This window comes from Mustelus asterias, chromosome 2, assembly GCF_964213995.1.
Source record: "Mustelus asterias chromosome 2, sMusAst1.hap1.1, whole genome shotgun sequence".
Taxonomy (NCBI): domain Eukaryota; kingdom Metazoa; phylum Chordata; class Chondrichthyes; order Carcharhiniformes; family Triakidae; genus Mustelus; species Mustelus asterias.
Window position 1 is genome coordinate 107,033,148 of NC_135802.1, and position 144,179 is coordinate 107,177,326.

General features: G+C 40.4%; 10 protein-coding genes and 2 long non-coding RNA genes across 21 annotated transcripts; 10 read left to right on the forward strand and 2 right to left on the reverse strand.

Moving 5' to 3' along the window:
• Window positions 1–2,140: 2,140 nt before the first annotated feature.
• hoxa11b (homeobox A11b) lies at window positions 2,141–5,766 on the forward strand. Its single transcript, XM_078239796.1, has 2 exons — window positions 2,141–2,814; window positions 4,066–5,766. The coding sequence occupies exons 1-2, from the start codon at window positions 2,166–2,168 to the stop codon at window positions 4,296–4,298; spliced, it is 882 nt and encodes a 293-aa protein (XP_078095922.1). The 5' UTR covers window positions 2,141–2,165; the 3' UTR covers window positions 4,299–5,766.
• Window positions 5,767–6,129: 363 nt separating this feature from the next.
• Window positions 6,130–16,271, reverse strand: LOC144510366 (uncharacterized). Of its 4 annotated transcripts, none has more exons than XR_013500624.1 (6): window positions 14,456–14,751; window positions 12,769–12,886; window positions 11,631–11,745; window positions 11,379–11,480; window positions 8,225–8,296; window positions 6,130–6,317 (listed from the first exon to the last, which is right to left on the reverse strand). It is a non-coding gene; the product is annotated as an uncharacterized LOC144510366 (long non-coding RNA). The 4 variants fall into 4 exon arrangements; XR_013500625.1 differs by having other exon boundaries at window positions 11,631–11,759; XR_013500626.1 differs by lacking the exons at window positions 11,631–11,745; window positions 14,456–14,751 and adding an exon at window positions 16,191–16,271.
• LOC144510345 (homeobox protein Hox-A10) lies at window positions 15,335–18,877 on the forward strand. The gene is made up of 2 exons (XM_078239788.1): window positions 15,335–16,300; window positions 17,861–18,877. Exons 1-2 carry the CDS (start codon window positions 15,541–15,543, stop codon window positions 18,133–18,135), a joined length of 1,035 nt encoding a protein of 344 aa, XP_078095914.1. The 5' UTR covers window positions 15,335–15,540; the 3' UTR covers window positions 18,136–18,877.
• Window positions 18,878–21,041: 2,164 nt separating this feature from the next.
• LOC144510384 (homeobox protein Hox-A9) lies at window positions 21,042–28,262 on the forward strand. Of its 4 annotated transcripts, none has more exons than XM_078239823.1 (4): window positions 21,042–22,240; window positions 22,561–25,388; window positions 25,619–26,185; window positions 26,842–28,262. In XM_078239823.1, the coding sequence occupies exons 3-4, from the start codon at window positions 25,645–25,647 to the stop codon at window positions 27,081–27,083; spliced, it is 783 nt and encodes a 260-aa protein (XP_078095949.1). In that variant the 5' UTR covers window positions 21,042–22,240; window positions 22,561–25,388; window positions 25,619–25,644; the 3' UTR covers window positions 27,084–28,262. The 4 variants fall into 4 exon arrangements, with proteins under 4 accessions (XP_078095949.1, XP_078095958.1, XP_078095973.1 ...); XM_078239832.1 differs by having other exon boundaries at window positions 22,973–25,388; XM_078239847.1 differs by having other exon boundaries at window positions 24,685–25,388.
• A 6,135-nt stretch (window positions 28,263–34,397) lies between these two features.
• On the forward strand, window positions 34,398–37,748 carry LOC144510409 (homeobox protein Hox-A7). The gene is made up of 2 exons (XM_078239859.1): window positions 34,398–34,904; window positions 35,889–37,748. The coding sequence occupies exons 1-2, from the start codon at window positions 34,511–34,513 to the stop codon at window positions 36,119–36,121; spliced, it is 627 nt and encodes a 208-aa protein (XP_078095985.1). The 5' UTR covers window positions 34,398–34,510; the 3' UTR covers window positions 36,122–37,748.
• Window positions 37,749–39,128: 1,380 nt separating this feature from the next.
• LOC144510458 (homeobox protein Hox-A3) lies at window positions 39,129–82,612 on the forward strand. Of its 4 annotated transcripts, XM_078239902.1 has the most exons (5): window positions 39,273–39,689; window positions 50,101–50,209; window positions 66,519–66,605; window positions 78,700–79,278; window positions 81,147–82,612. In XM_078239902.1, the coding sequence occupies exons 4-5, from the start codon at window positions 78,816–78,818 to the stop codon at window positions 81,917–81,919; spliced, it is 1,236 nt and encodes a 411-aa protein (XP_078096028.1). In that variant the 5' UTR covers window positions 39,273–39,689; window positions 50,101–50,209; window positions 66,519–66,605; window positions 78,700–78,815; the 3' UTR covers window positions 81,920–82,612. The 4 variants fall into 4 exon arrangements, with proteins under 4 accessions (XP_078096045.1, XP_078096028.1, XP_078096037.1 ...); XM_078239919.1 differs by lacking the exons at window positions 39,273–39,689; window positions 50,101–50,209 and adding an exon at window positions 39,129–39,261; XM_078239911.1 differs by lacking the exon at window positions 66,519–66,605.
• On the forward strand, window positions 42,264–45,069 carry LOC144510501 (homeobox protein Hox-A6). Its single transcript, XM_078239980.1, has 2 exons — window positions 42,264–44,615; window positions 44,810–45,069. Exons 1-2 carry the CDS (start codon window positions 44,186–44,188, stop codon window positions 45,067–45,069), a joined length of 690 nt encoding a protein of 229 aa, XP_078096106.1. The 5' UTR covers window positions 42,264–44,185.
• On the forward strand, window positions 47,087–50,106 carry LOC144510491 (homeobox protein Hox-A5). The gene is made up of 2 exons (XM_078239952.1): window positions 47,087–47,674; window positions 48,146–50,106. The coding sequence occupies exons 1-2, from the start codon at window positions 47,098–47,100 to the stop codon at window positions 48,394–48,396; spliced, it is 828 nt and encodes a 275-aa protein (XP_078096078.1). The 5' UTR covers window positions 47,087–47,097; the 3' UTR covers window positions 48,397–50,106.
• Window positions 59,717–61,267, forward strand: LOC144510497 (homeobox protein Hox-A4). Its single transcript, XM_078239965.1, has 2 exons — window positions 59,717–60,592; window positions 60,942–61,267. The coding sequence occupies exons 1-2, from the start codon at window positions 60,175–60,177 to the stop codon at window positions 61,265–61,267; spliced, it is 744 nt and encodes a 247-aa protein (XP_078096091.1). The 5' UTR covers window positions 59,717–60,174.
• Window positions 82,240–92,359, reverse strand: LOC144510508 (uncharacterized). Its single transcript, XR_013500638.1, has 3 exons — window positions 92,111–92,359; window positions 84,634–84,750; window positions 82,240–83,254 (listed from the first exon to the last, which is right to left on the reverse strand). It is a non-coding gene; the product is annotated as an uncharacterized LOC144510508 (long non-coding RNA).
• On the forward strand, window positions 86,436–88,952 carry hoxa2b (homeobox A2b). The gene is made up of 2 exons (XM_078239941.1): window positions 86,436–86,943; window positions 87,459–88,952. The coding sequence occupies exons 1-2, from the start codon at window positions 86,592–86,594 to the stop codon at window positions 88,196–88,198; spliced, it is 1,092 nt and encodes a 363-aa protein (XP_078096067.1). The 5' UTR covers window positions 86,436–86,591; the 3' UTR covers window positions 88,199–88,952.
• A 175-nt stretch (window positions 92,360–92,534) lies between the features above and the next one.
• On the forward strand, window positions 92,535–93,951 carry hoxa1a (homeobox A1a). The gene is made up of 2 exons (XM_078228418.1): window positions 92,535–93,159; window positions 93,599–93,951. Exons 1-2 carry the CDS (start codon window positions 92,535–92,537, stop codon window positions 93,949–93,951), a joined length of 978 nt encoding a protein of 325 aa, XP_078084544.1.
• The last annotated feature ends 50,228 nt before the right edge of the window (window positions 93,952–144,179 follow it).

Consider the following 144,179-nt stretch of genomic DNA (forward strand, 5'->3'; position numbering starts at 1 on the left):
GTTCTTTCTACCCAACAATCCCAAACCTTTGAACAAATCCTGCATTAAGTAATTTTGAACATGGGGTTTGCTAAATAAACCTATTCTGTTTCAAAACCATAATGCACTATTCTGGTTATATCTTGTTCTTAAACATTCAAATTTGCAGAGATTTGCATATTATGGCTTTCCTGTATCAGTCTGTCTAGTAATGTAAATATATTTTCTATCGCGATTTTAAATAACCCTCTGGAAGTGCTGCAATGCAAAGTCTATAGACAACGATGGTTGGGCTGCATGTATAGTCTCTATAATTGATATTGCAAAGCCTTATTATAAAATGATGTGCGAATATATAAATATGTTAATATTCTCAGTGGTTTCAGGGTCTACAAATGTTGTATTGTCCGCTGGCCTTATTTGTATAGCGTTTGAATGCAGTTACAGCAGGTCAGAAAAATTAGCTGGTTGATACAGGGATGTTGAAGGCTTTGCATTTCATTGGTTTCTATTGATCATAACGGAAGAGTGAGAAAAGCAAGATTAAATTGTCAACTCCTTACCAAAAAATGTTTCCTAGTGGAGAGATTTTTTTTCAGTGCATGGAATTTAATTTAAATAGAAGGTCTTTCTGGCAAATGTTTATGGCAAAGGTCCTTTTTCCCAGGAAACCTGTTTGTTTTGGCACTGCGCAGTTGTTTTTGGAACATCAAAAAGCTAATTTGTGACAAATTCTAAGGCAAAGTTTAACTCCAGCTCTTTTCTACAGTCCCATTCTTTTCAGCACATCAGGATTCCTCGCATAGCTTTCAGACTTGTTGCGTGTATTTGAATCAAAAAGATTGCTACACGGAGATACTGTACTGAAATAAAATGCGATTTATTAGCGACTTTTCAATGAATGCAATCCTCACTCAGCTAAAGCTATTCAAAACATCTCAATTGTGCACTAAATCTGAACCTGGTGCTTATTCAGTTGTCCTTGGTGACACTTTATAGAAATATGGAAAAATGCACCCATGGCCAATGTCAAATAAAGCAGCATTCCCTTTATCCGCTTTTGCTCACGTCTGGCTGCTCCATCCTAAACTTATTTTCAATGGGGGCAAGTGTTCGTTTTGGAAGAACGCATTCACACAAGTTCTGCCTGAAGTGCGAATTTGGCCCCGCGCATTGAGATCTTTTTTGACGCTGATAGTTCTCGGTAGCCGCCTAAGCGGATAACTGGTTTATATAATTTTGGTGAGTGGTCGAAGGGTTTTTGCATGTGGTGGAGTTGAACGTGACCATGCCCGCTTGTGAGAAACAAGAAGCAGCATAGCAATCTTAAGGGGGGAAAACATCCTAGTCACCTCATACATTTGGCAGATTTGTGTGCATTCAATTTTTTTTAGAGGAGAACTGATCTAACATGGATTTGGAAACTGTCAAAAACGCAAACAAGCGTAGGTCTATGTCGAACTTGTGGAACGGTCTAACTTTGCTTCTCCACGTCTCTGTGTGCTCTCATCTTCTTCAAAGAGAGAGAGATTATTTTGCATAAAGCACGATTTAGCCATTTAAAGATTGCACTCTCACCGTTTTATACTTCAGTAAAATCTCTTATACAGCTTTAGTCATTATTCATTAGTGATTTCACACATTCTGTGCAGGCGAACTAGGTTTGCTTTCATTAAAATGGCAAGGAGGAGAAAGCAAAGGGGATTATTTGCCAATAAAAAAAAATGCCGAACAATATTCTGGCAGAACCAATATACGTGAGATAGGTCAAAAACCGCGCTTTCTGGAAAATAGGCAGTTTTTTGTTACATTTCCACTGCGGAAATCGTTACGTGTTATTTCCACGTCCACCCTCGCTTCTAATCAGCTTGTTGGAGCGACGTGAAGTGAATGTGCCAAATGCGTCTCTGGTGTGAAGGCTGAACACCTTCACAGTATTATTCGAGCTTTCATTCCCCTCTTTAGAAATGTGCAGAGCTTAGATGTAAAGAGCTTTGCGCTGTTGGTGCGAGGGGGGGAATCCAAAGTGATGCATGTCAATTTCTCCAGGCATCTGGTCACATGACTAGCTTGTCCCTGCGATGTATGGAGATACATTTCCACGTCAGCTTACGTTTCCAAATTTTTACTCCGCGGATCAGCTTCAAAGAGGCAGCAGCATCTAAGGACCATGTTTAGCTGTGCGAATGCAAGCTATTCTTGCGCTAGGGGACCCCAAGCAAGCGATGATGGATTTTGATGAGCGGGTTTCTTGTGGCTCTAATCTTTATTTGCCTAGCTGTACCTATTATGTCTCGGGTCCGGATTTCTCCAGCCTGCCTTCTTTTTTACCCCAAACGCCGGCTTCTCGCCCCATGACATACTCTTACTCGTCCAATATCCCCCAGGTTCAACCTGTGCGAGAAGTTACCTTCAGAGACTATGCCATCGATCCCTCCAATAAGTGGCATCACAGGGGCAATCTGCCCCACTGCTATTCCGCAGAGGAGCTGATGCACAGAGAGTGCCTGCCTGCCAGCACCATGGGCGAGATGTTAATGAAAAATAGCGCCAGCGTTTACCATCCCAGCTCCAACGCGTCCTCCAGCTTCTACAACCCGGTGGGGAGGAACGGGGTCCTGCCGCAAGGATTTGACCAGTTCTTCGAGACAGCCTACGGTTCCAGCGAGAATCAGCAGTCGGAGTATTGCGGAGAGAAGAGTCCAAATAAAGTGCCGTCTGCGGCAACTTCAAGTTCGGAGACTTCCAGGGTGTCCGTGGAGAAAGAGACGAGCCCCGGGAGCAGCAGCCCGGAGTCTTCTTCCGGCAACAATGAGGAGAAAGGCAGCAACTCCAGTAGGTAGAGTCAGTGCCCAGTTGTGAGAGAAAGTTTTGCGATCTCGCGCGCTGCTGTTAAAATTTTTATGTGCTGTTTTATAAGCATATAAGAGGGTTTATGGATGGCCTGTAGATTTCCCAACAAAACTTTTTTTATATAAATGACAGGATCACGTGTTCAGCTCTGAAATTGGCCGTGAAATAACTCCAGCCAATCGCTGCATTAAAATACTTCCACCGGCACCTCAAAAAGTGAGATTGGGGTTAAAAATCCGATCATTTATATGACTGGGTGCAAAGTTAGCAAAATTGGCTGTTGGCGGCTTGCGATCTTTGCGTGTATTAATACAGCTCAACAATTCTATAAAACACACGTGTTGACACAAAAACTCTATTTATAGGTTGTATTCAGTTCCATGAGTAACCGCTTTAAAACATAATGTGGCAAAATGACATTTTTAACAGCTATATAAATACTGCAATACCTCTAGCATAGAGCTTTCCATCATAAAAACTTATTTCAGGGCCGGGTGACCGTATTTTATTTAATAATCGCATTTTATAGCTCGACGTTTGATCGACGCAGTTCTAACGGTGCAATATTGCCTCTGAAGGCAGCTCCATGTTGAGTTTTACAGCGCAGAATGACTAAAGAATTAAGCCCCCTCCCCTAAGGAACGGATTGTTGCTACCAAGCATCTTTTGAAAAAAAAAGACAGCTCAAGTTTCCCATTCCCCAGTCCCTTTTAGTTTGAACTCAGCAGATAAAATAAAACTTTTTTTTAAAAAACTTTCTGCTTTTCCTCCATTTGCTGTCTTTAACGCACAGATAGTGGGCCGCCCCATCTTAAAGAAAAGCGTTCCCCTTTTCAAAATAAAAATTGTAGCTAGTCCCTGGATGCGGGAAGCTCATTTGTAATTTTGAAGTATATCATTGGAATGGGAGCTAGCATCAACTTAACAATTCCACAACCATTAGAACTAATACAGATCGAGGCAGCCATCTTTTGTCCCAAGGACCAGTCAAAATATGAAAGAAAAGAGGCGGTTATGCTTTAGAGAACGATTCGGTACTTTGGACACTGCTGGGTGAAAAAAAGACTATTGTGTGAAAATCAGGAGCTATGGAGACCCCCCCCCCTCCCCCTTCAAACCCCCAAGCCCTGTGAATGTGTGCACAGCAAAGCATATATTAACAACGCATGGAAAGATGATGTCTCCTCTACACTTCCAATGATCAAAGTTTAACGTACTGTTTACCTGTTACAGGTGGCCAGCGTACACGCAAAAAAAGGTGCCCCTACACCAAGTACCAGATCAGGGAGCTGGAGAGGGAATTTTTTTTCAGTGTTTATATCAACAAAGAGAAGCGGCTGCAACTTTCCCGGATGCTCAACTTAACCGACCGGCAAGTGAAAATTTGGTTTCAGAACAGGAGGATGAAGGAAAAGAAGTTAAACAGGGACCGCCTTCAATATTACACCACGAATCCATTGCTTTGAGATTAGACTGAGATTCCAAAGAGGCATTTCTCCTTCCTAACTTCGCCTTCTACGAGGAAAGCGACCAGGGCAGAATGCAGAGGTAAAATAAAACTCAAGTTCGAGTTTGGGAGCAGACACTTTGGTACAGTTTTAACAGGCCGGACAACTTTGCAAAACTAAATGGGACGTTTAGTTTCAACTTAAAAAGAAACTAACTGGAATTAATGTTCATCGTTTATTTCACACTCACAAACATACACACACACTTACTATTATATTCTCACTTGTGTGATCTACATGCTTTGTACAGAGGGGTCTCAAGAGATTATTGTTGGGATACCAAGGTGAATGTTTGGATTTAGTTCAGCGAAACAGATTTGTCTTAATTCTAAGAAGAATGCAGCTTCTATATGAACACGGACCTGTGTATGGGAGCCCTAGGAAAACGAATTGACTGTTGTGGACCAGCTGCAATATAAAAACAAAGTAATAAAATGTGCGCATGCTTTAGATTAGGAAGCTTTCAGTGGCGCTCACTATCAATCACAAGTATTGGGTATATATATTTTTTATCTTCAGTTACAATGAGTAGCAACCAGCCTGGTTCTTTTGTAACTGAACCTTCCGTCGGTGGGTGGGGGGGGGGGGGGGGTGGTGAGGCGATTTTGCGCGTCAATTCTCTAAACAATGCCTGCTCATCACCGCTTAGGGCACTGAAACTTGTCTATATGAAAGGCAGATTAAAACCTACATCTCTACAATAAATCCCTGTTTTGCCCCCCCATAAATAACGATGAGTAGTTCCCACCCCACCCTCCACTATCCCAAATGGAGAGCATGCATGTAAATATCCAACCTGGATTTCATTCTCATAAAATGGCTGCTGATGGGCTCAAAGGCGTTTTTGTGTTAAATTCATAATCGCCACCAAAATAAGCAAGTGTGATTGAATTCTGTTTAGAATGTAAAGTTTGTACCTTTTTTGCCGTGGTACTCTCTGTATAAACACTTTACCGTTGAAAACATAGCTTGGAATAATACGATTTTTGAAAACAGGTTACTTTATGCTTGCTGAAGCAATCCGTGAGTGTTTACTTGTACTTGACATATTGTGCGTCGTCATTTGGAAATGCAGTTTTTACTTTTAACTTTTGAAAGAGGAGAGATACTATCCATGATGGCATACTTGAGCACAAAGTATTGTAAATATTAGGCTCTTTTGGTACAATATGAATGTGTATTTACAGTTTTAAATAGGATTAGGGTTTTAAAAACTGCTGCTCATGCATCTATTATTTTCACGGATTCCTTCAAGAGATGACAAGTTTGCAGTACTTACAATATTGAAGCCATCTTTATCCGTGTGAACCAAAGACAGAAACTTATTTTCCTTGAACACATACGTGTTTTATTGCACAATGGTAACATTTCCTGTACTTCACCGTATAATCTTTTTATAGGCCGACATAGCTATAGGCCGCATTGTACAACTATCGCCTACCCGTTACCTGATAACATATACCAGCCTTTAAAAATAGTTCTCTTTATTATACCAATTTAATTTAAATGTTTCGTTGTGGCCATTACCCTCATTAAAATAGGTGATTTCCTTGTACTTTTCACATAAAACGACAGACGACAGCGGCTGAGTGTTTGCCTTTGCCTTTTTTTGGGGGGGTGGGGGGTGGATAGGGGGATTATTTTAGATTAATCTGAAAAACACTGAAATGTATTAAGAAGGTTTGAATATGCACCGCAAACCGTGGTGCTTTTTTACATTAAACATTGAAATTTTGAAAAGAAATACAAATTCCTTGAAGGGGAGGTCTTAATCAAATGCTGTTTAATTAAATGTGATGCCGACATTTGCTTAACATTTGTATATAATTTATATTTATCAGTTTGATTAAAAGGGTGTAAGATTTGCATGTATACTGTTCAGAGAGCGCACAGTGGGATGCAAGGTGGAAATTCTGCTTGTTCTGGAGGACGATCAATGTAGGCTTCTTCAACTTTGCTGGGTGTTCAAGGCGAAAACTAAAACACATGCAAAGAGCTGTATTATTGTGCATTTCATGTACGTAATAAACAATCATTAAAGCTGGATAACATTCCACATCATTCTATATACATGGGTATGCTTTTCTTTAGTTCACTTCCTGGAAACTTGGAAATCCAAATCAGATTTTGGACAATGTAACACCAGTTCGCTTCTTAATGGCAGAATTGAACACAACTTGACAAAAAAAAGAGGTTGAATTGTCAGAATTCGGATTAATTTAAACCTAATTTATTTTGCAAAGGCAAATGTTGATTCCGAAATTTGGATAATATCGCGAATTTGATTTCCCTTATTGGCAAACATTCCATTGTGTTTGATTGGGTTTGTAGGGGCCCTAGTTTAGCATTGACTGTAATAGCTTTCATTTGTACTACAATATTTTTTAATGCCAGTTTGCATTCTCTTTTCGTGCTTGTTTCCTGGCTTTGAACTTCTGTTGCGCCATGGACGTCACCTCTAACCTTGGTGGGGGGGGGGGGGGGGGGGGGGTAGTGAAGGGATAATCAGGCCTGAAGCTTCTACACACTGGTTAGACTCCCGCCGGAGGTAGCCGGAACCCGATACAATTTGTAAGAGTCTGACCAAGAGTTCGAGCGAGTTATGATCTGGCATCATGGAAGTTTAATGTTGCATGCAAGGTTGTTTTAATAATGGATGATACTGGCTGTGATTAAAGATTTGAGCGTAGCTTTTAGCTCTATGAAAGAGGGAGTTGAGATCAGCGTTGTGCCGGATTAAGGGGCTGTGGCATTCAAAGCAAATGACAAGGGATCGTCTCTGTTGCTGTGGTTACTAACAGCAGGACAAGCTATAAAGCCCGTTTAATGTGGCTCTTTGCATATTTGTAAGAAAACCGCAATATATTTAGAATTCCAAATGCGGTGGACATAATCAAATAATTCGATTTTAGCTGTTCTGACGTTCTAGGTATCATTTTGCGTCCGTTCTTGGGTTTTGTAGCTGCCACACTAGAGAACTGTGACAATGAATTAATTCAAAGGACGTTCAGTCCACATGGTGGCGCCATTTAGATCAATGTCAAAGCCGCTATAGGGCAGCAAAAAATCCATAAGCAGAAATACTTGGTCCATCGTTTTTCCAAAGCAGGAGTTCCAAAAGAAATATGTTCGTTTCTTAAATCCGAATCGAATGCTGAAGAACTTCGCAAGGTAAATTAAATCCAATAGGCCCGGAATATCCCAAAAGAGCTCCCAAATAATCGTTTTTGCTAACAAAGGTAGGTGAGTGGACTCCATGTAGACACAACATGGAGGTTTTATTCGACCCAAATCCACATAATAGTTTAAAGGTTTTTCAACCCGCTGGATAAATGTTACGACATCAGTGTCAACGAAATAAATATCACAGATTTTTTGTCTCAGCTAATGTAGCAATCAAAGATTAGAGAGCTGAAAGGTCCGTTTGAAATTTCTTTCATTTCGTCGGGAAACCCTCTGGGAAAGGGGGGCTGCCCGGTTTCATTTCACAGCAGACTGGAATGGAATTTTCCAATGTAGGATAGTCGATACGATAAAGCTTACCGTTTAAGTAATACACTTTGGTAAGCCATTTTATAGCAGTAACAATATGAAATGCATATTGAAAGATTTGCTGGTCATGAAAGAAAGATTTGGTTCAGGAATTAAGCTTTTATTTTACATTTCCGTTTAATCCTACATTTTCTGTAGCACATTTTCACTTTTATAAAGTATCAACAAAACGCTATCATGAAAAAACCGGCATGCCTGTTCTTAGAACTTGATGTGCAATGTTAAATTAAATTGATTTCTAACAACCCGGGCATTTTGTATTTTCATGACGCGAATCCCTAAATGATCAGATGTGTTATTTAAAATCTCAGATAAAGTTCAAATATACTTACCCGTTGATCTTGGGTGTGGGGTTCAGTGTACGGCGCGTTTCTGTAAGTTGTCTGCTGTCTTTTCATTGGGGTCTCCCGTTTATGGAAAAAAAAATCAACCCTTTATTTAAAGGAATAATCCATTCTGGCTTTATCTTTATCTGTTTCTTAAATATTGATTGGAAGTTAAAACTCCAACTGAACCGCCGAGATTGCCTGATGCACTAAGTTGAGATTTGCCGTTTCTATGCCAGATCGGGCAATGTTTGTTTCGCATCAGTTCAAAGTTAACTTTAAAATTTAAAGAATCATTGCACTTGTTGCAATTTTAGGGATATTGCTTTTTAAAATCGATAGAACGCCAGCTTGTTTCTATTGCACGCACCAGAAGAAATTAAACGGTTAAATCAGGAATGAATGGAATGTATATTTACAGAGTATTTTCCTGCATATTTTTTCATTCAAACGTTGAATGTTTTTTTTCAAATATGGACGACTAAATAACAAAGGCATTTAAATCAAAATAAAACAGCCTCAGATAAAGCAATGGGATGCAGAACATTTGACAGAAAATCATTTTAGTTCTGGAGTTATTAACTAAACAAACGCGATTTTAGAGCCGTTTTGAAGTAAATTTGTTGTGAACATTATACCTGTTGGTCTTAAATTGCATGTGCAGGAAAACAAATCAAAATTGTCCTGTAGAACATCTCTTTCGGCAACGCTTCCCTCTAATAAACTGCCTAGCTAAAGTTACCCGAACAAACTATATGCAACAACTATTATTGTGTTCATTTTTATGTAGTATATGCATTGGAAGTAAAATGTGTATATAATGTATTTTTGTTCACTGTGCTTCCGTGTATACATGTGTAAATTTACGTGACTGTGTTTATCTAGTGAAAGATTTGGTTAAAAAAAAAGCTATGCATGAATTGCTGTCTGGTTTTAATCCGAGTTTTTGCTTTAGTTAAATTGCAACTGACTTCGTTTCTAAATCCGAATAATGTTCAGACTGTAGATTTGCAATATATTTTCTCCCTCTCAAATCATCTCTTTGTTTTAGACGATATGACAAAAACGACATCTTCCAATTCTTACGGTGCTTGTTATTTTAATAAAATGATAGCTAGTGTTCGATGCATGTTATGAAGCATAATCCCATCAAGAATCAGTATAACCTCAATATTTAATGCATCTGAGCCAGAAGCTGAGGCGAATTCAGCTCACAGCGCCCCCTGGGTCTAAGATCAGCACTTGCACAACAGCACACAAGTGATTCATTCTGGGTTTGCTTGCTGTAAAAGGTGTAATCTGGCATTGAATAACTAAATTATTTTGATAATCAGAAGTTAATAAATGCAATTAATAAGAGGGTTCTGTTTCTGCGGGCAGTCGTTACCTTTACTCCCACAATAACCATATATTGGCAATGGTAGCCTATTTGTAAGAGGTTATATATTTAAAAAGAGACGCCTTCAGCAATCTCCCTTTACTTTTGTTCGGAACATAGGATTACGTGTTCCAAAAAAACGTCTCATAGATAACAATTGCCAAAATAGAAACATCTTAAGTGTATGCAAGTATTAAACAGTTCGTTAAATAGGTCAGGGGTTTCTCAAGTTATAACTGGATAAATCCCCCCCAAAAACCGGAGAAACAGTGAAGATTTTACACGTGAGATTGCCAACACTTTGCAACTGTGAAGAATGAATAAGAAACAGTAAGAGGAACTAAAGAACAAACATTAGCCCCGACCTGCCGCTGTGAGCTTCAATTTAACTATTCGGAAAATAGAACCGTCTAGACATCTCAAAGTTAATTGCACATTCATCGATTTTTTTTTAGATTAGCCAATTTCTTCTTTTGCGATTTCAGAGAAAACGCACGGTAACCGCTTTTCATTTTGTGCAGCTAGTAAAATTTTATAATCATTCATATTCAAGGACATTTTCGAGTTAGCGCCCTAACACGTTGCTTTGCATGCAAACTTCCGCAGTGTAACAACTGAACTCCGCAAGAGAAATAATAATGTGTGTTAACAAATATTTCGCTAAAGAACAGCCTTGTTTCTATAGCAGTGAATTGCCAAAAAAAAGATAGCTCTGGTTACAGTAGGTTCTTTGTTTAGAAGAGGGAAATGTAATAGTGAAAGGTTAGCGTTTACTTTATTCTGGATCATTGAAGCTATATATTAAACAGAAATAGCATGTGCACACTTCATATTTGAAGACGTTACGCTGCATTTTGCTGTAAGACATTTGTCATTCCGTTATGTTATTGAGCGATTTTAGATTGAGCATTGATACCACAAATCCTTCTTTGTTCTGAGGTATCAAACTATTGAATGATAGCGTTCCAATCAGTGCAGTTCTACACAGGAGACTAATGTGAGAAATTTGTTGTAATTGTATATTTTACGCCGAGACTTTATTTTCGATGTGGCACATAACATGGGCATTCTTTTGGTTTGTGACCTGACCCCCGCTGCGTCACCTTCACCGTGGCCTAAGTGACTGAATCGCAGTATTTTGGGGGTGTTGGGAGGGGGGGGGGGGAATAAACCCAATGGACAATTCAATCAGCGGATTTCAATAACGCTGTGCACCAATTTACATAGAATAACGCCAAATAAAATCAGAATTCGTGGATCTGATTGTAAATTATATAAATTAACATCAAGTTACCTTCCCAAATAAACCGCTCCGTATTTCAACAAAATCCAATCAAAACCTCTTTAATTCTAAAGCGACATGGAAGGATATATCTGAGCGTGTCGGCGCTTTTCTGTCTTTATGTTCATGTGTTTTGTATGTGTGGTTTCTGCAAATGTGAACATTTTTCACCTGTATTCTTTGAAGGGAAATTAGCGTCTGAATCATTGAAAGACTTTTTTTAAAAGGGAAACCGGTATCAACGTGTCATTCATAATACTGCACAGGAAACAATTCACTCTATTCAGCCTAGATAATAGATTTTAAACCCTGACAACAAGGTCCCCCCCCCCCCCCCCCGCCCGACCCTATTTCCATCGGAACATTACTTTGAGTTGCTGGAAAAGTTTTTAATTGAACAGCTTTGAGTGACAGAAACTGTTGCTGATATATAAAATGTGTAAATGGTTCCAGTTTTCACCAGGAGCGTAAACCATCAACTTCACATTTAGAACGTTTACCTTGTGAAATGTCATGCATTGTTCATATTCGGACTCGGTGGATTCATTTCGAATCACAAACTTCCATCGCTATCCCTTTGTTTTCATTGCTTAAGTGGATTCCTAGTAGATAATTGTAGAAAAAGTAAAATTGCTGAACGGAAATCGCTTAAGATAAAACAAATTAATGTATTCATATTTTACTCCAGACATTTCCACTGATCTATTTAAGCAAATATGTTTTATTATTTACTGGGATTAATATTATCATACCAACGCGCGTTAAACAGTCATGTGCCCATTTCTGTTGTATTTTATGTTTTAATCGGTCTTGCTGTGAACGGTAGAAGTATTTCACCCTGCTTTCTGATTCGATTCCCGTTTCTTTCTGTTGGAATGCATCTGTTAAAAGATTGTTTAAGCAACACTGTTTGCTTCTCTCAGTTTTAAACCATCTTTTGTTTAGTCTGAGCAATAAGTGCCCCCAAAACTATTCATCGGTTCCCCTGCAATTGAGTGCGGTTGCGACAATTTAACAAATTATTTAGAATGATAGATTTAAGATAAAGGAAGCTTGAAGCGATTCCAACATGGACAAGTTCTTTGCCTTTTGATTTCAATGCTCTTGACTGCGGTCTGTGTCCTTTAGATTGTGCTTTAAGAAGAAACTCTGTATAAGATTCCCATTGGGAAACTTTTAAAAATTAACTCCAGGACAGTTTGCTCCTTTTTTAATGTACTTTGTGTTTTAAACTTCAAATGTAAAAAAAAGAAACACTAATACCGTGGGGTTGTCAGTCTTCAGTGCTTTTATCCATAAATAATTTACACACATTCATAAAGTTTACTTTTTAAAAAGATCCATCTACAAAAGCACTGCGACGGACAAACTGTACATGGGTCTCAGATGCCTGTAAACTCTTTTAATATATAGCAAGTAAAAAGGGCGCCATTGTTTTCAGATTAATTTTTGACGCACAAAACACTTATTTCTCTTCGAGCTAGCCAGCGAATCATGGAAAATTATATTTTTTAAAAGAAAAAGGGGATATATGTTAAAATAAAGTAATCGATGGCAAGTACTGGCTCTAGTTGCTCGACTGAAAAGAACTCGCTGCGCACATACAATGGCGCGTACACTTGAAGAGTGAGGCGATTTAAAAAAAGACTTCACAAAGTGTTTCATACATTTTGTTAATGAAATCAGAGGCAAATAATTGCAAGTAAGCTCACTCCGGGCGGCAAGAGGTGGATATATGAGACTTCTCTTTGGACCTTTATTTAGGAAAGCACAGTGAAATACTCATTCTGTCTGACTTTCAGTCTTAAGTTCACGATCTAGGCTAAGAACGAGCTCGAGCTCTGAGTGCGGTCAGCCTGCTCTGTTCAGGCTTTGAAATCACTTATTTACCAGAGACCCGCCGCTCACTCCACTGATTTCTATCTTCGCTCTTACACCGCTGGCAGGACTACATATCTTTTACCTCGTTCAATGCAATGTTTCAAGACGTTTGTTTATTGCTGGAGCGCTGAAGGAGAAATGGAGAAATCATGTAATAACCACGATCAATAGAGTTTGGAGATGAGAAAATTGTCTTTGTTGTTCTTTCTTATGTCAAGGGGAATGTGTTAAACGCCAAAATAAACGTATAACATGCGGGTTTAGGCGGGATCAAAAGCTTTTTCTTATATATATATTTTGTGACGTTACATGATCAAGCCATTTTTCTGCCCCTACTCTTCCTCGGCAGAGTTAATCATATTTCTTGACTGTTAGCAATGTCGTAATTAGAACTTACGGCACCTTAGAAACTAGGAAAGAAACTTTTCCCCAGCAAATGCTTCCTGCTTCAATTACTTCCCAGAGCGTGGCTTTTTAATGTATACAGGAGTCACACGGCCCTCGCCCCGTTCCTACCAATAAAGTTCGGAAAGGGCAGGAGTGCCCTTAGAAACTGCAGCAACCAATCTACTATCCACATTACAGTTTTACTGGGAAATTGGGTTATAAACATTTAAGTCCAACACTACCAAAAAAGTACACGAAAAAAATTATCCAAACATGGAATCAATGATATATTTACCATCAGAACCCAGATAAATAGCCTGCCTTCAACACATAAACGCGCTGCTAGTTAGCATTGTACAGTAGCTTGAGTCTTTATATATGAGACTCTGGTATAGATGACAATTGTTATTTCCCTCCCATTAAATCTCCGTATGCTCCCATGATCATACGTGTCATAGGCACAGTGGGACTGCAAAAGGGAAATTTTCTTTTTTTTTGATAAAGTTTTTTTATAGGGTTTCTAGACGACCCTGATAATTCTAAGCAGTTGCTAAAAAGAAAACATGCAAGAATAAGGAATCCTCTGAGGCGGCCCCTTAGCAAACACGCTGCGTGCAAAGCCGGCCTTCATATCCCGCTGACTTTACTACAAACGATATTTTCAATAACCTGCTTTAGATTAGCAACATTTTCTGAGCTTTAATCCAGCGCCAGGAGTTAAAATAACAACAATGGGGATGGTAGTGTAGAGATGAGGCTTGCTGATGTTGGGGGCGAATTCGAGGGCGCTTTAAAATGAACTCGCAGTAAAACGCAGCAACGCCAGAGACTGAAGATTAAGTCCTTTGTCACTGTGAAATCACACTGTTTACTCCCGATCCCAACCTAAAGGCTACTTCTGCGGGCGTCATTAGTGGCTGCACTTGATTGCAGAGGTGGCCGAACAAAATACAACTAACAAGTCGCCAGTTCGGAATCGCATTGATATATGTCACATTGTACAAAAATGCCACAAAATCATTAATTCGAAGAAAAACTGTGCGCTTACATTAATAAACATACACGTTTCCTTTAGCCAAAATGTTACTTTTTGGGGATATGGTGGTGAGCTAGCATACTTCTTAATTTCTTTATCACTTAGCTTCTACCGGCCCCAGTAATAGGGATAAAAGTGTCACTTTGTCTATATTTGTCCTTGAACGCTACCTCATTCCGAAAAAAAGGGTTCACAAACCGAAGCTCCCTCTTCCCTCCTGAAGCAGGCAGGGTAATTGCAGTTTTCTTTTCTGACTTTATTTTCTAAAGTTACCTTTCGGATAGGGTGGCGAGAGAAACTCTGGATGAAGCTTCTGTTCGGCGCCTTATTTCAAATGTGACCGGTTTGTAGTTGAGCGCCTTGTAAAATTCTGTTTAACAATGTTGTTTCCCCTTTTTGAGACGAAATGATTAGATCGATTTTATAGATGTGTTAAATGCTGTCTACTGTAGCCCAGCCAGCGGAAGAACACATGGTTAAAACATTTTGAAAGAAATGTTTCGATTTCTTGAAATGGCAAGTATGAAATATCAGAAATGGTCAAGGTTCAATCAACTTCTAATATGCAATGCTGGTGAAATAGAAGAGGAAAGATAATAAATGGGTTATGTTACTTTATTAGTTTGTTGTCACTGACCTTCTACACTTAACCTACAGAGCTACAGCACGTTGCATTAACCTACTAAACTTTAGACTACAAACATCAAACCAGAAATGCAATCTAGCGGCTGTATGTTCAGACCATGCATCACAGAATAGTACTGGAAGTAACAATCAGCAAAGCCCCAGCGTGGATCACAATTATAGTGATCACTGTGGAAATGTAGCAGCAACCGGCAAACTAATCACAGGCAGACCCGTGAAAGTCAAGATTACTCATGTTTTCTCGCCTGTAGCCGCCAGGGAATCTTAGCGTGTGATTATAATTGCCTAATGTTGGGCTGAAACTTTCCTTTTTTTACCAACTTCATCTGTGAATAATTTAAAATAATAAACGGATTGCTACTATGACTCAGTAACGCCGCGTTAAGTCTTGCTGAAAGTTCTGGTGATAGCCTGTTACACATTGGAGCCCCGCTTTATTTTATTTGAAGGACGTGATTCTAATAAAGTAGAACCGAGTAAATAAAGATGCATTTAGACGCTTTTGCAGTTTACCGATTACATATGGTGACCTTATTGCAGTTGTAGTGACGCAGCCCTCCATGGAGGAGGGGCTTGTGTCCAACTGTGCCATTCGATTGGCTCATCCCGCCTGTCGTGCTGCGGAGGTATCTCTAATCATATTCAGCGTGTTTGCACAAGAAATGTCAGCCTGAACTGGATATCTTCTGCTTTCGCCAAATTACCCCACAACAATGTCATGCTCAGACAGCCCGTCTGCAAACTCCTTTTTAGTAGATTCTCTGATCAGCGTGGGCCGTGGCGGGGAAGGAACCTATTACCCCAACAGCAGCGTGTACCTGCCGCCTGCCTCTGAGCTCCCTTACGGCACCCAGAACTGTGGACTTTTCCCATCTCTGAGCAAACGCAGCGAGAACAACTCTCAGAGTATGGTCCTGACTTCTCATCCTTACATGAGCGGGATGGAAGTCTGGTCAGATCCCCCAAGGTCCTGTCGCATGGAGCAACCTGCAACCCAGCAAGTAGCAGCCTGTTCCTTCCCCCAGAATATCAAAGAAGAGAATGCATACTGTTTATATGATTCTGAGAAATGTCCCAAAAGCGCAACAGCAACAGATCTTTCCACGTTCCCAAGGCTAACATCAGATTCGTGCTCCAATAGTGACACGACTACTAGCGGCGGGGTTCCTGTCCCTGGCTATTTCCGTCTGTCCCAAGCCTATCCGACATCCAAACAGACACTTTATAACAACACGGGGCAGGTTGGGGCCTCTCCATTCGTACCCCAGTCCCAGATCCGTTTTGGAACACCCCCTTCTTCAGCTTCGACCCCGACTGAGTTGGGGAGGAAAGGAAGTGAGGGGACATCCCCCGGTCATTTAACCTGCAGTTCGGAAAGAGAAGAAGCAGAAGCTCCGGCTTCTTCCGCCAACGAAGAGTCATCTCCAGTCCCTTCAGAAAGCAGTAAAAACTCTCCTGAGAAAGAAACAAAAGGTAGGTAAATAAGAGGCAGGGTTGCGGGGGGGGGGGGGGGGGGGGGGTGGAATTTATACAGCCAGCACTCAGAAACGGGTAGACGTGGCAGGTACAGCCAACAAGCGTAACAAAGGGGGTTTTATTCTGACCTTGTGAACTTTTTATTTTTGGGCGTGAGCTATGCTGTAAAAATTAATGCCTACTATAGTTTATAGCACGGGCCCACGCTCCGGAGTCAATTGTAGCCACATTCTAAACTTGTCAGATAAGTTACAAACCACGAATCCTTTCTGCAGTTATTTAAGCGGACCGCATAGAAGGACATATTTGCACACAGGGTCCAAAGTAAACACAGCACAGCCAATAAATAATACTCAAAGGGACCCAGTGATGTTTTATGTCCCAGCGCTCTTTTTGAGAAAAAACATACAAAAAGAGAAAAGTTTTCCCAAAGTAGGAAAAGCTGAAACTCTCATCTTGTACTATCTGATGTTTGTTACTGTCTTCCCAGTGCAGACCTATTTTATCCGTCTTAGTTTAAAAAAAACACATCTGAACTTACAAATATGTTTTAGTCGTTAGTTAGATTTGACATTGTCTGAAATCCAGGTGGAGATGTCGCCACAGAAAGATTAGCATTTTGGGGACAATTTTAGTCTTAACTTTAACGAACTTGCGCAGGAACCATTTTATAAAGTCATTTCAAATAAGATGAAACAATTAGGTCTTGGAAAGGGTTGAATACATTCCAGCGATGGGGAAAACACTCCAAACTGTTGCATTTGAATTCTTCACGTAAACGCAAAACTTTGCTTCACTTACTTAGACTAAAGCAATAGATAAACGCAGATTTTGAACGTGGAGAGAAAGCGGGCAGAAAGCAAGTTGGAAATAATACTACAAAGGAAGACATCTCAGACAATGCCTCCTGGAGCTAAGCAAAATATTGAATTTTACCGATAATTTCAGTAAAACAGCCCCAGCAGTAGATAACTAATTATTAAGCCACTTTAAAAAGGAGAATGAACGAGATTCTTGTGGAATAAAATGAAACCAGACAGTACCAACTTCAAGTATTCAACAAGCTCAGTAATCATTTCAAAGAAACCTTTCAGCGTCAAAAGAGAGTTTGCAAACTGATATCGTCTTCAGTTTAAATGCAGCTGAAACTCACTTTCACACTATCTTTTGCAGACTCGTTTGAGCCCTAAAGTAATTAATGTGTTATCTTTTGCGGTCCATGTGGATATGCATAAAGCGTGCTGACAAATAGCGAAGCTGTACAATACTAACTAAAATGCAGTAGCATAGAATCCAAACAGAACGTTGAAAATTGGGAGATGTAACATTTAAGTACTTCATAACGCATCTTAAAATGTTTAGGTTTAGTGACACTTTAGCGTGATGGGTGCAGTATAGTCATCACATGTAGGCTTATATTGAAATTGTATTGCAAAACATGATAAACTTTCTTCTCTTTCTCTCTCTCTTCATCTTTTATCTCGACTACCTCTATTTATCTTTCTATTGGGTTTCTTGTTTTCTCTCTCTCTCTCATTCTCACCCTTCACTTATTAGGGGAGGTGAAAGCTGAAAACGGGGCGAACTGGCTGACTGCAAAGAGTGGCAGAAAAAAACGATGCCCTTACACCAAACATCAGACCCTGGAACTGGAGAAAGAGTTTCTCTTCAACATGTACCTGACTCGAGAGCGTCGCCTAGAGATTAGCCGCAGTGTCCACCTGACTGACAGACAGGTCAAAATCTGGTTTCAAAATCGCAGGATGAAACTCAAGAAAATGAATCGTGAGAACAGGATTCGGGAGCTTACAGCTAACTTCAGCTTCTCATGATGAGCACAAAAACTGGTTTAAGGATTTTAACGGGACATCGGGAAGCTGTGCTATTGTTACTAAAAGACTAAAAACTTTTCCACTTACCTCTGACTTCTCAGCCGTGCGCTGGTTGTAGATATTTACGATTTATGTGTTTTGTTTTTATTTGTGGCGAGAGTCTGTTTCTGTAACTATAATAATAAGTGTTGCCATTGATAAGCAAGGCATGCACAGAAGTTATCGCCCTGTATGATGATTTTTCAAACAACTGTGGGGGGGAGGGGGGACTTGACAACAATCTTTTAATTGTGCTAATTACCAATTATCAGCTAAGTAAATCAAACTTTGTAATGTTTAAATACAGATGACCCATGCTGTTAAAATAATTCCAAAATAAGTAACTACCGTATACTGACATGTTAATAGAAGTTAAATGTGAATATGCTGTAAAGTGTGTTGTTGCATAAAGATATCACAAACCATGAACAGGAACATCAGAACACATGTAAATGTGAAATATTATTGCAAAGACTGAAGAGTAGAATGTCGGACCTTTTATTCACCGCTGTCGATTCACTTTTAGAAAAATAAGAAAACAAACAAATAGAATTGATTCATTTGGGTTTGCAAAGATGAAATACTCTCCATGAGGACTCAAATTATGCTCAATCCTATTGCTGCTGCACTGTGTACGTAAACAAAACTTGTGTTTTCATGAAAGATGAATAAAATGTATTTGGTCGGAGTCCTTTGAGATAGGTATATGTATATTGTTTTTACTTCATTTTGTGTTCAATTTCTTTTTCCTTACCTTATCTGTTGAGGAAGCTTTCAGCAAGAATGGTGGGTTTAAAGGCTGGCAATTACCGTTGCAATCTATTTAAATATTACCTAGACGGTCGTAATTTGTCTGGGCTATATAGCAATGGTGCTGTAACGTTTGTCGGCTTTTGTTGAGTTTTATGACTTGCTAGTATATCTGGGTTGTTGCTGTCTTGGACGAGTGGTTTCAGTTGAGCGAACAGCCACGAAGACAGAGGAAGCAGAGCACAGCTCGGATGTAGGAAATTGATTTGCTTTGAACACAATACACTTCAGATCCTTTAATCGGGTAAAATCAGAAGAGTGTGAGGAATCGAAAAAAGCAGCAGATAAGACCTTTGGAGACATTTACGATGAAGGTAAGGTCTGTAAGAGGAACGAATGCTAAGGCCTATTATCTTATATTTGGAACTAATAGGTAAGGGGTTCTTTCTGGCGACCTTGCATCTAGTATATTTTGAAATGCCAATAGTGCTGTTCGCAATTAGAAGTGAAAGTTACTATTTCGTCTTTTGCTTGTGGCGGGGAAGAAGAGGAAAAGAAAATCTATCTCTGTAGGCTATGTCATCTGACCAGCTCTTTTCTTCAGACAAACCTTGAACTCGTGATTATTGCAGTGCAGACAAGTTGCTATGGCTTATCATCACTGGAGTGAATGACATGCATTCAGATCGCGTCAAATTCTGCACAGAGATAATAAAGAACCCGCCATATTTAGTGGGGAGCTAACAATTATTCTCGTGCTGAATTTGCAATTAAATCTATTCATTTGAATACAAATCCGGCCTGGAACGCGAAAGCAAAGCTGAAATACTTGGGAGATTATTTCAGGGACCCACAATATTGCACGATGAAGGAGTGCCTTTCGTGTTTGGTAAATTGCAATGCGAGGTTGTGACGAGAAGCATCATAATGTGACTTTTTTTTCTATTTGAGTAAGCTTGTTGAATCATCCTTATGTGTGTACAGTGATAGGAAACTAAAGAGCTGAGATAGAACTGATGTGTGATTTAGGTAGTTTCATGTTGTTGGGGCTCAAGTCTATCTCTACAACACGAAACTGCCTGAATTACTGCAGTTATCGTCTTCGCCAGTGAGTTCTGTCGCTGGTTTGGAAAAAAAACCGCAGTTACTCAATAACCACGAATAAGTAAAATGCTTTGGTTTCATATCGCCAACAAAAAGTGCCATGTTTTGTGACAGGAATAGCAATGTTTTATAAAAGGAAATAACCATTGTTTCATAGACAAGTCTTTCTTTTCAATTAATACAACTTTGTAATTTTATTTGAAGAGCAGTGTGCCTTCTATACTTTGCGAGCAAACACTGGAGCATGCATTGTTAACGTTCAGATTGGGATTTTATAAATGTAATGTTTCACATTAGATTTGCTCATTTTCATCTCGAAGAACGATCAAGTTCACGTTTAAATTAAATATGATCATTTTCAGATTTCCTTGCAGTATATATGTGCTGCTGAATTATGAGTTGAAAACATCGATGTAGGTCGGCACAATTCTACTGAAAATAATTGCAATTTGATCTACCCGGCAGCGTAATCCATGCATTGCAGATTGCGTTCTTTGTTAATGATAAATATTTCATTATTATGCTAACATCGACTAAACGGAACATGCTTCTTGGTGCATTTTGTATATAGCTGATCTTATAATTCCCGATGAAAATCGAAATAAAAAGGGACGGCGCCAAGTGATTTAGGGGACACGTTTTAAACCTATGTATTCTACCATGTGCAAGACAAAGAAATTACTTGAAAGCACAAGGCCTCGGTTATGATCATTGCATGGCGCCTAGGCGCGTAAATTTGTGTTGTTCTTCGAAACAGCGACCTCGGCGGAATGTAGTGGAAACGCTGCTCGGTCGGCGGCTCCTGCCTCTGCAGGAAACTAGACTAAACACAGAAAGCAGACTTGTCCCATTATATTGGCCGTTTAGAGGAGACAAACAGAAGCTTTAATCTAAGCAAAGCAAGTAAACAAACACCATGGCACTTTATTCTGTTGGTCTAGTTATTCGAGTTGCGCGGCCGATTGGAATTACACCATTTTAAATTTCTGAATCCAAATGATTGCACAACATAGACATTGCAACAGGATAGATTTTGTGCCATTTTACGAATGCAGCATCAAATTAATTTCACACGACATATACATGTTAACCTTATCATGGTAGACTTAACGCAACGGATTAACTGAGAGAATGCAAGGCTTTTAAAAATAGGAAATGCAATTCAATACAATTTTCCACGCCTCCATGTAACCGTTTATTTTTTTAATGAAATAACCAGCAAGCATTTGATTCAAATAAAATGTATGAAATCTCATACACAATATTAAATTACACCATTCCCTTTATTTGTTCTTTCAGTGTAACTCCTGTTGTAGAAGCAGACGGAGTTAAAAAAAACAAATAACTTGATTTTTTTTCTCTTCAGTGCAATACAAAATAATATCGTCTGAAAAATGTGCGCTGTTGTACACTCGAGCCGTGATACTATCCCGATATGACTGCACCGCCTGAAAACTATCTCCGGCATGGTTTAAAGATTCTCAAAGCTAAAGCACAGTCAAGTTTGTGCTATTCAAAGCACCACTGCTGCTAATAGCCAGGCCCTCTATAAAATGCAATTCAGCTCAGCCTTTTAGCTTCACGACTTTGCTTGCTTTCATTTGCAGGGTGTAGACATACGATACATTTTGGCAAGAAATGGGAAACATTTCTATAAATATTACATTTCTGTGTAATTGCGTATTTCATTTTATTTGGACGCCATTATTGAAAGAGTAGCCTTTCTCAATTCAAATATACGTCGATTATGTGTAGGTGCATGCATTTCCTCCGCCTTTTCAGACATCTAATACTCAAAGTTTAAAATGTTTAGTTCAAAATCATTCTGCTTACACCTTCAGAAATGTTTTTTTTTGTTTTCTTGTTGCTCGCAAAAGCTTTGCCGGGACTAATATGACTGATCGACTTAAAATAAAACAGAAGCCACAGAAAAATTGTACTTTCATTCTTTAATGTTAAACTAGAGATTATCTTCTATAAGCCTGTGCATGCGGTCCATTTGCACAGTTTTACATGAAGGATTTAATTTCCAACTGATGCGGATGAACTAAAACGTGCTTCAATCTTTCGTAAACAAGGAACAGTCAACATAAGGTTTGGTATTTGAGATTGCCGTCAGTCATGACTTTCCTGAAATTTAAACCTTTGAGTGTGGCCACGGGACCGGCTCGGCCAGTTTTGAAAGTTCTCCTGCGGATGTCTCCAGGATTTGGTTAGTCTGATTTTATGTTTTATTTTAAGCCTTTGCCAAATTATCTGTTATACGGCAATTACACTCGAAAATGATGAAAGCTCTTTGAACACGTTGTCGTCATTGCACACTGCGTGCCCACAAATTGGCTTTGCAACTTCACACAGATGTTATCTGAACGGAAATAAAGGCGTCAGCCTTTATTCTAAATAATACAACGAGAATTGCAGATAAAAAAAATCACATATCGAATGTCGTTACTACCTTGAAATTTTTATCGTCCGATCTTACCCCAGTTTATTCATATTTTGAAACTTTTATTTGTGACATATTTTGTCCAGTTTTTTTCTGACTACAAGGTGTACTCAATGAATATCCCACATGGTTGGATAATTCCGGACAGCATTAAACAAACTTTGGGAGTGGATGTGAGTACCATATTTTGAAGGAATTTTAACTGCTGTATCAATTGCAGGGATTAATAAAGCATTTGACGTTCCAAGCATAACTCTCAAGGAAAAATGACCGACTCCAAACAACACAAAAAGCAGTCTCTCTTTATTCCATTCGCCTTGCTGCAGAGTGAAAATAGGAGATTCCGCTACCCCAGCATACGTCTTCAAATTAGAATGGAGGAATTATTGTATTTTTGTCGATTGTCGAATAACCTTTGTATGATGATACTAATTTCATGTGAGACCTTTGGTGAATTGTATCCACGCATGTAAAGGATCTTTTTTTCTCTCTGTTTAGTTCTTACATTGCCCAGCCCTAAAGCTGCAATTTGCAAGGAGCCTGCGAGCTTCCTGTGCCGAATTTCCAAACAAAAGTCTAAACCGGACAGCGCACTATAATTCGTAACTATCCTTTTTGGTGAAAACAGTTGATCCAATTGAGACTCCGAATCCACAGTGCTAATTGTGGCCAATTCGACTATATCATTTAAAATCATACATTTCGTACAAAACTACAAATGTTTAGGTATCGCAACAAGACGCGATACATTCCAAGGTTGTGGGTGAATTCTTTCAGGCGCTTAAATGGTGGGTTGTTTTTATATATTTTCTTAGCATAAATAGAGCTAAATTCCAATTACAGGAACCGCTCTTTAAAGCGAGTTGCAATTTCAGAGCGCCTTAGATTCACCTTGCAAATATGGAATCAACATTTGAATTCTAATTCCAGGCCATCTGCACAGGAAAGACAGAAAGGTTTTCTTTCTGAGGCTCAACACTGGACTTGAATGGTTCTCGATTTTGCTCTAGACCTCAGCACTCCGCCTGTGTCGCTGTAATACTCCGCTGACCAGAAATTCAGTGCTGGCTCACAGGCGACAGACTGAATCTTCCCTTCCCCGTGAGGAATGCACAGAAATCTAAAGAAAAATTGGGATAAAGGGAACCCAAACCTCGAGAAAGGGAAGTTTTATTTCAGCTAGCTGTACAGGTTTTCGACTGAGGGCTTATACAGCCAGCGGATGCTGGTGGAAACGCAAGCGCCTCACGACGACGCCAGCACTTTGGTTTAATGTGGGATCTGATAATTGTCTTTGTTTAATGGGTATTTCTATGTTATCTGATCCACGCAACAGCTCAGGTACTTCGCCATCATTTTGGAGATAGACCTTTTTTATTTTAGCCTGTTGCTAGCGTCGTGATGCGCCGTAGGTTTTTTTTAAATTAAGCTTGGTTGAAGCAGAAATGAACAAAGTACTTGCATATGTAGGTTGTAAAATAACAACAAAGAAATATAAAACAGGCATTAAAACACCAAGCCTCGTTTGAAAACCTACGTCAGCCAGATAACACATTACTGGTTGCCTTCAAGGATCTAAGCGTTTCAAAAACTGGGATAAGTTGCATTTGATTAAAATGACGATTGTCAATCTTCCTTCGGAATCTGAATTACTGCTAACATTAAATATGTACCAGAAAGAGCAGCCCAAAAAGGAAACACTACCCAATATAACATTCCGAGAAACCCCTGAAATCATATAAACAAACGCACGGGAGCCTAAATCTTTCACGTCAAATGAAACATTTCATATTAAAATAGCATTGGTAAATTATGCTCACTGAAAAATGGCAACAAAATACATCATTGGCGTATTTATGGGTTGTTTCAACATTTTAAAAATTACTTTTATATAAAAATATTTTGGAAATGCATTTACTTTGAAACTATGCCGTGATAAACCACGGTGTTGGCATTCTAAACTCACATCCTGCCTGTTAATTTTATTATAGCTAAGTAAAATCACCCATTCGCTGTACATATTTATATCCAGTGTGCGTGTGGGAAAGAGGCCTACTAAGTTTTTAGGACGCAGTAATTGGTTGCACATATAATGTTTAATAGGCCGATAACACTGTAATAAGGATGCCTTCTTACTCCATTGAAATACGACTCTTATGTTTTACATCTGTTTATATATCTAACTGTTTGCTTTTATTTGCTATTGAAAGGAATGTATCTTAACCATCTAACAGATTGAGTTTCCGAATACCGTCGGTGCGGGGAAGCTTTTCCACCAACTCGCCACAGAATCCGCCAGCGAGTGACGGATATAAAAATAAATACTCTAATCCGAAGAGAAAGACGGTAGAATTGTCCGATCTCCTAAGAAATGTATTTTGTCCGTGCGAATCTGTCAACTTAAATAGCGCGTTGAATGCGGAAGTTGTACTTTGTTATGGTTTATTTGAGGTAAAGGGCCTTTTTGGAATGGCTCTAGTTTGCTAACGTGTAGTTTTATTGCTGAGACTGTTATAAAACGGAGATTGCCACCGTGTGTTTTATGTGCGCCCCATTTTCGAAAATGAAAGATCTCTACCAGATGCAGGTACACCCGGCCACTTTTCAGAGGTACGCTTTAAAAGTTCGTTAACGATTTTTATTTGTTAAGAATGCGTTTTTAATTTTACTAAGCATGAATAATAAATACCTGTCCAATCTCTTCCTTCGTTGTTTTTTCCCCCTGCAGTTTATAGTTTCACTCTTTCCATAATCTTTTATGTGAAGGTTAACGATTATAAGGTGTTCGTTAAAAAAAACGAGCATCTGATGGGAAGATTGATTATGATATAAAATAGTCCCCTAAAAAAGAACTGCAACGGAATACTTTTTACATCTCAGCTGGCAACAAAGAAATCAACTTCCATATATAGAGGTGATTATATCCCTTTGCATAAAAAAACATACGGAGTTGCTATATAAAATTATCTCTATAAAAGATTGACCCTGTTACAAGCTGCGGATTGATTTATATTTTATTGTTGTTTTTTGAATCACGTGAGTAACTGATCCAATGGCGTGGAAGTGCGTCTGCACCATATTAGCAGAGTGTACTTGTCGCGGCGGTAAGTTGTTACACTGAAATCTGCTCTTTCATATTTTCAGAGGCGCTTGCTGTGTCATTGGCGAGAATGTCGACATCAGGGACTATCAGCAATTATTATGTCGACTCCCTTATAATGCATGAGAACGATGATCTGCTGTCGTCCAGATATGCCTCGGGTCCACTGGCTCAGTCCTCCAGGCAGGCAGCCCTGGCTGAGCACCCAGACTTCACCCCATGCAACTTCCAGTCCAAAGCCACAGTGTTCAGCACCTCCTGGAGCCCGGTTCATGCTCAGAGCTCTGCCAATATGCCCACTGTTTATCACCCATACATGCACCAGGCTCCCATTGCCGCCGCACCCGATGGTAGGTACATGCGTTCCTGGCTAGATCCCATGCCGGGGACCCTGTCTTTCACCGGGTTACCTTCCAGTAGACACTACGGCATCAAGCCCGAGCCTGTAGCTGCCCGCAGGAGTGACTGCACCACGTTTGAAACACACACGCTAGCCCTCTCAGAATATACTTGTGGAACTTCTCCTGGAGACAAACGTATGAGTGAGGTGTCCTTTTCAGAAAATAATGGAGAGGTTGAATCTAACGCAGATAAGCTACACATGGATCCAAGTAAGTGTGGAAACCCCACGTTTTTGTATTACCTTTCGAGATAAGGATTATGAATTCAAACTGTTTTATATCCATTCCATTGTCTGCGTTACATAGCGAAATACAAACGCCGAGGTCTGTATTCAGTTTTGCGGTTTTTAAGAATTACATAGTACTTTTGAAATATGTGATTAAGGTTTATGCTGTACATTTCCGGCACTGCAATGACTATCAATCGGGTATGTACTGAATATTCCATTCATTATGGAAAAAAAGGGGAGATTGTGTAATTGCTCACTCTGCAATTCAAGTGTATTTGTTTCAAATAAATGTGATCGCGATAAGACTCGTGGATAAACAAATAATGCACTCAATATGCAACACAGACAGACCACATATTGCTTTGGATTGCATATGTCCGATTTACAGATCGCCACAATATCAGATCTTTTCTAACTCATTTTCATTGCCCTATTCATATAGTTTGTTCATTGAGCAAGACGCTGGGTGTAAGAGTGGAAACAAACATAAAAGTGTAGCAACCAACTTCATTAATCCAGTGCTGCATCATCCATCCTCTTTTATCTGTAACGGTGTTTTGATTCTGAGAATGTTACAACATTTTGTCTAACTTGGAGAGGGGAATTATATTAAATGTGTTTCCTTCACAATTCCAGATAACCCATCCGCCAATTGGCTGCATGCAAGGTCTACCAGAAAAAAACGCTGTCCTTACACCAAACATCAGACCCTGGAGCTGGAAAAGGAATTCTTGTTTAATATGTACCTCACAAGAGACCGCAGATATGAGGTCGCCAGGGTCCTTAACCTTACCGAACGGCAAGTTAAAATCTGGTTTCAGAACAGGAGGATGAAGATGAAAAAAATCAACAAGGAACGACCTAAAGATGACCGGTGACACACGAGTTAGAATATTTCTGAGAGAAAAAAAAGACTCATTCACAATTACAATCGAAATAGGCCCTACTTCAGAAAGACTATTATGTACATTTTGTCATGCCATTAGCACAAATTATTCCTTTGCCAGTTCTGGACTGCATATGGTGGGTAAAATGACTGATACACTTGTTAGTTGGGAACCAAAGAGGGAGACATTTACGGCAAGGTTAAGTATGTGGCTACGGAATCTACCTTACTTTACATGAAAACTACCTTTTCTTAATCCACCACAACTCAGTGTGGACAGTAATTCAGTAATACTGTACTAGTTTAATATTTACTTGTTTTACATGCAGCAAACCAAGCTGTCTATATACTTGAATCCTTGTGTCCATTGTTGTGATTATCTCTGTGACTGGGCCTTTGTGCTTGGGCGGTGTCCGAGTAAAGATCGTGTAAACAAACAAAAGAAAAATCTCAATTTAACTCAGGATGTTTAATATAAAGATAACAGGCTGTGTAGTGCATATGAAATGTTATTTTCGTGGTGAACTTGGAACATATACTGTATTATTTTCACTGTGAATGAACCTGTAGAAACTCCAGGCTTTATGCTGTCCTTTGTGAGACTGAGTAACGGCCTTGCCCGGGGTGCATGACGATTGTGTTGTTCTTCAGAAATTATATGAAACTGATTTGCATAGAATGCTAATATAAGTTGTATTTCAAAGAGCAGCGCTGAGCATACTGCTACACGATACTCTTGTCTGTTGTGGAAAATAAAAGCACGAATAAAGTTCTCAGACACTTTGTATTTATCGGTGTTGTGGTGCAAAGAAAAGTGTAAAATTTGGTTTAAAACTACCTATATGTATAACTAGTAACTACCTATGTTTTGTGTGTAACTGTCACCCTTAAAAATTGTTTTGACGCATTTATGCGATGGAATAAACAAACAATATTGTCAATAAATGTAATGTGTACAAGGAAAAAATCTGGGTGCAATAGAAAGAACATATACCACTAATGTGTTTTAAATGGGGGTTATCTTTAGACCTGTAGAGCTAACACATTTACACTTGTGTACACGTTTGAAATGATTACCTCGTGTCATATTGACCAAACTATACTGTTTGTAATGAAATGTCATTTTATTTGTTGTCTAATAAAATATATGTTTGACTACATATAAAATATGCTCTTTGTCTCTGAATCTCAATGTCTGGAACTCCACGATTACATTCGCATTTCACCATCAATGTTGGATATTCTAAACTCACTCGTACTGAGCGGAACTATATTCAAAATATAAACAAGCTCCGCTTATAGCATTTTAAATACTGTACACGAATTAACTTTCAGGCGAACAGCAGAGTTAATGAAATAAAGTTTGTCACATTCATGTAAATAATCCTATGTCTTTACTCGCATTAACAGAATGTCGCCAATATCAACCCCAACTAATTTGCAACACTTTGCCGATGTTGCTGAAAATCCACTTTTGGATTTTACCCCAAGTTCTGACATTGAAAACGCAGCTCAAAGTTTGGATATTCCTTAATAAATAACGTTTGGATTTTCCTTAATAAATCCTTAATAAACGAATGTTATCACCACAGCTGACATGACATGACTTAACAGGGGTAACTAAAATTAGAATGAGATTGGGGTTTCTGAAAAAAGGGGAAGAAAATAGAAAGTGTGATCGTAGAACGTTGGCTGGGAAGCGGATCTGATGACAAAGATCCTGCATGCGTTTGAGCTTAACGCCCAGTTATCACCAATTAACCCGAGAACGTGCAAAAAAAACTGTGCATTAACAACTTTTATCTGTGGTCTGGCCATGCGCCAAGGCCGTTGGTTATTTATATGATTTGTTATGTGCGACTTATCCAAGTAATGCAGCATTCAGCTGGAAGTGGAAATGAATAATCTTGAGGTGCTTGCCCGTGTGAAGATCTCCAAATGTTTTGGGATTTCATCGCATTATAAAGAGGTAAATAATTCGAAACATTCGCAATGGCACAGCTCCCTGCCGCCATTTCTTTAACTAGTCAACACAAAGGGGTCGGATCCTTAGGAAGTAATGTATATTAGTCTAAGGCGCCCTACCGCTAACAAAAAAAGTTGTGTACGACTTGGCTATTTATGCAACTTCCTTTCCAACTGTAAGATCCCTAGTAACTTTTTTAAGGCTCCGAAGACAGTTTGGATAGATTTAGTGGAATGCAACTGATTTGGAAACTGGGCAGAGAGGCCCATGTAGTTAGAAGTCTTGGCAGTGGCTGTCGTTAGTAAAATCCAGAGTGGTGTACCGCAATAAAAGAAAATGACTGCTGTAAGCGTTTATGGGGTGTAAAACGCTGGAGGTTAAGGGCCGAAGTGCATAAACACGACACCGAGTATTCTTCAGTATCTGGCAGCAAACACTCGCACAGGGTTGCAGTCATTATTTTTTATTATTAGGCTATGAAACAGTTGTTAAATTGAACTTCTATTTTTAATTTTTTAGTGTTCAGTCTGAAGGGTTATAATGTTGTGACGCCCTCTGTTGTTGCAGATGGAACTTCAAAGGCTAAACAGGGAGACTTGCAATAAAATGAAGGGTCTGGCAAGCCGTCTGGAATTCGGGTTTTAATGAGTTTACAACTGTCCAGCTACAATCAGTATTTTTCCAGAGAAGGCGATCCATTTGTTTTGTCTGGCTGCCTAGACAAAAGGGTCTGCGGAAATAACGACCTTTATTAGTCTCGTCCTTAACGTGGGCCCTTCAAATATCTCTTTACTAATTTATTGCGTCTAGTGGAAAGGTAACAGATCTTTAGTTATTTTGAAACGTGGTTTGGCGCGCTTTGAAATTAAGCTTGATAGTCATAAGAAAAAAAAAAGTCAAACTAGATATAGGTATCAGTTTCCGGACAGCGCGAAAAAAGGTTTTTGTGCATTCTGACAGCGATTTCTTGGTTGCAGTTTTCATTCATGGTCAGGAGATGGCAGTGTTAAACCACAGAAGAATTCAAAAAGAGTGCCGCCAAGCTGCCAAAAAGTGCAATAACTGCTATAAACTGGGATTTATTTGTACAGTAGGTTGTAAATAGGATGAAAACACCTACCACAAATGACACTTGTAAAAATGGACTGAGGTCGATGGAGTTTATTCATTTTGAATCCATCAACTCATTTGTGGACAGATTAATTCCGCTTGACACGGGGTTTAGAAATCCATTTATACTCCAGTGTTTTATTTTTAATGTACAATAACGCGATTTAAATTGATTATCTCCATTTTCGTTCCCCATTCCACTCAGTTGTTTGCAACAGGGGATAGCGATTAGAAGTTGAGTATGTGAAAGAGAAGTGACGTGAGCTATTTTATATCTATCCGTACATACAACAGCATATAACATATACAACTACGTGCGTGAACGCGCACCCACATTCATGAACACACATCCATCCATCCAAATGTATGTACAGGCATACGTGTGCAATCGTATACTTAAATCTATTTGCATGCACTCTTGTTATCCTGAAATTCCCGTTGGAGACCAGTATAAGTCAAATGTTAAATGTGGCATATCGTGAAGTAGAAACATAATTTAACACTGTGAATGTTTCTGTATATTTTTGATTAGGCTTCATACTGGTGTAAATTATAAAATTAAATCTATTGATGGAGTAAGTAGCGTTATGAATGGCATGTAGTGAAATACCCGTTTGATGAAAAGTTCTGAATAGTAACTTTTAGAAATTTCATCAAGTCGTTAATAACTTAGGCACATGTTGTAATGTAACCAAAGAGGTCAGTTTGAAGGACGCTTGATTATTTCTTTTAACCATGCTCACATTATCTTTCCACATTGAGTCAAACTACGGCACACATACTGAACTGTACACATCTTTCAATGGGAACATCCTGTAAAAGTGGCCCCATATTGGGCTTGGCATGAATGAAAGCGTCGGTCAAATCCAAAGAATGTTTTGCTTGGTTGAGTGCCTCCTGATTTATTTATATAAAGTCAGCTAAAGCTTTCTCATACATCGCAAAGTCCAAACCGCGTTGCAGCTTTTTAAAAATTGCATAATAGTTTATACCTTCTGAAACGAAAACAGGTGGGTCCTTCACGTTATTATAACGTGGCGTATTGGAGTTAGATCATTCATGCACTTGCCATTTTGTGAATGATAACGATAAATTTCGTGATATATGATACAAAACAATGATACACGGATTCATTAGTCTACATAACCAAACTTCAGTGCAATATGCACAATTTTATTTCCAATGTAGCTCTGCATACAGAAAATCAGTATATTTCGTGTCACAGTGTAGAATTAAGCCCGAAATTAGCTAGAGTCTATAGAAGATTCTATTTCCTGCATAGAAAGAATCGGGAGCATTTACAGCCAGATAATAGATTCGGAACCATAGCAAATGACGTGTAACGAAATCGAGATATATGTATTTGAAAGTATGCTGACAGGAATGATGTACATTATTATGCAGTGGCAATTCAAATATGTGCTCGCTGAGCACTGTGTTATTTTCTCGATTGAAATGTAGGAATCCCGACTGCAAATTAGGATTATCTGTTACTATGCCACATAATTGTAATGGTTCACATGTGTTCGTAAGCAATTTAAAATAACAATACAGCAATCTGCTCTAAATACATAGCAAAAAAAGTATTAGATATACAGCAGCATCTGGAAATACAGAAGAGGCTCAGATTTCCGAACTTTAGGAAACTGTCATTATAATTTAAATTTCTGCAAACATAATATTGTGAGGCAACTAGTGTTTATCTGTAATCTATCTATCTATCTATCTATCTATCTATCTATCTATCTATCTATCTATCTATCTATGATTGTAGGTTTTTTATAATTGCATATTCACCAGATTAATTTTCTTTCTTTTAATGCTCTTCCAGTAAACATAGTTTGAAACTGCACCGTTTATAAATAGTTTACTGTCCAACCATATGATTCAATTGTGTTTTGTTCCAAAAATATGCGGTAACATTTGAAGTTCGAACCATAATTATTTACTAATTCATGTTAAAATGTTTTCCGTTTACTTAGGTTTCTGTACTTTCTCCAGCCAAGCTGGTAATGCAATGTTGTCTGCACATTCTTGGATCCCTGGTAATAAAAGTAAATAAGCATTTGGGGTTGTTGCTTAATAAACCTTGTGCATTAGTGTAGGCGCTTGGTTGATAAAGTCTTATCTAATGTAACAATGGAACACATGAGTAATTGAAATGTTCAATATGCGGTTATAATATGTATTTTATTTACATACATGTGAAACTGGAACTGTGCAGTCGCAATGCCCCTGACTAACAGTGCGAGGAGCCTTAAGGCCACGAGAAATGGTGAAGTAAAAAACAAATTAAAACTGAAAAAAAAATCAATTTCCTCAGACATCTATTTCAAATGTTAGGAGAATTAAATTTTACATGTCCGGCGGAAATCGGCGTCCATATCAAACATTTGACTTAAGTTAGCAGTTAAGTTAGCATTATTGAATTAGAAAAATATGAGTGAAACTCTGACTTTACTGGCAATCCGTTAAATTATATTGTATTTTCATCCACTCTTCACATCCTTCCATTTTGAATGGCTATTCTATTCCTTGCAATCAAAGAGTAGTCCAGAGCGGTAATCCATTTTTAGCGAGGAATCTTTAATCCTGGAAAATATATTTTTTTATTTGTATGTTCACATCTATTTACTATTTATATGTATATACTCGTTTCCTCTGATGGACACAGCCACACGCTATTGATTTTAATGATTTAAACTTTACTTAAACTCTCAACATTTTTATGCCGGTTCGGTCTGGCAAAATCTTTGATACCTCGGCTTTTCGGATGCATTTTGATGTTGGAAAAGTTTAGAATTCAGTTTAAACACTCCCTGGAATGTCCACATTAGCGTGTAGTTCCGTTTTTAGGAATGTGGGGGACACATGGATAATGTGGACAGTTTAGTAGGTTTAGATCAAAGATTGCTCTTTAACGGGCAAGTGGCGAATGTGGTGCAATAACGGCCTGATAACCACCCCCGTTGGCGTAAGGTCTGTCTGCTTAGCACAAGGATTGTGACATGCCAAAGGAGACGCCAGAGATCAAAAGAAAATAACATTTCCCAATATTGGGAAAAATGGCAGGATCCCAGGCGGAAATGCAGAAAGATGTTTTGTTGCAACAAGCCTTTAATTTCGAAGTACCAGGTGCATCGTTTGTAAGACTGCGTATCTATTGTGAACAGTGGGATTGCATTCCTCCGTCTAACACCGACAAATATGCCTGTTAACGTTGCACTTAAAAAACAACCGTTCCGCTGGAAAGCAACCAAAATCCTAAATAGAGCAACTGGACAATATGCAAGGAAATTGTGGATAACAGCTTCGGAGACAAGTTGTGTGATCTAACGAGAGGACTGGGAGAGACAGAGAGAGAGAGAGAAAAGTTGTAAAACAGAAGGAGGAAATGATACTGGGGTAAATCCCCTGCGGGGTTCTAATCAGATTACCTAGCAACTCGAAAAGGTTCACGCAGAATAGTTGTTGGACTGAAATCCGTCTGAGGAAATGTGGAAGTTTTCAAAGTGAAATGGTGCATTGCAGGAAATCAACACAGAAACATGCTTGGATGTTTAAAAAAATCCCGGGAGTGGATAACAGAAGCTCCACAACCACCCTGAGCGATGCTGCTGCAGCATGTTTATTGTATCTATACTCTTCACTGAAACCGCACAGATTATTCTATAATCTGGAGGTCAAATGTGTATTGACCATTAATTCACCAGGGCTCCAGTTTCTCTGGTGTTGTACAGCAGCAACTGTACAGGCAGGGGGAGAAACAATGGGAGTGATAATTTCTTTTAAATGAAACGGTTTAACCTTTCCCGTTTTAGAGCAAAATGTAGAATGATCCTTAATCTTAGTCCAATGTAACTATTCAAGAAATAGGCATATTGCTAAATGAAGGCAAATGTCTCCTTTATTATGTCCGTGTCAACGTTTCATTACACTTCCAAATTCATCACACATCTTATTTTCAAAAATGTTGGATACATACCTGCGTTCCTACAACCTTCACATGCATGTGGGACATTGGCTTGTAAGGTAATATTGAGAAGATACTTAACTTTTAAGGTTACACAACCTTTTCCATATTAATAAGACTGCAAAAGATTATGTATGACTTTTGCACAATATATTTTTGAAAATAGTCGGATAACATGCTATTTACCACCTGTGATGTGGAATGCGATTGGGCAGCTGGATCACATGGTCAGGTCACGTGAATAGGAATAAGTCGGGCCGAAGGAAAATGGGTGTTTGGTGTAAATCGGGGGTGTAATGCTGCCATATATCACGCTATCTCGTAAAACCGACACTGAAGAGCCTTGGCCAACAAATCACCAGACAAAATTATGAGTTCGTCGTATTATGTGAATGCTCTTTTTCCCAAATATACGGCGGGGACATCCGTTTTCCAGAACGCGAGTGGCTTTACAGAAGCAACTTCTTGCGCTTTTGCTACCAACTCACAAAGATCCGGCTATGGAGCGGGCGCCAGCGCCTTCCCAGCCCCGATGGCCGGGCTGTACAATGTTAACAGTGCAATCTATCACGGTCCTTCCATGTACAACACAGGTTATAATCTAAATTCAGATTCCTACAACCTGCGCTGCTCTGCCTTAGACCAGAACATTCCAGTTCTTTGCAGCGATCTCAGCAAACAGGGTTGCGAAAAATTGGATCAGACAAACGTGCACCCTCAAGCAGAGAGCAATTTCCGGATTTACCCCTGGATGAGGAATGCAGGTATGGGACATAAATGTAACATAGCTACGAGAAACGTGCGAATGACCAGTTAAAATGAGCGCCACTACATCCTGAAGGTAGTTAAGAGTTTTAATGATATCTGAGGAGCAGTTCCTCAAACGCATGTAGTATTGTATGCAGATAGCAATCATAAAACTTTTATTGCACAATTAATCAGTACAATCCTCGTAAAAGCACTCGACTTCCGCTCCTTTATAGTTAACAGCAACTCACATATTGCGTGTTTACTCACTTTTATCAACACCAAATAACAACTATTTTTAACTGTTAAGCGGGAAAACTGTATATTCTTGAGTAAGTGCAGAATGCTATGTTCCAGTTTGAAAGTAGCTTTACACATTAGGCCAGGCCCGTGGAATTGAAGATTTTTTTTGCACCCCATGAGAGCTCTTTGGGCCCTTGTAAAGCTTCCCCCCCTTGTGGATGTAAGTTCGTGTTTAAAACGGGCCACTTTAGGCGATAATATACGAGTTCTGACCATCAGAGTGAACCTGGTGGGTTCATTTGCTGGCATTAGAATCTGACACATTTGGGGTTGAAAGGACTTGCACGCAGGCTTAAGGTTTTAGTTACCTGTCATTTCCGTGTCTGAAATGTTAACATTGGTGCTCTTTATCTTGGATGAAATAACAATTGGGGTACCCGTTTGGATGTAAGAGTTTAGAGCACACAGTGACTTTCACTGAAACTTGGGATAGATCCTTGATTTTTAAATGCTTTGTCAGAGGAGCGCAGCGAGATTCCAAAATGTCCATACGCACCTTAAGGCAGACCATTGGCATCTGAATATTTTGTTCAGCCACAGATATTCTAATAAGTTATGAAAGCGTACAGATAGGCGAAGAGGTAAAAGGGACATTAATAGGTTGACAGGATTACTTGTATTTTGTATTATTAAGTCTCATGTTTAAAAAAACGCGGACTTAATGGTTGCTTGTGTTTTTTTCTCTCTCTCTTTCTCAGGTCCAGACAGAAAGAGAGGACGGCAGACCTACACCCGTTACCAAACATTGGAACTGGAGAAGGAATTTCACTTTAACCGCTATCTGACTCGCAGGCGACGGATCGAAATTGCTCACGCTCTGTGTCTCACCGAGAGACAGATCAAAATCTGGTTCCAGAACAGGCGGATGAAGTGGAAAAAAGAAACCAAAGCTGGGAACACGAGCACCACAAGCGAGGAAAAGCAGGAATGAATCTCCCCCAATGAATGCTGAACTGTGCGAAGAAAGTTGTTCTTCAGCCGCTAATCATGACATTTGACGAGCAAACCACAATATTGGACTATTTCAGAAATACTGTGCATTAGCACTCATAATACTACCTATGCGTTTTAATAATCTCTGTCGAAATCATGTCTTTAGAATGTAAAGTTCGCTGGTCTTGGGTGTCAGTCCAAAAGTATAGAATTCAGAATGTTTATCTGTATTAGGTAGGAATATAGGAATTGAGTTCCGAATCCGTGCTTGAAGTAATTAAGGGGAAACGGAAGCATTTAGAACATTTGTCCGCAGGTGTTGTATAAAAACAATAAAAATTGGAATGCTTGTTTTCTCAAGTTTAATTGAGAATCTCTCTCCACAATAATAAGATGAAAGTGAATGAAATTCGAAACCTTTATTCTCCGTCATTAAAATGAAGGGGATTGGATTCGGAATCTGGATTCTCCAGTAGTACAACCAGCGGAACAATGTTAGCCGATAAAGCAGACTGTAACCATCCTCATAATCTAAAATTCCACATGCGACTGTTTTGTTCTAAAATATATCTGATGCACTGAGCTATTTCTCAGACTTATTTTACCTCTGCGATCATGTCTTCTTTATACATTTTACAGTTTTCCTGCTTACTATTCACAAAATAAAAACATACTGTGGTAACAGATCCTCTAGTCCAATCAGAGATCAAATACTTGAGCCATTCTAGCCCATGCAGCAAGAACTGACGGAAAACTCACTTGTCGAGTAAAATAGTTTATTTCTGTTCAATTTTTGTTTTTTAAAATCATTTCCTGCATTTGTTCTTAAGTACCAGTAGCAGAATGAAGAATATTTCTCTTTGCATATAGCAATGGAATGTAAACTACCTAAACCACAATTGTGGATACCTTGCACGTCTATGGAAACTACCTATATGTTTTAATTTAACATTCGTTTCTAGACACATAGTGTTGTTATGGGAGTCTTGACTTTTCGCACTTCTTCAAACAGTGCCCATAATATGAGAGTAAAAATGTGAAATATATTCTGGTGTATTTTTTTTAATGAGGTGCGTGTATAGCCACTTTATAACACTAAATAGTGATAACTACCTAGATACCGGTTTACATTTGACGCGAATGGAATCGTTCCGTACTGTGCTTAAATACTATACTGTAAAAAAACAAACAGAAAAATCGTAATGAGAGGGGGAGGGGATTGCATTATTTCTCCTCGATCAATGGCATTAAAATGTATAGTTGCTAAAGATTTCACAGAAACCATTGTATTATTGAATGATGTAATTGTGTTTCTTTAAGTATGTTGTATCAGTTGTCTTATACATGTGTACTGTTTAAATTATAAAATAAAAAAAATCCAATAACCAAAAGTAATAATAGAAACTCCGAACTGCATCGTCGACTGGATATTTTGCGGTTCCATATTCGGTGTGGTATCTTGTCAAGCGAAAGTTTTGCTTTGTAATCTGTGTACGTGTTGTTAAATAATAACCGATGTTAAAGGTTTAAGGTGCAATCTATTTAAAATACATATATTCGTTCCAACCATGTATACTTTGAATGGAGTCTCTGTAGACAAACAAAAATAAGAAACATTAAACGGTGCTTGGAAAACAAGAGTCTCACTTTCTTGCCTGAGCGGGCGCCACCAAATGAGTGGTTGTAAGATTTGTTATAAAGACAAGAATAACATAATTAATAACAGCAATTAAAAAACATCCCATTTCGAAAGTAACACATAATTATTTACACACCGCAGCCCATTCAGTGCCTTCTCATCTGACTTCAATAAACAAATTGATCCATCATTTTTCTACGCCAAATGGGCAATTTTCATACTAATTAAATTCGAATATGAGCACATTGATGCCAAAAGTGAGCAAATCGTTATTATCATTGGCTAGCATATATATATTTTAAAATAGGGCAAAATTCAAAAGCAAAATATTCGAATTGGGACGAAGATATGCAAAAAAGTTCCCAGTAAACATTCAGGGTCGGATCATGACCATTTCCATTTGAGAGCAGTATAAGGAAATGGAAAAAGATAACACAGAAAGCACAGCCTAATAGAGTGTTCGGTTTAATAAGAAACATAAGATTTGAAACGAGAGAAAAACGAACCCAGTCGCTCTGCCATCGCAGAGCTTTGAACGAATTTTCGAGTAAGCGCACGTATTAACCGCTCCGTAAGCGGTGCGGCGCTTAAATTTGCAGTTAGATCACACAAGATGGGCGAACTCATAGCCATTTTATTTGTTACTGTTGCATATCGAAACAAAAACGAGTAAACTCGAACAAATATCGATAGAACAGTTACGGTTATGCCTAAAACAGAATTGATGCGTTACGACAACAGATTGGCTGGAGAAACAGAAAGGATTTCTGTTTTAAAAAAAAAATCAAATTCCATGATATTATCATGATAACGCGACTTCAGAAGGGGGAAATTTATTTTTTTAAACTGTGGAAAAAATCTTTAATAATTTCACAATTTTAACTTGTCTCTTTGTTAAAAATGGCGTCTAAGACCTGCCTCCTAATAGTCATGGGGAAATGTCATAAATCCGTTGTTGTTTTATGAAAATTTACAACTTTGCAATAGAACTTTACGAGTTGTTCGGTTTTTCCATTGGCCACTGAAAGTCATGTGGAGTGTAACCGTGAACATGAACTTTTTATAATTTCCCTTGCGACTATAGAGCTGCATTCTTTTGCTAAACGCGTGTTGGTTCGGATGTGAGAGCTTGCGGGCTTTCCTCAACGCATATTTTGTTCTTTTTTCCCCCCTCCCAGCGCTAGTGATTATTGCCCATGGAGCTTCAATGCATCCAGGCTTTCAGCACAGATCTCATGGCTGGTAGCTACGAATTCCTCCACGGAAGGTGGAGCATTGGATTAAAAAGAGCCGGCTCGGATCCGGAGGGCAGTTTCCTGCAAGTCGTCACCAAACGCCGCTGGCGGAATGCGAGAGCCATTGGCCGGGGGTGCAGTTGAACGGACAGCTGTCAAACTAGCACGGGCTCTGCACACACTGACACTGGGGCTCAGCAAATACCATACCCGGTCTGTGCAGAGCCCGGGACTGTCAGGCCGAGAGATACACTCAGCAACAAGGTAAGGCCCACTCGCTCTTCACAGCTTTCCAATTCTGCAAAATTCATTTCTTAAAAAAATATGCCTTCAAACAAAGTTATTGTAAGAGCCGTTCTTTAATGATCTTTGATTTGTCAAAGTTGAAGGATATGATGCAAAAAGTGTCCATCACCTTCGGAATGTGTTAACTCAAGTGTAGCATTGGTTGAGCGTCCATTGAAACTAATCTGACCGGTTTTTAGGGGCAATTTTTTAATGTTTTTATTTTTGAAATATACTTGCTTTCAAAAGAGTGTGAATAATGCTTTTGACGTCGTGCGTTCTGGTTGATTTGATCGAGAGCCGTCTTATTCGTTCAAAGTGTTTTGCATAAAGAACCAGATCATATTAAGTAAAACACAATCCTCGATTGCGATTTTAAATGTCATGTATGTCAGGGAATACTGAAGGTGCGTCTCGTATTAATGCAAGTTTTTGCAGATTCTAACGGGGTGAAAGAAGAACACATTTCAGTTGCAAATAAATAATCTGCCGATTGCCGCGTTGGCGACGACCCATCTTACACTGAAAAAGTGATTTATTTCTTTTGAGTCGCCGTTCTTGCATTGCGTAAATTTCGTATCAGATGCGATGTATTTTAACACCATTTTTATCGTTAGCTTCGAAAATTATCTGGGAGCAAACTAATGTATTGAAGCTAATTGGCTGACATTTATCTAGGTGTCGTGATTGCAAATTATTTGTGCTTATTTTGTGTGTTGATTCTGCTCAAGGATGAAAAATGATCAAAAACATCGTATTTCGGGTGTGAGCATGCAAATATGTCTTGTTGTTTTTATTTAACGCGTAGGTTGTCTTTCTGACACTGAGACACTTAGCCCCGACTGACTGCGAATGTGTGTTCGCGTGGATATTGATATTTGCTCTCCTTTTTGAACTCATTGCTGCCACCGTGCGTTTGGAGTGTGGGCGAACTTGCGTTGCTGCTGCATAGCGTCTCTCCTGGTCATGTGTTGCTGATGAAATGGTTGACTTGCATTCTTAAATTAACCATTCTATGTGTTGCTTTGTGGCCTTACCCAGTAGTCAACAATTTGCTTTCATAATATCAGGATTTACTGAATTTGATTAAAGTGGCATTTGGGGCGGAAAATCATTCTTTAGCTGTTAAATGTCTGTAACCATGGGCTTTGCGCTTAGAAACGAATGATTACCCCCTGTACGCTCAGTATATCACTAAGGTTATATTGGGTCTTTGAGTGGAAAATTAGTATGGCTGCAATAAATGTCTGCAAATAGTTTTTTTTTGGCTCTCATCAATCGTAAATAAATAGTTAATATTTATGAAAAAAAGGGAGAAGGTAAAATATGCGTATTTGTGATTAAGTAATTACATTTCTAAGTCAGTTTATAGTTGGCGATGCAGTCAGAAATATTAAACCCGTTCGCTGTGAATCTATGAAGTCTCCTTGATGATATGCTTAAACTGTAATAATAACCCTATTTGTGATGTCAAAGAGTTTTTATAGCAGTTGTTTTCTGGAGTAAGAGCGAAATAAACGTGAAATCAAATTTAACGAAGAGTTTGAATTAACCCTGAAATTTGAAATATATGGCAACACAGTGTCGTCCATGAATCGAGCGTTTATGGATAGGCCCGTTTTCCGGTGTTAAAGCATTGCAGACTTATTTTCATCTCTTAAAGTGCAACTATGATTACCCCGAGACTGCAAATAATATTGATCATTTAAACACTTCAAGGAATGCGGCTCCGGAAGGTGTTACAACCACTACAAAGCAATTAGAAGATTTATACTGTTTCCTTGTAATAGTTGTAGTTTCAAAACCAGGATATGAGCATAGCTATAAGTAATATAAAGAACCAGATGGTTTCTAACTTGAAACGAGGCCTCGCAATTCACAATTTGAAAGATGACATGTTATTTCATCTCAGGAGAATGAAGTAGGGTGGATGAGGTGTGTGTTTAAATGCTGCTATTTTGTAAAATCTTTCTTAATCAGTCAAATACACGAATGGCTGCAAACTAAGTCCCAGTTTTATTTCACCAGCCAAGGGAAATTACATCTGCTGTTACTAATTAGGCTGCACCAGTCCTGATCACCGCAGGAACAAATAAGACTTAAGGCCAGAAAATACCCTCTTATTAACGCCGTAATTAAATCTAATTTACACACTTGTGGATTTTACAATATTGCAGCTTTCTTTGGTTTTATTCCCCTAAAATGATTGGCGTGCCCTTATTTCAACGATGCCAAAATTCAATGCACTACATTTCAGTTTCTATCTTTGGCGATATTTTATTTTGTATTGTCATTAGGAAGTTTTTGCTGTCTGCACGGAAATGTAAATACGTCAACGGAAAGAATAAATCGCAACGGTTGTATTGTAATCTTTCGCAGGCCATTTCCTAATTAATCGTAATCTTGTGTGGAAGGACAATTAATTGGTGCCGTATTTTCTGCAGAAGCAATGTTGCTTTCAAAAATGATTTCCAAAATATATAATCAAAGCACATTAGAGATGCAATGATTCAAATTGCTTTGTGTTGTTTTCCACCTCAGCGATGAATACAGATCGAGTTGTTGTTTGATACCTTCTATTAGCTCCTTAGTAGCCATTTGCCCCACTCTGTGTGTTCATACTCTAATTATATTGCCTTGTTTTCTCCAGTTTTCCTGAGACACAATGCAGCAGCAGTTGTGAGTGGTTATTAGTGGTTCCATCTAATTGGAAAATAATGACTGTGCTTTAAACGTTGCCCTTTTGTTCATCTTTTAATATCACCTTTTGCTCATCTGTTTTTCGGTTATTTGCACCATACCAACTTGTGAGAAGATTCTCCATTATACGTGTGGAGCATTTGTGGGGGCTTCATCATCAAACCTTCACTTTTGTGTCCTGGACGTGATGAATAAACGAAAACCAAAGATAAAACGTAAAGAAAAGCATAAACAGCAAAGATGAGAAAACTTCGAATTTATTAAAATGCAAGGTACAATTGGAAGAAAAAGCACACATTGCAATACATGGTTAGAGGCTATAAGGGCTGAAACTGAGGAAAGCGGCAAGCGTCGGCCTTAATCAGAGGGTTGGAGACTGGCGTGTTCGTGCACGTTTTCCTCCAGAATTGTGCTGCATTTATACTCACAATTCGAATAGAAAAGGGCTTTTGATTTCGATCAGCTTTCGGTTTATTTTCAGTCAGTCTATAATTAGGAAAGAGAGACAGGTATAAGCTTTCAGGACTGAAAATTAACCCACTTGAGGCATTTTAACAACTTGCCATCAATGAGGTAGCATCCATCCCAAATAGACATTTCTAACGTTCAAAAATGTAAAATTGTCCGACTACTAAACAACCGCGTTCACCACTTCACCCTCATTCCTAATCATTGCCTCTAATTGGCACGTTTCGACTTCGGTCATGGGTGCTGGAGCAATATTTATTCAAGTGCTTAAATATTTTCCCTGCAAAAATATACGCACACTCCTCATTAATATATATGTGTGTTGTTTGCAGTACCCTTGGTATTTCAGTATGTGATGTAACCATTGTTGACAGGAAAGGAAATCTAACGAGATAATGAGATCTTTAGCAAGGAGCCTTTGGCTTCCGTCCTTCCACTACGATCTGATGCCGCGCTCAGGGCGCAGTAAATGCTCTGTTATTCCAAAACACAAATGTCTCCATTGAGATGTTCAAAAATGTCTAATTATTCCAAAAGAAACATTCCACTATTTTATGGTCGATAAAACCTTAACAGTGTGCAATTATGGAAAATCGAAGTTGGGATTTGGGGAATATTAGAGAATTTCAATCATATGCAATTAAAACAACATTCTGATGGAAGGGAGCCACAGACAGGCTTATCCAATATAAAGTCGAGCCTCTGCAGGTCGTTTGGCCGTTTAAACAAATCCGGTGATCGTTGGTTAAATACTTTTTTCTAGAAGTATTGTGGCGTTTGTGTACTAAATGCACATGTATATGCATGCATGCTTTAATGAAGAGTGCTAGTGCAATAACAATTACTCCTACACACAATTACTGTGAGATCCTTTCAAAGCTGAGATAACCGCGTTGTGCCCCACAGTTGGGATTTTCTTTATAAGAATATCAAAATTAAATCTATAAATCATTTCCCTGAATATATACCCTTGCTACCAAGTTATTTCTGTTTATTTTGCCAGTATAAATTTACTGAATACAACACTTAGGGACCCTTGATATTGTGGGACTCAGTAGTTGTAGACGCTATTGTTCTTTACCGAGTTGAAAATGGATAGAGATTCATATTATGGAGGGACTGATGTCTGATTATTCTCATCTAGTCTTCACAAGCTAGCAAAGAAAATGTTGTGCTTGTAAGATGACATATACAAATGGAAAAAAGAATGAATAGAAATGCTCAATCCTTGCAACGGTTATTTACCCATCTAAACTACTCTGTGAGTCTACATAGAACGCACAGCTACAGAACTAGAGATTTGTTGATTTATTTCTACGTACCCTCTATTTTCTATCATCTATCTTCTAATCACTGTTGATCCAGCTATTGTTGGATGCGTAATGCAGAGTCACATTTCCCTATGTGAGGTTATATGGAATAAGTATGCATAACTATAGCCTGTAACCTCATAGTGTTCTTATTGGGTCACTAATATTCCATTAAAACCACCTCTGTTATAGTTCAGAACTGATTTGGTTGTTTGTAACTTTGCTAGCTCAGTCGCCGGATCTCCAGGGAGTTTTTTGAACCAAAGTCGGTTTCTATTGGCCAGAGACTGATCAGCTGGTTATATTTGCTGCTGTCGCTTTGGCGCTCGGCCATCCTGAAACAAACCACCTCGATGACTACTAATAGCTAAACCACATTGTGTACTAATACATAACAAATCATATTACTACAGAGTGTGGAGCAAATGAGTTCGTATTTTGTGAACCCTACTTTCCCTGTTTCACTGCCCAGTGGCCAGGACTCCTTCCTCGGACAGATCCCACTCTATACAACGGGGTATGATGCTCTAAGGCACTTTCCTGCTTCCTATGGGGCAGCGACGCTCCAGGATAAGAGTTACTCGTCACCTTGTTATTATCAACAATCCAACTCAGTAATAGCTTGCAATCGGGCATCGTATGAGTATGGGGCTTCGTGTTTCTATCCTGAAAAGGATCTAACCAGTGTCTCGCCATCCGGTAGTGGAAAGCATAGAGCCCAGGATGACTTCTTTTCCTCAGACCAACATTACAAAACAGATTGTGCGCAAAACAAAATTTTAAGTGAAGATGGAAACGACCGGAAGTACAGTACTCCAATTTATCCTTGGATGCAACGAATGAATTCGAGTTCTAGTGAGTATTTACAGTAGAAAATGGTAAATTAAACTTGACACATAGTTTCAACTTTACGTAAAGAGTGCATGCATATGTTAATTGTTACATTAAATACAGCACACTTACTAGAGTCGGGAAATTGAACAATAGCCTTAATTTGACTATATTATATGTCCCAATTTATTTTCCATCTTTTGCTTCCACCAATGCAGGTTCTGTATTTGGGCCACATGGGCGTCGTGGGCGACAGACCTATACACGATTTCAAACTCTTGAGTTGGAGAAAGAATTTCACTTTAACAGATATTTAACTAGACGCCGCCGAATAGAGATTGCGAACGCCCTCTGCCTCACAGAACGTCAGATCAAGATCTGGTTTCAGAATAGGAGAATGAAATGGAAAAAGGAAAACAAACTTCTAAATACAACAGAATCCAACAGCGAAGATGCAGAGGATAAAACAGGGGAGTAAGAGCGCGAATTTGAAAGAAGTTAGTCTGGGCCTTTCTGTTTGGTAGTGAGTTCTTATGTGCTTATTCTGCCAAACAGGACAGACAACAATATTTGCATTTCTTTTTGTTTTCGTTGCCCCTCTCTTTGAGTTTGTGTCAATGTATAAGTGGTAGAGGAAGTGTTCAAATAGGTCTGCATTCCACAGGATACTATAACTATACGGTATTTAGGATTAATTGTTTTCCAATTGCGAAGTGTGAATGTTTCTGCTCCTATAGTCGTTACTATGTGATAATTTACTCCAAAAATAGTATCCCAATTGTTTCAATGGTTAGTTTTAGATATTATTTGACTCTTCAAATAATGAGCGTAGTGGATATCACCATTTGCTATTGATAAATATTGTATTGTATGTGTCAATATTTTTACCGTATTAGTTCTTTTTGTTTTGTGTTGTCAAATTGAGAGGCCGTAGTGTTCAGTCAGCTTGTGCCATGTTTTCTCTACCAAGAGAAACATTTATATTTGCTTTTGACTTGTCAGCTGTAGGATAAATAAAGTCAGCCTAGCAACGCTATCGCTCTTAAACTGAAATTTCGCGAATAAGATTTTCTTAAATATATATAAAATATATACAGTAATATATATATAAATAAGCTATCCCATTTCTAAGAGTTTAGCCTTCAGCTAAAGCTGCCGAAAACTTTTTGTATGAAATAAGCTGTGAAAGGAAACTTAGCACTGTGAAATTGAATCGGTAGATGTCCTTGGTTCAGACAGAAAAAGACAGTATACGTGGTAGGAATGACTATTTAGTTCCTGGGTCCATTAAATACGGCAATTTTCACCAAACGCACAGCTAACGACATAGCTGAATCCGCGGTTAAATTATGAAACATTCTTCATAATGTTTATCCCAGAAAACCGAGAAACAAGTAACGGATATAACATCTCTTGTTTTGATTAGGTGAATGACTATTTGTGAAGTGGACTTTCCTTTGTTAGCTACTGTATAGCCTTTCACCCTAATCGAACCAACACAAAACTGTGTGTGAAGAAATTGTTTCCATGTAAATGTAGGCACAAGACCATGTTTATTTACCAATGAAAAGGGGATTCAGCGTTTACATGGACCGTGCACGAAAGTAAATGGAACGATTTGAACTCATTTTCAATATACGTGACTTGATTTTTAAGAACGCGAAGATTGCTTTAATAGTTTAGGGTTGCGATGGCTTCGAAATTTCCACCAATACGTGACTAAACCTTCACTACCATGAGCTATACGGACAAAACAGATTTTTTAAAAGAGTAGTATGCGAAAGAATTGGCCTTTTGATGTTGCACGATACCGATTTCCCCTCAACAAATCAGCGATGATAACCAAGACGTATGAATGCGCTCAATGCATAATAATTAAAATTAAATCTGATTTTTTAAAAAATCAAACCAATTCAGTTACAAGAAAACATCAAGTCCTATTTATAACACTGGCAGCGGGCAGCACTTAAAAAAAAACCTGCGCTTGGGGATTGAACAAATGTTCCGTTGTCTGGCAAGGATCTTTTTTTTGTTTGAAAGATGCCCTCCACATTGTTTTATGTGATTTATACTACGAAATGTAACGGTTACGTTTGAAATGTGTGGTAGCCTTAATTCGACCCGAGGCCGATTACCCCGTTCATCAGAACCACAGGATTCCTAGCCTCAGTCTCCAGAGGGTGGCGCGCAAGGACAACCCAAAGCTGCTGCTGGGAGCCGGCGGCGCGCCCCCGTGCGCGCTCCCCACGCTCTCCCTTCCACGCAACCTTCCCGCTTGTAGCCACAGTGCACGGATTTACCTCTAGAGGTCATCAGCGAGAATTTACGACTGGACAACAAAAGCACGTGATTCTAAGTCGTGCCCCATATTTGGGCGCCTACGTAGGAGGGAACGAAGTACATGTCCCAGTCATTTCCATAATTCATCATAAATTGTGCAGGGTGCTAGACGCACAAGCGACCAAGAGCCACAAATCAAGTAAAAATAAATAAATAAAAAAATCAAATGAGCTCTTACTTTGTAAACTCATTCTGCGGTCGCTATCCAAATGGCCCGGACTACCAGTTACATAATTATGGAGATCATAGCTCGGTGAGCGAGCAATACAGGGATTCTGCAACGATGCATTCCAGCAGGTACGGCTACGGTTACAATGGGATGGATCTCAGCATTAGTCGTCCAGCATCTAACCACTTTAATGCCAGTGAAAGATCTCGAAGCTACTCTGCAGCAGCAACAACAGCAGCAGCAGCAGGACCAGAAGCAGGAGCAGACACCAGGTACAACCAACCTGCCACATCCACTCAGTCTCCTTCACCTGACCCTCTGCCCTGTTCCGCCGTGGTCAGTCCGCCTGCAAGCGACAACCACCACGGAATCAAAAACTCCATAGCAAGCCCAACTACCTCCTCAAATTCCAGCAGCAGCAGTCACATCAGTAGAGATGGGGTTGGCACGTCGCCTGGTACCGAGGATGACACCCCGGCAAGCAGCGACCCTCCAAGTTCACAGAACGGGCAAAGCACAGCACAACAACAGCCTCAGATTTACCCCTGGATGCGAAAACTGCACATAAGTCACGGTAAAATCCCTCCTCTCTTCTCTTTGCATTAGTGGAGTCCTAAATTACTCTGGCAAATCAAAACGCTAAATGTACATGTTAATGTTTCTTAATATCTTTGTAAGGAACATCTTTTTTTAAGTTGCTACTATATTTGGAACCAGATGGGTGGTGGGATATTTGTTAATAAGGTGTCTAGTTACGCATCAGTAATGTAAGAAGAAATAGGAATTGATAGATAGAAAAAGGTGTGGTTTATTATGGGACAGCTTTGTCCAAGTGGGCACTTTAACATTTAGTTCTAGCTAAGTTTCTGAAGTCATTTTGTTATTAAGGTCTGGGGGAGAGCGCAGTAGCTAGGCGTAGACATGCCGAGGCTAGATTTCGGTCTTGTGCTTTGAGTTAGTCCTATTTGCATTTTACCAGTGTGTTTCATATTCGACAATGTATTGATAGCACTAAACAAAGGATTCCTTTTTTTGTGGGTTACAGACAGTATGGGAGGACCAGAAGGTAAAAGAGCCAGGACGGCTTACACCCGATACCAGACCCTGGAGCTGGAAAAAGAATTCCACTTCAATAGATACCTGACCCGGAGAAGACGGATAGAAATTGCACATGCTCTTTGCCTCACAGAGAGACAGATAAAGATCTGGTTTCAAAACAGGAGGATGAAATGGAAAAAAGATAACAAGTTAAAAAGCATGAGCATGGCCGCTGCAGGAGGCGGATATCGTCCATGATCAATAGAAGTACTGGGCAGTAGCTGACCAATTAGCATAATGTCAATACAGTACTGACTTCCAAAACTCTTTTCCCGTGTTACTTCTATGAAGAAAATCATTTCCATGTTGCCGTATTCCAATCTTTGAATCGTTAGTCTGTTTTCTGGCCGTACTGTTGCCTGTACAAGTAATCTGCTTACAGTATATTGTCTAGAAGTAACAACAATGTTGTAGGAGTAGGTTAGCCTTGTGAATTATAGCTGTTTAACTTATTTATATTAATACAAGCGGTGTTACTTGAAGTAACTGTATAAAATCGTCCAGTAAAAATGTAATTATGTGTTGCACTCTGCAAAAAAAGTGTATGTAAGTGTTAGTGTTGCTAAATGTCAAAATAGCTCCAAGCTTGCAATACGTATTTAATTTCAGGCCATCGTCCTCTGTAATTGATATCGTAGTGTTAAATCACTGAGATGCTACCTATTCTGTGTTATTAGTGAGCAGTGAATTTTGTGAAGGATATTGCGACTTTGAACTGTATGTCTATGCTGTGCCTTTGTATGACTTTGCACGAACTCCAATAAGTGGCTCTTAGCGCAGCGTCAGTGTATGTTTTTTGTGACAAAGGATAAATATAAAGCCTAAAAGACTGGAGGTTTAAGAAATTCGTGATGAGCTTTTGTATTTGTTTTTAAAACTGACTGGAAGTTAAAATAAAGTTTCTATAGTAACTTTCCTGGACCTTGGCCTCCCAGATTAAGTATTTCTGTTGTGTCTGTTGTCCTGTGAATTAAATTGCTTCGAGGTTTGAGTCCAAAACTTACACTAAAACATTAAGTATGTTCTAATTTGTACAAGTTTGCACCACTACTCCACTTGGGAATCTTGCAGTTTGGGCTTACGACAGGCAATCAAGTTGCGCAAATTTATAAAGTCGAAGTTCAACCAACAGATTTTCTAAATTCTTGATCACTGCAAATGTTGGAATTCAGTAAGAATTAGCAAATGCAGTATTTAAATGCTCTATTGTAATTTGGCATATTTACGCAATTCGTATTAAATGTGTTCGTCTCTTCTAACTGTATTCCATGCGCCCTGTCTGTTGCGCACTTCAACACCGTTTGCTAAACTACACATTTTCCGCAAATGCCCAATTTCTTTGTTGTTGCTGTTGCTCTTCTTGCACTTACTCAAACCCCCTTTATAGACATGGTTATTCGGAAACTGGTCTGAGAAAAAAGTGAACCCTGAAGCACTCCAACCACTTTGTTCCGCAGGTAGGCGTTAGTCACGTTCCCTCAACTCCTCGACCAAAGTGTAGCGTAAACGTTTCCCAACAGGTATTTTTCACTTTATAGAGTTAACTTTACTTACCGCGTGAAGACAGGACAGAAAATTCGCCTCTTAGTTCCTGACAGCAAGGGGGATCAGCACTTTTACCCTTTCTGCTTAGTGAGTGCTTGTCCTTTAAAGTTATAATCAATAAACTTTTATACACCTCAGTTCCGGCTATATGACATTTGGGTGCCAAATGAATAGGGTTTTGTCTATGAATTAGATCGTAAAATCATCCATAGCACAGACTGATAGCCTCACTGGCTATAAAAAATCACGTGGTGTCATTAAAGTAAGTTTTATGGTTTTGGGGAGTTGACAACCAACAGTATATTCTACATAACATATAATCTCACTGACGCTGGACTTCATTTGGTTCCTTTGCAGATTGCGTGTGCAGACAGGCCACTCAAATGGCTAATTTTCATGTTCAGAGGACTATCCACAGCTCCACAACTCCAGTGTACAGGAAAGTTGTGTTTTCTTGCAAGACAAGGTAAATTTTGTTGAAATATTAACGTTGATGACTTTTCACGAGGAGTTTTGGCCCAGTGAAATGGGCCTTAAGTAACACCCAGAGTGCACTGAGGCAGAAGCAAGTGTGGGCAAAGTACTTGACTAGTTTCTTTCTGTGTTCCCATTGAGCTTTTATTTTACAAGCCAGGTTTTAAAAAATGAATGGGTAAAACAGGAGAAGAATTAAACTTTTGAAAAGACAAGTGGTTTCCCGTTTTAAAACATCTTATATGTTAAAAGTTTTAGGGGATATTCAATTGATTTTCATTAAATGTTACTGGCATTGTTCAGTACTTTAATATGTGGAGCAGAACATTCTTATTCCTTTTCATGGGTTCTTTACCCGCAGCTCTGTTGTGTCACTTGTTTATTTGTGTTTTCTTGAGGGGAGTATAATGCTCCTGATATGTGTTGAGAAATATAGATGTTCAGTCGTCTTAATTATTACGCATTTAGGATAGTTGTAGGGCACTGATACTTTAGTGCGTATTGTGCAAGCATTAGCAACTTATTATCACTCTGTATTACAGCAAAGTCCTTGTCGTCACACACCTGATTAAGGTATCATTCACTTTATTAGAAACACTATTTTCACACATTAAACCTATCCCCTCCTTATTTTCAGTTTAACTTTTATGGCAACAAAAATCATCCTCTTGAGCACTCCAAATGCACATGTTATAAATAAATATGTGAATGCGGAAGAACATAACAATCTTAATCCAAATAGTCTCGAATGAGGTATACGTGAGATATAAACACTTAAAGTTAAAGAAAAGAGTTAAAGAAAACCCGCTTTGAAATACAGCCAGCGAAAGAGTTACTGCAACTTTAAATCTGACTGCTGTAACACTAACATAGCTTTTGGTGAATTGAAGGTTTCCCACAGTTGTGACTGACGAACCATAAACTTTATGACCGGCTTTTCATTCTTTGAAGCTTCCGCTAGTCTAGTGTGTATATGGAGACTCACATGTGTAATTTACTGCTTGAAGATAAAGTGTTTCAAAAGGAAAATGCAACATTTCATAAATTTGGAAGACTTGATTATTCCATTTTTCTCTATATGGACAAATCCAACTTATAGCATAGGGGGTGGGGATGGCAGTCGGCCACACGTTTAAAAGGGATAATATGGTAGAAAGCAATTACCCTGTAGAATTTCTACTCAAAACATTCCACTGCAATTAGGCCAATTTTACGATGTGCTATAAAGATCCAACGGTAAATAGAGGAAATCAGCCCCAATATCAGTATTGCAGTTCCGGATCGGCCATGTCAAACGCGTCAATCTGTTGTAATTTCCTTTGTATTAGTTTACATTTAAATATGACAGTTTAATATATCATCTGTCCAAATCACTTAAATCCTTTTTACAACAAGACAAAACATGTTTTAGTTTCACCCAGTGCTACAGTGGCATCCAGTGTAACATTACATGTCAGTTATTAAATTTGAAATTGATGTATTTGTAATTGTTTTCCTAAGCATTAGTGATAACAAGTTATTTCGTTTCACATTGCACAAGGGTCTGTGCTTTTGATGTGTTTATTTTCTCGCCGAAAACACTAACATTTTTCTGTCTAAAAAGCGAGACTCCAAAGTGGGGGTGGGGGGTTGGGGTGGATGGATTTAGTGCTAGCGGGGTACACAATGTATATTCAAAGGATTAAACATGCAAATGTTTATCTAAATTGAGTAATCAAATACGTTACAAAGTGTAGATAGCCTGTGGGAACCGGTGAAAATATAGTGTAGTTATGGGGTCCTTTTCAAGAAATCTTGAACTCCCGATCTTTCTTTCATCGATGAGGTAGTTATGCATTCCCCAAACGCAGAGAATATCTTGTTTCCATATTTAGTAAACATTTGGTAAGTAAGATGTGTATGACCGAGGGGTTCAATTATTTCAAGAGAGCTGAGTGGAATTGCCTTCCAGAATTTTTTTCTATGGTTGGGGCTGCCACCTTACATGTATGTAAACTAATGTAGTTTTTTTTGGAGGGGGCGGTTATGGGGGTTCGCTTTACAGATGCGTCCTTATGTAACTTCTACACTGAAGAAAAACATGATTTGCAGCATAAAACCCATCTGTTCCATTGGTGAAACATACATTTTCAACACGTTCTCTAATTTCTGTCATAACAGAAGGTTTAATCTGAAATTACAGTGATTCACTTTCCCCTCCCAAATCTCTTTTCCCATATATAAATCTGACTGGTAGTCTAAATATAAATCTAAGGTCTTTGATAAGAAGCAATTGCCAAAATTTTGGTTGAGGCACTTAATCCAAAGCTATCAGATATCATATTTGTACCTATCATTTAACACTCCATCTCATTAATCAGTGTTTAAATATATATTTTAAAAGCTACTGTGCAAATTTACCAATTCTCTAAAAACATAACGCAGAAAACATATAAGTGTGAAACTAATAAAAAAGTTACGAGGGGTAAAATCAAGAGGTGGTCGCCATAAAATCTGGAATGTGACGTGCTTACGTTTCGTCTGTGTTAAGGGCACCGAAAGGACAACACATTTTTCAATAGCAATCTATGTTTGACTTTTGGGCACAATAGAATTTTGCCTAAGCTTTGCAAATGAGCTTCTGCAAGAAATCCAGAGCAGGGCATACTGTTAGCTTAACGCAGTTTCCTATTTGTAAACCTGTGCAGCTGCATATTATGTGAGAACGTGATGAATCTTCTTGGGCCCCCTTTCAGCGAATTTAGGGGGTCCCGCAGCATTGTGATTTTCTATTTATGAGCAAAGTAACAGATAATTGTTTTGGCGTTCATTAGCGCAGTAAAATAACCTGAAAGAGAAAGCACGAATGCTTCTTCATTTGTATATGAACACGACATGTTACAGTACATTCACTATAAGGGGAATAAATAGAAATGCATGTGTAGCAATATCGTCATGCACGTGGTAACCTAATGTATTATTTTCATATTACCCAATAATCAAGCTGGATATAGCTTTTGTAGACTGGTTTTCTATTTCAATTATGTTTGCTGGATCTTACTTGTAGCGATCTAGTTAGCTATTATGGAGCTTCGTATGCAATCCTCTGCATTCTAAACATTACAATGAAGGCTTTTAATCGAAGTGTGAGAGAAATGAATATACTAATATGGGTTCCAGGGATTGTATCATATTCATCTTTTATTTCTTGCATTTGTTTTGCATAATGTCATTTTGGTACTCGTTTTTTGCGAAATTACCTGATCTTGAGCAGACAAACATTACAATGCAAGGAAGGTAATTGTTACTAGATAGCCTGCTATGAATTTCTCAGCACAGAAGCTTTGGTTGCAGCATGAAATTGAGGACTCTTTTTAAGTCTTCCGGGAATGCAATCATTAATACCTTTTGCATTTACTTGAATGCAAGATATTGCAATAGAGAGTTGAAAAATTGTGTTGATATCTGTGCATCATACTATGGTTGGCACGGGGGAGAAAACACATGAACCCACTAAATAAATCGATTGTGTTTTTTATTACCAGAGATAAATCGTTTCCTAAACAAAGTAAAAGTAATTATCACCAGCTCACTTTTCTAATAATCATGTTATTTTATAACAATAGTGATGGCAATATGAATGGCGTATATATATTATATGTGCATTAGTTAACATTATAGTTCTCAGGAAGGGGTGGACAAATTGGAGTTAATCTTTTAAGAAATGTGGACATAGAATCAAAGCACTAAAGTAATTCTTTTTTAAAATGTTTTTTCTGCCTTTTTTGTTATTGCTTCGTCCACTACCTGCAGTTGTAATATAAGCTTATTAATTTTGCACCATTTTTCCTCAGAGATGTGTCATTAAAATGGCCTGCCTTTGGCATAGAATAAAACAAATATGCATGCGCCCTCCTCATTTTTGCCAAAATACGGAACTCGAATCGTGAGTTATTTCATTGCCCCAATAAAGGCTTTTCGTTGTTTAAATCTAAGAAGGAATGCGTTGAGGAAAAAGCGATAGATGGGAGAGAGAATTACAAGAAAAATGCATCTGCACACTCTGCGACTCGCCAGCAGAGCTCGCTTTAGACCAAGTTCACAGTCATTTTGTGTGAGCATGGACTGGAAGCTCATGCATCCATTGTTCTATCAGTGCAACAGAAAAGGACGGAAATACTAAAATAGACTCAAAAGCTTAATGCATTTGTTTTGTTTTTGTATACTATCTATAATTACATCGGCTGGCCGATGCAGTAAAAACTTACCCACTTTGGCACATCCAACTAAATAAAAGAGCACTTGAATAAACAGCTTGCAGACAGTTGAGGTTCATGCCATTTTTGAGTTTAAAGAAAGGTTTCCCTTATGGGGGGGACGGAATGGGGTGGGGGCAGACGAGGAGGGGGATGGGGACAGTGCCTCCAGCATTCCCAGACCTGAAATTAGCAGTACATCATGAAAATAGTGAACGAAAGGGGATATTATTTCAGTCCTCAGCAGTGCTTTGAAAAGGGGCTCCCTGTACCGTGGTTGGTAGGGCGGTACAACTGTAGGTCAAAAAGTTGAGGGTCAAAAGTTTACGTTTTGCACGACTTGTAATCATCTGCACAGACAGAGTTTGATGTCAATGTTATAGCGCGATCTTGACTATCAGCACAAAAGATAAAATAGCTTTGAGTTACTCGTGTATCATACTATGGACTCCAGGTGAACCCGAGCGACTGAACGACCTCAATTACTGACGAAAGGAAAGAAAAAAAATATTCTTTTCATGATCGAGACACGTTGTATTTCATCTTGAAAAATCGACCACGGTAATTTTTCTATCTGCTGTGTATATGCAGCAGGTAAACTTTCAACAACTGTACCAAAAAAATTGAGACTTTTCCCACAAAAAAATCGAATTGTTTTATTTGGGTTTGCCCTTTTTCGCGTCGAATGTCGCATTAAAAAAAAGAGATTCGGATACAGCAGCAGTCCGCCTGTCCAAGTACATCAGCTAACAGTGCACACGGTCTGACTCAAGGAAAAGATCGACATCATTTAGGCTTCACAGACATCCCCCCACATTCTGAATCTGTTTGAACAATGTAGAACCACTGGTACTAATTTAGAATGAAGGGACATTTCAAAAACATTTATGTTTGAACTGAGATCTTGTTTGAATAATCTAATTTGAAATACAGTATATTGGGACAACTTTGTGTTTCTCCCAGTTCCGTATAAATACCACAAGTATACTCAAAGACTCACGGCGAGAGAAAAGCTTGCGTTTGAGAAGAAAGTCTCTGGTTTAAAATGCAGAAATAACATTTATTGAGATTCTCCACTTACTCGAGCCAATGGCTATCTACGCATTCCCCTCCTTTTTTACTGACTGATAAACAGCAATATAAAAATCCATCAACACAATAATAGTGCTAACTTTATTCTTAATGCAAATGCAGTGTTGCAATTTGATATTAGCCGTAACTCCTGGCATGAAAGGTAAACGATTGAAGCCCAAGCACAATGGTTTATGAGATTTTAGCATGCGAAAACAAGGGCACGTCTTGTTTGCGGCAGTAAATTCTTCAGAGATTATTGCAACCCGGATGTAACAGTTGCCACCAAACGTAATCATTTTGTTATACCTTTTCCGTTTAGTTGCAATCAAGATAAAAGTCAAATGCCTTTAAAGATGCTGAATAAGCCATTTGGGCTTACAGAATTTGAATGGTATATCACACTATTCTCTATATTACACACATTGCGAGGAACAAGATGCAAATCTCTTATATAGCTATTCCATGGGGCAACAGTATTGTTCTTCCACTCTGTAGAACTGGAAAATCTGTGCCTTCGAAAGCAAAATAATTAGCACACAGGTAATAGGTCAATAAATAAAATATATGCAAAGACAAACGAAACTAATGTTTGTTACAAAATATACATCATACACTAAAAATTAAGGAAAGACAAATTATTTAATATCTGAGGCTGTATTAAATGCATTATTTAATAGCCGAAGAAGCCATCTTTATTCTGACTTCCATATGACACTTTGCAAAAAATAAAATCAGATTTTACTTGAAATGGGCAATATTGCTTTAAAATACAGACTGTAGCACCTGTGTATCTATGGATAAATAGGAAGAGAGACATGATAGGGACATAGACGGACGGTTAGAAAGGTCGTGGATTTAGATGAAAGAGGAATAGAGCATTTAGTAATAGCGGAGATAAAGAGAAAAACGTATCCATTGCAAATGATCTGACTTCTTTTTCTCCTGAGAAAGATGGAAAACGTACTCCAAACGAATAATTTCGTTTTGTTAATTTGACACTTGTTACTAGAATAGTTTGCAAAACATTAAAACGTATCCCTAAGCGGTAATATAATTGGTTAGGGTCGCTAGATTGCTGACATTTTTAAAGTTGTCACAGTTTTAAAACAGAAAATTCCACATTAAAGCCATGCTCCCCATTAAAAAATATTTTTAAGGATTCGATTTTTTTGACAAACAGAACAGCAGCCTGTGTAAGTTTGTGAACCCAGAGCACACGGACGGAGGCACCAATGAGAAGAATTTGAAATGAAATGCAGATGTATTGGTAAAACAAGGCCGTCCTTTGTGTAACTTTTTTTGCAAGTGAAATTAATTTTAAATTCCAAAAGCAAATTGTCTAATCACGACAGTCGTTAAATTTTGTTGAATATGCCCCCAATTAAGCTTTGCGCGGCTTATGAAACCAAACATTGCAAGTCTATTGATTTTACTCCAAACCCTGAGTATCTTATTTACAAACATTTAAAAACGGTTACCGAGTGGGCTATTGAAACACTCAGAACTGCTTAGCACCCACGCATTTTGCTCAGTTTCCCCCTCCACAAAGGTAATGACCTGGGCAAAACACCCTGGTATTTGAAAGAGCACTATAGGCCTTTTAGAAATGGCTAAGTCCAAGGCCGAGGTGAAATTCAGGTCACCGCGTCTAACAAATATGAAAATGTCGCCTCACGAATGGCACGCCTTGTTACTTAACAAAGACTGTCAATGTATAAGATTAATAAGAAATAAAATGCACACGGTGTCACTTTTCGGTCACTTCCAAACTTAGCTTAGCGTATCCCTTACGAAATCTCGTTTCATTGAATAAAATCTTTTGTTTTGTTTCCCGTGTTGAAGTCCAATAAACGCACAGTTGTGCAGCTCTGTGGGATGTGGTGCAAGCCTGCTCGAAGATGTATCTTCGAAATGTGCCATTTTATTTGTTTTATTTTGTTTGTGAGCTGGACACCGGCTGTTTCAGCCATATGCCCCAGATAGAATTGGAAACAATCAGATTTTCATCATGGTACAATCTATCTGATAAATCCTGACCCGTGCTGATGGACTCAGTCGGTAAATGAAGAAATTATGACACTCCTCGTCATCTAAACTACTGATTTGCTGTTCGGAGGAGAATTTAAACTGGTAACGTCTAATTTCTGATTTATTAAACCGCGAAACAAATCTCCCCCCACCCCCCCCCCTGCAAATAACTTGACTAATCTTTTTATGTAAAACCGATTTCCTCATCTCGACACTCTCTAAAGTATAAATTTGATATAAACTCTTAAAACATACACGTTTTGCAAATGTCGTAAAACGCGTTAACTTTGCCTTTCGCTTTAAAATGGCTGTAAATCTACCCTTGCAGTAAAAATGTCAAATGTACACGCAGGCGAGGTAACACTTGGGGGTCCTGGCTCCATCGCTGTTTATTATGAAAAAAACTGCAGAGGCGAATGACCTGCATTTGCTGGTCAAGTAATGCCTTATGTTTATGCGATAAGAACCTTTATTTTGCATTTTTCTACAAAACGCTTAAATACACATATTGGCCCAGCTAATTATTCGACTGCGCTATTTAGAGGCAAGTTACGTGGTCAGAGGAAAAAAGATGCACCCCATGCCTGTCAAGGAGAGAAGAAAGCACATTTTGGGAGTTAAATGTCATGGGGGGGGGGGGGGGGGGCGCTTTTCTAAGCAAAAATAAAGTTTTTAGCAAAATCATTTGGATCCGTTTACATTATAAGACTTTCGCAGCTTTTTAAATTATATTATGAATGATCTAAATATAAACATTTACTCAAGATGTCCTTGGTGAATACAATAAAATTGTACAAAATATTAGCACTGTTTCCATGCAGGTTTTCCCTTTGTACAGTGAGTGGTGGAAACAAACATCTGTTAATTACACTGGAAGTCAATTAATTTTGCTGTTCGATACTTAGTTGAAAGCATTCTAATGGACGATTATTCTGCGCATTAAAGTAGGGTAGTTGGTAAATGCACCCCAGAAACGATGTGTTGTGATTGTTGAAGAAGGTTCAGTCTGATTAAATGTTAGCTTGTGTGCCCGGATACAGTATATCGTCCAAACATTAAAACATTATGATGCATTCTTGATTGACAAGAACTCATGTTGTGAATCGATTATATTTCAGGAAAGAAGGCGTATTGCATATGGCTACTTTGAAAAAAATAATGTGCAGTGCACCTAAATTGTCACTTTTCTATTTGGTAAATTTCACTCTGCGGACCGTTTGGGGTGGATAAGAATTCAAACCTAAAACATTATACAATTTTAATCACATTAAGTTATATGACCAGCCAATTAGCTTGCGATTTTTTTTACGGCAGGTTATTTTTACTTCTTCTAAAATGAAGTCAACATTAGAAGGCTTTATCAATTATTGCTGGTATGTTTTGAGTTTCTGAAACGGATTACGTTTCTTGATATAACAAATCATACTGCATGCAGATTTAATCGTGTGGTTGTAGTAGGGCACCTGAAATAGAACTGACGCATTTAACGTTCAGTTATTGAGTGTGTTTGAAAGGAGCGGTTTGTTCAAAATTCAAATAAACAATCAACAAAACGTTTGCCCAATGCTTTGGAATAGAGTTCTATGCAAATGAATCGTTTCACTGAATAGTTGTGATTTGCGCATTTTTAAAAGATAATATAATTAGTATCTACTTTTATTGGGTATCTCGACTAACAAAATGTTCGTTTCCATCATTTTACTTTATGAAGATCAATTAAAGCAGATCTGGAAAAAAATCTAATAGTAGAGTATTTCATTAGATAAGTCACATTACAATCGAACAATTAAATGATAACATTTTTTAAAGAAGATTTATTACGCCAACAGTCTCAATTGATTACATAACGTTTATGTACATATGCAGTATATGGACAAAATCCTTTACTGTTGCCTGAGTTATTTAACACTTCGACCTGTACTTGGAATGTGCATTAAGTTCTTCAAACAGCTTTTCGGTCTGATCTAGGATTTTAAATTACTCGTGTTTTGACAACCAAACCAGGTATTTTCACAATTTTGTGGGAATTCTTCTTGTAAACGATGCATCTTGGAATGCCTTTGACAGCAACCCTGCATTAGAAAGGACAAGCGAGTGCGTTGAACTCTCGTAATTATTTTCCCAATTGTTTAATCCAAACCGCACCCCCCCCCCCCCCACCACGAAAGCACTGAACCATGTTGTGTTGTACAGAAACATTCTTAGAAAAGGGTAAACTATTTCAGACGATAGCAGATCTCTATTTAATACTGTCTTGTGATGTTTTCTCCGTCAACATGCATTTGCAAATATTTGCATTCGATAAAACATCATAATATCATTACCCATTTTAGATTATTTTAAAATGAGTGTCTTCCTGGTTGTTTGAATTTTCCTTTTCTATGCTACAACATAATTTCAGGGGAAACGAGATTTTGAATGATAATATGGAATTTTTGACTGGAGTCCATGCATTCATCATTGGTGTATTTCCTTATCCGGGGCCCACAGCCACTCACCCCATTGGCTGCTTGCATCACATGAACAGCTAACTTTATACACTTGACAGCAAGTAGGAGGGTTTTATGGAACAGAAAAACGACAACGCGAGAAAAATTAGTATTTTGCACTTCAGAAATTAATGACCATGAGTTCGTTTTTGATAAACTCCAACTACGTTGAGCCAAAATTTCCACCTTGTGAGGAATATTCTCAAAATAACTACATACCAAGCCAATCTCCTGAATACTACGAGCGGCCGCGGGACCCTGGATTCCATCATGAGGCACTATACCCACAATCAAACTACCCAGAGCCGACCTACAGCTTCAACAATGTCCAAGGCACTGGCAACCAAGACATGTCGCAAAGGGGTCATGTGCAGTCGCAGGCTAGCCTCCAAAATCACATACCGAGACAGAATCAGCTTTGTGAAGTGGTCCCAATAGCCACACCAGCTTTGTGTAGCCAGAATGCGAAAACCCCCACTGCCCAGAAAGGTACTCTCAGCAAAGAGCCCATAGTTTACCCGTGGATGAAGAAAATTCACGTTACTACCGGTAAGTAACTAAAGCTAACCTGAAACAATTAAAATTCAATTGAAATCGGATGTGCGGAATCCTTTCTGTAACTAGCCCTTTCATGAGATTTACGATCACCTAACTGTTAGGTCGGTAATTACAGCGCCCATAAATTTCATTGCCCTGGATCTTGCTCCTGGCCATGTGCCTTTGATGCTTTTCTAACCTAAATACCCAGAGCCATTTTATTGCAGTAGATTGTTCGCCGTTGTCAGAACACTTTGAGAAAAGTCTTGTCTTTTAGAACCTTCATTCACGTGCATCTAATCCCATTGTCAGATTCGTGGCTGTATCTGTATTTATGTTTGGTTACTTTTGTTTTGTTCAGTGAACCCAAATTACACTGGAGGAGAGCCCAAACGGTCTCGAACTGCTTACACGAGACAACAAGTCTTAGAGCTGGAGAAGGAGTTCCATTTTAACCGTTACCTAACCAGGCGTCGACGCATTGAGATTGCACACACTCTTTGCCTGTCTGAACGCCAGGTGAAGATCTGGTTTCAGAACAGAAGGATGAAATGGAAGAAAGATCATAAACTGCCTAACACTAAGATGCGTTCTGCTAGCTCATCATCTTCTACAAGCCAGCAAACACAAGTATCCTCCCAGGGCCCACAGCCAGATGGTTCAGCACCAAATTCATCAAGCCTATAGCTGCTTCGACTCTCCAACCCCTCTCCCACAACATAGTTTGGACCAAAATGTGTCTGCCACATAACTGACTTGAATGTGGAGGGATTTCTTGCAGTGAGAATTTTTTTCCAGGGTTGATGCTGTTAAACCCAAAAAGGGCAAGCATTTATGTTGTGTTAACCCATTCTCTGCAGACCTTCAAAGTGTTTTCTGTTTGATTGGGTGCATTCTGTATCCTTCATTACCTCCACATGAACTGATGCTAGGCTCTGTCAAAGTGGCTTCTTCCATGATATTCAAAGAAAAGAGATAAAAACGGACACTGAATAATAGATATTGTGAGGAAATGTAAGCGTCATAATCACAACTAGTGTAGTCTGTTGGAATATTTGTGAGAATTTAAGAATAAATCTGTTTTAGAATATGAGAAAGGCAGCAATATGTGTGGATGTGGAAATGGTTTTAGAGCAAATAAACTGTCCCAGATGCTACATATATAGGAAATAAATTATGTCGCCAGCGTTATTTAAGGTGTTTTTATTTTAAACCTGTATCCTCTATATAGTCGTGTTACTGATATCAGTATAACGAATGTGCAAGGATCTTATCCAGAGATTTCAAACGAGTGGTTGTATATTTAACAATTTTGGTACAGTCCAAACTGTGACGAAACCGTACAAATCATTGGTAAGATTTGTGTATTTTTCTGTGGATATTTCAGTGTGCTATGTGCAGTGCCAAATGTTGCTAAAACGAGAGACATAAACGACAGTGTAAAAATGAAAGCCCTGGGCTTTAAATAAAATGTTAATTCGTGGACCATCTCAGTTCTTATGTGTACGATTTACTTCAGTCAGGATTTAGCGAACACATGGCGAATTACTTTTTCGACTCCAAAACGTGGCTATGCATTCAACTGACCTGTTTTGAATATATTCACATCCTTACTTTCAAACTAAAGCAATTTAACCTCCTCCCCCCACCGCCCATCAACCGCTACCCCCCCCCCCCTCCCCCAATTCCCATCTCGACCCCCACACTGCAAAATATCTGGTGGTTCTGAAGAATAACCGAGCGAAAGAGGTTAAATTACTGCCTGGATCTACAATTCATCTTTCTACAGCCTTTCCACATCAAGTTCTACGTCACCGAGTCGTAAATAATGCAGTAAAATGTGAGGCGATCAAATAATAAGTCATCTATAAGATGGCAAACACGGCCTTCTGTGGCCCTAGACGCTATTATTCTGGTCCTGGAATAAAGTGTAGCCATGTGGGATTATTTTTAATTTGCATCCTGTTGTGCTGTCTCATACTTTACATTATTTAACGTGGTAACGACATTCCAAATATAAAAAATATAATCATTGTTTATTTTATTATTTGTAATATATGGCTAATAAAATATAAACTGCAGGACTAAATATTCGAATATATGCTGTGACTTCATTTTGTTAATCTTGGGGAATGGGCGCTAAACAATTAAATAGTTACTTCATTGAACATAAAATTGTAGCTAGTGACTTCTGGCATTGTGGACGATGATAATTCTAGTATGCTCCATGTTATTGATTGCTTGAAGACAGCACAAACATCAGGCTTCCAGAAAAAATAGTGGACATCGGAGGCTTCATTGTATCGCAAACAATGCACTTCTTTATAAACATCTTAGTGATTTTGATACATCTGTATGTCCCAGCAGCCATTTAAAGCTCACAGCATGAAAATTCGTTCATAGCTTTTCTTCTCCTCTTCAAATTGTACATATACTAGCTATAAGCACTACCAAGGCACAGAACGCATCACGTTAGCGATGGGCAAAATACACGTACGCTGTTCCTCTTAAAACTTGTTTAGAACTGAAATACCCTGCCATTATGTAAAATTACGCACAAATACTATTGTCCGAACTTTCGATAGGGATTATACGAAAATAGACTGAATTTTCACATTTAGCTCCTTGAGAGAAAAAAATAAACCCTGCTCGCGGCTGTAGAAATATTTTGTTCTTTTCTTACAATTAGCAAACAACAACTGCTAGCATGATCAGCATAGACATTCGTAAATATGTTTTGGATAACGATTTAGGACGACTGCAAAAGTATATGGAAAGACAAAGAATCGGACGATGAGAAAATTCGCCCCCATTAGTCAGTCGTGCTTGCTTATCTGTAAGAGGAATTTTAAACAGATTGAAAATACCAGATTTTGCTCGGAATCATTAATCACCTCATTCAATAAATACTTCTTTGTATACTTCAACAGCAAGTCTGAAGGGCGCTCTTTTGGAAAAGTGTGTGGACACATTGGATTCTCTTGAATAAAATGTGACTATCTCGACGAGCACCATGTTTTTCCCCCCTTGGAACAATCCTGGAGTTGCTTGCTAGCATTTTTTATTACCACAGAAAATTATAAGCACATATAGTCAAAGGGAAAAGGTAATTTATTTTATTCCAAGTCAGTTTTGAAAAGGAAAAGTTTATTAAAACTTAGCCCTCAAATGACCAAACTTTAGGCGCCTTTAGTAAATGAAAACCCGTTTGCATCTTTATTTTCTTCCTCTTTGATGTTTTTGGTTTATTGTAAATCGAACGGTCTTTTGTAATAAAAAGTTGCATTGTTTGTCAACGGCTGGGCAACCAGAGCGAGTTCACCAAGAGGACAGATTTTCTGACCGATTAGCCGCTTTTAGCGGTGCAGTCTGACCCCTCAAACCCTTGACCTTTAAAAAGATGGACAGTGCTCTTTCCACTATTTCCTATGCCTGCAGATAGGGGTTAAAATGTATCTTGTTATCAAAAAAAACCTAGAAAAAGTCCCAAATAACTTTTTTTTAGAAAATCATGTTTAAATATGCGGCGATACAAAGAGCAAAGTTTATATATTTCTGTGTGTGTGTATATATATATATACATATACATTATGTGTGTGCACATACAGTGCCGTTTGCTGTGTGGGACGTGCTTGTGAAAAGAGTGCTTGATGATAATTTATACCCAAGTTGCAAAACACAACCCTCGTGCGTTGTGAGAAACAATGCCTATTTTAAATGGTTTGGTTAATAACATTTTTGTAGTTAAAGGTTGTCATGATTTAAAAGAATGGATCCAATCTCTCACTTGTTACAGTGAGTTGATTCTCCTATTGAGGAGTCTTCATTGTTCTGATTATTGAATAGAGGAATAACCAGTATGTTTTCTATCAAATACAAATTTGCTTTCTATGAACTATATCTGCACTAATAGCTCTTTGGGGCCAGTATTTTGAAAATTCATAAGTAATTAATTTAATAAAATGCAGCATTTCTTTTGTTTACGCATGTGAAAATGTATGATTTAATTAAAATCAAAACACGACAGTGTGAGTTTAAAGCGCATCTAAAGCAGTGAGAGATTGCCACCAATCATAAAAACTCATTGTGTGTATTTTAATCAACTATTTCTACAACGCAATGTTCGTTATTACCCTTAAAAAGACCAATTTATGCACCACCGTAATTATGGGCTCCTATTTGCCAGACAAAATGCAAAATCTAATCCACATTTGAGTGGTATAATAAAATATCGACTGTGGCTAGTGAGGGTCGATTTGGTGTCAAATTTAACAGCCTTGGGGGGGATGTAAAGTCATATATGAAAGAGTTAGTCTTACATGTGACTTATATATGCGGGTTACTGTAACACTAAGCTTCAATATCAAACTGTCAGGCGGACAATAAAGACAGCTTGAAGAAATGCCCAAGAATATTGGACTGAGGCTGTTCGAACTATAGGTGACACAAATGGCAGACCTGTCAAATCTGGGATCAAGCCAGGCCAGTCATTTTTGCATTATCACTTACCAGTAAGCATCCAAAGACTAAAAGAAAACCAGGACAATAAAGATTCAACTAAGAAGGGGAGCAAAAAGGGAAAAAAAACTCCACACTCCAAGATAAAGGGTCACGCGTCTCCTCTGTGTATGTATTGAAATTTTAATCTCCCCAGTCACGTGACTCATTAAATAATTAATGCAGCCGGTCCGGAATAGATATGTAGTCGTCAGTATTCGCACTAGATCTGTTTCAGTCTGATGTGAAAATGAACTTTCCTTAAAAATAAGTCTATAATTGGAAGACCTGTCTCAGAAAAGGAAGAGGCACAACTCAGGCACGAATTGTGGTGAGTAGTGTCTTTATGATCAGTGTTTTATTCTGTTTATGTTTTTACCTTTTTATTTCTTAATACTGTCATAAATGTGATGAATAGCACCCTTTAGTATTCAGATTTAAATCACGGCATGTCTGTGATGGTGTTTAGTCAGTCTCTCGCGTGTCAGTAATATTTTAGATTTTTTTCATGATTAATTGCAACAAATACAAACACATATGATGATGTTCTAGTTCACAGTATGTATGCCTGGATACCACGGTGTAGCTGTGCTGCTTTGTTCAATTTTCCTGTCGTTAATAAATCACCATCTCTTACATGCGCAGGGCTGAGAGGCAACTGTAGGCAGCAGCGTTTGGAAATGAAGAGGCATAAGCTAAATTCCTCTATGATTCATTAATTTGAGCGATTTACAATAAGTGGCAGAGTTATGGTGCTCCAACAAATGCACTAACATATGTAATTCTGAGCAAAGTGAAGCACTTATTCTGCCTGTCTACTGTTTGGCTTAGGCATGGAAATAATGTGCAACTATGAGCCGGAAAAAACATATAAGACTAAAGAATGTACAGAAACACCTGTCTTTATTGTAGTGTTTTAGGACAAATTAGTGACTCTCTTATTTTCATAATATTGTATTCATTTATTTCCATGGTTTTGCTGGTATAATCTCTGAACTCGTAAGGACGCAGTTTGCCCTCATGAAAGAATATATTTGTTCTTCGCAAAGATCTTGCTCCTATTTAATAGGTGCATTTGATGTTGGTACCTGCCGAAAATAGATCCAGAAACGTGCATTGTTTGCACTCATAATTAAGTAGCACTCCTAATATTTACAATAAAAGATCATTAGTAAAAGTACATACCACTTAATTAAATGTCTCATCACTCCAGTCAAGTACATTTTATTATTCTCACTATTGGCTATGATCAATCAAAACAAGATAATTGCAATAGTATAACGGCTGATACAATGTCTTCAGCTTCCGGGCCGGCATTCCAATGAAACACATCTGTAATTGGATGCACCTCCTGAAATCAGAACAATACGTTATGAGTTACTGTTTGGCAACTGCTTCACGATTATTATTTTTTTAACGACAATAAATGTACTCCTTTTAGATCTAGACCGTCTCTATCCAGAATCAAGATTCGTTCCAGGATAGTCTAATTGGGCATTGAGATGGTCTAAGAGCCCGAATTTGAAAGGTAAAATATTTTGCTTTGCTGCTGAATTCAGGTGGACTGGTTTTATTTTAGTGTAACAGGTGGCTTGGTGCTTGCAGTTCATCGGAATCAGGGAACACTAAATGAAAACGTAATTTATTTCTCCAACTCTTGTTATAAGCTGAGAGGTTGCGTGCACTCCGCAGAACTGTTCCCTTCCACGTTGAAATGTATTACCCGGCTGCAAAAGGTAGTCATGGAGCCATTTGAGAGTGTCAGGTCGGTGGTTATTTAAGGGAACAAAAGCCTAGGGTAATTCCTTTGTTTCGGGTTCACAGCAGCCTCTAAGAATTCACTGGGGCTGGAAACATAAAGCTTGATTTATTTAACAGGGAATATCATAAATATCATTTTTAAAGGAAAAACAACTTTTTCTGTAACATCACCAAATAACACACATATATTTATTCATTTTCAACTCTGTATATGAATTTGAACAACAACATTGGCAGGGGGAGGATCATAAAAATATTTACTGTAATTGTGTAGGGCTTGCTAATTTGCTGTCAACATATTGCCAAAATAAAAATACACGTAGCCATACTTGAAGGGCAATATGCTTTGTAAAACCACCTATTTATTTTTCATGGGATCCAAATGTCACCTCAAAGCAATCTTTCTCAATGCTTGCGATAGCACGCAATCTCTATTCTATTTCCGTTTGCATATGAAACTAACACCCGAATGTACAGCTGTAATCGGTAAAATGCAGTGAAGAGACCTGAAACCCCTTGGTTGCAAGTGAACGTAAAATATATCCAATTTCTTTATTTTATTATTACCAGACTAACAAGGAATATCGAAGCAAGAACTTCTCTCCAGTTCCGTTTTCCCCATTTTTTTGTGCTGAGTGTAAATATCTAAATGGACAGACTTTCCGATATGATTTGTAATTTTATTCAAAGGCAAAATGCAATGCTTAAAAATAAACATTATTTTCGACCTCTTCGACATAAGAAATCCAGTTCAGTACAAGTTCTAGGCATGATATAGTTAATAGGACATCAAATGAAAATCACACCAAAATAATATTTTTTTAAATAACCTTTTAAGAAAGAAAAGCAAATCCACAAATAAGAACCGACTAAGCACAGGCATGTAGGGCAAAGCGGCATACAAATCTTCCCTCCATTCCATAAACAGTATGTTCAGCAATATGTTGGTTAAAGGTAACACTTTTCCCGCAGACAATACAAGCAAATAGTGTTGTTAGACTTTGTGAAGTTCCGGATTGGTAGGAATGCTCAAATTATCTGGTTAGTTGAAAGTGCCGTTTGATAAGTAGAGCAGTTTTATTGCATGGAATAAGGAGTGCAATAAATTACTCAGTCTTAATGCTTTGTTGTGATGGGTTTGTCAATTGCACCCGCATACAAAAATGATTTTCGTACAAGGCCACTCTTAAAATGAAAACAAACAGAATTTTACTGATACTTGGCAGGCTTATTTTTCGGATAGTTTCTGTATAAAGTTGATAGAATTTAGATTAAAAGAAAGCAATTGTTTCCTTGCGGCCATTCGTTTCTTGGGGACGTTTTCTCATGCTCCGAGCACTCAGTCTAATTTTATTCAGGTCAGCGTCCGCCTAAATCTTGCACCAGATCCTGTTTCCTAACTTTATTTCCCAGCCTCAAAGTCTAACATTTCCACTTAAAGGGTGTGTTTGTTCTGGAGAACAAAGACAACGAAATAATATTCAACTGTGCTTAAACAGCGGGAGAAAATCGCTTATCTATAATTACACGTTTGTTACAGAGTAATGTCTCAATGGACATTTAAAAAAAACAATAAAGAGTAAAATGAAACGTGTAGCGGTGGTTAGTGCTTAACGTGCGAACGCCACTTTCTCTGCCATGCTGCCCGGCTTTATCCTTACCTTCGCAATGCAATGGGACTTAGCTCTCCTCAACACTGGGGCAGCTGTTTTCCTAAACCAACACCGCTTAAATGCAATGCGAGTTTGCAAGCATACTACCCTAACAATGAACCACAGAAACTTTATTGTATGTGCCTAATAACCAGATTTGATCCAGATTCTGCTAACAATTATTTTTAAGTCACGTGAACGGATTCCATAAGGTTTTTTTTCCCCCTCGATTTGACCCTGCTTGTTTGCTGGGCTGCTTTTTTCTCTCTCTCTTTTTAATGCTCAGATCTCACAGAAAACCAGTGCCCCAGACGTCTGCAGAAACCTGTAAGGCAACCAGTTCAGTATTTGCGGGGCGCCGGATCAGTGTTAAGGATTTAAATTTCCTTCTCCTGCTTTTCTGGCCTGAACAGGCTTTGCAGAAAGAGGGACTATCTCAAGTAAGCAGTGAGCAATATTTTTAAAACAGCCGGATAATCTGGAAAATGTAGAATCTGCAGGGTGCGTTGGAACTTTCCCCCCCCTAAAGCACATTACCAATTTCGCAGCAGGCTTTATCCGTCCTTTGAGGCTGATTTGGATTTGGCTGAAATCTCAGGTAAGCTATAAGATTCTTTGCAGCTCTATCTATTGGCCTATAGAACAATCCCCGGCCCAGTTTTCAATTAATGCACAAAACCTGACCCAAGAGAAGCTATTGCTTATCGCCTAGGCCGATTATCTGTTTTTCCAGATTCTTCAACCTTTAGAATGGACACGTCGGTTATAGTTATTTCCTGGAACATTTTAAAGTTCAACTTTTCACTTTTTAAAAGTTTGTGCTGGTTTTGCGATAATACCTCTAAATCAAAAATGGCCATTAGTTGCTCGGACAGAAGAACTGTTTAACTTTCAAAATTTTAGCCCCAAGATATAACTGTGAGCTGTGAGAGCTATTTCCTTACTTTGATGGGTTCTACTTGTCCAGTACAAGTGTCCTAAATATATCTTCAAACTGTAGTCTCCGAATAGCCGGTCTCAACTGTCTCAATTTCAGAAGGTTTCTTGCAAATTTCAAAGAAACCTGGCGTACATTTTTGTCTGTCTGTCTGTCTGTTTATCTATCTATCTATCTATCTATCTATCTATCTATCTATCTATCTATCTATCTATCTATCTATCTATCTATCTATCTATCTATCTATCTATCTTTACATATGTGCATACTTAAACGTATATGCATATATTTACGTGTGTATATGCGTACATTATATGTCGAACTTCAGTTGGTAGTGTTCATCAATTATTCATTAATGTTTTACTTTGGGTGAAAGTTTAACCACGGCCTTTGTAAGACCATTGCATGGATTTTGTTCAGAGTGAAAATGTAGAAGGCATAACCTCTCTCAAATTTGCTGAGGTTGGGAGGCCAATAAACTGGTCTTGCTTTTGTACCCTGACACTTGGATTTGCTGTTATGATTAGAATTTAACTCAGTTCATCAAGAGCCATACTTAACTGTCCCACCCAAACTTTTTGCATATGCAGGCTTGCCTAAAACTGTAGAATTGGACATTAAAACAACTTTCGATCATTTGGGACACTGAATAATGGTTACAAGCAAGAATAGTGTTGAAAGGAAACGTGTCTATATTGTGTAAAACAGCTTGCAGTGAATGTTTATGAAACAACTTTCAGAGATATTCAGGATGAAAATGAATAGAAGGAAGCAAAGGTGGAAGTGGAAGGGGCAAAATAAAGTAAAAGCAACAGAATAAAGGGACCATACTGAAAATAGAACTTACATGAGAAAGGCACGTTTTCTAATTATATTTAAATGGCAGAAAATACGTGCTGAGAATAGAGACATATCAATTATCAATCTCTTACATGAACTGTAATTTTTTAACAACTTCAGCCAAATTGATATTTCAGGTGTCTTGATATTTTCTCCTAAATACTTTTGATTACCCCAAACTTTCAATACGTGTTGCACTAAAGTAAGGTAAATCTGACGAAGAAGGCAGAGATTTCAATTCTATTCCCTAAAGATACACAATGGCCATATTTTCATCGATGGTTCCGCATCACTATTAACATATATTACATTTGAATCTATTTTGTACTTTCTTCCGCAAGAAATTCAATGCATCACTCAATTGGCAGAAAACGTGTAAGCACACATTTTGCATGAAGGTCCCTACAGACATGACTTACCATTCTACAGGAAAAGAAAGCAGAATCATTACATCGCTGTCAAGTCCACTCCTCACCCTGTGCTACACTCACTAAAATCACCTAGGCTTTCTGGGACACTGCTTTGTCTTTGTCAGGTAATTATAATCCTTTTCTAGTTTCAATAACTAGCATGGTGTAACGTGTGGGTGTTAAGCAAGTCCAGTACAATAGCACGCTCTGAAAAGGGAGACTCGGGTGGAAGCCTAACCACTGTGGGACTTCCCTGCTTATTTGGCTGTTTTGGTCGAAAATGTGAAGTGCTCCCTTTTTCATAGGTCGATTTAAACTTCCGTTCCGGGTTTTAATGCGCTGCCAAGAACTATTCCTCGTTCCAAATAGTTGAGTCTGCAGGCTCCGGATAGAGGTCTTTTACACTATGAGATACAGGCGACACAACTTACCGTACCGTGGATTTCCTGCAAAGAATTATCGCGGAGCAACCTTCTGCAACACCAACAAAACTCTGCTTAAGAAACTTCTTAGGTTTTGTTGGGTAAAAAGTTAGGTTTTGCCTGAAAAAGGTGCTCCTTTAATTATCTCCCAAATTCAAATAAAAGGATTTAAGTTGACGTATGACCACGTGAGCACATAATACAGCGCATTATTGTGGCATTTGGATCGGAGACCTATGCTGGCTTCGGCTGTGATTACGCTTTTCCACTTTCTGTTAAGAGCCAGCTATTTTCTTCTAAAGAGATTGCACTCTGGGCACTGGATTTCACATGAAGGAATATATGCGAGCAGGGCGAGATGCTGCGTTTAGCGGAATGGATTTTATTTTGAGGTATTCCAAATGCTTCCGTTGATTGTTCATTAATATGGTGAGTTATTGCTGTTCAAGGCAAAGGTCAGTGGAAAGACTTACGGGTGTCAGATTGTGCCAGAACACGCTTAGATTCCCCTTTTTTCTGTTTGCTTCGGCATATAATCCATTTCCAATAATATTCTCTCTCCATATGGTAAATGGAAAGAAGTTATTTTGTAGAATACTGTTCGGATCACATGCGTGTGTTGTCCTTAAAACAGGAACAATTGAATATTGAAATCCTGTCAATGGCCGCTCTCTGCCCGAGTGTGTACAAACAAAAGTGTATTTTTATCACATAGAATTTAACGCCGATATTTCTGGCTCTAATGGATGTTAAGAGGAATGATTATTGTATCACATGGGGGTAAATATGCATCTACTTATTCTGGCATTTTATTCATTATGTAATGCGCTCCAATGAACGGTTCTCCGTCCATTTTAGAAATCTACTCAGCTAGTTTGTGAATTGTAGTATCTCTAGGCGGAGGTTATTTAGGTTTCGCGTTACTAAGTGTGTGTTGTTGAAATCTCAATGAATCATATCGCTTAATGGAGGTGTATTAAATTTTATGCTTCTATCATTGACGGGCAGTGATGTTGTGTGGGGGGGGGGGGGTGGTGGAGAGAAGAGAGAGAGTCAATCCACCTAAGGTTTAAATTTTTTTAAAAAAATCATTGTTGCTCAAATATAGCCCCTATTTGTTCATTTTCACCGTGGTAGTATTTGATTAATGTAAGGCACTAAGCAGGCTGAATCGAGAGGATTATTTTGTTAGCAGGCCGTCATTGCGTTGGAATACGGATTGCCTGGAGAATTTAACGAAATAAATTAAAAGGCGATACGAACTAACGCAATACTGCCTTTGTTTATAAAGGATGCATGCGCGATGAATAAAAGGCTGGAGAAAGACTCGTTATGATATGCTGGGGGTGCAAATGTTATATAAAATTGCACCCACCAGTGAGTCCTGCTCAGGAAAGGTCAGGGTGTTGCGATTTGATTTATGTTTTCGGTGGACTGGGACAGCCGGGCCAATGCAATCTGCTTTAACGAATGCTTTACTTCTTTTTATATATGACAAATCACATTGGCAATTATTGATAGCCAGATCAGTACCCTACCGTAATTCTACCAATCGCGTAAACCAAAACCAATTCGGCTGGGGGGAGGGGGTGGTGGGGGGATAAAAAATCATTGCGAATAAGCAAAGTTATTTTCTGCCATATTTTCGGTCCGGGACGCGAATGCATTTATCGGAAGATAACATTACTTTGCGAACAATTATGCCTCAAATGTGCCATGCCCGTGGAATTGTTGTAATTGATATTTTTAGTCCCTATTGGACTTTGAACTCTCGATTTGGCTTATCTACTTCAATTCTTGCAATATATCTGCGGCCTTTACTGTCCCCTCACTCCACCCGGCCGACGCAAAGTTAAATGTAAACACCGAGCATTTTTTTAATAAATACATTAAAATTTAATTGCAGTTGGGGTTACACGTCATTGTTGTTTTCTGATTTATTGTCCAGCCCTGGTGTAAATTTGACAAGGCTAAACCACACAAATAATACCATTTTTACAGAGTTTGAGAGCAAATGAGAGTTGGATTCGTACAGACATATTTGAGAACGATACATACATAAAGCGCCTTATTAGGGGTGGCGTACAGAAAATCTACTAGGTTGTTGAATGATAAATCCTCGGCTTGACACATTTCGTTCAATATTCCACAGAAACCTTAACATAGTTCAGAGATGATTTTCTCACTTATTGGAATGTTATCGTATGTGTACAATTGAGCTGAGGGTCTAGCTTGTTCCCACCCCCCACCCCGCCCGTTAACAATCCACACAGAATTAGTCGAGTTACTTAGACCCAGCTCTCCGACGCCTTTCCTTTCATACCGTGGAAATTAATGGTTTCTCGTTTCCGTTCCAGACTTTATACTAAATAACAATTCTACAATCAGAGACTTTTCACTGAGACTGAACAAACTTTCGGTGAGTTTTGTGTACTATTCTGATTTTTAAAAAAATACATATATAGTCGTTAAAAGCCCCAACTGCGAACATTGCGAGATGTCACCTTTATTAGCCCCAGTGCCGGCTGCCGATGATGTTGAACATCTGCTAAAGGGACCCACAGTATGCTATAATAATTTCAAATTATATATTGCGTTTTTTTAGGATAAACGAATAAATAAACATAACTGTATCAATTGCAGAAGAAATTACATCCAGCATGCATTCTAGGCCATAAAATGGATGCTAATTCATAGCAGACTGCCTTTTCAATTATTAAATATGGCTGGCGGAAATGTAAACTTTTGGTTACTGTCTTCGAATTTCGAGCAAGGTGTTTTAGAAATGCAAGTTATAACTGTTGGAATTAATTATAGGCACCTTGTAAAAAGGGATATCATCTATGGTTTGGAGCAAACCAATCGTTCTCTCCTCTCTTCGTTTACTTTCTCTTTGTAGAACTTAGCAGCTAGCTGCAGGGAGAGTCGTCAATCATGAATGGCGTAAAGCATTTCTTGTCCAGTATTTTAGTTCACTGCACCCAACGAGCTCGCGATGATTTTAGAAGATACCCTCACATAAACCAGACGCTCTCAAATCCTATCCAGTCGCTTTTTAACTGAAGCTCATTCAGCCAAACTTAAGTAATAGAAAGTTTTTTTTAAAATCCAGCATCCGTGGCGTTACTTTTTTTTTGCCATGTTCCTACAATCTCAAGAGAAAGAGAGAAAAGTTGGAGTCAGCACTTTAAGAAAAGTTGGAGGACTGATCATTGACAATAAAGTACTTCACTATAGATGGAACATTGAGCGGCTTACTTGAAAAGTTGCAAACGAGTGAATTTTTGTCCCTATCTTCCCTCCTACGCTGGCTGGCTTCCCCTTTCAAGCAGTTGCATCGCAATAAAGCGATAGGAGCAAGTGTTTTCACTTTAGTGCTCTGTTTACAGCCTTAGTGCATGAAGTCATAAATCTTACGTAGCCATAAACGACAGAAGCATTGGTATGCATTAGTGGTGACTATAGCTCGTATACTCATTCAGTTCTCGCCCCCTCTGCCTTGGTTTTGCTTCTGAAGTGTAACTTTTCGCTCCTGTGTCTGAAACACTTTTATTTCAGCATCGTTAACGCCTTCAGCTCTCTGAATACAGGGGGAAAACACATTGGCCCTGCTTTAGAACCAATTGAACCTGTTTGAAACCGGCTGTATTTTCACCCTTGTGTCATATTTCATCTGCACTATTCTCATGCTGTACTTCAAACAAAGGCCTTTCCTGGCAACAAGGTGTTAAGAAAAGTTAATGCAGCACTCTCAACGCGGAAGTTTAAAGACATATGTGATTATTGGTATTGTTTCTCAATATAATTATTAACACGTGAGTTGGTTGAAATGGGGCGAGTTCGATTCAGGTTTGATTGTAAAGATTTAATGATTGCCAAAGCAGGGCGCTTGTGTCCTCCGTGTTGGTTAATTTGCATAATTTTCACTTGTGACGCTCTGTTTCGGGGGAGTTTACCCAGCCTCTCTGTTCAGTACTCTCAGACAGCAATCTTAAAATCCGCGCTTTTAGCATTCAATATTCATAAGAAACATACCCCATTTCTTTGGTATTAGATAAGAGCAGCCAGGAAAGCTGATAGTGGTCTTATCTCCCTGACCAGGGCGCGCTACCACAATCACAGGGCTGTCCATCCAAAAGCTAGAGCCTTCTCGCCAGTTCTTTGCCGCTCTACCATTTTCCTTTCCCCATTTGCCGTTGTCGCCAACGAGTGACTTTCAGCGTGTAAGGGTAACTGCTTGCCTTCATTCTACTTAATTTGGAAGTTTTGAAACTCCTGCTTATCGATTTCCCCGGTGAATCTGAAAATATTGTGCCGTGGTCTGCGTCTATCGTCAGAGGCTAAGGTAAGCTGGACACAAATAGGCTATCACTCGTGAATGGCGGAGTTTATGTCCCAGTGATTTATGACCATATGACTTAAATCTCGGTTCAAGAAGAGTTCACATGCTATAGCTTCCTTTCACATCGTGACTGATACCCGTAGGCTTCGAATTCAAGTCTTTTATTTCTATTTTCAGTTTCTCCCGCAACGTTCATATTCTCCCCTACATTTTCCAAGTTTTGCGGAATTATCACTGCCTGCACTGTCGCCTGAGGCACATCTATAGACATGAGCCCAGAAACATTTACTATTGCTCTTGGTAGAATCTGTGTTCCCGTGCTGCATTTTAAATCTTTTATTCTACTTTGCTTCTCCTTGCTGGTATTGTAGAAAATGGGGGAACCTGTTTAGGGGGGCAATGTTATTTATAAACACTCATTTCCGTTTGGGCTTAGCTGTATAAGTAGTTGGGTAAAAAAAGGTTTAGATTAATGTCTAATGTGGTGGAGTGTTTGTTTGCCATGACTCCGGATTTCACTCCACTAGAGGAAGATTTTATTTTAATGTGTGGTCTGATAGGCAGCGAAAAATATGCTTATGTGAGAGTAGAAAAGCTCATGTGTGTTTAATACAAGGTGCCATTCACAGTCACAAACCATTTCTGTATTGAAACATAGAAAGAGAATGAGAAAGAATAGTACTCCAGGGTGATTTTTTAAAAAGAAAATGTGAGGACAATGAGGAAATTGGTTTACAAAATACTGAGGTGCAATCGCTTAGAATCAGATGCAAAGCGTTTACACAGGTGAGTTACCTTGTGGTTACTCCTGAAAGAAAAATGGCGGACAGCACACAAGTCTGACAAACCAAAGGGAAATTTTGAAGTGTAAACTCCGATTATTGGGGATTTCCAGTCATTGTTTTTCATAGTAGAAGGAGTAAAGCACTATTTCTTCCCAATAGTTTATACCTGCATGCTTGAGGACAAGTTCTGAAAATATAGTAAGATTATCTTGAAACAAAGCAAATTATTGACAACTCCTTAACAGTAAAACCCAATAATTCAATAACATGTATGCTATTGTCTCCTATGGTGGTAACCAGCTTGTTAGACCTACCCAGAGGCCTGTGGTTTAAAGCACTGGGAAGTCTGTGATCCACCACTTATTATTTAATAGTTTCAAATTTACAAAATGCTTCGGGAACATTAAGTGCTGCGAATAACAACAATGGCACAGACGATTCAATCTCAGCACAGTACATCACAATCATTTTTCAAAAGCATTTTTATTGCATTCGGTTTCACAAACAGACAAAGTATTATTCAAAATCTATACTTTGCAGGCTATATCCTCCCTTACTGATCACAAAAGTGCCACTTTCACTTATAGCTCTAAAACAATTGCAATAGCTTTAAAGACTAGGCCACATTCAATGGGATATTGCGAAAAAATGTTTTACATAGGTATAGGAATGTAAAATGTTAGAAGAAGACATTTGGCTGGCCAACAAAAATGTACAACGCACATGGAAATCTTTGTTTTTAAATGGTCAGGTTTAACATGTGCAGGGGAGCCCTGCTTACCAGGAGCTGGGACTATGTTCCTGGCAGCACCACAAAATGGATGGGTTCGCTTTACTGGTGCATTTTCCTTTGTATCAGTGTGACTGCAGTGAAGAGAGGCCCAGCAAACAATGGCTTGCTCGCTTAGGCCATATTTCTTACTCTAAATAAAGAAAAATCTCGTCATGACAACCGACCTATAGATACCTTAACCTATTAAAGTGCACACCCGTGACCAAATATCCGGATTTTTTTAGTACATTGATCAAAGATCTGCAGGCCTAAGGTGAGCTTTGTGTACATGCGATGCGACCACGATTTTATGTTGCCCTTTTAATTGATTTTTATTCCACGGAAGAAGCAGATTAAAACAACCCTTAAAATGAGGTATAAGGATAGCACTTTAAAAAAAAAGATGATAATTAACTGAACCACTTGAATAGGATAGTGCTACGTTTGCTGCCTGTTTCTCATGATGCAGACGCTTTTTGTGGGCTGGGCTCTCAACTCTTCTCCGGCCCAGTGACCCCCATACATCAAATTAAGAGCAGTTTCAGAGACAGAGCCTATTATCGTTTGGTTGGAAGAAAAGTTCACACCGTGGTCATGCAGAAGAACGCCAGTTTTTCAGGTTCCTGGTCCTTTCCGATCCATCATGCTTTTAGCAGGTAGAATTCAAACAGTAAAAGGAACCCTTGGAAATTTCCGCCAGACCAAATGGTGACCTGTTAAAAGTGGAACCAACAAAAAAAAACACACACACACTCACAAGACATTTCTGCCCATCAGTGTTGCTAAATCTGGGGAGCCAAAACAAATACTAGTTTAAATGCAATGATATCAACCACAGTGCACCTAATGTAATGCTCGTTCCACATCCCGGGTTAGAGAATGGCAAAATCTGTATTTTAAACCGAGATCCTTTTCTGGGGAAACGAGTCTATTGCAGTACCAGCGGTGTCTATTACAAGAACGGAATGTACAAATACAAGCTAACACCACTACCCAGACAGTGGGGAAAACGGCAAATATTTTAAAATTATACCTAAACAGCAGCGTTTACACCCAGCGCCCAAATTAACTTGCTAGTTATCGGAATTAAAACAAACCTATTCATAATTTTGAGCTTGAATGTATCTTTGTGTTTCTTTGCAGAAAGTTTTAACTGCTAAAGTTGATTTCTTTCGGTTTCACTTTTTAAAAAAATAATTTACTCGTCGCAGTATTAACACCATTTAAATTTCATCTCATTCGATCTGTAACGAATCACATTTTTATCACTGAGTCCAGTTTACACAGATACACATAGCGCAAAGCCATCACATCCCATAAGCATTGGCTTGAAAAAAATGACTTTATCGGCATATAAAGTGGCTCTTCTTTTCAACTACCTAGGAAGAAGGTTGCTCCTAAGTTTAACCTACCGAAATCCATCTTTCACATGAACCCATATGTAGCATTGTATTTCCCCGATGAGACAAAATAAAATAAAAAGCTGGAATCTGCAGCTACCGATTGTTCGCCGCGCAACCACACTGAGCATTTACCGCTGAGAATCAGTTTTAAACCGCTGTTATACTCAGGTTGCCCAGGGCTAAGCTGTGTGACCAAATATTGCTGCACACTTTTTATGGCTTTTCATGTCAGTTGCTATTGAGAGTAAGATGGATTTGTACCATTTCGCCATTATGGTTTTGTTTCTTGTAACCCCAGGTCTACCCGAAGAGGCCATTGGAAGAAGAGAGTCACGTGATACAGGGTGCCAATGTTATTCTATAAGGGTGTCAAGACCCTGTCAGTTTGCGAAATAAATATTGGGAAACAACGAGATGCAAAAGGCGACATACTACGACAGCTCTGCAATTTTCGGTGGTTACACATACCAAGGAGCAAATGGTTTTAACTACAATGCCAGTCAGCAGCAATACCCGCCTTCGTCCCACGTGGAAAACGACTATCATCGGCCCGCCTGCTCTCTGCAGTCACCGGCCAGCACTGTTCCCCATCACAAACCCAACGATATCAATGAGAGTTGCATGCGAACCAGTGCCAGCCAACCGAGCCACCACCCAGTTATTGCAGAGCAACAGCAACAGAAGCAGCCACCACCTCCTCCTCCTCCACCACCACCATCTGTCTCACCACCCCAAAATACCAGCAGCAACTCGACCCAGTCCAGCACAAACAAAAATCCTACACTTACCTCACAAACCACCATTAGTAAACAAATATTCCCCTGGATGAAAGAGTCGCGCCAAAACGCCAAGCAAAAAACCAGCAGTTCCAGTTCAGGTATAAAGTGCCCTGTTTTACCTTTTGGTTATCAATCGACATGTTTGTACAGCGGGTAGTGTTGGTAATGGAACTACTGGAACTCTATACTGCCCTCAGCTCCATAAAATCTAAACAACAACAGTTTCAATAGTTTTGGAACCTGGGCCTAAAAATAATGTATGGGTTATTATTAAACCGTGATTAGGCAATTCGTTTAGCAAAAACACAGGAATATTTACTAAATGTAATTTAGGCAATTGACAGCATATATTATCGGGAAAGAGTTGGGAAAATGCATTTCAGCCTTTCTATTCCTCTCCCATTCCTCCTTCTCTTTCCCATTTCACCCCTCCCCCTCTCTCTGCCTTGCCTCTCCTCTCGCTCTTTCCCTTCGCCATCACTCTTCCACACTTAACACGCAGACACAATTCCTCTAGAATCCACGTTTGCATTAATTATATCAGTTATATTTTAATGATATTATTGTGTATACGTATAACTATATATGGATTTAAGGAGTTGATGTTCATATAACATCAATAATTAAATATTCAGTAATGTGCATATATTCTACATATGGATAATTAAATATTTATTAAAAGGTCCAGGTTTGGGACTGAACTTTACCATATTTTAAGTTTTAATGACGATGCATATATGATTGGACTTGCAATGTCTATTGCTCATCTCCAATTATAGAAACATGTACGCACACCATTCTGATTGATGTAAACGAATTACTAACTAGTGATAACCAAATTTACGGACAAATGAATTGCCTGTACTAGTCTGAATGATTCCATGATACTTAGTTATCAGATTTGCATCTGTAGACTACAATTGCAAAGTACGCAAGCACACTTGTATTGACATAGAACACGTGTATAAGGAGTTACCTTCAATTTTATATAAAATAAAAAAAATTGTAGATCTTAAGTGCAAATGGACACGTGACTCCAAATCATGAAGCAAAAGCAAAATACTGCGGGTGCTAAAATTCTGAAATGAAACCGAAAATGCTGGAAATACTCAGCAGGCCTGGCAGCATCTATAGAGAGCGAACCACAGCCAATCTTTCAGGTCGGTGGCCAGAATCAGGAAAAATTAAAAATGACTAGGGTTTAAGCAAATTCTTTTTCCCATATTTCACCTTGCACTTGCTTAAAAACGTTTACATCCCTCACTTTTTCCAGTTCTGATGGAAGGTCATTGACCTGAAAGGTTAATTCTGTTTTCCTCTCCACAGATGTTTGCTGAGTGTTTCCAACATTTTCCGAGTTTATTTCAGACTTATGAATTTGATTCATCGTTACTTGTATTTACCATGCAATAAATACCTCTAGTCAAATGCGTTGTTAGCTATCATTCCATCGCTTTAAAATGATCTTTCTAATCATGTTTGGTACAATTGCGGCACAAACAAGTGCATTATTTGGAATGTGGGATAGTAAAGTGTCAGGTAACATGAAGTCGGTTTCATTTCTAAATAATACCAAGGGTTATAATTAGATATGTATAGTAATAGGCAATTCGCTGTTATTGCCATGCATCGCCCTATTTAAAATGCTGTTCTACTGATTGCAGCATGGGTCAAATTAAAGCAGTGCTTTGGCAGTACCAGCTCAAAACATAACACCTTGATTGGAATTGGTGATGGTTTATTACATCATTATTACTAAGGATAATAGTTTGGAGAATGAGTAAAGATGTTGTGGGATTTCTGAAGGTGGTGAATGGGCCATTAAGATGTTAATAATGGGGTTATATGTTGATGTAATTTATTGGGAATATATTAGAATATGTCATAGAGTTTATGCGATGTAAATATATCATAACTTCTATAATGCCCCATGACCGGATGTGATCATTGTTTTTTTTCTTTCCAGTTGAAAGTTCTGCTGGCGAAAAAAGTCCTCCGGGCCCAGCCTCCAAGAGGGCACGCACAGCGTACACCAGTGCTCAGCTGGTGGAACTGGAGAAGGAATTTCACTTTAACCGCTATCTTTGCAGGCCCCGGAGGGTCGAAATGGCCAACCTCTTAAACCTCACTGAAAGACAGATTAAAATCTGGTTCCAGAATCGTAGAATGAAATACAAAAAGGATCAGAAAGCGAAAGGCATGCTAACTTCCTCTGGCGGACAGTCGCCCTGCAGAAGCCCCATTCCACCATCAGCTGCAGGAGGATATGTAAACTCGATGCATTCCTTGACAACCAGTGCTCCATACGACCCCCACTCGCCCACGTCCTTCAGCAAACCTCATCAAAACGCCTATGCTATCCCTACGTCTTACCCCGGGCCCCTCAACAGTTGCCCACCTCCACAGAAGAGGTATGCTGGGACGGCTGCTGTGACGCCGGAGTATGACACGCACCCTCTTCAAGGCAATGGAGGCTATGGGACTCCTCATTTACAGGGTAGCCCAGTCTATGTTGGAGGAAACTTTGTGGAATCCATGCCGAGCTCTGGGCCTTCCCTTTTCAGCCTAACCCACCTCGGTCATCCTCCCTCTGGAAACATGGACTACAACAGCGCAGGGCCAATGACAAGCAACCATCACCATGGACCTTGCGACCCACATCCCACGTACACAGACCTTTCTTCGCATCATCCGTCTCAGGGAAGAATTCAGGAAGCACCTAAACTGACCCATCTGTAATGGGCCAGTTAGCTCCCGGTGGACTATCACTTTCTCATGCTTTTACGTCACGTTATCTATGATTACACTCCCTCTGCCCCCCCTCCCCCCTTGCCTTTTTGATTTATTATCAACCCTTATAGTTTACATGTAATGTACCTATTGACAACCAATCATTGCTTGCATTGCTCTGTCTCTGGTTAGTGATTGTTCTTTTCATGGACTCCAGCCTTAACATTCAATAGTAGAAGTGAAGTACTAAGGCTTACAGAACTTTGCATATATAATCTTCTACTCTATGGAACAGGGTATATGAACAAATTTTCTAAACAAAAATACTTAAACGTGAATTTGTTCGTGCTTTATTTTTCCTTGCGAGGAACAGTAAAATGGTTTATATTGCACTTCTTTACATTGAATGGTTAAACAAGATTAAAGCGCTTGTACAGGGTCTCCCTGGGCAAATAAGAGTTCTTGTCCATCTTTCAGTATGTGTGTATGCTGGTGAACATTCAAAATTTATTTATTTGCTCTTGCAAAGGAGAATATTCTAAGTGTTTTAAATATTATTTATCCCCATCGTTGCATATTTATAAAGAGAACTGTACATTGACTATTTACTTGGTTCTGTTCAGCCTTGTGTTATAAGTCATGGTAAATATATGTTTTTTTTATTCCTGTAAAATACACAGAAAAGTAGTTTTCTGTTAGTAATGTATTCATGAAAAACGCAATTTGGTCAATTGTGGGAATAACGCCAAGAGACTTAGTCTGTAACTGTAGTATTCTTAAAATGGAACACAAAATTGCCACAGTTTTGTTTTAGATATGCATTCCATGCTGCAAATGAGATATCCGTTGGACAGCTAGTTCAGACGAATAAAAATTTTTTGTCAGCAATACTGTGTTGCTTGTAATGTTAATTTCGATTAATCACATATATAGTGTTTCTTCCAAAATATTTGCAAAAATGTAACACGCTCAGCAATGCACAGTAAAGCACTCAGCCCAGTAGTCAGATTTCCTTTGTGTTGTGTGGCTACAACCAAGTGCTTCAACCCCCACACTGTAACATCATCCATTATCATGTGGCTTGCATCTGTCTCCAATGCTGCATTTGTTGAGGCCGAGAAGAAAAGAACTCAGATTCTCCCCCACGCAAGAAATGAAAGGATTTACAAGAAGGCATTACTAGCTTCAGTTTTTAATAATTAATAATGCTTTGTTTGATCAAGATGCATATAAATCACACATAAAAGATACAGATATTGCATTGGATAAACAATATTACTCCAGTCAAGAAACATTATTCTTTGCCGCCGTTTCCCGGTCCGTTTTCCAAAAAAGGTGTACATGCTGAGAGAGAGAGAGAGAAGAGAAAGCGTGAGGACTTAGAAGTGCTTGATGTTATTAGTCTTAAGTTAATATTAGATTAATAAATGCTACCGGAAAATATTTCTAAAATTCTAGCTATTGAATATACAAATTCCAGTTATACCAGGATTCTTTTAAAAAATGACAATTGCGGCTGAATTTTCTAAAACATAACAGCCTGTTCGGATCCTGGTGTGTTTTTCTAATTACTTACTGCTTAACTTTTAACCATAAATAAGGTAGGAAAGAACCTTATTTTTAAATTATCAGTATGTCCCTTATTTATTTTAAATGTCACAGCCACTTCATATAAAATAAACACCTCGCCCCCCTGAACATTTGCTATCTCAAACTATCAGTTTTGTTGGGAGTATAAAATGCAATGTAAAAAATATTCACCAATTCAGTATTTGTAAATATTCCTTTTAATTCAAATCCTTTTCAACATGAAGTTACGGTGCTGTCCGCAGCAACGAATAAAACTCAAAAGTGAACTTATAGTGATGGTGTATCATTTCATTCGTAAGATCGCTGCTTAATCATTATCTGGATTATTGATTTCAGAAATAATATTTTGCGACTGGATGGCATGGGCAGTAATTAATGTATCAGTTAAACAATCAAACATATACAGTCGGAGAATCCATTTCTGCATTGCGAGTGGTATGCATAGGCTTCTCAAATTGTGCAACAACAGGAAGAAGAAAACTTACACTTAATGCTCAATTTTAAAAAATTAAATTAATTTCCATGTGGCAGAGCCTGAGAGCCGAGGAAGGAGACGCCATGTTGTCGGCATACTCGCTGTCAAAGCTTCCCAAAGGACACACTGTCTAATTTATCTTCCTATCCAAAATACATAGGAGACTTTCTTTATGCAGCTAGCAATGTTTTCAAAGTGATACAATTAAAGTGCATATTGACGAACTGAATGATGCTACCTAAGCAGAACCTGGGCTACATTACACTAATCAACTGCTATAAAGCACAAGTTTCACAAATGCAGATTGAACGAAATTATTTTGTGAGGTGACACCAGTCGAGCCAACTTTCTTTCTGTACAGTGCACGCAAATGAATCGCCTTTAACGAGAGAACGCTTTAAAAAGTCTGGTTTAGCCGCGATCCGAAAGGTTCCACAATGAAATATTCCAAAGTTATTTGACAAGTTTACCACATTTCCAAATATTAACTTGCAACGAAAAGTCCCTGAGAAGTGGCTTATTTACTCAATATTTATTACTTTCCTTAACTGATATATCGAAATAACATTTCCAATTTCGAATCAGCTTTAAATCTTTGTCTTCAAAAATAATATAAATCCACGGAATTTCTCTCAGAACACAAGAATTGTTTACTCACAAAATTGTAGCAACCTAATTACGCTTTCTGATGCATATTTTACACCCCAGAACATGTTTTCTTCAAGCCGTATAGGTTGCAGAATTGAAGCGTTCTCAGCCGGATGGTGTCTTTTTCCTAAATATTCCAAGCAGCAAAAGAATAAAATCAACATCGTTTATAGCTTAAGATGCATTAATTTCTATTTCATTCCGTTTTGTGTTGCCAACAAATTGAATCCAATGCTGTTTACTTTCGCCCACATGCCCGTGCAACAGAAAGGCTGCAAAAATCTGCAGAACGCCAAACACCTACACACATTTCACATACAAAAGCTCCATCTAATTTCAAAAGGTCGTCCCATTTGAAGCTTAGCGTGAAAGCCTACAGTTCAAACCTAACAGAGGGAAAGCTCGTAAATGATTAGACGTTCGTATAATATTTTCTATGAACTCACCCTGGGTTCTAACTCAGTAGAGTTGAAGATGCTATGGCGAAAAACAAAATATTTTTGGAAACTATTACAAGTACCAAGAAGAATTCTCAAACTCTTGCTGCTGGTATTCGACATTGCAGAGAGAAGCTTTAAATGTGTTCTTGGGGGCCAGAAGCTGTCAGATCTATTGCCGAACAAGATTGATAGGACACATACTTCCTTACAGCTTTGTTTGCGGTATAAGCAAAAGGGAGGCCTGGAAAACCACTACTATTTCCATCTAACCCAGATCAACACAATCCCAGCACTATACAATTCCTTGATGCTGAAGGATTTCTTCCTAAGTGCGAATATATTTAGTAAATACTGCGGGCCATAACGAATCTAAGTGCATCGTAAGTTTGTTTTAACCAACACCCCTCCTCCCCCACCTCTCCCACCATTTAGAAAGAAGTACGATTATTTTTTTTTTCTCAAATGAATTCGAAAATCACGTTTTTGAAAGCAAACACACAGCTCGTTCCTTCAAACAAGCCACGCAAATCTTCGTTTTGTTAAAACTGTTTCGTTTTCTATTGACTGTATATGCAATGTGTATCTTTTTACATGTTTGTGTGTGTTTGTGCGTGTGTGTACATGTGTGTTTTAAACACAGCAATCTATTATCGCCCGCAGTTAATCTTTAGATGTTGCAAATTTCACAAAACACAAGAGAATACAATACCTTCAGCCATACGCCTTTTTACGTTTTTCGTTGGTTATAAACAGACGGCTATAAAAATAATATAATGCAGTATCCAGAATCACCGCCATATTCGACCTCCTGCTTGAATTATTGCCTTCATACAGCACAATAATCAGAGAATATCCGGTACTGTACAAATATAATAATAGGGGGACCGAACTCCCAACGAAAACATGAAGCAAATGGCTGCAGCTTCGTCTGTGTAACTTCTTATGTGGCTGGGTTCTGGGGTCCAGTGTCAAAACTTTGAAGATTAATGGATTACTTTGTTAATGACTCTAGGCGTCAGATTTAGGTGCAAGATGATTTGTGAGGTGCAAGTCGTCTTCGTGACAGTCGGTAACACACAGAGAAAGAGGAGCCAGCAAGTGTGCAGGAGACAAGAGAGGGAGAGAAAGAAAGAGGCAAAGGCCGAATGAACTGATTTCCAGGAGCTTCAAAATAAAAAAAAAATCTTTTTCACATTTATTATGGGAAGATGGATCAAAAAGTGGAAATCAAAACACTGCTGGCCTTGAATGAGGCGTTTCTCTCCGACTTTTTGGATCAATCACATAGACAGTGCCTTCTTTTGATTAAACCCCAAATTGTCATTGGGCAGACGCAATCATGTGACAGCGAATTCGGTCCAATTTCAACCTTGTCTCCATGAATTCAATAGTTTAATAGTAGCACGGTCCCCATACGGCTGTAATCAGTGAATTAGAAAAAAAAAACCAGCAGCGATATTTATTTTTTTTTACCGGCCAAAAAATAACTAACACCTAACTTTCTCCCCTACGTTCTGTGGAGACGGCAATGAATTACGAATTTGAACGAGAAATTGGTTTTATCAATAGTCAGCCGTCGCTTGCTGAGTGCCTGACATCTTTTCCCCCTGTCGGTGATACATTTCAAAGTTCATCAATCAAGAACTCGACGCTTTCACACTCGACAGTGATTCCTCCTCCTTTTGAGCAAACCATCCCCAGCCTGAATCCCAGCAGTCATCCTCGCCAAAGCCGCCCAAAACAGAGCCCAAATGGCACAAGCCCTTTACCAGCCGCGACTCTACCTCCGGAGTACCCCTGGATGAAAGAGAAAAAAAACTCCAAGAAGAATCACCTGCCTGCTTCTTCTGGACCCGCGGCATCCTGTCTTTCCCAGAAAGGTCAGCTCAAAGACGTTTCGCTTCTAAATTATTGTCTTAACTTAGTCTCCCGCTTCTTTGCATGAATTGTTTAATCAGTTTTATTTTGGGGGCTAGTTAATAATTAAGAGATCACAGCACTTTTGCCAACTTATTTAATGGAGGATGATTTATTTGCCGGGCTAGTCAGAAAATGACCTTCTGTGTTCTCCCCATCCTAGAGTTTTGATATTTGACAGTAATGAAGAGTGATAGATGAGTGCACTTTCATGGTAATGCAGCTGATGCAGAGCTCACCAAATGTGGAAAGGCTGCTGTAAACTTTACTGCAAGCCTGGGCTTTGGTGCACGTGTATGCCACAATATCTTTAATATTTTAGCAAGTGGCAGACGCCAGAGCCGCAGACATTGAAACAATGGGTTTACTGCATTCAGGCGGCCATTTTGTTGCAGTGGATGGTCTATATTTTATAAAATTTTGGTTCAAGTGACCGCAAACTCTTTTATTGTTGCTTCTCACTTCTATTCATTTGTAGAAACTCACGAAATTCCGGATAATACAGGTGGGGGATCGCGGAGGTTAAGGACAGCTTATACAAACACACAGCTTTTGGAGCTGGAGAAAGAATTTCACTTCAACAAGTATCTGTGTCGACCCAGACGGGTGGAGATTGCAGCTTTGCTTGATTTGACTGAAAGACAAGTGAAAGTATGGTTTCAAAACAGACGAATGAAGCACAAAAGACAGACTCAGTGCAAAGAAAACCAAAACAGCGATGGCAAACTTAAGAATTTGGAGGATAGTGGGCAGCCAGAGGATGATGAAGAGAAGTCACTCTTTGAGCAAGGCATCAATAATGTTACAGGCGCTCTCTTGGACAGAGAAGGCTATAGTTATCAACCCAATGCACTGACTCAACAGCAGGCGCAGAATTTACACAATGGAGAATCCCAAAGTTTCCCAGTTTCGCCTTTGCCCAGCAATGAGAAAAATCTAAAACATTTTCATCAGCAGTCACCCACTGTTCAAAACTGCCTGTCAACAATGGCCCAGAACTGTGCAGCTGGCTTGAACAATAACAGTCCAGAGGCCCTTGATGTCCCTTCTTTACAGGATTTTAACGTATTTTCCACAGAATCCTGCCTGCAGCTTTCAGATGGAGTATCGCCCAGTTTGCCAGGGTCCCTCGACAGCCCTGTGGATCTTTCTGCTGATAGTTTTGACTTTTTTACGGATACTTTAACCACAATCGATTTGCAGCATTTGAACTACTAACTGAAAAGTCGGTGTGAGCAGAATATGCCTTCATTTAAATTCGTTTTCTTTCCTTCAGTTCATTTCAAAATGGTCAGTATTTTTTGTTTTCTTTTGATTAACTTGAATGTGTTCGAGGGCCATCTATAATTGCAAAAGTTAGTTATTGTATTTGGACTAATGCCCCGTGTTTCATGACCCGTCATCCAGCAAACGTGGGCCCCTCATGAAAATGATTGCATAGAAATCATCCGATCGCTACTTTTACTTTTGTATTATTTTAAGGTACATTGTCATGAATAATTTGATAGAGCAAAATATTATACGCTACAGGTAGGCATCCTGAAGCATTTTCTCTCTCAGGACTATTTTCACTTAATAAATACCTTTCATTTTTTGACATAAATGCATTAATAAAATTGAGCATTCTGGTCAGTCTCGTTCTTTACCTTTTTTTTCATAACAGTATTTATTGAAGATGACGAAGAAGAATAAAACAATCCGGGATCTTTATTGTGTGACTGCACAGCAACAACAATAAAATTGGGCTTTCCAACTTTGACCAAAACTGCTTGTGGCAGAGAGCCGGGAAATGTATTAATATCGACTTTATTAAATTAAATTGCACAAAATATGTGGCGCTACATTTTAATGTTAACAATTCCATAGAACAAACTGAACGATGGCAAAAAAAAAGCTATATATAGGAATGAATAATATTCCGTCGAAAAATCTTCTTAAGTTCACACCCCATGGATGAATCTGCCAACTCTCAGAAAATCTAGGAAAGAAGGGGAAAAGTTTAGGAGTGTTCGCGTCCATTTGTGTTTGTTATCAAACAAACCTCTGTATCTACTGATGCCAGTATCTAATCTTTAACACCGATTCCTCTATTGCCCTATTGCCAGTCATCATCACAGTGTAGATTTCCATACGTTTTACTGCACCAAGCACCATTAAAACCGGCCCTAAATAAATTTAACTGGTCCTAAGGAACTTTGGCATTGCCAAGTAGTTTATTATTTTACTAACAAATCGTGCATTAGAGATTTTCTAGCGAAAACCGATTTGATTCAAGTAAAGCCAACAACTTTTTTTTAAAAAAGAAAGTAAGTTCTGAGGGAGCGCCGGGAACGGCGCTTAAAAAAATCCATTCAGAACAAATGTTTCATGTGTTGCAATCTTTTTTGAAAAAAAGTCTTCAAAAAACATGATCTCAAATCTCGGCCCACATTCTGTAAAAGGCCAGGCATATTATGTTTATTTTTGCATTTGCATTTGTGTAAATGAAATAGCAGCTGTAGGAATGCACCCTTATTGTGCACCAGGGCTTCAGGACGCGGTTCCTTTTTTGTTGTTTTAATCCTCCTGTAACATGCTCTCTGTCCCCTCCCCGAAGTACTTGTTGTATCTCCATTCGACAGAAACTTTCAATATTAGCCGCGGTGCACTGTGTGTTTGTGTTGCCTTTCGAAAGCACGTTGGGCTTTTGCGTAAGCAGTGACAGGAACGGCTCTGGAGGTAATTCTTCCCAAACTCATAAATCAAAGCCCTTTTATGAATGAGAATGTCATCAAATGGATCAATCGCAGCAGTACATAACAAAAAAAACATCTTACGTATTTGCCTGGATTGGGGAACCCCTGTCAGTTTCTAACTTGTAGGCGTTGGGTCGTAATTCATTTTCACTGTTACTTATAAAGAGCAGGGCGCTTTCTACTGCTTGCTGCTGGCACTCACTCCACATCTAGACTCACGGTGCAAGGATTTACAACGATGTGACTGCTGGCCTGGAGTTGCAATTGTTTCATCATTAAGCAGGGAAATAATGGAAAGGACTTTTATTGCACACTGTATTACTGGTTTTGTGCGAAGGCCAGTGTCGCTTTCTTTATCAGCCTGCTACTGTATTCTGTGTGTAGAGAAGGCGATATTTCCTTATTAAAAACAAACCGCACGGGCAGATAGTGACACATTGTCGATAACTTGTCGCTATTAAACAAGCCTTTACACGACATAATGGTAGCTTACTAGGAGAGGTGTCCTTAGCCCCAAAGCACAATGAGAGAAGCTGGCCCGGTGCCTCAGAGATACAAGCTTTGAGACCGCACTCGATGACTCATGGCGACGGCGATTGCCCTCAAATGCTGAAAGGCAGCCCTTGGTTTACGGGGTACGGGGGGTGAGGGGGGGGGGGGGGTACGGACCTCTCACGGAATATTCGGGTCAGCCGCATCAATTAAAAAAACCTTGCTTCGGCGGGGGGAAGGGGGAGAAGTATTTTTGCAGGCTGATAACTGAAAACTACAAAAGGCATTTTGTCGTTGTTGAAAGCGATTGAATGCACATTTCTTCAGCAGCCAGTTTCCGCTCCCGAGACAGTGAAGAAAGATGGCGGAACTGATTGTTACAGTAAAGCTGCTCATTTGTTCTAACTCACCAGCATATGGGAACAGGGGCGACAACAGGAAAGGATCATTTCTAATTGCCGCCTAATATATGTCGAAGAACCAATTTCCATGGCATATCGGTAAAGTTACCATTGTGAACAGAAAGGAGAGATTTTTTTAAAATATAATCCGCAAAAATCTTTCCTGTTTTTTTTATTTCTTATTGATTTGCAATTCATTTCTGTGCTCGTTTTGTCTGTTTAAGGACAATCACTTGGAATTAAAACTGGAGCTTTCCTGAACTTAAGTCCATTGTTCAGAGAGTGTAGTTTTTATATTTTACACATTTTTCGGTGTGAAACATATATTGGGAAATACTTGCTGTGACTTGCTCTTTGCGGCAAATTGTTTTTTTTTGCGAATTTCACGATTACTACAGTTAGGTGATTGGTGAAAAGTCACTCAGAAATATTTCACAAATCTTAAGCGAGCAGTTGCTTTCATTGTAAATTGTCAAATCTCATAAAGGCTAAAGGTACACCGAAATAAACCCAGTGTTCCACGCGTGGCCGCCATTCCACAATGCTTTCTCTTACAGTAGGGCTAGAATCCACCGTTTGTCATAATTAACTAATCCGAGTAAATTACTGTATCCAACCCTGATCCACGTCACTCTGTAATGTGCAAAAGATTGATCTCAAATCACCACCAACCCTGAACTGCTCTAAGAGGACTCTACAGGAAGCTGACAGATGGGCGGCAGCGTTTTCCAATCGACCACGTTTGGTTACATTATGTCTCAGCCAAGGGAGTTATTATTCATATCTGTGTGGAAAAAAAACCCTCTGATTCCCGCTGCAAGCAGAATAAATAGGCAGGCAGCCAATATAATATAGAAGACTCTTTGGCTGCCTGTAGCCCTATAGTGAGGGGATGCTCCCGCCAGCCTGTGTTCGATTGAAGGGGCTGCTCATTTCCATGCCAATAGCGAGGAAGCTGAGGACAGGCAAAGGCCAGGCCTTGATAGGCTGTTGCATGCTTCCTTGTGACATTATTGCACAGTGAAGGCATGGCGCCTCCTTTTACAAGCGCACACCATATCACATACTGCTTAAATACAAATCTTCACATCAGAAACCTCTTCGCCCAATCAATCATCTTGCCCTTTTGTTTTGAGGGTCGCCTTGAGAGCGATGTTGTACTGGTTGGGGTATAATCAGTTCAGGACATGCACAGGGTATCTTGTGCCTGAAGAAAATCTGAGCTATGCCACAGTTACCTGTATTGTCTTTAAAGAAAGTGCACAAAGTGGTCTGACACATAACAGATTCCTTTTGCATAGCTTTTCCCCGACAAATAAGTATTACCCAGCTCTGCTGGCGGGGCGGGGGAGGGGGGGGGGGGGACACGCCGCTCACACACAATACTACCGCAGACATTACACAGGAACATGCATGCCCTTTTCACGGTGGAGTAATGCCATTCCTATAACTCTTCTCTAATGTTCCGGCTGTTAGGTATTTAATCCAGCGGCTGTTCTTACCTGACAGAGCGGCTGCTGTGCGGGAGGAGACGGGATAAATTCTCCCCCATTGTGGACGCGCGGTTCGCGGTAACTCTCCTGGCATTTGCAGATCCGAAAGAAAGAGTACGTGCACCTTGAATACATTCCTGCGGCATTCTGCCGGGCATGCTTTGAAGTGTAATGCATTTGTGGGCGAATAATGCGCGTAACCTTGATGGAAGAGCGTTTGTAATTTAAATGCCACTAAAACACTCATCGATCACCAGCAAAAGCATGCAAACTTCGCAGGGAAGGCGGCGATTGGACGGATTGGATCACGTGGCGACACTTCACTGTATATTGATATCATTTTGTTTCATCCCCATTGAGGAAGTGGGCAAGTTGGCACGGTCCATCCAGGTTGGTGGACTGTCACTTTATATGCTGGTTACTCCAGTGACAGATGGACAATGCAAGGATGAACTCCTTTCTAGACTATTCCATCATTAACGGAGAAACTGGGACCTGCTCCTCCAGAAGTTACCATGTAGATCCAGGAATTACAACTTATCAGTCTTGTGCCGTTAACAATAATAACTGCAACGCTGATGACCGCTATCTCGTGAGCAGAAGCGTCCAAATAGGCGCTCCTCCTCCTTCTCATCACCATCACCAGACTAGCTACACACATCACAACAACCTGGGCATCTCCTACAGTGCCCACCCCAACTGTGGGGCAGGATACCCAGCCCAGAGCTTTAACACAGGCTACAGTCATTACTCACTTAATCAAGAGACGGATGGCAACGGAGGATACCCTCAGTGTGCTCCTGCTGTCTACCCTGGAAACATTGCCTCAGCTATCAGCCCTCATAACCACGGCTATGGCGGGATGGTGGGGCCAGGCCAATATTCCCATCACCCTTACGGGCAGGAACAGCAGAGTTTAGCCCTGGCTGCGGGTTGTCACCCTCTGTCACCCGTCCATGGTAGTCACCAGGAAGCCTGCTGCTCCCCGTCTGCAGAGACCCCTCCCCCAGCACAAACCTTTGACTGGATGAAGGTGAAGAGGAATCCTCCAAAAACAGGTAAATTCTCTATTCCAGGTACATTCCTTCCTACAGGTAACTCTAAGGTCGAAAACCGATACTAATGAGAAGGTCGAGGAAAGCGATTATAAAGCGTGTCAGACTCGAGTTTTGCAAAAATCTTAATCTGTTGCATGTTGTTCAAGCTGATTTGATGGCCGCACCTTTCGCCTACATTGTCCTGTTCTTTGATCTATCCTTTTCCTCCCTGTCTTATCAGCATTATGTGAAGCATAATTTAAACATCAGCTAGCTGATGACATGTAACAGTTGTAGAGTAATCCTTTCAGGCTTTCCTGACAAGACATTTCTAAACTACTGAAAGGGTAATGATTGATTATCAATGCAGTAAAACTAGCCCAGCAGTTGTCGCATTCTATCTTTTAAATCCTCTTGACTTACCTGCTTTGTGATCATTTTTTTGTGCCCCCCGATTTAGGAAAGGCTGGAGAGTTTGGTTTTGCCGGTCAGCCAAATACGGTGAGAACCAATTTCACCACCAAACAACTCACGGAGCTTGAGAAAGAGTTCCACTTCAACAAGTACTTAACCCGGGCCAGGCGGGTGGAAATCTCTGCTGCTCTTCAGCTCAACGAGACGCAAGTCAAAATCTGGTTCCAGAATCGGCGGATGAAGCAGAAGAAGCGAGAAAAGGAAGGCCTGACCTCAGTTTCCCCGGCCACACCTGGGAGCGAAGCAACCACAGAAGATACCTCAGACAAATCAAACTCTACCTCATCCACTCCTTCCCCATCCTCATCTACCTCAGAAACTATTAATACTTCAGGATGAGACATTCCGAAAGCAGTCCCAAAGTGGGATGCTAGCCCGTTGAAGTTGGAAGGGAAAGATGTAATGCGATAGAAAATCCTAGGAAACAAACCAAAAAGAAACTTATTTTGTCTGGAAAAGAACAAGATCTGGCAATCTCTAGGCGAACCAGAGATGCACTATCATCGAAGTGTTTACACTAAGAACCAACTACTGTATAATATTATTGTCCTATTTTAATTTAATGTGTTGCATATATATTGTAAGCTGCGCTGGTTGTATATATTTTGTCAAGAGTTTTATCTTTTTACGAGTATTTTCTAAAAACAAAATAATACTGAAAGCCAGGGTCAAGCGACCATTATATGATATAGATGCAGAGTTTTTATAAGCAAAATGTGATTAATGAATCGAAGTGCAAGTGAGAAATTTCTTGTACTTTCAGCAAGGTGAGCTGAGTAGATAGGGGAGCTCTCCTTATGCTGCGGAAGGTTGTATGTACAGAAATGACCGTACACTTCATTGCACTGGGCTATGTTAAATTTGAACGATATGAGATATGTGTCCCCCTGCTAAAAGTACGTGGATTGTCTTAAGACCAGCAGTAGCACCTTGTTAAAATACCTCAAAATGATCACGTTTACTCCGATATCTGTTGGACTTGATGTCATGAGCTACCTGTTAATGTAATTTATAGCCAAACGGTTGTTTTCCTTGTGGTTTGTTGATGAAATTTTTGCATGATGCAATGCTGTCAGTGTGTACCTACCCATTACTGAGTTTTATCAGTTTTACTGTGTGACTAGATGTATTATACAATCAGCACGTGATTTGAATCAGTTCTGAGATTTTCTGTGGCTGAAATTCAGAACAGAATTTACGGGTCCAAATAATAAATTCTATTAAAATGCTGCGCTTCTCTATGATAATCAAGCGTATGGCCCTTTCTCTTCCGTGTCTATTAGCTTGCATATTCACTAACTGTGTCCCAAACTTTATCCCCCTTCAGAGTCAGGACACCTTTTCCATCATACGCACTTCATTTATTTCAGATTTTTAATAGATAAGACAGGAAGAAAGAGCGAAAATCATCAGGTTTCAGTGAGGCTAATGCTGGCTGCTTCAAGCAAGTTGAACTTAAAGTCAAATGGGACAAGTTTTCTGCTTATAGCAAAGACCTGCGGGTCTTTAAAGAAGCTTTTAAAGCAATGTTAAATGCTACATCTAAACACTGACCTTTTCACCTTGAATGGCTCATTTACATACATGTAAACAAAGCGCCCTCCCAACGACAGTCATTGTCATCAGCTAGCTTTGCTTGAGATTTTGCAACAAATCATTTACTGATTTCACATAAATATACTCGATCAAGCGAAGTGTAAAAAAATGAAAAAAATAGGATTATCAAATCAACATTCTGACCCAATCTCCTAATATCGCTTTGAGTGAGCAAAACGCTGACACCGCGTGACCAGAATGTCACTGACATTTGCTTCAGAATCAACATGATTAGATGCAGTTTGGTGTCAATAGCAAAAGTCGATGGTGTTTTAGGGCACGGCGGCCATATCAAGGGAGACGTCTGCTATAGAGCTGTCTGCCTCGGGAAGATGGTAGCCGATGCAAAAGAACTTCAAAGAAGCCTCCAACTTCTGCCTTATTTGATACTCAGCGTTTCCAGTATTACTTTCTATTGACCAAAGGAAACCGCTTGGGCAAAGTCAAAACTCAAAGGCAAGGAAGCAATATCTTTGCTGCACACACATCTGATTCTTTCCAAACTGTTGGAGTGGATGTTCAGTTTGCCATCCACTCTCTTAATTGCAGTACGTTAAAGACACCTAGAGTTTAAAAGATATGAAAAGAAGTGGTAAGACAACTTCAGATAAAAGGCAAAAATAAAGATTAGCATTTATGTGGCGCCTCTCACTACCATCGGAGGCCCCATTGAAGTATTTTTGAGGTGTGAAGTAGCCAGAAAATGAAATGAATCTAAATAGCCTGGATATACAAGTTTCGAAGTAGAACATTTTAGATGTTGTGCAATATTTCATTTCTAAAAGTTCAATTGGAGTTATGAGGGGCTTCCATACAAACTCTTACAAAGTGTTTGGGTCAGATATCATTAAATTTCAAGGTCTCCGCTACTACATAGGGTATAATGCCTCGCCATCTGTTGCTCGTGTTTAGGTGTAAAATCCAATCGCCCTAGAATACATTTGCTTTCTCACTCGGCGCATCACAGTCCCCGTTACTATAAACATTCAGTACCACTTGATGGAAAAAAAGGGAAACAGTTTCTTCCTTGCCTTTTCGGACCTCATCAATTAATGTACCGATCAGTTCATATATATCTTGGAAGGTGAAAGTTTTTTAAAAAACTATCATAGGAGCACGGTAGCCTTGAGATCACTTATGATTTACTGGTAACATGACATCAAATTGCAGCAGATCTTAACTGCGCTTTCAAAGCTTTCAAGTTGAGGTGGAATTTATATTCAGAAAGAATCATGGTGACAATCGAAACTTGCCGTAATGTCCTGTGGAAAACTGATTCAATCATCTAACATCTAACACCGAATGTTGAATGAGTTTGATTTTGTTTGTCATTCTATTAACCCTTGGAAACACACTTTACATCACATCACTTATATATAGACTTGATCTACCATGAGTACGGTTGCCTTCTTCGAAGCTTTTTTAAAATAATAAATCAGCGATTTAGCTGGAATATCTCACCCTAAAGTGAGATGATCGCCCGCAATGTTCATTCCATTCGTAGATGCACCCTTTTGGATTTACCTTTTCCAATGTAGAGTCTCTGCATTTTCCTCCAGGGCAATCAGATTAACGCTGATCAATATTTACTCAGTGTGAAAGGCTGACTGAAAACTCCACAGCTAAGAAACTGTTCCACTCTGCCTGCCCAGCCCTGCTTAATTTCCAGTTCACCCAAAGTTCAAGCCGAAATTAATTCAGCGTTGGGGTCATTTTCAAATTAGTCCTCCCCGTTTTCGCTCGAGGTGAGGGAGGCCAGTTGCAAACTCCAGACATTTTCCTTACACCAGCTATCGTGTAAGCAAACGACGCATAATTACAAAAAAACCTCTCAGAATCCACACCAAAATGTAGGGTATTAAGCAAATTGTTATCCTTGTTTGAGGTCAAAGTTCATTCTATCACTGAATAAATGAATATTTAATTATACTTTATTGCCCCATTCTAATGACAGGTCACGTTCTGAGTAATCTTCTCTATAAACATTGACGTCCTAATCGATACAGGGTTTAGTTTTATGACAAAACGGAGACAGAAATGGTCAGCCACTATTGCAGCACTGAAGAGACTTTTGTCAGTTGATATTGTTTTAATATAACGATTTACTTCGTTGAAAGGTAGCAAATTGCAAAAATTGAGTTATTTAGTATTCATAAAGGTTCCAGCGGCAACCTACAATGAAAGAGTAGATTGCTAAAAAAAAGTTATCAGAAACGTTTACATATCATACTGGGACCAATTTCCCCAGACTTTGGGTTTGCGAATGTTTAGTGTCGGTCTAATTTTCGCGGTTACTAACATTCTGAAATATTTGCCGGGATTTTCCGTACTTGCAACGTGTCAGCGATGAGAGTCAGCATGAAGTATATGTATTACTGTATAAGTTTATGTAAAGGGTCGAATAATATTCAAAGCTGCTAATAAAACAGCTCGATGAGCGACGCTTTCTGAAAATCAGCTCATATTGAATCGATCTGATTAAAAAATATATTTCAGTGAACCAGTTATACCTAGAAACATACATAGAAAATAGAAGCACGAGTAGGCCATTCGGCCCTTCGAGCCTGCTCCGCCATTCATTATGACTACGTCTGATCATTAAATTCAATACCCTGATCCCACCTTCCCTCCATATCCCTTGATCCCTTTAGCCCCAATGTTTCTTGAACGCAATACAATTATGCTGCAAATACCAGTGAACGACCTCTACCTAAAATAGTCAGCTTTTCAACTCGCAATCATTACCACTGGACAAATATGCTAGCTAAGGTAGTTTGACAGGATGAAGAAAAGTTTGAAATGAATTGCACACATAAGGCGATGAGGATAATATTAAGGAAATATCTTGACATTGGATGGGGAAGGAATACATTTCAATTGCTAATAATACAAATAGTTGTGGGCAAAATATTTATGTCTCATCAGGAAACGTGCAGGATAGATTGAAATCGAAAAGAGGGAATACTATCAAGATCTGGATTATCAAAGCAGAGTTTAAATAGTACAGAATATATACAAATCAGCTTTTCTCTTTTTAATAATTTCAAGTTCACAAATTAATTCAAGTTTACTTTTAAACAGTTTCAAACACACTTGATTCCAAAAGCGAGGTCTCACATGTTCCTGGGATCAGGAGATTAACAAAGTCTTATACACTCAGGAAGAGATTCTAACTCTTTTCGCGGATTGTGAGGAATAAGATAAAAGGAATTCGGGAATTTTTGTGGGCCTCGTTTGAAACGGTTTCAATATTTATCAATGTCGGTCGACATTGTTTGATTGAGTCAGGGAATCGCTGCTGTTGTTCAGAACCTTTTCTTTAAAAAAGTAATGCGCTCTTCTTGTTTTCACACATTCACTTTAATAACAACAGGCATGAACTATTCAGCAAGTACAGTATTAATCTACACCATAAGACAGCAATTTGTTTCGAAATAATTAACTGCGTCTATTCACAGGACTATCCAAGTTTTGACCTTTTGATAGTTTTGCCCATAAGGTTAAACAAACGTACTTCGGGTTTGTAAGGGCCGATTCATCATTTTAAGAGGCCACGCCATGAAGTTAGCAATGCAATAGCTGCTCTCGAGTGATATCTATTATTTTACACTGGGAAACGATAGTCCAGATCAACATTGCATTCAAAATAATCAAGGAATCAAGTATGGAGATACAGAATTTTCTAAAAAGCCTAAGTACATTTACAAATCAACACCCATTCATATTCTGTCTCTCCTGTCGACATATATACATTGCTAATCAAAAGTAGAAGTGTTCAAACAAGCTCTGCAACCACTTGTACGCAGCGCCTTGCCGAATATTCATATTGACGAAGATGGCATTTTTGAAGTGCGGCGGAACTTCCTTCATTTACTGATAGAAGATGTAAAATTTATTCAATGATTTCTGTAATAATCGTGAATATAGTCACATGTGCTTATAGATATTTACGTACAACCACAGTATCGGTCTGTCTTTTGTCCTGTAACATTAATGCACAGTTTTCAAATCCAATAATATTGATCGTTAGTTTAAACATAATTTTCACAGTTAATACCAGGAAGTATGGAGAGGGGAAATCGATATCAGCCAGAATAGCAAATCATATGCACAGTATTCAGCGATACTTCACATAACCGCACGGTTCACAGCAGAGCCCTGCCATATAAAATCACATCTTCAAAAGCGTTTTCCGCAAAATGAAGACACATTGCTTAGAGGGAAAACAGAATTAGAAATAATTTAAGATTATGTTTCGTTCCGTTGATGTTAACAGAAACAGGCAAGTCTTCGCTCATTGTGAGATGAGTGGGGGAAAACACTTCTTGTGGCATTACTCTGAAACTGGGATCTTTCGATAGTCCCGTTATCAATTAGCCCTGAATCTCTATTTATCATCCAGCGCCATGATGGAGGATGTAGAGGAGACACATCTCTCGATCAAAACTTTTCTACGAACGTAAAACTATATTTAAAGATTTCGAAGGTAATTTTGAAAATATTGAGACGGACACAGTAGAAGAAAGTGCTAAGAGAATGTTTACTATGGACTTTGTATAGGTGTATTAGAGAAGCTCATTCTTAGCATTATTTCAGCAAGAATCGCACTGCCGTTAAACCAATGCACAAGATTAGAGAATAAAAGCAGATGACCCGATCTGTTAGACATTTCAGGCTGGGGATGTCTTGTCATGTGACAGCGGGATTAAGCTTTTGGAACAAACTCTTGTCATTCAGGATATGTTATCATGAAATGGTCACAGCACACAATATTCCATTCAGCCTTATGCTGTAAATTCCCCATATTGGGCAATTTCCAAACGCTGCAATCTACCTGTCGGTTCTGTCCAATTCTACCATATATGCTACACCTTCAGCTAAAATTTATTTTAAAAAGAGTAATAACTGAATAAATAAATGAAACCTTCGTGCAAATTAAATATTTATTTCAAAAGATGGGATTCCAATTATTTCTGAAAATCAAGATTTCCCCTGACTTCGTTCTTTGAAAATTATACAAGTCAAAAAAATCACCAACACATATATAACAAATGCAAGCCTTTCATAATATCCATTGTTTAAAATGCACTAAATGTGAATGACTGTCTTCAGGCCCGCGCTCTGTACGCCTCAGCCCTAAGCGCCCATCCAGCAGGCAAACCTCATGCAATGAATGCAGGTTTAATTTAAAATATCTCCGGTTGAAAATTATGAATTCGTGATAAGCGACCAATAGCCTGGTCGTTCCTATATAGTTATCCGCTGGTATCCGGTTTGGCCGCCGTGTTCGGCTCCCGGTCTTGGCTGTTATAAAATAGTCATAAAAGTTTCGCCTGGAGTTGCGGTAGATCGCGGGGGAAGAGAGGCGATGCTACTTCTTCAATCTAGGCTTATTCACAATCTAAACTGCTGCTCTTGCTTTGGTTCGGCGCCTGGACCGCAGCTTCACCGCTCACACTTGCACTCGTTTAGAACCAACAGCATCACAAATAATTTGTTGTGCCATTTTTACAAAGAAAAAAACCCTCTAAAAAATACACTTTTTTCCTCCTCCGTCTGTCTCAGAATTGTGTTCATCTACAAGATTAGGACAGAAATATTTTAAAAAAGGTACTAATGCTGCATTGAACTCTGAAGGAAATCGATGGCATTTACATAGATGGAGCACTCGGTTTCATACACACCGTTTAGAGATATTAACTGGTGATCAACTTGAATGGGTATGTTGAATTGTTTTGCAGTGTATCTGCAAATTGTTTACCTTTTAAACGTTTCAGGCCTATTCTTCATTTTGGAAAAAAAATCCAAACGTTTACATACATATATAATAATCCTCCACCGAGATCTTCCTTTCGACTTAAAATATAGTTTCGCACATTGAAGGAAATATCAGTGCGAACTGCCCAGAGCTACTTTGAAGTAATTTGAAAGCACTTTAGACATATGCCATATTCTGTATATAGGACCAACTACTAATATTCACCGTCAAAACGTGTACGCGGTTGATTTTAAAATCATATTGTGCAAATATGTAAGATTTATGCAAACGTCCACTATCACCTTCAATGATAAGGGGGTAGGAATGAAAGCAAGCTTTATAAATTGGAACTCAGTGAGTTCATTAACTTTATCATCAGACCTAACATGTGCCCTTTAAAAATAAGGTGAGGCATTGTGGTGAACAGAATATTCATTAGGAAGCATACTTTACTTGCAAAAGGGCATAAATCCGAAAGATGTTTTTCTCTTATCCGTGCATAACTTGTACCCAAGTGCGAGGTTGTTGTCAATATTTTTTCCTAGCCCTGGGTGCCAATCAGTATTTAAACTGAACTATCAAGCTGGTATATAGAGTATACCTGAGGGAATGGCCTGAGAGAAACTACAATTCATTGTAGGGGCTCAGATGGCACAGAACAACAAAAAGATGACTGACTTGGTTTCTCAGCATAATTGAAGCCTAGTGTTGAAGTACAATAGATAGCTATAGTAGATAGGGGTTAAATTACTGAGGGAGGAGTGGGGATGGGGTGGGGTGGGAGGGGAATCCTGGAAAGGGTCATTCAAAAGCAATGAGAAAATTGTTGAGCAAAAGCAAAATATTGCAGGTGCTGAAAATCTGAAACAAAGACAGAAAATGCTGGAAAAACTCAGTAGGTCTGGAGAAAGAGAAACAGAGTTAATGTTTCAAGGCCATATGGCACCTCTTCAGTATTGTGGAGGATGTATAATGGAGTAGCAAAGTAGATATCTGGGTAAAAATCTTGTCACTGAGGGATAGAGAGCTGACCAATGGTAATGGGACCTTAGTGACTAGGGTGACATATGAGAAAAAAATGAAAATAATTAAAGTTGAAGGTACAACTTTAAAGCATTTGTCACAAAACATATGACTTCATAGCACAACTAGAAATAAATGGAGTTGATTTAAAAACATTTATGCAAACATAGTTGCACAGTGACCAATCCTTGGGGGACAGTAGAGGTGATGATACACGAGTGGGAGTCCAACTGATTCTCTGGCTACAATTGTCTAGATAAGAATGGAACCAGATGTGTGTAGTCCCACCCAACTGGATGACAGTGTGGAGGTTTTTGAGGAGAATAGTGCGGTCAGACATGTCAAAGATTACAGATCGGTCAAGAAAGATGAGAATGGATGGATTGAAATCATTGTCTTTGGTCCCCATCATAAACACTATTCAATTGTCACTAACACCATCCATTTCCCTGGCAAATATCTGAGGCTGAGCCAAATGGTTTGTAAGCCTGGTGCCATCTTTTCTCTGAACTAAGCTTCTGACCACATTTGTGCCATCACTTTGACTGTCTATTTCTATGTCCATAACACTGCTTTACTTTGCCTTGTTCATCTGGCACACCTTTGTCACCTCTGAATTTGACTACTTCATCATATTCCTGTCCAACCTCCTGCCTTCCACTCTCCATAAACTTGAGGTCATCCAAAACTTAATGCCCATATCCTAACTTGCACCAGCCTTAAGCTGTCTAGGCTCTATATTCTGGAAATTTCTTCTTAAACCTCTCTGCCTCATTACCTGTCTTTCCTCCTTTAAGGCAATCTTAAAATCCACCCCTTTGACCAAGTTTTAGGTCATCTGCCCTAATACGTCCTAAGATGGCTTTGAGTCAAATTTTACTTTAAAACACTCTTCTGAAGTGCCTTGGGATGTCTTATATTAAAGCTGATATGTAAATATGATTTGTAGTTTTTATCAAAAGTGGATGTAACAAGGGAAATGCAGCAATTATGGAGGATTTTAATCCTGATAAAGACTGTGCAATCCAAATTTGCAGTAATGTTGTGGGGACAACTTAATGGACTGCATTCAAAATTGTTCTCTAGATCAGAATGTCAAGGAACCAACTCGGGAACTGGCTATTTTGGATCTTGTTTTATGCAAAGAGAAAGGGTTTATTAATAACTATGTAGTCAACGAATCCCTGGGAGAACGGTAATCATAATATGGTGGAATTTTTAAATGAGTGCTTATACTTTTGTATGAAACTAACGTTTTAAAGCTGAATAAAACAAACTAGTTAGGTATGAGGGGCGTGTTTGCTGGAGCAGATTGTGAAAATAGATTTTAAGATGGAACGGCACATCTGCAATGGCAAACATTTAAGAAGTAATTCATCATTTGCAATGATATGTTGCCTTAAGGAATAAAAAACCTACAGAAAAAGTGGTCCAAGCTAACAAGAGGGGTTAAAGATGGTATTCAATTAAAGGAAGAGGTTTATAATGTTCCCAAGGAGAATAGTAAGCCTGAAGGTTGGGGATTTTGAAATTCAGCAAATGATGACAAAGAAATCGATAAAGAATGAGAAAATAGGAAAAAGGGCAAACTAGCAAGAGACATAAAAACAGTTTGCCAAAGCTTCTAAAGGTATGCAAAATAGAAGAGATTAACAAAAAGGAAAATATTATAGGCAAAAATAGATGAAATCATAAGGGGTAATAAGGAAATAGCAGTGACACTAAACAAATACTTTGCATTTGTCTTCACAGTATAAGTGAGAAAAAACATTCTGGAACCAGGTGAATCAAGGGCCAAGTGAAAAACAGCAACCTAAGGATATTATCATTAATAAAGAATTAATATTGGAAAAATCAAATGGGACTTAACCCTGGCTTATCCCCTGGACCTAATGGCCTACAACATAAGAGATGGTTGCAGATATAGAAGATGCATTGCTTTGGATCTTCCAGGATTCCCCAAATTCTAGAAGGGTCTTCATGGATTGGAAGGTAGCAAACATAATCCCATTATTCAAGAAAGGATAGGGAAATTAAAGTGAGAACTATAGACCAGTTAGTCTGACATCAGTGATAGAAAATGCTAGAGTTTATTATTAGAGCCATGATGACAAGCACTTAGAAAATCTTAGAGCTTAGAAATTTTTGAAATTGTAACTAGGAGGACAGATAAAAGGGGAATCAGTCAATGCATTTGGCATTCCAAAAAGCAATCAAAAAAGTGTCACAAAAGAGGGTATTACATAAAATTAGGGCCCATTAGATTGCGGTATTAGCATGGATTGAGGTTCAGTTAATGGACAGAAAACAATGATTAGGAATAAATAGGTTATTTTTGGGATGGCAGGCTGTAACCAATGGAGTAGCACAATGATCAGGGCCTCAGCTGTTTACAATCTATATCAATTATTTACACAAGTATAATGGATCTAAGTTTGCTGACAATACAAAGGTCGGTAGGAATATCAGCCACAAGGAGGATGCAAAGAGGATGCAAAAGATTTAAAGATTTAAAAGCTAAGTACTGTGAATGCTGCAAATCTGTAATAAAAACAGAAAATGCTGGTAATATTCAGCAGGTCCGGCACCGTTTGTGGAGAGAGAAACAAAGTTAACGTTTCAGGTCTGTGACCTTTCTTCAAAAGGAGAAATGTTAGAAATATAGTAGGTTCTGAGAAAGTAAAAGGGAAAGGGGTGGGAAGAAGAACCAAAGGGAAGGCTTGTGACAGGGTGGATGGCAGGAGAGGCTAAATGACAAAAGGTTTCATGATATAAGGCTAAAGAGAATGGTAATTGGACAAGAAACAAAAGCTGTATATAGAGGAGGTATGATTGGCAGGATTGTGAATAGTTGGTTTCTGAAGGCAATGTAAAGGAAATAAGAGGCACACGAGAAATCAAGAGAAAAAAAAAATAAACCAGCAAAAAAACACATGTGGAAAAAGGTTATGATCAAAATTTGTTGAACTCAATATTGAGTTCAGAAGGTTGCAAGGTGCCCAGTCAAAAGATGAGGAGCTGTACCTCGAGTTTGTGTTGAACTTCATTGGAACAGTGTAGAAACAGGAAGCACAGATTAAGAGCAAAGTGGAGAATTAAAATGTCAGGCAACCAGAAACTCAGGGATCAGACCTATGGACTGAAAGGAGGTACTCAGCAAAGTGGTCATCCAATCTACATTTTGTATCCCCATTGTAGAGGAGATCAAGACCACATGAATAGTGAATTGTATACCAAATTGTAAGGAGTACAAATAAATTACAGTTTCAACTGGAAGGATTGTTTGGGTCCTGGGATAGTAAGGGAAGGGAGGAAATAAAAGGAGAAATGGTATATCTCCTGCTCTAGCATGGAAAGGAGCTTCGGAAAGCGAGAGCTACTGAGTATTTCCATAATTTTCCATTTGTATCTGCAGTCTTTTGCTTTTGTATAAGCGTTCAACTCACTATCACTTCTTCTCCAGGAATGCTCACTGTGAATAAATTCTGCTCTTCTCTCTTAAGGATTTCCATTTGTCTCATCTATCTTTTCACCTTCATTGCTTTCTATTTCCCTTCTTGTGTTTGATCAGGTTCAGGAAAGGCAGTGATGCAGTGGTATTGTCACTGGACCAATAATCCAGAGCCCCAGGTTCAAATCCTGTCATGGCAGATGGTGAAATTCGAATTCAATAATAATCTGGAATTAAAAGTTTAATGATGATCATGAAATCATTGTCAATTATCGTAAATCCATCTGGTGTTTTAGGGAAAGAAATCTGCAGTCCATTCCTGGTCTGGCCTATGTTTGACTCCAGATCCACAGCAATGTGGTTGACTCTCAAATGCCCTCTGAAATGGAGGGCAGCTAGGGACGGGATATAAATGCTGGCCCAACCACAAAGCTTACGTCCCGAGAAATGAATACAAAAAAGGTATTTTGCCACATTTCTTTCCTGGAGGCAAATGTCTCCAGCTCTGAATGAAATATTGAAATTCCTCCTTTCATTTCTCTGACCCACCCATGATTATAAATGTCTGCTAGACATTCCTCAAACTGCTGTTCTCACATTCAATGCCATGTATCACCACATACATAGTTTGGACCTCTTTTTTTCAATAGCACCGACTCACTCTATCTCAATGATGTCCTGGTTCACAGGTTCATTTCATCCTTCCACTCACCCTGCACTTTAATGAAAAATGTTCTTTCTTCTTTTCAGGTGTGAAGGATCCCAAACATCAGGAGTACCAACACCCCTCCGGACCATCCTTTCTCTTCATTTCTATTTTTTTAGGCTCTATTATCCTTCCAATCTCACCTTTGTATGCATCATAGTCTTTGACCTTCCCCTCTCTGATCCTAAATGATTTGTCCTTAACAAATACCTCAACGTCTTTCCCTCACACCCCAGTCTCAATGACTTTTGAGCTCAACATGATGTTGTATTTCTCCATTTCGTTGCCAGGAGGCTGTCCCCACTCAGCAAGAGCTTCTACTTAAATCTAGTATCCTCTCTCCATCTTTCCCTTTAGCCTCTTACCCTCTCTAGATCATTTCACAGACAACTGTCAATGACATCAGCAGTCTGTTTCTCTGTTGCCCTCACTCACTGTAACCTATCTCTCTGAGCCTACAGCAATCAGCTCTTTCAGGTCCAATCCCAACATTTTCATCAGACCTGCTGACCACGTTGTTGTCTGATGTACTGACCTCCACCAGCAGAGGCTGAATGCCAACTCTCTAACACTATCTCTTACTTCCTCTTGGACCAAGACCAACCCTGAACACCAAGTCATTGTTTCCAGACTGTCACTGACCTCATCTCCTCCAAAGGAATTCTATTTGTAAACCCCAAAGAGTGTGCTTTGACCTACTTCCAAGATCCACAAACAGGACTGTGCTGGTAGACCCCTGTTTTAATTTGGTACATACTATAAAAACATAAGAAATAACAAATGGAGTGGCCCCTCAAACCTCCTCTGCCATTCTATAAGATCACAGCTGATCTAACTGTGGCCTTAACTCTACTATCCTGTCTACCCCCCAACCACACTCCTCCCCACCCCCCAACCACCCCACCACCATGACCCTTGACTCTCTTGTACATCAAGAATCTGCCTAATTCAGAATGACTGAGCTTCCACTGCTTTCTGGAGTAGAGAATTCCAAAGATAAATGAATCCCTGAGAAAAGTTTCTCTTTGCAGTAACTCAAGGCGACTCGATGTGGCAAGTAGCCCACTAAAAGATTTATTGTCTGAGAAGAACAATGTACAACTAAAGGTTTAACAGCACAACTATACTCTGACAACAGCCTTCCAGCTCCGGGATGTGCACCTTTGCTTTTGATTGGGCCAGGTTCGTGCGCTCACGCTCCATTGGCTCTGGCCCAGTCATGCGGCCCACGAAGGATCACCCATTAAAGGGGCCGCGTTACTGCCCTCCTTCCCCACCCTAATTTTTGAGACTATCAGTGATAAAACAAAAAGAAAAACAGTTAACACACATGCAGAGAAACAACAATATTACAGAAGACATATCAGAGAAAAACAGTTCATAACGTCAGCCAGTCCAGAAACTTCCGGATCCTTGTGGAATGCCACAACTCTGTCAGTGGTTTTTCACCAGCCGACGACACAGAATCCACTGATGGAGTGGACGTGCTAACCACCTGAGGAGCTAAGACATTGCCGATCCCTTCCTCTGCCTCAGCCACTGAAGCCAGAGGCCACCTTGGTCCCACTGTGCATGTCGGAATCTCTAGTTCAGAGGCTGGTACATACAAATTGGATGCTGGGCACACTTGCTTGTCCCCTGAAGCTGGCTCTACTCTCTTGCGTAAGTGATAAACATGCTTCTTTACTCGACAGCCCTGTGCCTCCACCATATATGAGACCAGCTCCGTCTTTTCCACAACTGCCCCTGGCACCCAGGCAGATTCGCCACCAGAATTCTATGCCAAAACGAGATTACCCACATGAAAGAATGTCCCCTTTCTGAGAGTCATGATACTCTTTCTGAGAGGCTTGCCTAGTCTCCACCTTCCCCGACAAATTTTGGAACACTAAGTCCAAACAGGCGCTTGGCACACCTAGTGGTTTGGTAGACGTGACCCCAGTGTTGGCAAGTGGTGTAGTGTTGTAGGACAGCAAAAAACTGGCCAATCACAATGGCAAGAGTCTATGAGCCTGCTTCTTCATGGAAGCCTTGTACGTCTGCATGGCTCACTCTGCCAACCCATTCGAGGCAGGATGGTAGGGGGCTGATCAAATACGATCAATGCCATTAGACTTGACAAAAGTCTGAAATTCATCAGCCATGAATGCCATTCCATTGTCTGATACCGACATTTAAGGAAGACCATGGATCGTGAAGATCTGCCTCAGTTTCTCAATGTTAAGCGCAGCTGTGGTGGATCTCATGAGCTGAACGTCCAGTCAGTTGGAATGGGCATTTACTAGTATAAGGAACATGTGCCCCAAAAGCTACATGAAGCTGCGACCACGGACAGCCCAGCCACTCCCAGTGATGCACGCTCACTGGTGGTGGTAATGTTTGCTGAGTCTGACAACTTTCACACTGCCCAACCATTAGTTCTATTTCTCTGTCAATGTCAGGCCACCAGAAGTAGCTTCTAGCCAACACTTTCATTCTGCTCTGACCAGAATGGGCATCATGTAACTCTTGGAGCAGCTGCTGTTGCCCCAGGATGGTACAGTGACATGGACCCCCACAGTAGTACTTCATCTCATCCCTCCATTGCAAATACAGCTTAATTTGCTCTGCCTTGTCGAAGTGCCACTCCGCTAGTACCATTTTCCTGACCTTCAACAGCAATGTGTCCCTATCTGTCCAGACTTAATGTGGGCTGCTGAAACAGGGAAACGATGCACAGCCAATACTATCTCCTGCGGAACAGGTGGTGATGGTATAGTCTGTAGCAGTAGGAGGCTGCTTAGTTCATCCTCATTTGATATCTGTGTTCTGGCCTATGCTGGAAGGTTTAACTTTATGCTGCCAGCAGCAAAGCCCCTCTTTGCACCCTGGCCAAGGCAATAGGTGGCACTGGCTATTCCCCCTGGAAAAGCCAAACTATGGCTTATGGTCTGGCATGGTGGTGGAATTCCATTCGTAGATGTACTGGTGAAATTTCTTCACTGCTTTTTCTCAGCATCTGACAAAATCCTTGAAGCAACTGCAATTGGTCTCTCCGCCCCATCTGCCATTCTATGGGATGGACCAACTTCGACTCCATGTGGTGAGGTGTCACAAGCGACTACTCATGGCTTGTCGGGCGAAAGCGCACCAGCAACATTGACAACTGTAAAGTCTGTTTGACTTCCGCAAAAGCTTCTTTCTGCATGTCTCTCCACTTCCATCACTGAAGCTATTTCAAAAGCTGATGTAAGAGGCCAGAATTGTTGATGCTTTTGGCAGGAACCATAGTCATTGACCACTCTTAGGAAGGACTTCACATTCCGTCACATTCCTAGGCACTGGTATTCTCTTCATAGCTTTCACCTTCGAGGGATGTAACCCCTTGGCATCCACTTTGAAACTGGGATACGTAAACTCTTCAGCTGGAAAGGTATAGTTTGCATGTTTTAAACATATGCCATCTTCCTTAAACCTCTTGAGGACCTCTTCCAGGTTTGCACCATGTCTTCAGGAGATGCACCAACAATTAAGACATCGTCCAAGTATACACCACTTAGTGGATTCCTTGTAACAGGTTCTCCATGGTGCACTGAAAAATGGCGCAGGCTGGCGAGATACCAAATATCAATCGGGTGTACTGCTCTGTGTGTAAGCCTCAGATCCTTCCTTTTGTTCCTCTGCCAGCTTGTTCACAGGGCTGTTTCATCATTTGTTTTGGCGTGTTCTGTGCAGTCTGCCTCATTCTACACCTTTGTGCAGGTGACCCTTCTTTTTGCCTTTAAACCCCTTGTGGATATTTATTGTAACTAACTTTCTGGAGTCCTCTTCCAGTTCCAGTTGCTGATCAGCATGACTTAGGTCTGGCTGAATATATTTAAGGCACCTGACACCTGAGCATAGCGGGAAAAACAGAAAATGCTGGAATATTTCAGCAGGTCTGACAGCATCTGTGGGAAGAGAATAGAGCCAATGATTCAAGTCTGGATGACGCTTCGTCAGAGCTAAGAACAAAGCGAATCACCAGAAATTTATACTATTGGTTGGGTGGGTGGGTGGGGGGGGGGGGGGGGGGGGGGGGTGGAATTGGACATAGGGAATGTAAATGAGGATACAGAAGGCTGAGAAAACGTTGAGTCTCCATTAAGTGATCAGAATGCGAGATTGGCAAAACACAGGTACAGATTGTTAGAGGACTGCCTGAGGAATGTGGCAGTTGCACTGAAGAGAGGGGTGAGGCCTCTGCAGTGGTACCTTCTGGATCTCCATGTCTGCCTCACTCATAATCACATCATCTTGTCTCTGGCTAGAACCAAACCTGAAGCACTTAGCCGAAAGAGTGTGACTGCCTCTTGCAATGAAGTTTCCAGGTAACCTTACCTACCCTCCCTGATGCGTCACCATCTCCAAATCCTGGAGTCCAGTTTGTCAACTCTGAGTTGACGTTCCTCAAGCTGCAGACATTTACTGCAGATGTGGTTGCTGTGGATCACACTGGTGCCTGACTGCTCCCACATGCTACAGCTGCAATGCATTACCTGCCCTCCCATTTTATTTTATTTTGTTGCATCTTGATTCTATTCCATGCCTCACCATCTATGACATTTCTCATTTTTCCCAGTTCTGAAGAAAGGTCAGAGATCTGTAATGTCAATTCTGTTTCTCTTTCCACAGATACTGCTCAATGTGCTGAATATTTCCAGCAGTTTCTATTTTCATTGCAAAATAAATTAGGTAGGGTTAAGTCAGGGGGAGAAATGTGGCAGATGGGATATGTGTGGAGCAATGTGATGATACCCAAAAACAGGAAGGAGGCAGCACAACGGGCCAGGAGACATCAGCAGAGGCTGTTTCGCGGGCTTCTCGCTGGGCGTCCCGGCCTCCGTACATCTCCCAGCTGACGATTTCCAGCGTTGGTGTGGAGCTGATTACAATATGGAAATCTTCATTTCCATTTCATTAGCAGGCCTGGGGCTGAAGTCTCTGTGCCTGCCAGTGTCTCCCCCCACCCGAAGTGTCGACTCCAGTGGGTTTACAACTGCTCCCCACTAACGGGGAACAGACGGCCGACCCTGCTGTAGGGAACAGAAGCCATTGAGGCCCCCTAGGATGTCAGGGATAAGGGGAGTGCCTCTTGTGCAGTTCCAGCCTGGCAAACTGGCACTGGCCAAGGAGCATCTTTGTACTGCCCACCAGACACCGAGCAGTGCCAGTTTGTGGGGCCGGGAGGTAGTTGGGGGGTGCAATTGGTGGGGGTAGGGGGTCCCGCTGCCACTCTAACAGGGTGTGCAGAGGGAGGGAGGACAGCGATTGGAGCTGGCCATCGGGGTTGGGGGGGATCAGGACTGTCCGGAGGGGGGCAGTATGAGGAGATTGGGGCTGGCCGGTGGATGGGATGGAGAGAACATTGGGGTTGGCCCAGGGAGCTCTGGGAGACCAGTGATCCGGGGGCGTGGAAGGTCAGAAGGCCAGAGATGGGGGGTTGTGGCAGTGATCAGGAGGCTGTCAATGGGGTGGGGGGGAGGGGGTGGGGGGCACTGCGCACGCACTGATCTCCACACTGACAGATCGGCGCATGTACAGTGTCCCACTCGGCACAATGCTGCTGGCCTCTTGGGCAGGATTAGTCCCTGCCCACTAATGTCCAGAGGGAATCCCGCGAGGACACGCTGATGCACAGAGTGTAGGAGATTCGCTCTGGAAATCAAGCTGAAAAAATCAGCGGGAGTTACTCCCATTTTCATGCAAATTGGGGACTTCCAATTTTTTGGGGGAGAATTTCGGTCAACATTTTTAAATGGTGAAAGACTGGGAAATATTGGTACTTCGAGTGACCTGGGTGTCCTTGTACATGAATCACAGAAAGTTAACACATTGGGACAGCAAACAGATTATTAAACGGATTATTAAAGACACGGTCTTGATGAGACCACAGCTGAAGCACTGCGAGCTGGATTGGTCTCCTGACTGAAAAAAATATGTATTCGCCTTAGAGTGAGTGTAAGAAAGGCTGACTAGGCTGATTTCTAGGATGAAGGAATGTTCTATGAGAAGACATTGAGTAGACTAGGCTTATATTCCCTAGATTTTAGACAAATGACAGGTGAATTCACCGAGACATACAAAATTCTTCAGGCATTTGACCGTTTAGGTGCTGGGAAGTTGCTCTCCCTGGATGGGGAGTCTAGAGCTAAGGGTCACAGTCTCAGAATAATAGGCCGGCCATCTAAGACTGAGATGAGAAATTTCTTCACTCAAAAGGTTGTAAGTCTTTGGAATTCTCTACCCAATTCTCAGCCAATTCAATTCACTCTATGTGATATCAAGAAACACCTGCAGGCATGGGATACTGCAAAGGCTATGGGCGCTGACAATATTCTGATAATAGTCCTGAAGGTTTGTGCTCTAGATCTTGCCAGACCCCTAGCTAAGCTGTCCCAGGACAGCTGCAACACTAGCATCTACCCAGTAATGTGGCAATTGCCCAGGTATATCCTCTACACAAGAAACAGGAAATATCCAAGCCAGCCAATTACTGCCCCATCAGTCTACTTTTGATCCTCAGGAAAGTGATGGAAGAGGTCATCAACAATGCAGTCAAATGATATTTGCTTCGCAATAAACTGTTCAGTGACGCTCAGTTTGGTTTCTGCCAGTGTCACTTAGCTCCTGATTTCATTACAGCCTTCACTCAAACATGGACCAAAGAGCTGAACTCCAGAGTTGAGGTGAGAAGTGACTTCCCTTGATATCAAGGTCACATTTGACTGAGTGTGGAATCAAGGAGCCCTAGCAAAACTGGAGTCAATGGGAATCGGGAAAAACTCTCCATTGGTTGGAGTTATACCTGGCACAAAGGAAGATGGTTGTGGTTGTTGGAGGTCAATCATCTCCGCTCCAGCAGAGCACTGCAGGAGTTCCTCAGGGTAGTGTCTTAGGCCCAATCACCGTCAGCTGCTTCATCAATGACCTTCCTTTCGTTATAAAGTCAGAAGTGGGGACTCACTAATGCTTGCACAATATTCAGCACCATTTACAGTCCATGTCCAAATGCAGCAATATCCAGCCTTGGGCTGACAAGTGGCAAGTAACATTCACACCATAAAAGTTCCAGGCAATGAATATCTCCAACAAGAGAGAATTAGCCATTGTCCCTTGGCATTCAATGGCATTAAAATCGCTGAATCCCCCACGATCAACATTGTGGGGGTTACCATTGACCAGAAACTGAACTGGACTACAGCAGGTCAGAGGCAAGGAATCCGACAGTGAGTCACTCACTTCCTGTCTCTCCAAAGACTGCCCACTATCTACAATGCACAAGTCAAGAATGTGATGGAATACTCTCCACTTGCCTGGATGAGTGTAGCTCCAAGAACTCTCAAGAAAACTTGACACTATACAGGGCAAAACAGCCCATTTGATTCGCAACCCATCCACAAACATTCACTCCCTCCTCCATTGATGCATATTGGCAGCAGTGTGTACACATGAAGTCCATGTGCTGTACCTACACGACGTGGACTGTAACGGTTCAAGAAGGCAGCTCACCACCACCCTCTCAAGGGCAATTAGGGATGGGAATAAATGCTGGCATAGCCAGCAAAGCCCACATCCCATTAATTAATTTTAAAACCTAAAGAACTGTAGGTTCTCAGTATATTCAACTCAGAGATTGGTAGATTTTGAAGGAGTCTAGAGATTTGGGGGCAGTGTGGGAAGGCATTACTAAGGTTGAAGGCTCATTATGAATTTACTGAATGGCAGAGCAGGCTGAAGGGACCAAACTGTCTACTCCTGCATCTATTTCCTATAATAAGTGTCTTTGATTTCACACAATATATCCAATAAATGGATTGGGACAGCGGAGGTGCTGTGTGGTCTTTGGGAGAGTCTCTTCTCTTGCTTTTTGATGCCAAGAATGTTCAGTGTAGACTACAAAGCCTGAGGGCACCTAATCATGAGATGATACAGAAGAAGCCCATTCCATTCACAGTATCTCATCCATCCAGCAACAACTTACCTATATCGTGCGATATGTATGATGAAGAACTTTCAAACAACAGTTCTAAATTTCCTTATCCTACTGTTACAGCTCTATTTAAAGTTCTGAATTTATTGCTTACTGCTGCTTTCATGGACTGATAGTTAGAACTGCGTCCTTTATATTAGATGCTACCTGTGTATGAAACTTTGGTTCTTATGGTCAGAAGTTATGTTTTGCACAATTGGACAGACACATGTGAGGAGTTCCTCTCCTTGCAGTTAAAAGGTAAATGTTTTGAAAGTGCAGTGGGTGCATTCACTCAGTCCCAATTCTATGCAGTGGACCGCTTTGAACACTTCTTAAAACCAGAACATTGGGCTTGCACTGCATGCAGCATCAAGCCTGAACGTGAGGCTACTTTTTCAGGGAGTCTCCCCTGGTTTCTTTCGAGAATGATGCTGGGCCCAGTCAGTGGACTTGTATTGCACGTTTATTACCAGTGAGGATTGGAAATGCTTTGCAGTAACACTGTGACTGTAATTGAAGTGGGTCAATTTGTACCTCTGAAGTGTCAACTGCAGCCACTTCCTCTGAAGGATGAACAATCCAAGACATTGTAATCCTTTCTAATACCTCAATCTTGTTATATCAGAGACCAGTCACTTTCACCTTGTCTGTATCATCGCCTTCAGTACTTGAAAATGACTCAGCGATCAGAATCAGAAACAGTATTCAGGTTGTGATCTGTAAAAGCGTAATTGATTCTTGGAGCATTTAATTGCAATAACATGCAAATCTGCACATGACAGCCGCTGTGATATTATACGATAGTTATTGGCATTGATATATCTGTAATATTGCACTGTAAAACATGGAAGTGTGGTTGTGATAATAATATGCAACTTGCTTATTTAAAGGAGGGAATTGCTATAAACATGATAATAATCTGGATTTCACCCTGTCTCAACGAGTGTTGATGGATTCACGGCACAAAAGCCAGTTTTGTTTGGCACCAAGCGTGCCATTAAATTGTAGAGAACTATTTCAAGTAAGAGTGGAGAGAATCTGCAAGTTAATGTTCCACATGTAATCCTTCACCAGAATTGGAAACAATTAAGATAAATAGTACAAAGGGGACCTATTATGTTTGTGAAAGGAGCAAAGCATTTTACAGCAACAAGAACAGCAGAATTGTTTACAGCGTATACTCCACATATACTTATTTGGGGATTAGTGGGGAGTGATGGAAGGGTTCCTGGGCTGATTATCAGTCATTGAACCCTGTCTTAAATGCAGAGCAGCAGGTAAGGGGTGAAAGTAGAAACAAGGGAAATGGAGTGGGGGGGGTGGGGTGGGGGAGTGCGATGCATCTGAATGTCCTGCCACCATGGTCGAGCAACATCCTGAGCTGAGGGGAAAGGAGGCAATTTAGAAGCTCCAGAGTCATCATTAGCAATTTTCTTTTGTCTTTTTGTCAAATAAGTGTGATTCTATTTTGCCTTGGCTGCCACCACTGTGAAATCTGCCATGTGTGCATTGTGAAAAATATCAACAGCTCCGTCAGCAATAGATAAACAATTGTACAGAATCAATCGTTGAGCATGCAGAGATGTCTTAAAGTCCTGATTGCAGGTTTTGTTTTCTGGTAACTGTGGAAGATCCATTCAGACTGCCAATACAGGAAAGTTCAGTCACAAGCAGCCAGGAAAAATCTATTTTGTGGGATGTGTATGTTTGCATGTGTGTGTTTGGATTGCAATTTGTGCTGTAAGTGACAGGACATGTTTGCAAGAGCACTGGCAGCAGAGACACAAAACTGACCCTATACATTTATTATATTGCTTTGCAGAATTCAGCAGAATCTGGTAAATAAATTGGCAACTGCACAACAATAGTTATTTGGAGTACAGACCTTGAGTATTGCTGGAAAGAGACATGTTGAAGCTTTTTGTCTTGCACTCATCTGGACACTTTGCAAGAATACCAATAGAAGGGGGAAACAACAATTTATACTGAGGAAAGAGTGCTGATTGGTTGGCAAGTGGACTCTGATTGGTAGAGGCAGTGCCATGGAGAATGCACCAGTTGATGGTGACTGATCATTAACTGCCAAGCAACTTGACAAACATGTGAGGTTAGCTGCTTCATGCTGCTACTATGCAGTAGCAAGACGAGTGGTATTCACCACAAACAAGAATCTGTCAAGTCAAAAGGATGTGCTGCCTATCACACAAATGATTAATGTGGTGTATGAATTTCAGTGCCAGTGTGATGCTAAGTATGTAGCCGTATGTCCCAAAAACTGTTGGATCATATCAAACAGCATTTCCCAGCCACTGTTCACAACAAGCCAGGTACAGACCATATCCAACCAGTCAGTGCTTGCAAAATTCAAAACACAGTGTCAACATTAGATGTGATTCCATGATTGGTCAGCATTTGCTAAATAATCCTCAGTGTGCTAAGGGTGGGTTAGCTCAGTTGGCTAGAGGCTGATCTGTGATGCAGCGTGATGACATAAACATGTATTCAATTCCTGTGCCAGCTGAGGTTATTCACGAAGGCCCCGCCTTCTCAGCCTCACCCCTTGCCTGAGGTGTGGTGATCTTCAGGTTAAGTCAGCTCTCCCCCTCAAAGAGGGCAGAAGTCTATGGACATCTGGGACAATGGTGACTTTACTTCACTCACAGGTCACATGTTTTGCCTGCAGCAAGACAGGTTGAAGAAGATGACTTTACAGCTAGAAGTCATTGATGACTGAAAAGAATATGATATGAGCAGTAGACACAGTGAAACCATCAAACCTGTGGCCAGCCGCAGTGAAAGGCCTGAGCTGGCAGGAACAGTTCCCTGAGCCTATACTCACCGAATTAATTGGCGATCGCAACTTTGTGCAACCAGTTCATGGATGCTTTGTTTATGAGGGCTTCCAACTATATCAACTGGTCAGGCCAGCTCCCTGGATATTTAGTGCTTTCATTATTTTCTTGCTGTGCTCACATACCAGCTTCCAGATTGTTCGAATGGAGTCCCTTCCCATCGACAAAAGCACCAAAAGCGCCTTTATTGCCACATGGGTGTAGTATATTAACCCCAGGAGCTATGGGAATCCAGCAAGAGAGGTGAATCCCACAGACTCAAACTATCTACACACCCTTCCCCAGACTCATCGTCCACCAAGTCCTTCTCTTTGGTGAATACTGACGCAAAGTATTCATTTAATACCTTGCCCATTTCTTCTCCACACATAGATTCCCTCCCCTGTCCTTGAGTGGGCCAACCCTCTCCCTGGCTACCCTCTTGCTCTTTATATATGTATAATAAGCATTGGGATTTTCTTTAATCTTGCTGGCCAATGATTTTTCATGACCACTTTTAGCCCTCCTTACTCCTTGCTTAAGTTTCTTTCTACTTGCCTTGTATTCCACACTTGCTTCATGTGTTCCCAGCCTTCTGGCCTTGACAAATGCTTCCTTTTTCTCTTTGAGTAGGCTCACAATATCTCTTGTTATCCAAGGTTCCCAAAACTTGCCACACTTATCCTTCATCCTCACAGGAATGTGCCAGTCCTGAATCCCTATCAACTGACGCTTGAAAGCCTCCCACGTGCCAGATGTTGATTTGCCCTCAAACATCTGCCCACAATCTACATTCTTCAGTTCCTGCCTAATATTGCTGTAATATTCCCCCAATTTAGCACCTTAACTTGAGGACTACACTTATCTTTATCCATCAATACTTTGAAGCTTACTGAATTGTGGCCACTGTTCCCGAGCTGCTCTCCTACTGAAACGTCAACCACCTGACCAGGCTCATTCCCCAATACCAGGTCCAGTATGGCCCCTTCCCTCATTGGACTATCTACATACTGTTTCAAGAAGCCCTCCTGGATGCTCCTTACAAACTCTGCCCCATCCATGCCCCTAGCACTAAGTGAGTCCCAGTCAATATAGGGGAAGTTAAAATCTCCCACCACAACAACCCTGTTACTTTTAAACCTTGCCAAAATCTGCCTACATATCTGTTCCTCTATCTCCCACTGGTAGTTGGGTGGCCTATAATAAACCCACAACATTGTGACTACACCCTTCCTATTCCTGAGCTCGACCCATATTGTCTTGCAGTATGAGCCCTCCGAGGTGTTCTCTCTCAGTACAGCTGTGATATTCTCCTTAACCAGTGGTGCAACTCCCCCACCCCTTTTACATCCTCCTCTATCCCGCCTGAAACATTTGTATCCTGGAATGTTAAGCTGCCAATCCTGTCCTTCCCTTAACTAAGTCTCTGTAATAGCAACAGCATCATAGTTCCAAGTACTAATCAAAGCTTTAAATTCATCTAACTTACCTGTTACATTCTCACATTGAAACAAATGCACTTCAGTCCACCAGGCCCTCTTTGATTAGCAACCACACCCTTCCTGCTCTTTCTCTGAGTCTTACTGGCCCTACTCTTTGGTTCCCCTTCAATTAATTCACCTTTGCTTTGGTTCCCACTCCCCTGCCAAACTAATTTAAAGCCTCCCGTGAGACATTAGCAAACTTTCCGGCCAGATTATTTATGCCCTTCCAGTTTAGATGCAACCCGTCCTTCTTGTACAGGTCCCACCTGCCGCGGATGAGGCTCCAATGGTTCAGATATCTGAAACCCTCCCTCCTATACCAGCTGTTTAGCCACGTGTTGAGCTGCACTATCTTCTTATTCCTAGCCTCACTGGCATGTGGCACAGAGAATAATCCTGAGATTACAACCCTAGAGGTCCTGCTTTTTAACTTTCTACCTAACTCCCTAAACTGCTGCTGCAGGACCTCATCACTCTTCCTACCTATGTCGTTAGTACCAATATGTACCACGATCTCTGGCTGTTCACCCTCTCCCTTCAGAGACATCGTGGACCCTGGCACCAGGGAGGCCTGGAGTCTCTTTCACGTCCACGGAAGTGCCTATCTGCACCCCTAACTATAGAGTCCCTTTTAACTATTGCTCTAGTGCTCTTTGTCCCTCCCTGCTGAACAACAGAGCCAGTGCTTTGGCTGCTGCTGCTGTTATCCCGATAGGCCATCCCCCCCAACAGTATCCAAAATGGTATACTTGTTAGAGAGGGGGATAACCACAGGGGATTCGTGCACTGACTGCCTGCCCCTTCTAGCGGTCACCCATCTATCTGCCTGCAACTTGGGTGTGGCCATGTCTCTAAAGCTCCTATCCATGATGCTTTCCGCCCCCTTCATGCTCCTAAGTGCATCCAACTGCTGCTCCAACCTATCCATGTGGTCTGTAAGGAGCTGCAATTAGGAGCACTTCCTGCAGATGTAGTCATCTGAGACGCTGGAAGCATCACAGATCTCCCACATCTCACAAGCGCAGCACTTAACCCCACTGACTGACATTTCTAGCACCAATTAAATTATTTAAGGAAATTTGTAAACTTCTTACCTTCACTTTTACCTTCTCACAGTGGCCTTTATTTTGGTTAGAGGAGGGAGGGAGGGAAACACTAATGTACTGTTTCGGGGTTACCGCTCCTTGACACCAGATCTTCCGCTTCCCACTTCTTCGTAGATGTTGATGGGCTGACTTTTCCCAGAATGCACCAGTGAAGTCCCTCAGCCATCTCGACTGGATGCTGTAACTCCTGCTTTTCACTGGACGTGTTCTTCCGCTTCCCACTCCTTCATAGATGTTGCTGAGCCGACTTCTCCCAGAATGCACCAGTGAAGTCCCTCAGCCGCCTCTACCGCCTCTGTCTGTGACACCTTCTTTCTAATGGCTAATGGCATTTGCCACCAATTAAACCTGTTGGACTTTAACCTGGTGTTGTTAAAACTCTTACTGTATTTACCCCAGTCCAACGCCGACATCTGCACATCATCACCTTCTTTCAGACATGCTTCTGTTGAAAACTGTATTTGCAGCATTAAAGTCAACCCTTCACAACTACTGTGCAAATTCCAGTTCCTGTTCCTGCTCACGGGTAATATGCTCCTCACCATGTGCCACCTTATCTATCTGAGAATCTCGACCCACTAAGATGTGTATATCTGTGCTGGTGGAGGATGCGCGAGAGTCATCTAATTGTGTTTTCTCAGAGTTTTAGTCCTCCATGGCCCATGGCCCAATGGCCTCCTCCTCAACTCCTGCATTTGCTCTGGCAATGCACCAGTACAAGATGAAATACTTAAGCTTTAACATCATAGAGAGGAAATACGGTTCCTCGTTAGCATGGGGCAGATCATGACAGTTAATGTGTTGGTGAGATCAATTCGTTATGAGTGACAGCCAAATGCCAGGTAGCATTATGATATCTAATGGTGCCACCAGGTCTCTGGACCACCCCACCTTTCCATTGCCAATGGCCCACACTGCTGCCATCCTGCCAATAACCAGGATATCCTCCATTACCCCAACCAGGCTCATATGGCTCCCAGTTCTCTGCCTCTCCCTGGAGATGTGGGCTCTCCTCCTATCATGAGAAAAGCCAAAGGGCACAATTTTATCGGCCGTTCACGTCACACTCCTACTGCAGTGAGTCGGAGAATTTTGTGCCCAGCGGAATCTCCATTCACTGCAGTGGGATCGGTAAATGCAGAGGCAAGTTACTAATTAGTTTGTTCTGGGAAAGAGCAGCCACAAGGTTCACAGATATAAGTCAGGGAGTCAGATTCACAATGCAGAAATGGTTCCTTTGTTGCTGCAGGAACTAATCTGGTAAGATTCATGTCCGATTAGCTAACTAATACTAAATAATAGCACTACTTCACCTTTCACTGAAGTGTTAAATTATATGCTCACATCTTTGGACTGGCAGCAGAAATAATTAAAACAAGTTGCACGTTGGAGGAAGATTTGACATTCCTGAATGTCAATACTGACAATAGAGGCTGTGGGAGTGATTTTTCCCAGATATCCTGGGCACTAAAGAAGCAGGCAAATTGGGGCCTTAAGCTGCAACAGTGGTTTAGACCACGTTTAGTGCAAAGTGCGGCCTTAGTAAAAGAGTTGCTCGTGTTAGGGACCGCTGCCCAGAGGATCATTTAGGGCTGATTGACAACTAAATTACCTTCTCACTCTCATCAAAGACACTGCAAGACATTTTGGTGGGTAACGCTTCATTTAACGACCTCTCATAACCGCAACCAGCTGAATAGCAATAAACAAGTTATTGCTGAGGATCTCAAATGCTGCTTAAAGCCACACACAGCTTTCGGTGCTCACTTGCTGATTGAGATTGACTGACTGCACTGTGTTTGAAGATGACTTTTGTGGCACATCAGCAGACTTTCCGAGACACTTTGTCAAGACTTCAGCAATACTCTATTAACATGCTTTCATGAAATTCTCTCAGGAAATTCTCTCTTCATCTAAAAAGGTTAAGTTCACCTGATTGGACACATTGTAGGAGAACCAGAAGGAGAAAAGGCGTGTTTTGTCATCAGTATCTTACCGTTTGGTCTGAACAAGGAATCCTATATGACAACAGTGATAACATTTCATAAGTATTTCTTTGGCTGTAAAGCAGCCTTGAAATATCCAGTGGTCATGAAAAGCATTATAAAAAGACAAGTTGTTTTTTATATGAGGGACGGAGAGCAGAGGACAGGCTGCTGTTGGAGAAGGGGACAGGAGGGGCAGTAAAGTGAGACAGACTCCCTCCATCCTGCAGGTATAGGACATCGCTCGTCCTCTGGATGTCCTCCAACAGAACCTCTATTATTGCAGCTGAGAACCTGTGCACCCTTTTGCTCACTCCCTGAACCATCTTAAAACATGGGGCTATGTGTCAGCCAGCACACTCTGCACTTTCAAAGGATTGCGTCATGATGTGGAGTTGCCAGCAATGGGCTGGGATAGACGCAGTAAGTCACCTCTCAACACCAGGTTAAAGTCCAGCAGGTTTATTTGGTCGCACGAGCTTTCGGAACGCTGCTCCTTCATCAGGTGAGTGAAGGATTGGGTTGCCAAATAGGGCATATATAGACACAAACTCAATTCCAACCATTATCTTGTAATTGAGTTTGTGTCTATATATGCCCTGTTTGTGAACCCAATCCTTCACTCACCTGATGAAGGAGCAGCGCTCCAATAGCTTGTGCTACCAAATAAACCTGTTGGACTTTAACCTGGTGTTGTGAGACTACTTACAACCATTGCGCCCAATCGGAAGTTGAGTGCTAAACCTATAGCAATTCAAGGTGGTGGCTCACCTTTATAGAACCCTACAGTGCAGAAGGAAGCCATTCGGCCCATCGAGTCTGCACCATTACCAGCCAGGCCCTATCCCCATAACCCCATGCAATTACCCTAGCTAGACCCCCTGACACTAAGAGGCAATTTAGCATGGCCAATCCACCTAACCCACACATCTTTGGACTGTGGGTTAGGTGGATTGGCCATATGGAGGAAACCCAGGCAGTCACGGGGAGAATGTGCAAATTCCACAGACAGTGACCCAAGCCGGAAATTGAACCCGGGTCCCTGGCACTGTGAAGCAGCAGTGCTAATCACTGTGCCACAGTTATCTTCTTCAAAGATTACTAGAGATGGGAAATAAATAGGCTTGCCAATGATGGCAATGTTGCGCGAATGGTTAAAACAAAGGGGCAAAAGACAAAAAAAATACAATTTACATTCTCCAAGTGAGTTAGCTTATAAATGCAGCATCTAGCAAGACCAGGTATGCTCCCATATTTGATTCCCAGTATTTGCTCGTGAATTCCTGTCAAAGAAGGGAATATCTAAGATAGGAGAGTTCTCAGTACCTGTAAACTGGATAGGGGAAGAAAGTTGGATCCCCACTCCCTATTGCTATCCAGAATCCCTTATTGCTAAGGGTCAGGGTGTGAAATGCCGTGTTTTTATAAAGGCACTAATCGCTCATAATGAATTGGATAAACACATTGTGGGTTCATTTATTGAGACTCGGCAGATGAGAACAGATATACAGGGTATAAAACTTGAAGACACCAGCAGCAGGACTGTCCGTGTGCTCTGCTTAAAGGCAAAAGTGAAACTAAAAACTGGACTGCATGACACACTTCTTGTCTAGTGAAGTCATGCTGCAATCCCTTAAAGGCATATTACCTAATAGAAGCATCACTCAAGGGAAACACAACACTCAGTTCTGACACCTTCCATGAAAAACAGCCTATTGGCCAACTCAATCTAGGATTAACCCAAGAACAGCCACTTTGACAAAGTTTCAGAAATGGTCAATAACCATGGATCTGTAACTCAGCTTGATAAAATTTGGGAGGAATGGGCTGTTGAGTGGAGACAAAATATTGCACTAGGTTTCTTTAGCTCACCAAATGCACTAAGGAATTAGTGGTGTATTATTGATTGGTGATGATAAAAGTCATTGTTTTTTGATAGGTGTTTAATACTTCCAGACTTATCCAAATGATAGTAATCAGCAAGTGGGACAAACATTGTGTACTAAAACCAGGCTTTCAAACAGGCATGTTTTATCAGCATAGTGCCTACTCATCTGGTTTCACCTCTTTACCAAAATAACCCCCTGCAATATAAATGTGAGAATAACTGTTGATTGGGAATGACAACATATGATATGATAAGTAAAACTCTGAGGGCTGATGAAAGAATTGTTCTCTACATGACTTTGTGATTTATTCAATAAGTATCTGACACATACAGAACAGGAACGTGCTAAGTTCAGTTCTTGCACTGTGCTGAGTCAGTTGGTCTCAGATGAGGACACACTCGGGCAGCACAATTGATCTCAGCAACATTGGTAGTGAAGAAGAAAATTGGCTGGATTTTACACTACTTGTCACTATTCTGGTGGTCTCTGAAAAATAGTGTGCATGTGAGCATTGATAACAGCATTGTGCTGAGCTGCAATGTTTCCCACAAGTGAATAGCCTGCCAACACTCACTGCCAAGAATGTAAGAAGCCGAGGATGTCAAAAGGTTGGTTTTGTCATAATTCTCCCATTACAGAATCCAGCTGTGTTGGAGCATCCTTGTTTTTTTCCCTACAACTTTACCACTCGCAGCTGGAAGTAAATAAGTTCTTCCTAATAAGTTTTAAATTACTTTTGAAACTTTGGTGCTAATTTCTTGTCTTACTGAGGAGCAATGTTCAGGGTTTTGTTTATCCGTAACTTTTCAATACTTAATGTACCATGATCAGGTTCTTTTTAGTTGCCTTTTCTGTATGCTGCAAAGTTTGTTGCTCTCTAAGCTTTGCTCATAGCGCTTCTTCTTAATACTTGGATCAGTCATGTCTTTTTATGATGAAATGGCTATAAATGGACATTACAACTCAAGGTTCTTTCTGACAAGTACCCTTAAAAATCCTGGGATAGTACCTGGAGATTTTTCCTTTGCTGCTCCACCTGCATATTTTTGCAGTCAATTAAATTTTTAAAGAGAAATAATTGTCCTTTGGATTGTACCTTAAGATGTCTCTCAGAAACATAACAAAGCAGTTCAAACTAAAAATAAATTACCTTGAAGTGTTGTTATGATGCAAGACAGGGAGTTTCAAAAGCACCAATGAGATAAATGAGAAAAAAACTGCTTATATTGTTGCTTAAGGAAGGAAGTTGGTCAGAGAACTCTCGGCTCTTTAAATAATTCCCCAGGTCCATTAATGTTCAGAAGTAATGGAACAAACAGACAGCATCTCGGGTTAAAATCCCATCTGAAGGATGATGTCTCCATCAACGTGACACTCCGTTATTATTGCACCACTGTATCATCAAGGGCATTTTTCACAGTAACTTCATTGCAGTGTTAATGTAAGCTTACGTTTTTTTAAAGTTTATTTATTAGTCACAAGTAACTAACACTGCAATGAAGTTATTGTGAAATTCCCCGAGTCGCCACATTCCAGCACCTGTTCGGGTCAATGCACCTAACCAGCACATCTTTCAGACTGTGGGAGGAAACCAGAGCACCCGGAGGAAACCCACACAGGCATGGGAGAATGTGCAAACTCCACACAGACAGTGACCCAAGCGGGAATAGAACCCCTGGCGCTGTAAGGCAGGAGTGCTAACCACTGTGCCACCCCATGACCTGTGACAATAATAAATAAACTTTAAACATCTTCAACAATGTGCTTGTAGAACATAGAACATTACAGTGCAGTATAGGCCCTTCGGCCCTCGATGTTGCGCCGACCAGTGGAACCAATCTAAAGCCCCTCTAATCTACACTATTCCAATATCATCCATATGTTTATCCAATAACCATTTGAATGCTCTTAATGTTGACGAGTCCACTACTGCTGCAGGCAGGGCATTCCATGCCCTTACTACTCTCTGAGTAAAGAACCTACCTCTAACATCTGTCCTATATCTCTCACCCCTCAATTTAAAGCTATGTCCCCTCATGCTAGCCATCACCATCCGAGGAAAAAGGCTCTCACTATCCACCCTATCTAATCCTCTGATCATCTTGTATGCCTCTATTAAGTCACCTCTTAACCTTCTTCTCTCTAACGAAAACAACCTCAAGCCCCTCACCCTTTCCACATATGATTTTCCCACCATACCAGGCAGCATCCTGGTAAATCTCCTCTGCACCCTTTCCAACACTTCCACATCTTTTCTATAATACGGCGACCAGAACTGTACACAATACTCCAAATGCGGCCGCACCAGAGTTTTGTACAGTTGCAGCATGACCTCCTGGCTCCGAAACTCAATCCCTCTACCAATAAAAGCTAACACACCGTACGCCTTCTTAACAACCCTATCAACCTGGGTGCCAACTTTCAGGGATCTATGCACATGGACACCCAGATCCCTCTGTTCATCCACACTACCAAGTATCTTACCATTAGCCCAGTACTCTGTATTCCTGTTACTCCTTCCAAAGTGAATCACCTCACACTTTTCCGCATTAAACTCCATTCGCCACCTCTCAGCCCAGCTCTGCAGCTTATCTATGTCCCTCTGTAACCTGCCACTTCCCTCCGCACTGTCTACAATTCCACCGACTTTAGTGTCATCCGCAAATTTACTAATCCATCCTTCCACGCCCTCATCCAGGTCATTTATAAAAATGACAAACAGCAGTGGCCCCAAAACAGATCCTTGCGGTACACAACTAGTAACTGAACTACAGGATGAATATTTCCCATCAACCACCACCCTCTGTTTTCTTAGAGCTAGCCAATTCCTGATCCAAACCACTAAATCACCCTCAATCCCATGTGTCCGTATTTTTTGCAAAAGCTTACCATGGGGAACCTTATCAAACGCTTTGCTGAAATCTATATACACTACATCAACCACTTTACCCTCATCCACCTCTTTGGTCACCTTCTCAAAGAACTCAATAAGATTTGTGAGGCACGACCTACCCTTCACAAAACCGTGCTGACTATCCCTAATCAAATTATTCCTTTCTAGGTGATTATAAATCCTATCTCTTATAATCCTTTCCAATACTTTGCCCATAACAGAAGTAAGGCTCACCGGTCTATAATTACCAGGGTTGTCCCTACTCCCCTTCTTGAACAAGGGGACAACATCTGCTATCCTCCAGTCTTCTGGCACTGTTCCTGTAGACAATGACGACACAAAGATCAAAGCCAAAGGCTCTGCAATCTCCTCTCTAGCCTCCCAGAGAATCCTAGGATAAATCCCATCCGGTCCAGGGGACTTATCTATTTTTAACCTTTCCAGAATTGCTAACACCTCCTCCTTATGAACATCAACCCCATCCAGTCCAACAGCCTGCATCTCAGTACTCCCCTCGACAACACTGTCCCTCTCCAGTGTGAATACCGACGAAAAATATTCATTTAGTGCCTCTCCTATCTCTTCAGACTCCACGCACAACATCCCACTACTGTCCTTGACTGGCCCTAATCTTACCCTCGTCATTCTTTTACTCCTGACATACCTATAGAAAGCTTTCGGGTTTTCCTTGATCCTACCTGCCAAAGACTTCTCATGTCCCCTCCTGGCTCTTCTTAACTCTTTCTTTAGGTCCTTCCTGGCTAACTTGTAACTCTCAAGTGCCCTAACTGAGCCTTCACGTCTCATCTTAACATAAGTCTCCTTCTTCCTCTTCACAAGAGATTCAACCTCCTTAGTAAACCACGGTTCCCTCACACGTCTGCTTTCTCCCTGCCTGACAGGTACATATTTATCAAGGACGCGTAGTAGCTGTTCCTTGAACAAGTTCCACATTACAATTGTGCCCATCCCCTGCAGTTTCCTTCCTCAACCTATGCCAGCTAAATCTCGTCTAATCGCATCATAATTTCCTTTCTCCCAGCTATAACTCTTGCCCTTTGGGATATACCTATCCTTTTCCATTGCTAAGGTAAACGTAATCGAATTGTGGTCACTGTCACCAAAGTGCTCACTTACCTCCAAATCTAACACCTGGCCTGGTTCATTACCCAGTATCAAATCCAATGTGGCCTCGCCTCTTGTTGGTCTATCTACAGACTGTGTCAGGCAGCCTTCCTGCACACATTGGACAAAAACCGACCCCTCTAAAGGACTCGAACTATAGCTTTTCTAGTCAATATTTGTAAAGTTAAAGTCCCCCAGTACAACTACCCTGTTACTTTCGCTCCTATCCAGAATCATCTTTGCAATCTTTTCCTCTACATCTCTGGAACTTTTCGGAGGTCTATAAAAAACTTCCAACAGGGTGACCTCTCCTTTCCTGTTTCTAACCTCAGCCCAAACTACCTCAGTAGACGAGTCCTCATCAAATGTCCTTTCTGCCACCGTAATACTGTCCTTGACTAACAATGTCACACCTCCCCCTCTTTTACCACCTTCCCTGCACTTACTGAAACATCTAAACCCCGGAACCTGCAACAACCATTCCTGTCCCTGCTCTATCCATGTCTCCGAGATGGCCACAACATCGAAATCCCAGGTACCAACCCATGCTGCAAGCTCACCCACCTTATTCCGGATGCTCCTGGCGTTGAAGTATACACACTTCAAACCGCCTTCCTGCCTGCCAGTACACTCCTGCGACTCTGAAACCTCATCCATGACCTCACTATTCTCAACCTCCTGTACACCGGAACTACAATTCAGGTACTCACCCCCCCCCCTGCTGAATTAGTTTAAACCCTCCCGAAGAGCATTAGCAAATTTCCCCCACAAGATATTGGTACCCCTCTGGTTCAAGTGCAGACCATCCTGTTTGTAGAGGTCCCACCTACCCCAGAAAGAGCCCCAATTGTCCAGGTATCTGAATCCCTCCCTCCTGCACCATCCCTGTAACCACGTGTGCAACTGCTCTTTCTCCCTATTCCTCTCCTCACTATCATGTGGTAACAAACCAGAGATAACAACTTTGTTTGTTCTAGCCCTAAGCTTCCACCCTAAATCCCTGAATTTCTGCCTTACATCCCCATCTCTTTTCCTACCTATGTCTTGAGTGCCTATGTGAACCACAACTTGGGGCTGGTCCCCCTCCCCCTTAAGGATTTCGAAAACACAATCCGAGACATCGTGGACTCTGGCTCCTGGGAGGCAACACACCAACCGCGAGTCTCTCTCGTTCCCGCAGAATCTCCTATCCGTCCCTTTAACTATGGAATTCCCAATGACTAATCCTCTACTCCTCTCCCCCCCTTCCCTTCTGAGCCACAAGGACAGACTCTGAGCCAGTGACCTGTACACCATGGCTTACCCCTGCTTAAGTCCCCCCCCCCCCCCCCCCCCCCAACAGCATCCAAAAGTGTACAATCCCCAATTTCTACTACATTTCTTGTTTCTCCCCCCACTTGGATGGCTCCCTGTACCTTGGTGCTGTGGTCAGTTTGTTCATCCTCCCTTTCCCTACCCCTCTGAGCTGCCGGGCCGGACTCTGTGCCGGAGGCACGGCCACTGTTGCTTCCCCCATGAATGTGTTATAGAGTTCGGCTTGAACCTACAGCCTTTTGAGTGGTTAGGATCAGCAATGCACTCCCTGAGAGTGTGATGGACAGAGATTCAATTGCCATTGTTAAAAGGAAATTGGATAATTATCTGAAGAGGAAACTTGCAGAGCTATGGAGATAGGGCAGGGAAGTGGGGCTAGGTGAGTTGCTCTTACAGAGGGTCAGCATGGACTCAATGGGCTGAAAAACCTTCTCCTGTTCTCTAACTATTCCACAATTCTATGATTCTAATGTCAGTTTTGAACTAACTCTTCTCTCTTAGAACCCAGCCAAGACTCATTGCATAAAAATAATTTGTTGTTAGCTGCCATAGCCCTAATTTAAGTGACTTTGGGAAATCTCAATTTTGCCTCCATGGTACATGGGTTCAAATCACATAGTCACTCATCATTTGGAAAGAAAATTAGAACTCTCACTAAAATAGTCTATCAGTGGGTGATAATCTCCCTGCTCACCTCTTACAGCATAATCATTAACATTTTCTTTCTGAATTCACTAATTCCTATTTACAATTCATTCTCCAAGCACAGTTTTGTGTAGAGTGGAAAAATTTACAGTGAAATTGGCTTGAGCCATATTAGGGAAAAGATAATGAACAGAAAATGGTGGAAATAGTCAGCAAGTCGAGCAGCCTCTGTGGAGAAAGCAAAACAGGGTTAAAGTTTAGGTATATAGCCTTTCCTCAGTCCTGATAAGTGCCACAGGTGTAACAGGTTTTAAGCAAACACAGAGACCAGAAATAGGGAAGAGTAAAGTGAAAGTTCTATGGTAGGAAGGAAGACAGAAGTGATTAAACGAATAGCAAAATCATTACCCACAGTTGCTGTTGATAAAATGGAAGCAAAAGTTAAGATCAGAAGCTGTTGAATGTGGTGCTGAGTCCCGAAGGTTGTAAAGCATCTATTCGAGAGATGGGCTACTGTCCCTTGAGCTTGCATTTTGTATCAATGGAATAAATTAGAAAGCTGAGAGCAGAGAGGAACTGGGATGGTGAATTTGAATGGAAGCTCACGATTATGCATGCAAATTGAACAGTGGTATTCAGCCATGTGAACACCAATCTGTATTTGGTCTCTCCAGTACAGAGCAGCCCATGGGCAATGAATGCAATATACTAAATTGAAAGAAGTAAAAATACATCACTGTTTCTCCTGGAGCAAATGTTTGGGGCCTTGGATGGCCAGAAGGAAGGAATGCTTGCATGGCAAGGGGAACAGGTGTTCAGGGTGCTGGAGGTGTCGCATAGGGAACAGTCCCTTCAGCATGCTGAAAGCGGAGGACGTCTTTGGTTTTAGACCATCATATTGAAGCTGCAACAAGGTATGTCGGATCTCAGTGAATGTTGGGACCAACCGTGTGTCTCCTTTGCCAGTCAGTTTTAAGGATTGAGAAAGAAACAGAGGAATGATGGATGAAGAAGATGAATTAGAGTCAACAAAAAGAGAAACAAAGAGAAGGAAGAAACTTTGGATTAGGAGAGAAACAAGAGAGATTGAGCAAAAGTAAGAAAAAATGTAAAGTATAAATGTGATGTGCGGAATTTTCCCATGCCGCCCGCCACCGGAATCGTAGCGGATGGGGGGGGTATATCATGCAAAGGTCCATTGACCTCAGGTGGGATTTTCCAGTCTTGGGGCGAGTGCGGCCGGAATCTCTAGGAACAACTTAATATCTGAAGGAATGTGATTCTACAGTTTAAACTGATTAATTTCTGGACCAGGTAGGTTGATGTTGTTCCATTTACATTGATCACAGCATTAAAAAGGTACTTACCACAGAGTTAACAGTCTGTGCTGAGTTTAATGGGCAAATTACGATGCAAACCTAGCAGGTTCTTGAAAATAACAGGGAGGCTAAGGGCTGGCTGCTGCCTGTGAGAAGCAAAGCATGAGAGAAGCATCAATTGACCAGCAAGTTCTGGAGGTTCAAAACTCAATGATAAACTCTTAATCCTCTAAAATTTCTGGCCAATTTGCATGTTAATAACAGCATACATCATTAATACGCCATTATTTTTTGAGCAAGATCCAGCCCAATGCATTTATGATGTCATTAAACATAGAAATTAGAACAACTTTACCCACATCATTGAGCTGTGCTGAAGTAGATTTACTTTGCAGGTGGCTGTGCTTTACCTGGCTTCAGAATGCTTAATACCAACATTAAATGCCTCAGTACTGATAGCCTGCATCTTCTCTCTTTCTCTCTCTCTCAACCATTCACTTTCACATGGCACATGGGTCAGACTTTTGTCTGTTTCTGTAGCTAATTATTCCTGGAATAGGTCGCTAGACTGTCTCCAGGGGCTTATAGTATGAGAGGAATTACGCCACATCAAACATAGCCACACTCGCACACACAGACAAACTAAGGGACAATTTAGCATCGCCAATCTACCTAACCTGTATGTCTTTGGACTGTGGGAGGTAACTGGAGCACCTATGCAGATATGGGGAGAACATGCAAATTGCACACAGACAGACCCCAGGCTGGAATCGAACCTGGGCCCCGGTACAGTGAGGCAGCTGTGCTAACTACTCTGCCACTGTGCTGCCCTAGCCTGCATCGGAGCAGGTACAAAAATTATTATGCATAATATTAATTGCTATTTCAGATTTAAAGTTTCCATGAACATTTTCAGATATAGGCTGTAATGATCCTGTGGCAATAGAATGAACAAAACATTATCCATTCTGCAGCAGCAAAACCATTTACTGAAATTATTCTGTTATTCATTTGTTCATGGGATGAATTATTAGCTAGACCACATAGCTGGATCATACCCATAACAGTAATTGTGCAAAAATGCAGCTTCATATTAAGATGCTGCTTTGATTTTTTTGGACAGAATAGCTACATTAAAAAAATGAGACTACCAAACCAATATAACCTGATGTATATTCCTTTCCAACAGGCAAGGACTTTCAGAGTAAGAATCTATTTTGTGTACATAATATAGAATAAACAGTTACAATGCTAACTTTAATTGAGATAAGATCTACTATGAAAATAATTGTTTGCTGATTTCTCATAAAACGTATCAAGAGATAGGAACGACAGCCAGCCACCTACCTGATAATGAGTATGAAAATGTGAAGCCCTGGCTAACTATAAAGATGTCTGCTTAAAACAATGGTTTCAACTTTTTTTTAAATTCTGAAGATCCAAAGACTGTCCACATAAATTTTGCTAAGATTAAACATACTTAACAAACAAAGAATATAAAAATATGACTGCTATGTCGATTTATTAATAGTACCTGCCATGAGTACACAGTCTGAAGAAATCAGTCCATTGAACTACAAAAAATAATGAGCCAAGCTGCGGTGAGCAGCATGAACCCAGTTCAGTTCACTCAATATTTCAGCAATTGGTGAATACTTAAAACTGAACCATCACTGATATTCAGTGATACTTACAAAGACCAGGCAACCCCACAAGCTAATGAAAAATACCTGACAATTACAACACCCTAAACCTCCTAACACCAGACCAAATTATCGTTCAAAACGTAATTGAACTATAATTGGGAAAATGATTCCACAGACTTTCATTGATTACGATTTTTTTCAACCACCAGATAACTTGACAAGAGGCAATGCTGTTTGATGTGATGGTTGGTAACTATCAAATTAAAATGTGACTCAGAGGGAATAATTGCATTCACTACAGCAAAGAAAACATCACCGAGTCCTTGAGGCTTGGGTATATATTTGCACCAGTAAGAGAGGGACAGAAATTCCCCTGGTGAGATCGGACTTCTATTTTCTTCAAAGACATAATTGAAGGTGTGCGGACATAAAGACAGAAAAATGGAGCAAAAAATGTGAGTTTAGTGAATTATTTGCACAAGAACAATGAAAAAATCTGGAGTAATCAGGATTCTCCTAAGAGCAACTGACAATTTAGCCTGTAAAATGTGCAGTATATCTCTTTTATCTAGGCATAAATGAACAAAATGCAATGAGACCAAAATTAGTTTAGATTAAAATCCTTGGGGATTAATAGAGTATCCACTTTCTCAGAACAAGAAGCAAAACTAATGGAGCTCCGTTGTCTGGCAAATTGTTCAACTACCTAAAAAATGTTAAAAGCGAATGACTATTGCTTTTCGACCAAATAACCTAAATCCGCTTGTTGCTGACCAAAACGATCACAGTTATAAAATTTCATTCAAAAATGAGATTTTAACAAAGAAAACCTAGCATTCACTTCCAAATGTTAGCTGGACTCCTCGGCTAATTCAACAATTGTTTAAAACAGAGAAGTTATATATTTAATACTGATAAAATGATTGAAAGATTATTGATAATTCCAACAGATTCACAAAACAAGCGCCACACTGTTTGCACAACTCCACTTTGTTAGTGAAACAGCTTCATGGAGGAGTTCCAGCATTTGGATGAAGGGAGGGAATGTCTGGTAGCTAATGGTAGGAAGGTAAATTGTCAAGAGGAAGTGGAGAGTCTGCAAACAGATATAGACAGGTTAAGTGAGTGGGAAGAAATTTGACAGGGCAGGATTTTCCATGCAACCCACTGCGTGTTTTGCCACCATGGAGATTTAAGTTTAAGTTTATTTATTAATGTTACATATAGGCTTACATTAACACCACAATGACGCTACTGTGAAAATCCCCTAGTTGCCACACTCTGGTGCCTGTTCAGGTACACTGAGGGAGAATTTAGCATGGCCAATGCATGTAACCAGCACGTCTTTTGGACTGTGGGAGGAAACCGGAGCTTCGAGGATGTTAGAATGTAACCAATGATAACATTGGATCTGTTATAATGTGACCAATGGTAACAGCTAACCAGCTGACCTGGTAGACTATGTAACCAATGACAAAATGATGTGGTTTCAGCTGACTAGCTGACTCAGTATAAATAAGAAGCAGTTGGGAATTGTGGGGAGCTTGGATGGCCCAGGGTGTGGCCTCAAGTGTTGGAGTAATGAAGTTTATTTACTAAACCTTTTTCTTTGATTTACTTGTTGGAGTAAGTTTTGTTTTATTTTATCGCTTGCAACTGAAGACTTCCTTCTGCTGGATGTACATTGGTAGCAGAGGAAAACCCATTGTAACTTGGTGTTTGTTTTTGGAAAAGTGTTACAGAATCAGGATACAGCCATAGCAGAAGGTAGAAGTAAACTGACGTCATTTGATTGTCCCCCTGTCTTTTCAGATGCTGAACCATATCGGCAATAGAAGGCAGAAGTGGAAATGTGGACCATTGTCACCACAATACTGAGAAGAAAGCAAGGTATGGCATTAGCTTTGTCACTTGATTACAAGCAAGATAAGGAACAAAGTACTTTGTGAATGGACTGCAGATGCCCTAAATAAAGAAGGGTTACAGCTCCTGTTACAATACCTAGATAAGTTTTACCAAAAAGATGAGTTCTTGGAGAATTATGAAGGATGGGTGATGTTTGACAGGAATAGGAGACAAGATACACAGTCCATGGAGGAGTATATCATAGATTTTGATAGGAGCTAATAACCAATGAAATTTAATTTGGGAGATTCAAGATGCAGTGTTGGCCTTTGAGTTGTTGGACTGTGCATGTCTGTCACAGATGGATACTCTTCCAGTAATAACTGGAATACAATTAAGGGGAACAGAGCCCCTCCCTGATTAAATGACAGCATCATTAAAAAAGTTTTTCAGGGAACAATTGCTCCCTGTCACTCTTTTCAGTCCAGATCAGAATGCCATAGCACCCAGAATAGAAAAGTCAATGGCAGCTCAGCCACATGCCAGACCAAATGGTACACAAAGGCCCTTAAACAAAGACAGTTACGCTAATAACAGACCTGGTGTTGAAACCGGATATAACCGATTTGATAATGGGGAAAGAAGATGCACATGGGAAAGTGATAAAAGATGTTTAAATTGAAGAAATGCTAAAGGGATTGTGCATCGCTGTTTCCAGCACAATTTCTCCATACCACTATGTAGTAAACTGCCTGAAAAGAAGAAATCATGTCTTTGAAACGATATATGACACAGAATACATAGAAATCGACAGTGACAAAGATAAGGACCAAGAGGTATTATTTTGGTAACAGAAAGGTTGAGCCCTATAATGATCATCCTAATGATAGACTCTTTCAACTGTGCTGTTTTAGATAGTGGATGTACGTCCACTTAGTCTGTGGCCAAGATTGGCTAAATTGTTATTTAGGGTCTCTTGATCATAAAGACTGAAAGAAAGCGAAAGAATATGATAGTTCTAGCTGCTTTCGATTTGAAGATGACAATACTTTAACATCTTCCAAAAGGATGGTACTTCCCTGTAGTATTGTGGGAATCAGCTTATTCCTAAGTACAGATATAGTTTCCAACGATATACCTTTGTGATTAAGCAGGTCTGCGATGAATAAAGTGCAGATGACCATCGATTTGACACAGGATAAAACCGTGGTATTTGGAAAAAATGTGGACCTACACTTTACAAGATCTTGTCTTCCCTTAAGTGAACCAAAATTCTCAGACCAAATGTTTGATGATACGTTAGCGTCGCTTACAGACAACAGCATGATGGACAAAAAGATTATTTTGAAACGTCATAAGCAGTTTGCTCATCCAGCATCACAGAGATTGAGAGCACTGCTGCAGGATGCAGGTGTGCTGGACAAAGGATATATTGATCTCATACAACAAATATCAGCCCAGTGTGAAAATTGCATAAAATATAGAAGGACACCTCCGAGTTCAATCATGAGTCTACCATTAGCATGAGATTTCAATGATGTAGTGGCGATGGGTCTGAAGATATGGGATGAAGACAAAGGTGTCTATTTATTGCACTTTGTGGACATGCCACCCCGTTCAGCCTATCTACAGTGATTTACAGAAAAAATAAAAAGACTGTTATTGATAAAATTGTAACTCATATGATTGGAACAGGGTTGAGGCGCTGGATCTTTGACGGACAATGGGGATGAATTCGCAAATGATGAGTTTGAAAAAAGTGTGAAAATTTAAATATTGTAATAATACACAATGCAATGGAGAGCCCACTCAGCAATGGCCTCTGTGAAAGATAACACAGTTATAGATGATATGCTGCATAAAATTTTGGTGGATTAATTGGGCTGTAAATTGCAGATTGCATTAGCATGGGCAGTGCACGCAAAAAATTCTTTACATATGGCGGGAGCTATAGTCCATGCCAGTTGGTATATGGGAGGAATGCAAAACTGCTATCAGTATTAACAGACACTCCTGCGGCATTAGAAGGGATAAGCATTAGCTCCATTATGCATGCAGGGACAAAGGCCTTCATTAAGGTTGAGGTTTCAGGATGGATAAGACGAGCCCTAAGGCGTCGCATAAGACCCTCGGGGGCACATTTTGAAAAAGGTGAAATGGCCTACTATAAAAGGGCCTGGGGAAGTGATAGGGACAGATAGCAAGGTAGTGATACTACAACCCAGTAACCAGACAGTGCCAGCCCACTCCTCAAGAGTAGTGGGAATTGATTATGAATTTGGAGCATCTGAAGAAGATGTAGAAACACAAAACGCACCCTACACCTCACATACACATAGCCCATCATCATAGCTGCTCAAAGTAAGTAACAGTGAGGCTGGGGGTCAAGATGTTACTTCAAAGGTTCAGTTACCCAAAGTAGACACTGTGCTGTCGTACATACCTGAAGGGTCAAGTGAAAGGAGGGAAAAGCTTCAGGGAAGTATTAACTCTGGCTCAATGTCCAACAGCAGGGGCAAAAAGCGAAAGCTATGGATTGGGAAAATGGGGTGTAAAGATGGAAGCCAAAAAAAGCAAGATTTAAATTCTGAGGATGAGACAGTGAGCACTCGTGAACCCAGGAAAAAGTTACGAATCTGAGACTGAAGTAGTGGCAACAGAGAATAGCGATCTGAGAGTAGCAGCCCTGACAGGAACAAAAACAGTAAGAAGTCTCACAACACCAGGTTAAAGTCCAACAGGTTTATTTGGTAGCAAACGCCACTAGCTTTCGGAGCGCTGCCCCTTCGTCAGGTGAGTGGGAGTTCTGTTCACAAACAGGGCATATAAAGAAACAAACTCAATTTACAGACAATGTGAGTGGAGAAAGCATCAAGCTCCAAGGCGGCCTACACAACAATGCAGAGTCGCTGAGCAGAGACTGATAGCCAAGTTCCGCACACATGAGGACGGCCTCAACCGGGATCTTGGGTTCATGTCACACTATCTGTAACCCCCACAACTTGCCTGGACTTGCAAAATCTCACTAACTGTCCTGTCTGGAGACAATACACATCTCTTTAACCTGTGCTTAATGCTCTCTCCACTCACATTGTTATCATAGAATAGAATAGAATCCCTACAGTGCAGAAGGAGGCCATTCGGCCCATCGAGTCTGCACCGACCACAATCCCACTCAGGCCCTACCCCCACATATTTACCCGCTAATCCCTCTAACCTACACATCTCAGGACTCTAAGGGGCAATTTTTTTTCTGAACCTGGCCAATCAACCTAACCCGCACATCTTTGAACTGTGGGAGGAAACCGGAGCACCCGGAGGAAACCCACGCAGACACGAGGAGAATGTGCAAACTCCACACAGACAGTGACCCGAGCCGGGAATCGAACCCGGGACCCTGGAGCTGTGAAGCAGCAGTGCTAACCACTGTGCTACCGTGCCGCCATTGTCTGTACCTTTAAGACTTGATTAGCTGCAAAGACTCACATTCCAATCATTATTCTGTAAATTGAGTTTGTGTCTTTATATGCCCTGTTTGTGAACAGAACTCCCACTTACTTGACGAAGGAGCAGTGCTCCGAAAGCTAGTGGCATTTGCTACCAAATAAACCTGTTGGACTTTAACCTGGTGTTGTGAGACTTCTTACTGTGTTTGCCCGAGTCCAACGCTGGCATCTCCACATCAGGAACAAAAACGGCAGTAGAGGCCAGAGTTTAACGAGGAAGGCTAGGAATCAAACCAATGATAGCAATAGGAGAAGTCCTCATGATAGGGACGTGTTGGTGGCTGCCAATAAAGTGGAACTCAAGGAAATAAGAGAGGCCAAACAAAGAGTTGGACAGTTGGGGTGTGCACTGAGGTACTAGACGAAGGGCAGCCTGCTCTGTCCCATTGCTGGGTTTGGGTTTACACAGAGAAAGTTTTGCAAGATGGGACTTATAAAGCAAAAGCCAGATTCGTGGCCTGTATGTCTGTTGAACACTTGGAGGGGAGAGACATTAGGGTTGATTCCCCCACAGCAGGGAAACCGCTGTCCTGGCATCTAATGATTGGGACTGTTAGTCGATAGATATCAAAGCAGCATTTCTGCAGGGCGAAACATTTCAAAGAAAAGCTTTTTTGAAGCCACACAAAGAAGCAGGGACAATTGTGGAAACTGAACAAATGTGTATACGGATTGAATGATGCATCAAGGATTTGTATGTTTCTGTATGATCTGTGTTGCTGAAAACTGGCCGTGTCCAATTAAAAGCAGATCCTGCAATGTTCTATTGGAAGTGTGGAGGAAAATTGGCTGGAATTTTCATGATGCGTGTTAATGATTCCCTATGGGGTGGCACTGAAGAATTTGAAAAGAGGGTAATCAAAAGTAGGGAGTCAAGCAGCTGGTGCTTTTCAATATCTTGGTCTTGATATCCGACAAAGCAAATCTGGGGTAACGATGAATCAACATGAATCTAAACAGCATTGATCCCATTCCCATAGCCAGAGAGAGGTCAATGGGAAAAGAGGAACCGGCCAATGAAAAAGAAACAGAATTGTTGGAGTATGATAGGACAGCTAAATTGGCTATGTATACAGACCAGACCAAACAGGAGTTATAATGTCCTAGCGCTAAATAATATGTTCAGTCATAGAGATCTTGCAGGTAAATAAAACATTAAAAAAGCTAAAATTAGAGGATTGTATAATTAAATCCCCAGCACTAGGGGAACCGGAAGAAATGACGTTCATTTGGTTTAGTGATGCTTCACATACCAATCTACTAGGTGGATATTCGCGGTGCTGGATTCATAATATTCTTGATAGGTAAGAAAGGAAAATGTTGCCCTTTGGCCTGGGAGCAAAAAAAACCAAAAAGGGTAGTCAAAAGTGCATGTGCAGCTGAAACCCTACTGTTAGTGGGGGCATTGGATATGGGGATACATTTGTCTGACACATTAAGAGAGTTACTTTTTATGGCAATGTCGAAAGTACCAATTGAGTGTTATGTGGACAATGGTCACTCGACAAAGGTAACAGGAAAGTGACTGAAAATTGATTTGGTCAGCAAACAAATGCTGGAAAACAAGGAAGTTTCAAAACTCAACTGGGTTGGTGAAAATCTACAATTATCTGACAGTTTTACTAAAAGGGGTGCAGGTAGTGGAAAGTTGTTAAGAATACTAGAGGATGGTTGCCTTAAATTAATTTGAAAAAAAGAGGAATCTGTTAGAATGTAACCAATGATAACATTGGATCTGTTATAATGTGAGAGTTAGTTGACCTGGTAGACCAGGTAACCGATGACAAAATGATGTGGTGGTCAGCTGAGTCAGTATAAATAAGAAGTTGGGAATTGTGGGGAGCTTGGGTGGCCCAGGGTGTTGCCTCAAATGTTGGAGTAATGAAGTTTCTTTATTAAACTTTTTTCTTTGATTTACTTGTTGGAATATGTTTTGTTTTATTGCTTGCAACTGAAGAGTTCCTTCTGCTGGATGAACAAAAGAAGACACGAGGAGAATATGTAGACTCCCCCAGACAGTGACCCAAGACAGGAATTGAACTTGGCTCCCTAGTGTTGTGAGACAGCAGTTCTAACCACTGTACCACCATGCCAGCCATTGGCTAGCAGCAGGATTTTCTGTTCTTGCTGTTGTCAATGGAGTTTTCCACTGAATGCATCCCTTGCCACCAGGAAGCCCACGGCGGGGATGTGCCATCGGCAGAATCGGAAGATCAGAAGATCCCGTCAGCATAAATGGCTGGAGAATTCCGGCGATGGAATATAATGTGGGGAAATGTGAACTTGACCACTCTGGCAGAATGATTAGCAAAACAGTATACTATTTAAATAGAGAGAGATTCAGAATCCAGTGGTACAGAGGGATCTCAGTGGTCAGGTACATGAATCTGAAAAAGTTCAAAAGTTACAGCAAGTGATTAAAGGCAAATGGATTGTTGGCATTTATTGCAAGGGGGATAGAGTATAAATGTGGGGCAGTTTGACTCTAGCTGCACAGGGCATTGATGAGATCATATCTGAAACAACGTGTACAGTTTTGGCATCCTTATTTGAAATAAAGATATACTGGTGTTATAAGCAGTTCACAAAAGGTTCATTTAACTCATTCCTGGGATAAAGGGGTTATCTTATGAAGAAAGGTTGAACAGGTTGGGCCTAAACCCATTGGAGAATGAAAGGTAATCTTGTTGAAATATATATAAGATTCTGAGGGGACTTGATGATTAGATAGAAGAAGGGTGTTTCTACTTGCGGGGAAGATGAGGATTAGGGGACACAGTTTAACAATGAGAGGTCTCCCTTTTAAAACAATCCCCACAGTGCAGAAGGAGGCTGTTCAGCCCATCAACTCTCCGAAAGAGCATCCCACCCTGGTCCACCCCTGTCCCATCCTGTAACCCCGAGCATTTACCTAACCCAATGGCGGACTTACACTTTGTGGGGCTCCATGTTCACCTTCAAATCTGCCCCCACCCCCAATGATGTCATGCTCCTCCCTCACCCCTCAGAATGCGAAGGTGCAAACCACAAAAATACACAAGTTGATCACTGCTTAACTGCTTCAATGTTTTTTAACTTGTTAAAAACATGACTGTAATTGTTGAATTGAAATCCAAGTTTACCTCCCGTCAAACTGACGATAAAGGTGGAACTTGCTGATGAACGATGAAATGGAAAAATCAGCCAGTGACATGACTTCAGCACAGGCCAGAGCGAACCAGAGCAAATGCTCCAATTAACCAGATGCATATACTCCTAATTAGTATATTTCAGCATTTCATTCAATTTCAAAAGTCATCTTCCTTACTTCATCTCACAAAATCAAAGTTACTGCCGTAAGTTCACATGAGTGGAGTGTCTAGAGGTTCCAAGCCCAACGCCAGTGACTCTGTCTGCAAGATTCTGTTCTTTGTCCTGAAGAGAGTTGCTGAAGGCCAGTCGTGAGATTTGATTTGATTTATTATTGTCACATGTATTGGTATACAGTGAAAAGTATTGTTTCTTGTGCACTATACAGAGCGATGGTGGTTAGAACAACCAGCATGTGACCAGCTGCAGCCATGATATCAGACCACCATTTTGAAAAACAGACTGTAAACAAGAGAATATGAAAGACAGACAGATTTTATAAGAATTTCTTACTTTACCCCTTGTTGATACAGCAATTTAGATTGTTTTTCTTCTATACTTTTTCTTCACAAAATCATCAACTACATTAGGGTGGCACAGTGGTTAGCACTGCTGCCCCACAGCTCCAGGGACCCAGGTTCAATTCCCAAATTGGCTTACTGTCTGTGTGGAGTTTGTATGTTCTCCCTGTGTCTGCATTGGGTTCCTCCAGGTGCTCTGGTTTCCTTCCACACTCCAAAGATGTGGGGGTTAGCTGCATTGGCTATGCTAAATTGCCCCTTAGTGTCCTGGGATGCGCAGGTCAGAGGGATTAGAGGGGTAAATATATGGGGTTACAGGGCTAGGGGCGAGGTGGGATTGTGGTCGGTGCAGACTCGATGGGTTGAATGGCCTCCTTCTGCACTGTAGGGTTTCTATGGTTACTATGATTAACATCATCGTAGGGAAATTCTTGTACAGATGCACTTTCAATTGTCAATATTGCTGAACTTGTCAAATGTTCCTGACTCATTTGGTGGGAATTTCCAGCCATGCTCGCCCCAAAACCAGAAAATCCTGCCCAAGGTCAACAGACCTTTGCATGGTTCGCCAGCCCACCCGCCCTCCCCCCTGCCCCCCCCACCCCCGCCCCCCGCCCCCCGCCCCCCCGCCGCCCCCCGCCCCCCCGCCGCCCCCCGCCCCCGCCCCCCCCGCCGCCCCCCGCCCCCCCCAGCCGCCCCCCGCCCCCCCCACCCCCGCCCCCCGCCCCCCCGCCCCCCGCCCCCCGCCCCCCCCCCCCTGCCCCCCTGCCCCCCCCTGCCCCCCCCCTGCCCCCCTCCCCCCCCGCCCCCCCCCCTGCCCCCCCCCCCGCCCCCCCCGCCCCGCCCCGGATTGGAACCCACACTCAGGCAGCGGTGTGAAGACAAAGGGGAGGAGCTGCCGGGAAGTCCAAAACCAATTGTCAGGGGTGCTTGTGTGTAACGGCAGCTCTCAATGAGTCATGGAAGGTTGCAGGCAGGCAAGTCACAGGGAACAGCATGAACTGTGGAGTGGATGTTTCCATTAGTAGGAAAAACTAGAATCAGAGGGCACAACTTCAGACTAAAGGGACGATCCTTTAAAACAGAGATGAGGAGGAATTTCTTCAGCCAGAGAGTGGTGACTCCGTGGAGCTCTGCCACAGAAGACTGTGGAGGCCAGGTTACTGAGTGTTTTTAAGACAGAGGTAGATAGGTGCTTGATTAATAAGGTGGTCAAGGATTATGGGGAAAAGGCAGGAGAATGGGGATGAGAAAAATATCAACCATGATTGAATGGTGGAATAGACTCGATGGGCCGAGTGGCCTAATTCTGCTCCTATGTCTTATGAAACTTGTGGGCATAAAAACTATTACTAATGAGGCATAGGATTTGGCCCAAAATCACACTGGCGCCTTCAACAGTAATCACTCCGTTTTTACCGCTGGAATCATTTTTTGGTAAGATTTCGCCCAACATTAGATTGCTTTAAAGGTTCCAAAAAAATCAACTAATTTCTAATTTCCGTCATCCCATTTCTCTTCACCCTCAGAAAATGGGACTGATGAAAGCTTTGAACCTGCTTTTGACCTTCAACTTCAAACTCTTGTCTCACACTTTCCATATTACTGAAGTTTCCTGGTTTGTTTAGCACAAAATGTTCTACCATACCCAGTGGAACAGGTTTTGGCGGTAAGGCAATGTCTTCAGGGTAGGTTTCATCCCTGACTCCAACAGAAGAAATATCCTGTAGTTCGATTTCCATTTGAGATTCCACTTCTTGTTCAACATTTTCATGTGATGGGATTTCTCCAGAAATTGGAAATCTAAGTCATTAGAAAATTCACCTACACTTTGTGTGGGTGACGATAAGTGTGCACTGCTCAATACTTCAAACTTTTTAAAGTAAAATGACAAACCTTTTTTCTAGCTTCATCTTTTTGCCTCGCCTTCAGTTTTCTGCATTTTTGACTGCCAGATTGATAGTGTCACTTCATTGTAACCAATCTTTCTTGATTTTTAATGAATATTAATTTTCTGAAAGACAAAGTTTTTTTGATCTCTTCTGACCTGGGGGCCGCATCGTCCCTGCTCCCCTCGTGCTTGACGATGGCTACCCCGAGTTCCGACCTGCTGGTTCACTCACCACCTCTCTCCTTTGTGGCTTTTGTTGCCAATTTGCCCCGCCCTAGTGGTGCCTCAACCTCACCTCCCTGCTGCCTCCCTGGCTATGGCCTTCTCAGGCCTCCTCATCCCTGACCTGGGGGTCGAATCGGCCCTGTTCCCCTTGAAGAAGGCTTGCTTCTGAGACTCAAGCGGCCTAGTTCCTTCCCTCACGGTTTTTCTTGCAATTCACAAAAACATCAGTTAAATAAACACAGGTGATCTTCGCCTTGACTGCTGCTACTCACCATCCTAGTCACTTCAATGATCAGTGTCTTCTCACTCGAAGGGGACTTGACCAATCAGGGTCTGATGTTGCTCTGCATTGCCTGCTGATAGCTCTGCAGTTCCAGCCCATCAAACTCCAAATCATTCCCACTACCACTGGCCAGCACGGTCTATCCTTTGGTCAGGGCCCTTTGCCTAGGCACAGTGTGTTTCATTGTCAGTCCGCCTCTGATTTAACCTACATATCTTTGGACACTAAGGGGCAATTTAGCATTCCCATTCCACTGATCCTGCACATATTTGGAGTGTGGGAGAAAACCGGAGCACCCGGAGGAAATCCACACTGACATGGGGAGAATGTGCAAACTCCACACAGACAGTCACCTGAGGCGGAATTGAAACTGGCTCCCTTGCGCCGTGAGGCAGTATACTAA

Coding starts and splice junctions, on each gene's coding strand:
- hoxa11b (XM_078239796.1), top strand. CDS start 2,166: ATGCAAGCTATTCTTGCGCTAGGGGACCCCAAGCAAGCGATGATGGAT. Junction 2,815..4,065: donor GGAGAAAGGCAGCAACTCCA/GTAGGTAGAGTC, acceptor TACCTGTTACAG/GTGGCCAGCGTACACGCAAA.
- LOC144510345 (XM_078239788.1), top strand. CDS start 15,541: ATGTCATGCTCAGACAGCCCGTCTGCAAACTCCTTTTTAGTAGATTCT. Junction 16,301..17,860: donor TCCTGAGAAAGAAACAAAAG/GTAGGTAAATAA, acceptor TTCACTTATTAG/GGGAGGTGAAAGCTGAAAAC.
- LOC144510384 (XM_078239823.1), top strand. CDS start 25,645: ATGTCGACATCAGGGACTATCAGCAATTATTATGTCGACTCCCTTATA. Junction 26,186..26,841: donor TAAGCTACACATGGATCCAA/GTAAGTGTGGAA, acceptor TCACAATTCCAG/ATAACCCATCCGCCAATTGG.
- LOC144510409 (XM_078239859.1), top strand. CDS start 34,511: ATGAGTTCGTCGTATTATGTGAATGCTCTTTTTCCCAAATATACGGCG. Junction 34,905..35,888: donor CCCCTGGATGAGGAATGCAG/GTATGGGACATA, acceptor TCTCTTTCTCAG/GTCCAGACAGAAAGAGAGGA.
- LOC144510501 (XM_078239980.1), top strand. CDS start 44,186: ATGAGTTCGTATTTTGTGAACCCTACTTTCCCTGTTTCACTGCCCAGT. Junction 44,616..44,809: donor ACGAATGAATTCGAGTTCTA/GTGAGTATTTAC, acceptor CCACCAATGCAG/GTTCTGTATTTGGGCCACAT.
- LOC144510491 (XM_078239952.1), top strand. CDS start 47,098: ATGAGCTCTTACTTTGTAAACTCATTCTGCGGTCGCTATCCAAATGGC. Junction 47,675..48,145: donor AAAACTGCACATAAGTCACG/GTAAAATCCCTC, acceptor TGTGGGTTACAG/ACAGTATGGGAGGACCAGAA.
- LOC144510497 (XM_078239965.1), top strand. CDS start 60,175: ATGACCATGAGTTCGTTTTTGATAAACTCCAACTACGTTGAGCCAAAA. Junction 60,593..60,941: donor GAAAATTCACGTTACTACCG/GTAAGTAACTAA, acceptor TGTTTTGTTCAG/TGAACCCAAATTACACTGGA.
- LOC144510458 (XM_078239919.1), top strand. CDS start 78,816: ATGCAAAAGGCGACATACTACGACAGCTCTGCAATTTTCGGTGGTTAC. Junction 79,279..81,146: donor AACCAGCAGTTCCAGTTCAG/GTATAAAGTGCC, acceptor TTTTCTTTCCAG/TTGAAAGTTCTGCTGGCGAA.
- hoxa2b (XM_078239941.1), top strand. CDS start 86,592: ATGAATTACGAATTTGAACGAGAAATTGGTTTTATCAATAGTCAGCCG. Junction 86,944..87,458: donor ATCCTGTCTTTCCCAGAAAG/GTCAGCTCAAAG, acceptor ATTCATTTGTAG/AAACTCACGAAATTCCGGAT.
- hoxa1a (XM_078228418.1), top strand. CDS start 92,535: ATGGACAATGCAAGGATGAACTCCTTTCTAGACTATTCCATCATTAAC. Junction 93,160..93,598: donor GAGGAATCCTCCAAAAACAG/GTAAATTCTCTA, acceptor CCCCCGATTTAG/GAAAGGCTGGAGAGTTTGGT.